Raw genomic sequence first — 144,179 nt, 5'->3', positions numbered from 1 at the left:
CCACTTTTGTAGGTTTAATAACCAAATCTCCATATTCATCCAGTTAACTTCTGAACTCTAGACTTTTATCTCCAACTCTTCACAAAGCAATTCACTTCAATTTTCTATTAGCACCCGAAATGCAGCAAATCAAAATTATCTTTATCCCACTCTTCATCCCCTGCATGTATATGGAATAGGCTTGTCAGAATTTCCAGTCTACCACATTGTGAGAGACTGAAGTCTTGATGTTTTTATCGCAGTTTCCACAGCCTTGGTCCGGAATTGATATATTACAATACTTTTGTCTCCCCAGTGCCTACCAAAATAAAGTATATCTCGATTGTCATTCAAGACCCTGTTTAGACTACATTAAACCTACTTCTGTGTTCAGTTTAATATAAACCTTTGACTCGAGCCTCCTGACTTCCCATTGCCTGAACCTACCACATACATTCCTGCTTTTCTACCTCTCTGACAAATGAATTAAAAAAAACAATTGCTGCCAAAAGGCATCCAGATTTTTGTTTATCCAGTTTAGTCTTTATCTGAATTCTGTAATTTCATCTTTTAAAATTTAACTGAAAAAAACTACAGATTCTGTCAATCTTGCTTGAAATCTTCCGGTACTTTCCATTGCAATTAAAAAAAACTAAATAACATGTCTCATGAGAACTTTTTCAAGTTTAACTGGGCATACTGTATTTTAATTTACTAAGGCTTGCAATTCTAAAACCATTCACTCGTACACTGGCCACCTTTTTCAAGGCCTCCCTCAGGCATTAGTTCTTACCGTTCTTTCTGTGTAGGATGTAATTCTACAGTTGATCATATGTTCCCTCTTCTCTTTGTTCATGCTTCAGTTCAAATTTCATCTTCTCATACAGGACTTCCTTTATTATCTAGTATAAAATTCATCCTCACCCCCCACCTTTGCCCTCTTTTACTTTCTCTCTAGAATTTATTTTTCTGTATAATTAATAAGTTTGTATCCTTATTTATTTTCTCTTTCGTTAATGTATGAAAAAGGTCTTTCTCTGACTCAACCTCATCTCCAGAGTTTTAAACACACTTGACACACACTGTTACCAAATATTAACAAATACATTGTTGAATAATTCAATGAAATATTTAAAAATATTTATTGACTAATTCAATGAATAATTGCATACGTGAATAACTGAATAAATATATGTATGTCAAGAACAGACCAAAAGGATTCTGCTTGCTTTCATGATAGCCTAGTAGTTCCTATTATACCAACCCTCCTGCAGATAACTGTAAGTTATAAACATCCTCATAAAAAAGCAAACAAAAAAACAAAACAACACTACTTGAGAGCATGCATCTAGTCCATGCCATAGGATTCACTAGAACTCTAATAGAAAATTTCAATCTTATTCATATAAAAAACAAGATGGCAGACTTCTGTACGAAGAGTCAACATGAAAAGTGAGGGAGAAATTTTTCAGGGTGGAGGAATCTACTGATAGGGAATTTTAAATTCCTCCTAAGCTCTTCCAAATTTCTGATGATTTCCTGAACTGTGAAGGGACTATCAGTGTGCAGGAAAGATGCCAAGAAGTCTAGTTTTACATTTAGCTTTACATTTCAGCCCTAGAAATTTTCTTTTTTAATATTTCTTTCTTAATTGTTGAAATTGATGTCGAAATGTTGAAATGTTGAAATTCTCTGATACCAATTGTGGATTGTTCATTCACTGATACCATAATGTTCCTTCAGTTCTTTGAAAATATTTTAATCCTCTGCAAATATTTATATTAGGTACTATGACATCTTTTTAAATCCAATACCTGGGTCCAATCAAAATCATATTCTCATGACAGCCTTTTATCCTGAGTATGAGTTACATTTTCCTGTCTCTTAGCATGTCTAGAAATTTTTAGTTGAAAACTGAATATTGTAGGAGACATATTGTAGCAACCGGATTGTGTTGTGTTCTTATGATGATTTTGATTTAATGCTCTAACAGGCAGTTAACTAACTTACTTGAATTTCAACTGCAAATTTTGTCTTCCTCATGGCACACAGCCACTGATTTCATTTGTTCTCTTAGCTTAAAAGGTTTCAGTTTTCTGCTGCTCAATCTGTACACTGTTCAGAAATGTACTCAGCTTAAAAAAAAGTTGCAAATTTACACATCTGGTCTCAGTGCAATTATATACTTTGTCCTTTCTCCTGAGAGCCTCTGGAGTATTAGCTGTGAATGTACAGTTCAACTTTCAGCTAGTATTTTGGGAAGAGTTAATGTTCCGATTTGAGATCTTACCTCTATAGTTCTTTTATGGCTAAAATTATCCCCTTAAATTTATTGCTGTTGCTCTCAACCCTGTGTTGTTATCTCTGGTATCTTGAACTGATAAACATGAGGTTTTCTACTGCTCATGCTCTGCTCCTCTAGCCCTGGAGATTTGACAGAGCCCTCAGGCCAGAATCCTACATTCTCATAACTCTTACACCTCCCAGGTGCATATTTTCAAGTGTAAATTCTCATGCGGCCTCTTTCTGCTTTTAGACTCTTTTGAGTTCCTTTAAATGTTTTTTATACTTTATGCAACTTTTTATTTTTTATTTATTTATTTATTTTTTCAATATATGAAGTTTATTGTCAAATTGGTTTCCATACAACACCCAGTGCTCATCCCAAAAGGTGCCCTCCTCAATACCCATCACCCACCCTCCCCTCCCTCCAACCCCCCATCAACCCTCAGTTTGTTCTCAGTTTTTAAGAGTCTCTTATGCTTTGGTTCTCTCCCACTCTAACCTCTTTTTTTTTCCCTTCCCCTCCCCCATGGGTTTCTGTTAGTTTCTCAAAATCCACATAAGAGTGAAACCATATGGTATCTGTCTTTCTCTGTATGGCTTATTTCACTCAGCATAACACTCTCCAGTTCCATCCATGTTGCTACAAAGGGCCATATTTCATTCTTTCTCATTGCCACGTAGTACTCCATTGTGTATATAAACCACAATTTCTTTATCCATTCATCAGTTGTTGGACACTTAGGCTCCTTCCATAATTTGGCTATTGTTGAGAGTGCTGCTATAAACATTGAGTACAAGTGTCTCTATGCATCAGTACTCCTGTATTCCTTGGGTAAATTCCTAGCAGTGCTATTGCTGGGTCATAGGGTAGCTCTATTTTTAATTTTTTGAGGAACCTCCACACTGTTTTCCAGAGTGGCTGCACCAATTTGCATTCCCACCAACAGTGCAAGAGGGTTCCTGTTTCTCCACATCCTCGCCAGCATCTATAGTCTCCTGATTTGTTCATTTTAGACACTCTGACTGGCATGGGGTGATATCTGAGTGTGGTTTTGATTTGTATTTCCCTGATGAGGAGCGACGTTGAGCATCTTTTCATGTGCCTGTTGGCCATCCGGATGTCTTCTTTAGAGAAGTGTCTATTCATGTTTTCTGCCCATTTCTTCACTGGGTTATTTGTTTTTCGGGTGTGGAGTTTGATGAGCTCTTTATAGATTTTGGATACTAGCCCTTTGTCCGATATGTCATTTGCAAATATCTTTTCCCATTCCGTTGGTTGCCTTTTAGTTCTGTTGGGTTGTTTCCTTTGCTGTGCAGAAGCTTTTTATCTTCATAAGGTCCCAGTAATTCATTTTTGCTTTTAATTCCCTTGCCTTTGGGGATGTGTCGAGTAAGAGATTGCTACGGCTGAGGTCAGAGAGGTCTTTTCCTGCTTTCTCCTCTAGGGTTTTGATGGTTTCCTGTCTCACATTCAGGTCCTTTATCCATTTTGAGTTTATTTTTGTGAATGGTGTGAGAAAGTGGTCTAGTTTCAACCTTCTGCATGTTGCTGTCCAGTTCTCCCAGCACCATTTGTTAAAGAGACTGTCTTTTTTCCATTGGATGTTCTTTCCTGCTTTGTCAAAGATGAGTTGGCCATACATTTGTGGGTCTAGTTCTGGGGTTTCTATTCTATTCCATTGGTCTATGTGTCTGTTTTTGTGCCAATACCATGCTGTCTTGATGATGACAGCTTTGTAGTAGACGCTAAAGTCTGGGATTGTGATGCCTCCTGCTTTGGTCTTCTTCTTCAAAATTACTTTGGCTATTCGGGGCCTTTTGTGGTTCCATATGAATTTTAGGATTGCTTGTTCTAGTTTTGAGAAAAATGCTCATGCAATTTTGATTGGGATTGCATTGAATGTGTAGATAGCTTTGGGTAGTATTGACATTTTGACAATATTTATTCTTCCAATCCATGAGCAGGGAATGTCTTTCCATTTCTTTATGTCTTCTTCAATTTCCTTCATAAGCTTTCTATAGTTTTCAGCATACAGATCTTGTACATCTTTGGTTAGATTTTTTCCTAGGTATTTTATGCTTCTTGGTGCAATTGTGAATGGGATCAGTTTCTTTATTTGTCTTTCTGTTGCTTCGTTGTTAGTCTATAAGAATGCAACTATTTCTGTACATTGATTTTGTATCCTGCGATTTTGCTGAATTCATGTATCGGTTCTAGCAGACTTCTGGTGGAGTCTATTGGGATTTCCATGTATAATATCATGTCATCTGCAAAAAGTGAAAGCTTGACTTCATCTTTGCCAATTTTGATGCCTTTGATTTCCTTTTGTTGTCTGATTGCTGATGCTAGAACCTCCAACACTATGTTAAACAACAGTGGTGAGAGTAGACATCCCTGTTGTGTTCCTGATCTCAGGGAAAAAGCTCTCAGTTTTTCCCCATTGAGGATGATGTTAGCTGTGGGCTTTTCATAAATGGCTTTTATGATCTTTAAGTATGTTCGTTCTATCCCGACTTTCTCGAGGGTTTTTATTAAGAAAGGTTGCTGAATTTTGTCAAAGGCCTTTTCTGCATCGATTGCCAGGATCATATGGTTCTTATCTTTTCTTTTATTAATGTGATGTATCACGTTGATTGATGTGGGAATGTTGAACCAGGCCTGCATCCCAGGAATGAATCCCACTTGATCATGGTGAATAATTCTTTTTATATGCTGTTGAATTCGATTTGCTAGTATCTTATTGAGAATTTTTGCATTCATATTCATCAGGGATATTGGCCTGTAGTTCTCTTTTTTTTACTGGGTCTCTGTCTGGTTTAGGAATCAAAGTAATACTGGCTTCATAGAATGAGTCTGGAAGTTTTCCTTCCCTTTCTATTTTTTGGAATAGCTTGAGAAGGATAGGTATTATCTCTGCTTTAAATGTCTGGTAGAACTCCCCTGAGAAGCCATCTGGTCCTGGACTCTTATTTGTTGGGAGATTTTTGATGAATGATTCAATTTCTTCTCTGGTTATGGGTCTGTTCAAGCTTTCTATTTCCTCCTGATTGAGTTTTGGAAGCGTGTGGGTGTAGGAATTTGTCCATTTCTTCCAGGTTGTCCAGTTTGTTGGCATATAATTTTTCATAGTATTCCCTGATAATTGCTTGTATTTCTGAGGGATTGGTTGTAATAATTCCATTTTCATTCATGATTTTATCTATTTGGGTCCTCTCCCTTTTCTTTTGGAGAAGCCTGGCTAGAGGTTTATCAATTTTGTTTATTTTTTCAAAAAACCAACTCTTGGTTTCGTTGATCTGCTCTACAGTTTTTTTAGATTCTATATTGTTTATTTCTGCTGTGATCTTTGTTATTTCTCTTCTTCTGCTGGGTTTAGGCTGCCTTTGCTGTTCTGCTTCTATTTCCTTTAGGTGTGCTGTTAGATTTTGTATTTGGGATTTTTCTTGTTTCTTGAGATAGGCCTGGATTGCAATGTATTTTCTTCTCAGGACTGCCTTCGCTGCGTCCCAAAGCGTTTGGATTGTTGGATTTTCATTTTCGTTTGTTTCCATATATTTTTAAATTTCCTCTCTAATTGCCTGGTTGACCCATTCATTCTTTAGTAGGGTATTCTTTAACCTCCATGCTTTTAGAGGTTTTCCAGACTTTTTCCTGTGGTTGATTTCAAGCTTCATAGCATTGTGGTCTGAAAGTATGCATGGTATGATTTCAATTCTTGTATACTTGAAGGGCTGTTTTGTGACCCAGTATGTGATCTATCTTGGAGAATGTTCCATGTGCACTCGAGAAGAAAGTATATTCTGTTGCTTGGGGATGCAGAGTTCCAAATATATCTGTCAAGTCCATCTGATGCAATGTATCATTCAGGGCCCTTGTTTCTTTACTGACCGTGTGTCTAGATGATCTTTCCATTTCTGTAAGTGGAGTGTTAAAGTCCCCTGCAATGACCACATTCTTATCAATAAGGTTGCTTATGTTTATGAGTAATTGTTTTATATATCTGGGGGCTCCGGTATTTGGTGCATAGACATTTATAATTGTTAGCTCTTCCTGATGGATAGACCCTGTAATTATTATATAATGCCCTTCTTCATCTCTTGTTACAGCCTTTAATTTAAAGTCTAGTTTGTCTGATATAAGTATGGCTACTCCAGCTTTCTTTTGGCTTCCAGTAGCATGATAAATAGTTCTCCATCCCCTCACTCTCAATCTAAAGGTGTCCTCAGATCTAAAATGAGTCTCTTGTAGACAGCAAATAGATGGGTCTTGTTTTTTTATCCATTCTGATACCCTATATCTTTTGGTTGGCGCATTTAATCCATTTACATTCAGTGTTATTATAGAAAGATACGGGTTTAGAATCATTGTGATGTCTGTATGTTTTATGCTTGTAGTGATGTCTCTGGTACTTTGTCTCACAGCATCCCCCTTAGGATCTCTTGTAGGGCTGGTTTCGTGGTGACAAATTCCTTCAGTTTTTGTTTGTTTGGGAAGACCTTTATCTCTCCTTCTATTCTAAATGACAGACTTGCTGGATAAAGGATTCTCAGCTGCATATTTTTTTCTGTTCATCACATGGAAGATCTCCTGCCATTCCTTTTCTGGCCTGCCAAGTTTCAGTAGAGAGATGGGTCACGAGTCTTATAAGTCTCCCTTTATATGTTAGATCATGTTTATCCCTAGATGCTTTCAGAATTTTCTCTTTATCCTTGTACTTTGCCATTTCACTGTGATAAGTCGTGCAGAAGATCAATTCAAGTTATGTCTGAAGGGAGTTCTCTGTGCCTCTTGGATTTCAATGCCTTTTTCCTTCCCCAGATCAGGGAAGTTCTCAGCTATTATTTCTTCAAGTACACCTTCCGCACCTTGCCCTCTCTCTTCCTCCTCTGGAATACCAATTATGCGTGGATTATTTCTCTTTAGTGCATCACTTAGTTCTCTAATTTTTCCCTCATACTCCTGGATTTTTTTATCTCTCTTTTTCTCAGCTTCTTCTTTTTCCATAATTTTATCTTCTAGTTCACCTATTCTCTCCTCTGCCTCTTCAATCCGAGCCATAGTTGTCTCCATTTTATTTTGCAGTTCATTGATCACATTTTTTAGCTCCTCCTGGCTGTTCCTTAGTCCCTTGATCTCTGTAGCAAGAGATGATCTGCTGTCCTTTATACTGTTTTCAAGCCCAGCGATTAATTTTATGACTATTATTCTAAATTCACTTTCTGTTATATTGTTTAAATCATTTTTGATCAGTTTTTTAGCTGTTGTTATTTCCTGGACGTTTTTCTGAGGGGAATTCTTCGTTTCGCCATTTTGGATAGTCCCTGGAGTGGTGTGGGACTGCGGGGCACTTCCCCTGTGCTGTCTTGAATAACTTGCGTTGGTGGGCAGGGCCACAGTCAGACCTGATGTCTGTCCCCAGCCCACCGCTGGGGCCACAGTCAGACTGGTGTGTGCCTTCTCTTCCCCCCTCCTAGGGGCAGGATTCACTGTGGGGTGGCGTGGCCCATCTGGGCTATTTGCACACTGCCAAGCTTGTGGTGCTGGGGATCTGGCGTATTAGCTGGGGCAGATTGGCAAGGTGCACAGGGGCGGGAGGGGCAGGCTCAGCTCGCTTTTTCTTGGGAGATCCGCTTCTGGAGGGGCCCTGCGGCACCAGGCAGGAGCCAGATCCGGCCGGAGGGACGGATCTGCAGAAGTACAGTGTTGGGTGTTTGCGTGGTGCAAGCAAGTTCCCTGGCAGGAACTGGTTCCCTTTCGGATTTTGGCTGGGGGATGGGCAAGGGAGAAGGCGCTGGCGAGCACCTTTGTTCCCCGCCAAGCTAAGCTCTGTCGTCTGGGGCTCAACAACTCTCCCTCCCGTTGCCCTCCAGCCCTCCTGTTCTCTGAGGAGAGCTGTTAGCTTATAACCTTCCAGATGTCAAGTCCCGCTTGCTGTCAGAACACACTCCATCCGGCCCCTCCGCTTTTGCAAGCCAGACTTGGGGTCTCTGCTTAGCCGCGGGCCGCCCCTCCACCCTGGCTCCCTCCCGCCAGCCCATGGAGCGTGCACCGCCTCTCCGCCCTTCCTACCCTCTTCTGTGGGCCTCTCGTCTGCGCTTGGCTCCGGAGACTCCAGTTTTGCCAGTCTTCTGGCGGTTTTCTGGGTTATTTAGGCAGGTGTAGGTGGAATCTAAGTGATCAGCAGGAGGCGAGGTGAGCCCAGTGTCCTCCTACGCCGCCATCTTCCCAGGATTCTTTATGCAACTTTTTAAATTGTTGTCTGTGAGAGGTTTCTCATGACCCCTTACTCCTACCATTGTTACCATATCTCCTTTCATTTTTAATTTTGTTTTGAAATAATATTTCTGGGTCTCAGAGAAATACTTCTTTGGGAAAATTTTGTACTTTATCTGTATTACTTTCTCTATTATATTATATACTTTCTCTAAGGAAATTAGAGACTTTCTGTAATGAAGAAATTATAATACTTTCCCTAATGAAAAAAAAAATATATATCATCATCCTTTTAGAAATTGTTGAATTTCTCAAAAACACATTGTTCTTCATTAAATCTTGTATGTCAATATGCATTCCTTTATGTTTTTATTATATACAAATACATTTGTGTTTTAGTTTTCATTGAAATTAATCATTCTAAACATAAATTAGATAAAATTTGAATATCTTTTAGGTCCTGTTGATTTATTGAATGATATCTATTTTACATTAATAATAAACATATGGAAATTCTTGCTGTAAAGCCACAACTTATAATACAGTCAGAGTTATTCCAAGAATCAAATTAACATATAAATTGATGGTTGATCAATAACTATAATTAACCACTTTTTAAAAAATGGTTTTCTAATTTTAATTTTTTTGAGAGAGAGAGACCACAAGTTAGGGAGGTACAGAGGGAGAGAGAGGGACAGAATCCCAAGCAGTCTCCATGCTCAGTGCCTAGTCGATGTGGGGCTCCATCTCATGAGTGTGAGATCATGACCAGCTCTGAAATCAAGAGTTGAGACTTAACCGACTGAGCCACCCAGTTATCCCATAAGTAACGTCTTTTAAAAATAGAATGTAGAACCATTAACTACCTTTAAAATTTCTCCATTATTATTTTAATCTTTAGCAAGAAGAAATCTTAAGATATTTTAATAATAAGTGTCTTTAATACTTGATATTGGTGACATGAGGGGAAAAGTCATTAATCACCAGGAAATACTATCTAAAGCACACCATTGGGCAGGAAGTCTATTATTTGGGTTCTCATCACTCTTCTGTTGGCCAAGTTACAAAAATTTTTTGAATTAGATTTTCATGTACAGTAAACTAGAGCTCTGTCAATATTTGTAGTGGATATGATAGTGTTCTGTCTCAATCCTCCCTTCAGGACTTAGGCACAGATTCTTCTACCCAAGAATGTTGGCTGCTAATGGCCCCCAGAGTTGCCTTCTTCTATAATTGCTTTCGTGTTAGGAAGTTGTTCCTCTTCCTAAAATCATTTTAAAATTACATAGTTACTATACTATATGTTTTTTTACTCATAATTCTTTATCTGATATCTTTCAACTATTTACTTGACAGTGTACCATTTAGAAATATGATTTGTCTCTTTATATCTGATGACAAAATGCTGACTTTCTTTCTTCTTCCCTTCCTCCCTTCTAGTTAGAGTTTATTTTTATAATTCCTAGTTGTTGGTTTTTTGTTGTAATATAAAAAAATGATGCATAAATTAGGTAGACACGATATAAAGGAAATTAAATTTTAATATTTTTTAGTTTCCCAATTCACGGAATGTGTTTAATTTGAAGAATATTTATTAATTCTGTTTAGCAGACATAATGTATTTGAAAATAGTACTTTCTCTAATTCTTTTCTAGTAATGATAACTCCTTTTATAGGGGGGAAAAATCTTTTTTTTTTTTTTTTTTTGAGCCAGCCAAGAGATTCAGAATAAGTATTAATGAAATTAGAATGCATATTTTTTATTTTATTTTTGGTTATGGGTTACCTGATAATGAGAATTGTTCCATTTGTATACGAACAGACCTGTAACTGGAAACAAAATTTTGGGGTGTGATCTCAGTGCTTCCTTCTCAAAACTTTGTCCTAATTCTTTTTGTTTTCCTTTGTATCTATGTAATTCAAATGTTTGCTAGGATTTATCTAGCTATAACTTTCCTAATTAATTGGTCTTGGCCCGTATATACCCTTTTGTTTAAAAAGACAAATATTTTTCATCTTCAGAAATTTTTTTTCTGAATAAATTTTTAGGTTTTTTTTTAAACTCTTTCAGATTTGTCCCATTTGCTAGGTTACTTCTCTCCTCTACTGCCCACACCATGGATTTTAATTCTACTTTAAAGTTTTAATTTCCTTGAAAGAACTCAATTTGTTTTCTTTTTATCCTGAAATTTTTTTTTTTTATTTTTTTTAACGTTTATTTATTTCTGAGACAGAGAGAGACAGACCACGAGTGGGGGAGGGGCAGAGAGAGAGGGAGACACAGAATCCGAAGCAGGCTCCAGGCTCCCACCTGTCAGCACAGAGCCCGACGCGGGGCCCAAACTCACAGACTGTGAGATCATGACCCAAGCCGAAGTCGGTCGCTCAACCAACTTAACCACCCAGGTGCCCCTGAATTTTTTTTTCTTTTAAAACATCTGAAATATATTCTGGTATATATAGTAAATAAATCTGAGTGGTATCTTTTTTTCTGAATGTCATTTATGATTTTTGTTTACTTTTATCTGTAGTTTTTTTCCTCGATAGGAGCATTGTTAATTATTTTTCTACTTACTCATCAGAGAACAGAGACCTATGAAGGCCCAGTACTTGCTCAAAACACTGTGGTTTTCCTCTTAGATCTAAATACTCTGTATAAATGGTGATTAAAACAAATTCACATAATTACAGTTAAACAAAAGGCCCAGTTTCCAGAGTCTAATGAGCATGCATAGATTGCAAGTAAACTGACATAAATTTTACTCTTAAATCTCAGTTTTCCAACACTTTAAGTAAAATTTAGTAAGTGCAAAACCACACTCCCCAGCATGTATGCCAACTAGGAAGCTTCTTTTTGCCACTAAATCCCTCACTATCTTTTACCCATTGGTTTTCTGATAGCTGTGTCTTAGAAGGATGATGTGGTTTTTCTAATGCAGTGAACCAAGGTTTTATTGATCAGGAACAGTGATTTCTCAACTCAGCATTATGAATCTTTCAGTGAATAGGATTACCTCCAAGCCTCTTCTTTTTTTCAGAGTTGATACTTGCCCCTTTCCTTTCCTTTCCTTCTTTTCTTCCTCTTTGTGTGTGTGTGTGTGTGTGTGTGTGTGAGAGAGAGAGAGAGAGAGAGAGAGAGAGAGATTATTTGAAGGAATAGTGTGAAGGGCAACTTCAAGAAGACTAGTCAAATATCACTGAAGCCACAAATAATTTCTCTTGAAGAATAGGAACTTCCTAGTCAGAGAAAAGGAGTGGGAGGAGGCATCCTCATAAAGAGAAATGCATGTTGAAGACAGAGGAGGGTGACACAGTGGCCATTTTTGGCAGAGAGAACCATTTTGGTGTAGGTTAAAAGCAACATATCTGGGTGGTAGAAATCCTGTTGGAGGAAGAAATGTAACTGACTAGCTGACTTCAGATTGTATAAAGCTGTACATATTTATATATGGGTTCTATGGTTAATGGGGAAACACAGAGGGAGTTCATCAGAGCAGTGGTGTGGCCAGTCTATGATTTGAGCCAGGTGGTAAAAGATGGATAGGAAAAAGAGGTGCCAGAATGACTAATTAAGACTCTATTACAAAAGTCTGAGTATCTTAACAAAAGTCTTAATTAAAGCATGACCACTGGAATTTGGGAGATACTTTAGTCACAGAATTAAGAGGACAAATTGATGGAAGGGATGCATTTTCAGAAATGTGGGGAGGCTGTCAGGTATGAAAGAAGGAAATTGAGGTATAATGTAACTAACTGAGAAATAAAAAGCTATGGGAGAGTAAATTGGTTCAAACCTTATGGAGGTCAGTGTGACAAATAATTATATATGTATATAATCTTTGATCTCATAAGTCCACTTCTGTGGGTCTGTCCTATGATATTCTTATACACATGTTAAATAATTTATATACAGTTTTCTTTATTACCAGAATGTTATTTACACCAAAAGATTAGAAGCAATTACAATATACATCAATGGGCAGTTATTTAAATAAATTATGATATATTCATCCACTGAATTACAAAGCAATGGTTTTTAAAGAAAATATGTTTCTATGTGTTGGTATAAAATTATCTCAAATGGTTAAGATTTTTTAAGTGTAAAACTCTTTCATAGCTTTATTAAGATATGATTACATACATAAACTGTACGTATTTCAAGTGTAAGATTTGATGGATTTTGGAAAATATATACACACACGAAAACATCATCATAGCCAAGTTAATGAACATATTTGTCACCTCCTAAAATTTCTTCATGCTCCTTTTTAATCTCTTCTTCCCTCCCATCAACCCTCCTTCACCCCATTCTGTCTTGTCACTGATCTGTTTTCTGCCATTATAGATGGGCATGCATTTTGTAGAATTTTGTATATGTAAAATTACTTAGTATATCGTCTTTTTAGTCTTGCTTCTTTCATTCAGTATACTTATTTCATGATTTAGACATGTTGTATGTATCAATAGTTGACTCTTTTTTATTAGTGAACAGTATTCCATTGTAATATAAACAACTTTTTTCTCATTCATCTTTTGATGGACATTTGAATTGCTTCCAGACTTGTAGTATACAAACATAACTGTCATGAACATTTGAATGCAGGGATTTTATGGACGCATGCTTTCAATTACCTTGGTTTAATACCTAGAACAATGTTTAAGATAGTGTGGTGAATGTATGTATAACATTTTATGGAATTGTCAAACTGTTTCCAAAGTGGTACATTCCTATCAGCAGTGTATGAGATTTTAAGTTGCTCCCAATACTCCTCAAGACTTTGTATGCTCAGTCTTTTAAATTTCAGCCATTTTTTTTTAGTATGGTGGACCTTCATTAATTTGCATTTCCCTAATGATGAATTAGTTGAAGGTATCTTTATGTGATTATTTGTTACCCATATATTTACTAAGAGAAATGTCTATTCAAATGTTTAGCACAGAGAGTTACATATTCTAGATATAAGTGCTTTTCAGTTCTTAGTTTTGCAAATATTTTCTCCCAGTTCATGGTGTACATTTTCTTTTTCTCAAGAGTGTATTTTGAAGAGCAAAGATTTTAATTCTGATAAGGTCCAATTAACTTTCCTTCTATAGTTCATATATTTTCTGTCACATTTAAGAAATCTTTCTCAAACCCAAAGTGACTAATATTTTCCCTATGTTTTTCTCTAGAAGTTTTATAGTTGTAGCTTTTACATTTTGGCGTAGCATCTATTTCAAGTTAATTTTTATATACAGTATGAGGTAAGGGTCTAGTTTGACTTTTTTCTTTTTTCACACAAGTTGTTTAACTTCTCAGCATCTTTTATTGAAAAGACTATCCTTTCCCACATTGAATTGTTTAGGCACTTTTGTCAAAAACCATTTGGCTGTGTATGCATGGATATATGTCTAGATTTTCTATTCTAGTCCCTGATTCACGCTCTGGGAATTTAGTGCACATACCAAAGAAGAAACACACTGCTTTGCAAAACTAGAAAAGTATGTACCAGTCAAGGTCCTAGCTGGAGACAGTTGGAACTCCTCAAAGTGACTTCAGTGAGGTAAACTTTGACAAAGACTTGCACAGGAAAGGAAATCCAGGAAAAGACATTGGTAGTACGAAAGAGAAATTCCCTTGGACCTCTGGGGTAAAATAGGCATTGATGAATTACTGCCCTCATTTTATTTAAAAAAAATTAAATGTGTATTTATTTATTTTGGGGAGAGATAGAGACAAAGAGTGAGCAGTGGAGAGGCAGACAGAGAGAGGGAAACAGACTCTGAAGCAGGCCCCAGGCTCTGAGCTGTCAGCACAGAGCCCAACATGGGGCTCAAACCCATGAACCCACAAACTGTGAGATCATGACCTAAGCTGAAGTTTGATGCTTAATATTTATCTGTTTTTGAGAGAGAGACAGAATGAGCCAGGGAGGGGAAGAGAGAGAGGGAGACACAGAATCTGAAGCAGGCTCCAGGCTCCAAGCTGTCCTCAAAGAGCCTGATGTGGGGCTCAAACTCATGAAGCATGAGATCATGCCCTGAGCCGAAGTCAGTCGCTCAACTGACTGAGCCACCCAGGTGCCCCTGAAGTTTGATGCTTAACCAACTGAGCAACCCAGGCACCCATACTGCTCCCATTTTAAACATCTAATTATAATATGCAGTAACTAATTATGAGGAAAAGTACACAGTGCTTTAAAAAGACATAACCAGGAGTTAGGAAGTACTTATTAAAAAAAAAAAAAGGTTAATTGGGTAAATGGAATTCCAAGTAGAGGGAATATCATATGTGATGATCATCTAAAAAAAGGGAGAATAGTACGTCTCTTTTAAAAAAAATAATGTTTATTTCTTTTTGAGAGAGAGACAGAGCATGAGTGGGGGAGCGGCAGAGACAGAAAGGGAGACACAGAGTCTGAAACAGCCTCCAAGCTCTGAGCTGTCAGCACAGAGCCTCATGAAGGGCTTGAACTGGAGAACATTGAGATCATGACCTGAGCCAAAGTAGGATCCTTAACTTAACCACCCAGGTGCCCCACACTTCTTTTAACTAAAACGTTCCAGAATGTGAGAAGGAGAGCAGCCAAAAGTGAACCTGGGGGGGCAAACAGAGGCCAGGCCACAAAGGGCCATGTAAGTGAAGTTATAGGGGTGCCTGGGTGGCTCGGTTGGTTAAGCGTTCAACTCTTGGTTTCAGGTCAGGTCATGATCTCATAATTCATAGGTCGAGTCCCAAATCAGGCTCTGCTGGAGGTATTCAGCCTGCTTGGGATTCTCTCTCTCTTTCTGTCCCTTCCCCTGCTCACACTGTCTCTGTCTCTCTCGAAATAAATGAATAAACTTAAAAAAAAATAAGTTATAGATAGGGATCTTTATTCCAGGAGTCACAAGAAGGCATAGAGGAGTTAAATGATGAGTGAGTAGTGACACACTTTGTAACAAATTTTTGTCTGATGAGCTCCATCACGTTTTTCACAATTTAAAATATGGGGAGCTTATTTAAGAAGCTATTGAAATAATAAAGGTTTAGAAAGGCAACAGTGGAGAATAAAATGAATAGGATTTCATGATGGAGTTGATACAAAGGGTCAGACAGAGAAAGGTATCATGCTTATTGAAGTTTTAGGAATACCCTTGATACCTTTACTTCCTTTTCCATTGTATTGAATGTTTTGTAAGAACTGGGTCCATTCTGAAACCAGATAAAACCCCTCTAGGCCTAGGTCAGTTCTAGGTTTCATAACATTCAGATCCTTTGTTTTTTTGTTTTTTGGGGTGTTTTTCCCCTTTCCTTTTTTGTCTGTTCTCCTCTGTTTTTTCACAGTGGCTGATCCTTGCAGACTGCATTTACTCAGCTGACTTTTGTTTGGATTTAGCTAGTATAAGGCCCTTGCAGGAGAAGAAAGGGTGGGAGAAGGAAGTCAAGGTAATTTTCTCTGTCTCTGCTTGGGTGGTGTTCCTTTCTTTCTCTCTATTTTCTTTCTCTCTTTTTCTCTTTCACCTTCCTCTTTCTCTGCTTTGGATGGTGTTTCTTTTTCTTTCTTTCTCTTTCTCGGCTTTGCTGTGTTTCTCTTTCTCTTCTCTTTGTCTCTCTCTGTTCACTTTCTCTGCCTTGGTGTAGAACTCCAGCCAGTTCTCTCTCTAAGGCAGTAGTTCACAGTAGACAGGGCTGATATATTTTCTTGCTTCCTCCAGTGACTTCAGCCCCTAGAATATCATAATGCCTCCTCCATTCAATATTTTTCCTGTTATCCTCTAGAAGTTTTACAGCATTAGCTTTTACATTTGGGTGTAGCATCTATTTCAAGTTAATTTTTACATATAGTATGAGGTAAGGGTCTAGTTTGATTTTTTCTTTTTCTTTTGTTTCCCACATATGGTTGTTTACCTTTTGCATGGTAGGTTGATAATAGCTTCCTCCTATTTCTAACCTCTGGGTTGCCTTTATATACTCAACTTCTTAGCTACCTCATCACTTGTGTAACCAAATCTCCTCTGGTTTAAGTTCTTAGAGAGGTTTCAGTTTTCCTCTTTGGACTCTGAGTGATAAAGACCTCAAAGCCCAAATCTGGAACTAATCATTATAAATGTTTAAGATTTGCATCACATGGGCTTGGCTCTACTCTTCCAGGTCAATGCAAGAGGTGCTCTTTATGGATTAAGAAAAGCAATGGTGTAAAAAATTAAGAACTGAGCTCTTTTGTTTCACTAGGCAGCCCTTGAACTTATAGTTCCTTTTTTCCAAAACAGAAATGTTTTTAAAGAGTAAAAGAGTTGTTTTTATATACTATACCAGTAATGATCCATCCTGACTTGGATCTTAGAATGGCTTTATGCTTGTCCTTCATAAAATCCCAACTACATACAGTAAACATTCTGAACCAGATAGATTTTTGCATAAGATTTTCACCTCTTTCAAAATATTCTTTCATATTTACAACTGTTTACAATTATAGAAAATGAAAATTTCATTGAAATCTATGTTATATCAACAATTAGACATTTAACAGTCATCTGCTAAATCAGAAGTATAATGCATGTTTTTACATACAATATTTGATTTCATATCCCTTATTTGTCACAAAAAAATTAGAGATTGATGCACAGAGAGGTTAATCAGATTGAAGGTCGTTGTAATAGACCATGACGTCTCTCTTAAGATCGCTATAGACCATCTATTTATTCACATTCTTTAAAGTAAATATATCTTGTTTTTCTGTTTTTGGTCTAGTTAGGTCAGATAATAACTAGATATCAAAGAGAAATGGCATATTAGGTCATGCACTTGACGAAAATAGCAATATTATAATTAAAATATTTCAACATTGGGGGCAAAATGAAAGCATCTGAAAGAAGTAACATCACACTGAAAGACTAAGCTTTCTATATGATAAAGTGTAACATGTTGAACAGACTGAAAAACTTTCTGTATTAGCTTTCTATGTTTCATGCAGCAGAAATCGATTCTGGCTAAATTATTAAAATAAATTTTTGAAAGGGAATTGGCTTCATATGATCTACCATAAATCCAGCTTTTAAAAGCTGTTCAGTTAGACTAGGATGAAATTCACCAAAGACCCTCACCAGGGAATACCACTTCTATGAAAAAAATGGGACCTGTTGTTTTGCCCTGACAACAAACCAAGTTGAAGGACAATAGGTGGCTTAGGGTCTATGAGTTAGGGGACACCAAGAGTCTGTCTGAATTCACCCATCCTGGTGGCCATATTACCCCTTAGGTAAATATTTATATTAGTGTATTTATAGAACCATAATACTGGTGGTACAGAGTAAATTTGTTGTGGGTAATCATGATCCTGTGGAAAAATTTTCTGCCATCATGGCACCTTAAGGAACTATTGTGGCCTGGTCTGGAACTTAGAAACAGCAGTGAGCAGAGCTTACCAGGGACTAAGAGCACCTTTCTGGTTGTCCCAGGCTTGTCTCCTGGCTTCTATTGATAAAGATGCTATCTTGAGCTCCTGTGAGGGCAGTAGTATCACTGATCTTCAAATATGTCTTCAAACATGGTTCTAAAGCAATACCAGGTCCTAGGCATTGTATAGGAGGCCCCTTAAAGATGTCCATGTCATAACCTCTGAAACCTCTTAATAATTTACCTTCATGGTAAAAGGAATTTTGCAGATGTGGTTAAGGTCCTTGAGATGAGAAAATTATCCTGGGTTACCCCAGTGGGTCCGATCTTATTAGGAGTCCTTAAAAGTAGAAAACGTTCCCTAGCTGTTAGAGTCCGATGTAATGACAGAAAAAGGGTCAGATAAGTGCAGCATTGCTGGCGTTAGTTAGAAGATGAAGACTATAATACAAGAAATGTGGGCAGCTTCTAGAAGTTGGAAATGGCAAGGAAGCAGATTCCCTCATAGAATCTCCAGAAAGAAACATAGTCCTGCCAACATCTTGATTGTAACCCAATGAGACTAGTATCAGACTTTCTGACATACAGAACCATATGTATTTATGTAAGACCATAAATTTCTGTCTTAAGCTATTCAGTTTATACTTGTTAAAACAGTGTTGTGAATTGAACAATGACCCCAAAAAGATATGTCTACTTCCTGACACCCAAAGCCTGCAAAATATGACCTTATTTGGAAAAAGAGTCTCTGTTAATGTAAATAACTTATGGATCTTGGATGGATTATATGGATAAGCCCTAAATCCAATAACAAATGTCCTTATAAGGGACACACACAATATGTAATAATATGTTTTTCATAGTTTTGCTGTGAGGATTAAATAAAATAAGTGTACTTTAAGTATTCACCACAGGGAACTAACTATAAAAAGACCTTAAGAAATGTTGACGATTATTTTTTAAATTTTAGTTGTTATTAGCAGTAGTTATATCAGATAATTTTAATAATCGGGTTGTGAATTTTATACCATTTTTGTGCACCAATTCTTTTATATGTACTTGAAAGGGTAAGAGAACCTGGGAATGCAGATATGAATAAGAAATCATACTTTTAATAAGCTCAGAGTCTAAGCTTAACTTTAAATTTTTTTTATAAAGTCTCAATAGCAAGCTTTAATGAAGGCACACAAGGGGTGTTAACAAAAACATTTGCTCATTTAACAGTATCCAGTATTTTCAACTTTTATAAGTAACTTTGCAAATTTATTTTTAAAATATTTTACTTCCTGTGATAAAAGTTTGGCAATATGGAAAAGATAAGAATCATTATTTTCAGAGGCAAGAGATTAATTAGGAGATTGTGATAATTTCTGTAGGAGAGGTATAGGTAAAACCTTGAAAGAGAAGGAAACATTAGCTTTGCTTGTGCATTTTGAATGCTTCATTTGGAAAGTAAGTAAATTTTAATTCATCTGGTGATATTTCAATAATTTTAAGTCTAGTGATTTAGTTTATATGAGGAAGTGATTGAGCTCCATTGTTGCATTACAAATTGGTAGAAAGCAGAGGCTGAAAGATGCATAGCCTGTGCACTGCTCCAGATGCTGCTTCTGCTTCTTGGACTAGAAATTGCTCAGTATCTCTCTCACCCCCCTGCAAAATGGAAATAATTCAGTGTCTTACACTTAAATAGCCTTCATTTTGCAGATCTTCTGGATGGCAGTATTTATGTTTTGTTTTAAATTTATATTACAAAAGTCAATAGTTCTCCTGTGGGGAAAAGTCTTTAAATATCTTAAATTCATAGTTAATTAAAAACTGTCTCATTTCAAGATGAAGTATTATTGATCTCTCTGCTGTTTCTCCTGCAAAATGGTCCTCAAGTTTCCACCACTTGGTTTACTCCGCTTCTCTACACATACAGCAGTCTTGGTGTCTTTTGAAATCACATCACTTACAATCTCATGTAACCTTTCCCACAGGGTTCTTGCCCAAAGTAGCGTGTGATAGTTACAATCCTAGACTCAGATTCTAGTTCTACAATTCTGTGAATACTAACTTCACTTTCAGTGGCATTTGGGGGACTAGATGACCTCGTCTTGTTCCTCCTCCTCCTCTTCTCTAGAGAGGTAAGTCCATGTCCCCCTGGTTTGTCTTTATGCAGTTTGCATGTGTACATAAATTTAGGGCTTTTTTTCCCCTTTCTTTGTCTCTTCAATTTTATATTATGTTGACCTTTTAAGAAACTTTTGATATAACCTAAGTTTTCTGAGGCCACTCCAGATTGGCATGTAAGAGGCTTACAATTTATAATTATAATAGTAATTCTCACTTAATACCCTATCAGCAGATTCCTCGAATCTCAGCTTCTTTTATACTGCTCCTTTTGGGATTAAGGTGGACAACCCATGGACCAATTGCTTAATATCATAAAAGCTGATATCTATCATTTTCTTTCTCCTAATTATTTTATTATCCTCTACCCCTGATTGATCAAATAACTAGTCATTGTGTTGTCTTCTTGGTGATGGCTCTTGTTATACCCCATTTTAACACTTCTTAATTTACTACGTCTGCATCAGATATATTTTGTTTTGATGAGTGTTTGGGGCTTTAGATAACATTTATTTCCAAAATCCTATCTAGAATTTTTCTGGACTTACACATTAAAATAGTCTAAGGTCAACTTTCAGAACATCCTTTTGGAAAATCAGGGCATTATTTGTAATTACCAATATTCTGAAAAGTTCTTATATTATATTATGAAGATTACAAGACTATACTACAAGTGTGGTAATAACATATCTGAGAATTATCATAGTAGCCTGAGATAAAGTCTTCATGGCATTGGAATTTTCAACTAATTTAAGTTGGATAGGAATCAATAACTTATTTTAATTATACATAGTAAAATAAATAAGTATAACTTGGGAAAGAAGGACTAACCACCTTCATAAGGACCTTCAAGATCACACTGGTCTTAGTAAATTTACCATCATTCAGGATCCAAACCTTAACTTGGATAATGAGAAGAATTATTAATCAGTAAACCAAGAGTAGCTCAACTAGCATTAGGCAGCAATATTAGCCAATTTTATAGAAGTTAACCTGTGAAATCTGTACTCTTTGCTTCAGGATGGATTAAACATGGACACAAGAAAAATAATTTCAAAATTATTGAAAATAGCCAATATGTAGATCAAAAGTGAGGTTTTTCTCAGAATTTGGGAATCAAATAGAAACACAGCTATATAGCAAAGTCTGAAACAGATTTGAAGAAACATATCAAAGAGACAAAATGGATTGTAGGGTAGCAAGGCTTAATTCTTTTGGGCCATATAAAACATAAACAAATCTGAGTCATGTTGTTTTATTAAGACATCTATCTGGACCTTTGTCACTTTCCAGTATTCTCAGCCTGGGGAACAGCTTCTTCCTACTGGTAGGGACTGAGTGAAAAAAAAGGAAACCCTCACCTCTTAGACACACTCACCAGGACTTTAGCCTCTCTCATTTTGGAAAGGATAAGAAATACTGGTGGCCTTCCCCTTCCTAAAGCTGTCAATCACAGTAGCCCTTGACTGGGAGCTGAGATGAGGGAGTTCCTTGTGCTAGACCACACCTGCTAGGAGGGGAACTTGCCTCATGCTGAGTTGAGATGGGAAAGAAGGAGGGAAAGGATGTATCTCAAATGCCACAGACTCTCTGTTTTAATCTAATTTTAATAATTTTCTTAAATAAATGTTTCTTTACTTATCCTATGACTTTAAAGGCTTTTTTAGAGGCTCTAATTCTTTTTTATAGTTTAGCCAATTTTGTTTGTTTTAAGCGTCATGGAGAGCCTCATGACACAATCCTAGAGGTTGCATATGATTTTATGTATTTTATGATTTGGGGGAGAAATCATAAAATTCTGCTAGTAGTTATCTCTGAAAAAAAGGATTGGGGTCTAAGTAGGAGGGAAACTCAATTTACATTGTATTCTCTTGTGTAAAATGAATTTGTTGAATGATTAAGGGAATTTTTTTAATGTGCATTTATTTTTGAGAGAGAGAGAGATAGAGTGGAAGTTGTGAAGGGGCAGAGAGAGAGGGAGAAACAGAATCTGAAGCAGGCTCCAGGCTTGTAGCTGTTGGCACAGAGCTCGACACAGGGCTCGAACTCATGGACCACGAGATCATGACCTGAGCCAAACAAAGTTGGATGCTTAACTGACTGAGCCACCCAGGTGCCCCAATTAATTGAATTTTGTATGTAATTTGCTCCTTTTATCAATTTTTATACAAAAATTGTTTAAGATATGTAATTCTTGTTCCTCTGGTATTTCAGATCCTTTTATGATGCTAAACATTCTCAAATAAGCACATAGTCTCAGGAGTTAGGACCATTTTCTTGACATTTACTTACTATGATCATGAGACTCTCCTTATCCAAAAGGAAAATTGCACACAACTTAACCTGGAAAGTAGGGCCCTTCATATTCTAGCTACAGCATATATTTCTAGCTGCATTTTATACCCAACACAGTATGATTTCTTGTGCTCCAAACCTTCTTTATGACCTTGCAAGTTCTTTCTCTGTCCAACTCCCCTATTTCATAAATTGCTGATATTTGTCACTCTTTCCTCTGTGTTCCACACTGTACTCACTGCCACCTCATAATTTTAGCTATAGAGATATATGTGTGTCTATTTTTCCCACTAGATTAAACTTTGTAAAGCCTTGTTCACCTCCAGACCCAAACTAGAGCCTAGCACATAGTAAATGAGGAAGAATGCTGATATAAATGGATATAAATGGATTTTTAGAGAGTAAATATGGCCTACATCATATGTCTTTGATTGTCCTGAAAGAACTCATTTATTTTCTGCTATGAAAATTAGCTCAAAACGATGAAATTTTTGAAGAATATGTAGAAAACATAACTGAATCAGGCTGTTATTATATAAAGCTGCAGGGGGAATGAACTATCCATGTAAAGATAACATGGGTAAATGGTGAAAGTCTTATCCATGTAAAGATAATATAGGTAAATGGTGAAAGTTTTATACATGTAAATATATGTAAATGGTGAAAGTCTATCTGTAACGATAAGGAATTACAGATATAAATTGTTCCTATCCTAACTTTAGAACACAACTGTTCGCCTTCATAAAATCATCATCAAACAATTGATCCACATCTACTCTTACTTGACTTCATAATCTAAGAGACTCTCATTACCCTTAGAGACATTGCTAATGTCTTTCAAATCAAGAAATGTTACTCAAAATTGTCACAGAATAAAGCTATTAAGATCTGTCTTATCAATTTGTTTGCAGGTATGCATGTATGAAGTTTTGTAATCTTTAAAAAGTGGGAAAAAAAGAGAGAAATTCTTGGACTAGAAATAAAGGCCCTTTCAGAAGGGTCACGGAAGAGAACATGAACGTTTTTCAGAAACCACCCTTTGCCCCATGGATTCTAATTGATTAATAAACACTTTAAAAGTCTTTATTAATAGAATTTGGAAAAGTACTTGACATTGTATCTTATAGTTCATCAATCCTAAATCATCATGAGGGAAATACAAGAAGAAAATTAAGTTGGAAGATATTATAATTGGGCCAAATCCAAAACTGGTTTTGGAAAATGTAGAAGTGAAAGACACAGATTTAGTGAATCTATTTCTACTCTGTATCTATATGATATTATTGTGATTTATTATTATTACTCATTCAGTATCTTTGGAGTATCTAATTAGTGGAAGGTTGTGGGGCTCTATAAGGAATAAAACAAATTTTTACCTTCATGGAACCGATGTTCCAGTAGGAAGATACAGACAATGGGTAAATAGAGATATGCCAAGTACAAGTTTCATGGAGACAAATAAAACAGGAATGAGGAATAGAGAGTGCTTGAGATGGAGAATTTCTATTTTAACTCAAATTATTATAACCTTAAAGGAAAAAGTATTCCTTTAGAAGTTAGTGAAACTAATATTCTGATCTATGGATGTCTTTATTCCTTTTTTCCTTCCTTCCTTCTGTCTTTCCTTCCTTCCTTCCTTCCTTCCTTCCTTCCTTCCTTCCTTCCTTCCGTCTTTCCTTCCTTCCTTCCTTCCTTCCTTCCTTCCTTCACTGCCAACATTCTTCCTTCCTTCCTTTCTATTCTTCCTTTTTCACCTGCTCTTTAGTAATCAGTCTTTCTCTTTAAGCATTGCCATTGCACAGTGTAAGAAACAAATAATGTATTTTATTTATTGTGTATTTTTCTGCTGTTTTCCAAGAAGGATATTTAGATGGCTTCAAAAAATGTGATATATTATCAGAAGATAAATACTGTAATAAAATTTGCATAAAATGAAAATGAAATGTAGTAAAACAAAATGATAACATGTCATGAAGTCCTATACTGCTAGCCACAAATTTGGCTCCCTGCTTTCTAGGAAAGAGGAAAGGGAAATTAGGTATGGGATTTAAATACCCTAAGGTAAAGCAAGTCAATTGCTAGGGCGACACTTGGATAGAATGTTGCCATAGCAATAGTGTCAAGAGACCACTTTACAATAAAGTCAATAGCATTTCCCCAACAGGATCTTTCTTCATTGGATAGTTGGTACTTGAAAGAATCCAAGTGTGAATATAACCCTATGCTACAGGAGTTCTCAATCTTCTTAAGGGTATCCACTACACTCTCAGGAAAATGTTGCTACTTTAAGAGCTACTATAGTATATTCAACAACATTCACTGTGTCACAAATTAAAATTGCAGAGAAGTGAGAATTCCCTGTGGGCTGATATGATTTTTTTTTTTTTTCTAGGAGAGACTTACTTATTTTAAACTTTGATTTTTTAGAACTGGAAATATAAGGAGAAGAACACAGTTGTTCTCCATGATCCAGGTGAGAATGGCAGTAGTAGAGTATAGGTAGTTTTCAGTATGACCTGTTTGGAAGATAGGAAGGAAATCATATTGACTTGATAGGAAATCATAAGCAGCTTAATTTTATGAAATAGTGGGAGAAGAGACTGTGACAGAGTTGGAGATGATCTAGTTGTAGAGAATTAAGTTTAGAAAGTTCAGATTTGGTGCTTCAAGATTTAGGTTCTAAATTAGAGGTACATAGATATAGTTCCGGGAGTGTATGGACCCCTTGAAATGGCATATGATTGTGAATATATACATATGTTGACTTATCTAGGAAAAGTGCCTGTCATATTCATTTTCTGAAAAGGACCATAATCTTCTTACACCAACACTGCCAAACAACAACAAAGTATAGAAACATTGCCCTAAAGTCCGTGATTAGCCATGGACATTTTTTTAACAAGGAGTGTCATCAAACTTTAATCAAAAACTTCAGGGTGGGGCGCCTGGGTGGCTCAGTCCATTGAGCATCCAACTTTGGCTCAGGTCATGATCTCATGGCTCACGAGTTCGAGCCCCACATTGGGCTCTGTGCTGACAGCTCAGAGCCTGGAACCTGCTTCAGATATTGTGTCTCCCTCTCTCTCTCTGCCCCTCCCCCACTTTTACTCTGTCTCTGTCTCTCTCAAAAATAAATGAACATTAAAAAAAATTAAAAACAAACTTCGGCGGTACTAGCATAAAGTTGTCTCTGCTTCTGATAAATATAATAAGCAAAATGTAACTAAAATATATAAAATAATTATAAGAACATGGGCTTGGAAATCTTAATTTGAGGAACAAGCAGAGAGCCCAGAGTTCTTTTCCTCTTGATCCTGTGGTGTTAAAAACAACAATCTCAAAACTTTGGCAGAATTTTCCACACTCTGCTGACTTTTCCTCAGCTTATTCTCCTAACTGGTTGATTCAAGACTTTGTAAAGTGAATCCAGTGTAGGGATTATTTGGTCACACAGAAATGTCATCCTCAGGTTCAAGAAAATATAATGGCCAATACTGTGGCCAAAAATCATGATTTTTCCAATCCAATGAAAATGATTTTCATTATTAAATTTTTCACAAAATGAAGTTATTGCAACATAATTTGCAGATCACCAACACATCTTCTACCAAGTAGAATTGAATTCTTTTATTTATTTTTTAATTATTTTCCTTAATGTTTGTTTATTTTTGAGAAAGAGGCAGAGTGTGAGTGGGGGCATGACAGAGAGAGAGAGAGAATCTGAAGCAGACTCTAGGCTCTGAGCTCGATGTGGGGCTTGAACTCAACAACCACTAGATCATGACCTCAGCAGAAGTTGGATGCTTTACTGACTGAGCCACCCAGGTGCCCCTGAATTCTTCTTTTAAAAAGTCTAATGACCATAAAGATATGAAAATGCAACTTTTTTAAGACATGGGGAAGTTGATGATAGCAATAAAAAGCAATAAAGTCAAGTCAAAATTAGGTAAACATTAAGAAATAAAATGAACTAAAATTATTTTAGGATTCAAAAATTTGTTTCTTTCAAACCAAAATCTCTAAGCATATAAAATCTCATGTAAATCAAAACTAATTTATTTTGCCAACTGGGTTTGTTTACTTTGGGGTATTTTACAGTATTCTTCCTCATGTTTCCAATTACCAAAAAAGCTAATTATCTTTAAATTAAGGCCTATATGACAGCTGATTTTACAGTAAACTCATGAAAACAAATGTGTGTTTTCCCATGGCAATACCATAAGATGTGGAAATATCATAATATTGTGGTTATATACAACTACATGTTCCTATAACATGTAAAACTTTGTCTTTCCTAACTATACATCATTGTAAAAACTTAATTGTAATCTGTAAAATCTAGAACCAGGCTGAATACATTGGGCGTGCTCAACAAAGACTCTTGGCTCATCTGAAATTTCCTGTTTCCTTGTTTCCACAGAAGCTTGTTAAAATATGGTAACTGGATACTTGCATCAGTTCCTCAGCCATCTGAGGCCCCTGTTAGGCAGTGGCACCATGAAAGTGCTACTGGCCAGGAGGTTGTCTGTGGGACCATAAATGAATACTAGATTCTTTGCCCCTAGGTCTTGGCAATGTTAATATGTCACCCAGGTGACCCATAAAAGTGGTTGTATTCCCTATTACTATATCATCTAGTACAACCCTTTTGTGTTCTGCCTAAATGATAGTTTTGCGTCCAAAGCCATTATGGTTGATGTTCAGTGGTCAATATTACTGGTCAAGGCTCATGATGGCAAACCTCAAAGGTTTCTTCCTAATGAAATATATCCTCTTCTTGATCATTTCAGTCATATTCCCTCCTTAGCCTCTTTATTTTCTGATATCTACAGAAATACACACACACACACACACACACACACACATATCCTTACACATATATATGATAGATATTTGCACACACATAGATACATAGATAGATGATAGACATTTACAGTACACTCATTCATTAAGTTCTGTATCTTTCTCACCACCCATAGACATTTTTTTTTTTGCCTCTTACATACCTGTTATTTTATATTTAAGGGGAAAAAAGATCTGGGGAGGGGAGAATGAGGAATTTTTATTTCATGAGTACAGAGTTCCATTTTGCAAGATGAAAAGAGTTCTGTGGATGGATACTGGTGATGATTGCACAGCAATGCCACACTTAAAAATGGTTAAGATGGTAAATTTTATATTAAGTGTATTTCATCACAATTTTTTTAAAAGTTTTGGGGCTCCTGGGTGGCTCAGTCAGTTGAGCCTTCAACTCTTGATTTGGGCTCAGGTCATGATCCTAGGGCCATGGTATCAAGCTCCACCATAGAGCTCCGTGCTGAGCCTGCTTGGGATTCTCTCCCTCTCCCTCTGCCCTTTCCCCTGCTTGCTCTCTCACTCTGTCTCTGGAAAAAAGAGAGAGAGGGAGAGAGAAAAAGATCTGTTTGCCAATATACTGTAGCCAAATATTTCTTCTATGATAGAAAATATGTTTCAAATTTAAGTAACCATTTTCAAAAACATGTAAAGGTTCCCCATGAACAGATTAACAACACAATGTAAATGACTTAGCATATCTTCCACCGGCCTCTACTCTCAATTTATTTTCTTTCTCTGAGATCTTACAACTGGCTGTTTAATCTGAGGCATAGTTTCTGGTTTTCCAAATATGTCACTACTTTTGTACTACCAATCTTAGCTAGCTCATGCTCTTCTGTCCTTTTGGAAGTCCCTTCCTTGTTTTCATCCTCCTTATAAAAGTCATTCTCATCTTCCAAGATTCATACAAAGTATTCCTTCTGCCTCTAAGTTTTGTGCAATTCAAATAGCTCCAAGTAATAGCAGATTTCTCTATAAACCCAAATGCTGCACACATATCACCACAAATAATTTATACACCTTGCCCATCTTTCATCATCCAGTCACAGTACATTTTTCCATCTATGTCTATTATTTTTCCACCTATGTCTTTATTTTATTTTATTTATCTTTTGAGAGAGAATGCGAGTGGGGGAGAGAGGCAGAGGGAGAGAGAGAGCGAGAAAAAATTCTTAAGTATGCTAAGCACGGAGCCTGACACGGGGATCATGACCTGAGCTGAAATCAAGAATGGGAGGCTCAATTGACTAAGCCACCCAATTGTCCCAGCCATCTAGGTTTTTTACCTTTTGGTAGAGCATTTTACATATAGTAGATACACAACTGTTGGTTAACTTGTATAATATATCAATATTGGTAACTTCAGTACCTTTTTTTAGACACTACTTAGAAAGTTTAAAGTGACAAACTTCATGGCAATACAGAAACTTGAAGAACAAACAAAATAATAATAAAATGGCTCTGTCTCACCTGAAAGCATTTTAAAAAATGTTTTAAAGTTTATTTATTTATTTAGAGAGAGAGCAAGCACAAGCAGGGGAGGAACAGAGAGAGAAAGAGGAAGAGAGAGAGAGAGAATCCCAAGAAGGCTCTGCACCTTCAGCACATAGCCCTATGTGGGGCTCAAACTTAGAAACCACATGATCATGACCTGAGCCTAAATCAAGAGTCAGTCGCTTAACCAACTGAATCACCCAGGCACCCCTACTTAGAAGCGTTTTTTAAATTACTAGTTAAATGTTAAATTACAGAATAATCACTTTCTTGAAATGAAGGCTTTGTCAATTTCAGAGACCTAAATGATATATTTAGCAAATTTACCAGTTTTTAATTGAAGGAAAATTCCGGAATCATGGGTGGTGCTATAAAATATGACCCTCGAAAAATGGATTAAGCCACATCATAAATAAATGGATTTACTTTGGCTCACATTGTTTGTTCTTTGCTGTTGCTATTCTGTGTTGCTCAAACTTGGGCTTTGCAGGGATATAATAAGCCAGTTTTTGTTAGAAAGTTAGATTTTAAAGCCAGTAACAGTTGGAAATTTTGGTTGGTCTCTGTGGAAACCAATGTATGTGACTGGCATAAATGTTGTTAATGAGAATGTCTGTGAAAATTTCACATTTGGTATGGTTTTCTGGCTTGACATTAACTGAATTTTGTCCCATTCTACTATTGCACGCTTATGATTTGCAATTTATAAAAATAATAATCACAGCATGCTTTCCCCTATTCCTCCTTTTTTGTGTGGCAACAGAAGAGTATGCCCATTCCTTGTGCCATGCCCTGTAGGCAAGAAGGCCAGGGATGGAATGCTTTAGTTTTTTGTTAGTAGGATATAAATCAGATTCTTCTTTCCCACCCATTTAGATATATCATAGGACACACTTTTAATTTAAAAAAGAGTGAGTAGGATACTATCATTTATTTAAAATTTTTAAATTGTAATTATTTCAATAATTACAATGTATTTGCTTCATACAAGAGTTTAAAGTTACAGAAGGGCATTATCAATAAAAATTATCCCTTTCACTTAAGTGTCATCCAAATACCTAGTTCCTCTGTGTAGCAACCCAGTGTCAGTTTCCTGTGTAACTTTCTAAAGATATTCATACACAAATAAGGAAAACATGTGTTTATTCTCATTTTTTCCCTTTTGTTCATACTAATCATAGCATCTTATACACATATCCACTTAATTTTTAAAATCATTTTCCATTTCAATATAAAAAATATCACCTCATTATTTTTTCCTTCCCCATAACTCTTTTAAACTAAGGATTGTGTCATGCATACATAAGTCATTAATACATGTGTGTGTGTATAGTATATGCATATGAAAGATATATAGAATAATAATAAAATAGCTACTCATTTAGCTACCTCATGGCTTGATATAGAACATTACCAATAAACTTGAAGCCCATTGTGTATAACGCTCCAATCAAATTTCCTTCTCTCTCATCATCCAGGTTTTTTTTAATTCAGCTTTATATTTGACTCTTTAATGTTTTATCAGAGATTTATATGTATATATATTTATATAAATTATAATTTATAATATAAAATATGCATTATATATACATATATATTTATGATTTCTTATTCTCACATTGCATGTATTTGAGCAGTAATACAATAATACTGGATATATTTTTCTACAACATACTTTTTACATCAAGTGTGTGACTCATCTGTGTTAATGCACATAATGATAGGTCATTAATTTTCATCATTACAGAGGAGTCCACATAGGATTATTCATGCTTCTATTATAAGATGTATGAATTATTTCCAATTTTTTGCTCTTATACATAATATGCTATTAACTTTCTTGGGTATGTCTCCTGCATATGAGGTATCTAATAGTGGAACTGTTGAGTCAGGGGTACGAGCACCATCAAATTTATAAGATAATACTGAATTGTTTCCCAAAGTGCTCATATGGATTTACACTGCCATTACCATACTTCTTAGTCTTTGCAAATCTGTGACTATAAAATTGCATCTCATTTATTTTTTTTCTATTATTAAAAATTAGCTTAGTAATCTTTTCATGGGAAAATATGTGTTTTCATATCAGAAATATGTGTTCATTTGATATAATCACAGAAGAGAGTATAAAATGTGTAGGCACAATTTAAAGAGTAATTATAAAGCAGACTCTTGTATAACTATAATTCAGGTAAGATTCAAAACATTTCCAACATTTCAGAAGGTTCTTCATGTCCATTCCCAGTATTTCTTTATTCATCTTCCCAGAGGTAACCATTGTCCTGATTTTTTATGTTAATAGTCTTCTTGCTATTGTTTGTTATCACTCATATATATATTTGTAGTCACTAGAGCTTAGTTGTGTCTATGCACAACTCTTATATAAATGGAAACATGCCATCTTGCCTTGTAAACATTTTTACATGTAATTCCAGTTCATTCCTATTTAATGCTGTATAGGATTCCACAAAAGAAACATAGAACAATTCATTTTTCCATTCCATTCTTTTTGGACATTTTGGTTATTTCTAGTTTTAGCTATTTCAGTCCTCTATGAATATTCTTGTATTTCCTGAAACACAGAAAAAAAGAGATGACCTCAAATATATCAGGAGCAGAATTGCCGGTTCATAGCATATGTCTATGTTCAACTCATTTAGATGATGTCAAATTATTTTCAAAAATGGTTGTATCAAAATTATAATTCTACAGCAGTCTGCAACAGTTTCTACTGCTCCAAATCTTTACTACTTCTTGATTCAGTCTGTTGTTGTTGTTTGTTGTTTTCCCAACCAATCTGGTAGGTATGTAATGACATATCACTGTAGTTTCCGTTTTTATATTCCTTTTTAGCATGACTTTTAAAAATTATTTTTATGGATTTTTGTATTTTCTCTTATGAAATGCCATTTTGAATTATCATTTTAATGACTAATTTCGGAACTATTTGAATAGTTTAGATTTGATTTCTTTGCAGTTAGATGTGTTGTAAATATCTTCTCCCACTCAATCACTTATTTCTTCATTTTCATCATGATTTCTTTTTGATATATAGAAGTTTTTTATTTCAATGTAGTAAAAGTTGTCAGTATTTTTATTTATATTTAGTTTTGCTTTAGTGTTTTATTTTTTAAAATCCTTATTTATCATGAGGTCATAAAGTAATTGTCTTAAACTAGCATACAAAATTGGCTTTCACATTCCATCCAGAATTGGTTTTTGTTTATGGCTTGAGGTAGGGATCATATTTCATTCTTTTCCATTTGTATACTTAATTGTATGAGTTATTTACTTAAAAGTCCATTTGATCCCCAATTATTTTCCATGTACTTCTTTTATAAATCAAGTGTCTATATTGTGTAAGTCTGCTTGGGTGTTTGCTTTCCATTTCAGTAGCCTATTTCTTGCATGTCTTAGTTTTACTGCTTGATATAAAACATGCTGCCATCCATTAAGGTAAAGCCTCCCACTATATTCTTCTGACAGTGTGTTATAGCTTTCTTTGGACTTTTTCACTTCCATAAATTAAAATGATACTTTTACAATATTAAGTAATCCATACATGAACATGATATATCAACTTCCCACAATGCACCAGTCTCACCTTTTTTCCTCTTACATGGCTGTTAACACTGAAGTCAAGGAATAGTAAGTTCTTTAGGCAACCACTAGTTTTAGCACCTACTTACCTTCTAAGGTTTGAATTATTTAGGTTTTGTTGCCTTTAAAAAATTGTTGAATTTCTCCATAAATTTTCATTTGCACAGTTTTGTTCATTAGGGTTTTGTAGGGATTTTTTTTCTATTTTAAATTCTATTCTTTTATTTTTTTTTTAATTTTTTTAACGCTTATTTATTTTTGAGACAGAGAGAGACAGAGCATGAACGGGGGAGGGGCAGAGAGAGAGGGAGACACAGAATCGGAAGCAGGCTCCAGGCTCTGAGCCATCGGCCCAGAGCCCGACGTGGGGCTTGAACTCACGGAGTGTGAGATCGTGACCTGAGCTGAAGTCGGACGCTCAACCGACTGAGCCACCCAGGCGCCCCAAAATTCTATTCTTTTAAAAATTAAATACCTGGTATTCAGGATGACAATTGACAGTTGTATATTGATACTTTTTAAAGTAACCTCTTCAAATTTTCTCATTAATGCAAGTGATTTATTAGATTATATTGATTTTCTTTGTTGACGGTCATGTTATCTATAAAAAATGTTAGTTTTTTTTTCTTTCTTTCTAAATAATTTACTCTTTTGTTTATCTTACTTTACTAGCTGGAACACCAAAATATATGCAGAATATAAATGACAAAGTAGGCATCTTTTCCTTATTCCTGATTTTAAAGGGAATGCTTTTAATGCTGTACCATAAAATTGAGATTGCTATACATTTGAGTAGGTACCTCATATCAGATTTTTCAAATCTTCTTTTGTACCTGGTTTTCTAAAAATTTTAACATAAATTGATTTTAAATGTTGTTTAATGTTTTTTCTACATTGAGATGATCAGAGAAATGATCACATTTTTTTCTTCTGTAATTTATTAATCTTTTTTTTTAAATTTTTGGAATATATCCAACTTCCTTATTTCTTGTATCTTGAGAGGATGTACCCTCCCCTCTTTTTCTCTTCTCATTGCCAAGGTACAACATCAACCCAGAGCTACATTCAAATAAATTCTTTGCTTGAGGTCTTTTAGATGTTACTGGTAGTTAGAACTTGGGGCACACAATTGAGTGGGAGTTGACCTGTGAACCAGTTTTCTAACAGGTAATATTTTATTCTTGTATTCACAACCACGGTCAATACAGCCATGTTTACCGTGTTTACATGGTCTTTCCATCCCCTACACAACATTTTTATTATGGTTGTAGTCATTTGGTGTCCCATTTTTATGAGTGGGAATCTCTGATTCAGCTTCCCACAATGCACCAGTCTCACCTTTTTTCCTGTTTTACATGGCTGTTAACACTGAAGTCAAGGAATAGTAAGTTCTTTAGGCAACCACTAGTTTTAGCACCTACTTACCTTTGAATTTGCGCACCTACTTGGCTCTCAATTTGTGCTTTAGTTTCATTTTGACATCTAAGGCATTTCCTTATTTAATTGCAAACTTAGCCAAGTATATGAAATGTTTTAATTTTAATGCATGATGTTTAGTTGTTTTATAGTGGGAGGGTTTTCTTGGCTAAGGAAGAGGACAATCACTTTTTATCTGGCCAAATGGAATTCAGTTGTATGCATGTAACATCATCTATGTAGCCACACAGTCTTTATTTCCAATGTTTATGAAAACAAGTCTATAAAAGTCATTTCACAGAATAGGAGTATACAAGTAAAAAGTTTTGGAATTAAAGGTGCAAAGGATTATATGCATTAACACTGTAATATATATTGACAAATTGTTCTCCTTAGAGGTTGTATAACATTATATGTATTAAATTACCTGTTTCTCTTCACTCTAACAAGAATATTTGTTACCAATCTGACGTTGGCCAGTCTTTAGAGATAAAAAAATGGCATATCAGTTTTGGTTTAATTTGCTATTCTCATATTTTAAGTAAAGATGAAGTCTTTATATATGTTTAAGGAGCATTCATAGCTCTTCTGCAAATTTTATGTTCATATTTGTGTTTATACTCTTTGCTCCCTTTCTGTTGGATTTTGGTCATTTTCAAATTGATCTATATTTTAGCTCATGGTCTGTGATATGAATTGGCAATATTATTTTTCTGTTTTTGGTCTTCTTACTTTGTTGTTGTTATTGTTGAGAAGCATTTTAATGAGATAAAATATTGCCTCTGGATTATACATCAACATTGGGAAAGCCTTCTAACTTGGGGTATTAGGAATTTGCACTTTCAGCATTACTTACTCTTTCCTTTATTTTTTGAGAGAGAGAAAATGAATGGGGGAGGGACTGAGAGAGAGGGGAACAGAGGATCCAAAGGGGGCTCTGTGCTGACAGGCTGACAGCAGTGAGCTGAATGCAGGACCTGAACCCATGAGCCGTGAGATGATGACTTAAGCCGAAATCGGATGCTCAGCAGACTGAGCCACTTACTTTTTTTCTTTAATCAAGTTTATCATTACTATTGTTCCTTTCCTGAAACTGTAAGTACATAGGTTCAGGATATCTATGGCTATTTGCCTCATTTTTTATATATGTGCTTTTTCAGACTCCCATCTGTAATTTAAGAGTCCTGAGTAAGATGCATGCTTACGCAACTGCACTTCATTTCTCTGATATTTAAATACACCACAGCATTCCTGGAGCAGTTGGTAGTTCTTCTTCCATTAGCATGGTCTGTCTGAGACAGAAGGAAAAAAAATGAGCACAATTTCCTCAGGAGTCTAAGTATTATCAATAGATATTCTATGAACTGAGAAACTGAGAAAGAATCCAATACAGAAAACATCAACTAACAGGATAGTAAGTCCTAAGTCCCCTCTCAGTTAACATGATTGAATGATATAGGCATTATATATACATATATATATGTATATGTACACATATATGTATATACATATATATATGTATATGTACACATATACATATATGTGTGTGTGTGTATATATATATATATATATATATATATATATATATCTCCATCCCAATTGACTCATGACTAAGGAATTTCATTTTGTATATTGCTTGGTTGATTAAAATTTAGCCATCTTATTGCAGAAACCATACTCATACAGCTGCATTGACATTTTCCTGTTTGGTCTATTTAAAGTGTGTGTTTGTCTGTGTGTGTTTCTGCGTGTGTGTCTATGTGTGTTTTAAGCATCTGAGTGCCAAACTCTTCTGGAATTTTCAATTACATCACAACCATTTAATGTTCCTTACTCAAAAGCATTTATTTTATGCATGTATTAGGGAATAGACCAGTAGCTGTGATCATACAAGATTATGTAGGCATCTATCCATGTGTAATATAGTAAGAATGAAGAATGATGGTTAATTCAGTGACTTGGTTAAGTGGAATTAAATTAAATATACTTCAACTGCATCTGCCATGGAGAGTGACGGTTAATTCAGTGAGTTGATTAGGTGGAGTTAGATTAAGACACATTTAAATTGTACCTGCCATTTTTACATTTCTTAGAAATGACAGATACATTTTCAAATCTTTTAGTTGCCTATTTTTTTAGGGCAACTGTAACATTGTAGAGTTATAGATATAATCATGTTCTGGAAAGTGAATCGAAAACATTGGCCAAAATATTCTGAGAAAATAAAATACTTTCCCCGTTATATGATTGGCACTATTTGAGTTAGGATGAGTTTTTCTAAAATGTTTTCTTGTCTTTAGGAGATTTTTAGCTATAGACAGCTTACAAAAGTTGGCACAAAGTTTCAGCTTCCTTAATTAGATGTACCACATTTCACTTGGTTTTTGTCTTACTTGGAAATCTGAGAAAACACAACCTCATGGACTCATGAACAGCTGTTAGCCACTGGTTCCTCTGAAATAAATATACCAGACAAGTGTTGTTTGATATCTGTAAATATTATCATCATCATCCTTTTTATCATTACCAGAACTATCAATTACTGAGCATACACAGTATGTCTGTCACTGTATTCTGTGCTTTATTTGTTAATAGCCTGTAAGGGAACTGAAGAGTGTGAATTATTGTTCACATTTTGCAGATGGGGGAAAGCTCAGTTAGTTATCACTTCTGAAAAGGCAGACACTTAACAGGTGTGAGAATAGGATTAAAAACTGATCTTGTCTAATTCTTTCCTATTCAGTAGAAATTTCTCACCAACATGTTAGTTGAAAATCTGGTTTAAAGTAACAGAAATCAACTTGAGTCAACTTAAAAAATAAGAATTAATGAACAGGATATAAGTTCATCTCATGAATTAGGCAGAGTAGCCAGTCAGACTTTTGGAAGGGATTAAGATAGCAACAGGAACATCATCAGAAATCCAGTGTATGTCTTTTGTCTTTTTTGCATTCTTTTGCTTTGTTCTCATCCCCTCCTCTACTCCTCCCCCTCTTCTTCCTGGGACCTCACAAGTTTAATGGCTTTAGTTCTAAGGACACACAGAAAAGGCCTCTGAATCTCACTTTCTAATTCTCTGGAAGGAGAATCTAAATTTGATTGGCCCCATTGGTGACATGTCAGGTATTCACCATTAATAAATCAATGAAGGTGGGGAGGAAGGTTATATGTTACTAATATAATGGGAAAGGGCACCTCATCCCTGGAAAGACAGAGGCAATTCTCATAAAAGAGGTACAGCAAAGACTCACTAGAGGTACTAGCAAGTAGCTCACCAAAATCTACATTTTCTTCTTGGAACACAGACTACATATCTTAGTCTATTTTACAGCTAAGTATGGCAAAATGATAGAGTTTTTGTTATAGAATGTGACTGAAAATGGCATGTGCCATTTCCAGGCATAGGTTCTTATAAAACTCATTTACCACCACCACCCCCCATTTAGGGCTGACTGGAACAGAGAGACCTTGGAAGCCATATTGTTAAGTTGGCAGAATTTCTGCAGCCTGGATTTCTAAGTGACTAGGTGGAGCTGAGCTATCTTGCCAAACTTCCCAAACTATACAGTACTGTTACTTGGAAGATAAAAATCTTTCAGTGTATTTAAGTAATGCAATTTGGGATCTAACTTTTCTACCAGTAAGGAGATCTCTCCTAAGTCACACCAAAGAGGTCTCATGGGCTGAGAAGACATCTCAGGAGACATTTTCTATAACCTCAAAACTGTCGAGAATGAAACAGAAAATCACAAAAGAACCGTAAATAAGCTATAGCAATAAAATTTCCTTGAAGCCACCTATTTAATTTCAAATACTTATTTTATCATATCTATCAAATGACTTTGTATACACAATATCACTTACTCTAATTGTGGTTGTAACTGAAATCCTGATATTATCCACTGCTGAGATTCATTTTGCTTGGTTTATCTTAATAATATACTGAGAGGATGGAGTCTACTTGTTTTCCGTTTTTGCTCTGGGCATACTTTCCAAAGCAACTCATTGTCAGGAGACCGTTCCAAAATATTGAGTATATAGTTTTGTATATAATGCTCTGCTTAACAATAGAAATACCAAGTTAATTCAGCACAGCCATTCTCCCAAAGGAAATTACTATATAATTGAGCAAAAGAGACACAGAACTCTACAATGATTAAATAGCAATATAAAAAGTTTCAAATGCCAAACACAAATCTTTTCTTCATGTATTCAGTTAAAAAATAAAAAAGGTTTCAAAAGTATGTATTCTGTATCTCCCTTTTTTAGGTTAGTGTATTACATATATAACCGTACATCATAAATGTCTGGAGGATTAGTCTCCCAAATATTAATAGTGGTTATTATGAAAGAAATTGTAGGTAATATTTAATGGTTTGTTTATTTTTATTCTCTTTTTCTACTTTAACAAATTTGTAATTATGTTCAGAGTAAAAATTCTAATGGAAAAATCTGTAGGCAAAGAGGGGGAATTCTGTTCATTCCCTGTGAGTTGATTCTAAAATACTTTAAAAAGAGAGGTCAAGGAAAATGTCAAGTGGCAAGCTGTGTTTATTTTGTAATAGAGAGAAGGGGTAAAGGGAGATAAGATGGAAATTAGTGGAACAACCACACCTTAAGAACTTCTCAAATATTTGAACTAGGATATAGTCCGTGAGAAGTTATTACATTAATAAATATGTATTAAGATTTCAATACTAGGTTAACTTAAAAGATACTTTAGTTGTTTGGAGCTGAATTTCCCTTTTTACAAGTCAAATGGATCTTTTGTATATTATTCTGGCCCAGGAGAGGGCAGACCACCACACATAAAGAAATTTAACTTGATTGTGTAAAGAAATAATGCCTATGGCATGACAAATCCTTACAAAAGGAAATGGCATCTCATCCTCAAAATATGCGTTGTTCTTTCTCTGTTATTTCCATTCCCATTTGTAGCCATCTTCAAACACAAGTGCTGCTTTCTGAATAAATTATTACTGTAATAACTTTGGTGCCATGATTATTCTTCCTAAAAGGTTTGCACTTATTCTGATGAGATCGTTTCCACTTAGTTAGTGGATCCCTTTTAAAAATGAAAGTTTGCTGCTCTTTTAAGGAAAACAAACAAAAATACTTTAGAAATAAACTGGTCCTCTCTTTTTAAGTAAGCAAAGAAATTAATGCCAAAGTAGTTAACTTAAAAGAGAGGCATGATAGTCTGAACATGAATGATTCAGTGGAAAAGTCCACCGCAATTAAACTCCTTGCAGAAAAAAGTTAAGCCTATTTCCAAACTATTTAATATTATTAAATATGTTTTAAGAGTTGACTGTCTATTTCAAAAAATTTAACAGATAAATTATTACCATGTTAAATTTGTTGAAACTACCAACTGGCTTTTTAAAATATTCAACTAAATTGAATATATGATAAAATGGTTTGGTAACTATATCATATTATATCTTGGGTGCTTCACTAAGATTTGCTAAGAATTCATCATAATCTAATGTGCCCTTTTGCCATCTGGTTTAAATTGTATTTGAGGCCAAACCCTAAAGTACAAAATGTCAGGTTGATATTTAAAATAAGTTCAAGGTTTTAAAAGTTATCCAAAAACTTATTTGCCTTTGCTTTTCTCATACTCTATTTAATGAGCTGATATTAAAATGACCTGCCATTATTAAGGTAAGGACTTAAGAATTACAGACATATGTGCAAATTAGCATAGAACTAAAACCTGAAATTAATGGGGACCCAAGGAAGAATACCTTCCAGGACATTCTTTTTCTGAGGTTTTATTATCTACTCTTCTGCCAGAGAACACTTAATTAGTAACTGAACAAATTACTCCAAAGATTTTAGGATGTATTATTATAAATAGTTTTCAAAAACATTTAAAGAAACAAGTTAATATTCTCATAAACCCCAAAGAGATTAAAAATGTGCTGATGTATTTGATCAGGCCGGAATAAAGCTTTAAGCCAGTAATTATATTGACCAAAGCTATCACTCTCCAAAGATTGGATATAAATATCTGTTATGTTATATGAGACAATTTATTAAAAATCACATGTCCCATGATGTCACTCTTGAAAAACAAACATTTTTAAAATTCTGAGATGGGAATTTTTTAAATAAACAAGATTAACTTTGAACTTCAAAAAGGAAAGAATAAGCCTCAGTTCAACTATTCTCCACCTCCACGTATGGTTCAGAAGTCACAAGAAAAGTAAAGGTAGCTTAGAACCTTTGATTTATGATCCATTAGACTGTCTTTTGGTGACTTATTTAAAGCATAAAACAAATCTTTTCATTACTTTTTTTGAGTTTTATAACTCTAGCAATTAAAGGGGGACATGATATACTACTAAGGCTCTCTGAACATACTCTCAAAAGTGGAAAGCAAAGAAAACTAAACCTGGTTGCCACAGATTTACAGCTCATGAAGTTACCAGTATAAAATGTTTGCCTCTTCTGCTCGTTCATGTATTTAGGAGCTAGATGGCTTTCCCCCTGCCCTGGCTGCATGGAATTTAAAGCATATCACCTGTTCTAGAGTTTTGATTTTCCTGTGTTTATCAGGAAACAATTATACCATTTTAAATCTTGAAGGAATCTTGAAGTTACACTCACTCATTTTGTGGGACAAAACTAAAATCCTGGAAGAACACATAATTCACTCTGTGGCCAGAATCAAGAATTTTTCACATTAAAATCAGACACACTAACTCAGTCATTTGTTTAGTAATAAAGGGTTCAAGAAAACCCATTGTGAACACCGTCACAAGGACTACTGTTTAGGCTGCAGGTAGGCAGACATGGTTAGCCCCCATGGTTAGCCATCTGGTTGCCCTCAGGTCTCACCCCTGACCACCTACGTTCCCTGAGCTTGACATATGCCTTGTTTCCCGATGTAACAGAAGCTTTGCGTCTCACCGTTGAATGAATGGTGGAGAAGGGCTATGCTCAACTACCTGTATTGGAAGTTCCACCCAAGTGTCATCCAGTAGAAATATAATCTAAGTCAGAAATAGAATTTTAAATATTCTCCTGGCTTCATTTTGAAAAAGTAAAAAGAAATAGGTGAAAATACATTTTAAAATATGTTTTATTTGGGGTGCCTGGGTGGCTCAGTTGGTTAAGCATCTGACTCTTGAGTTTGGCTCAGGTCGTGATCTCCTAATTGTGAGACTGAGCCCCACGTCAGGCTCTGCAATGAGCATGGAGCCTGCCTGAGATTCTCTTTCTTCCTCTCTCTCTTCTCCTCCCCATTTTCTCTCTTTCTCCCTCTCTCTCTCTCAAAAAAAAAAAACTTAAAAAAATAAAATGAGGGGTGCCTGGGTGGCTCAGTTGGCTAAGCACCAACTTCGGCTCAGTTCTCATGGTTTGTGAGTTCGAGGCCCGGGTCAGGCTCTGTAATGACAGCTCAGAGCCAGGAGGCTGCTTCGGATTCTGTGTTTCCTTCTCTCTCTGCCCTTGCCCCACTCACACTCTGTCTCTCAAAAATAAATAAATGTTAAAAATTTTTGAAAAAAAATAAAAAATAAAATGAAATATGTTTTATTTAATCCAACATATCCAAAACATTATTGTTTCACATGCAGTCATTATAAAAAAAATTGTTGAAATACTTTATTTTTTCCCTATTTCTTCTAAACCTGGTGTGTATTTTACACTCACAGTCCATCTCAATTCAGACCAGCAGCTAGTGTTTTGGGCAGTTTGACACCATTGCCTCTTCACTTACCTACACAGGTCCCAAATAAAAAGAAATGATTGAGTAACTGTGAACAGTTTAGCAGATCCAGAACATTTTATCATGATATATACGAAGAAGCTGATGATCAGTTTTTACATCACAGGAGTTCAGTGGTTAAGTGTGCAGAGTTCCAAACCCAGACTCATTAGGTTCAAAACCTCCTTGCTTTGCACTCAATTACATGTCCTTGGACACATTGGTAAACCTCTTTGTGCTTCAGTTTCCTCATCTGTAAAACAGCAGAAGTAGAATGTTACCAACCTCATAGGATTGTTAGAGGATTAAGTAAGTCAAGATGCCTAAGCACATAGAAGAGGGCTAGGAAATGTATTGGCAGTTGTTATTATTGTTATTATTTACTATTATTACTTCTTCAGAATAATGATTTTTAAAGTATGTTCCTTAGACCATCAGCATCACCTGCAAACTTGTTACAAATGCAGAATTACTAAGAATCTTCATTTTAATAAGATTTCAAGATGGATTCATATGCACATTAAAATTTGGGAAGCAATGTCCTAGAGATTAAGCAGAGAAATTATAAAAATGACAAATGTGACATCTGGGAGTTACAATTTATGCTATAATTTGTGAGGAGAAAAACTGGTGTCTTAGGGTTCTCCAGAGAAACAGAACTCTCTATTTCTAGAGATAGATGACAGATGATTGATAGATAGATGATAGATAGATAGACAGACAGACAGACAGACAGACAGACAGACGTAGATGAAGGGTACCTGGGTGGCTCAGTTGGTTAAGTGTCTGACTTCGGCCCAGGTCATGATCTCGTGGTTCATGAGTTCGAGCCATGTCGGGCTCTGTGCAGAACCTGGAGCCTGCTTCACATTCTGTGTCTCCCTCTCTCTCTGCCCCTTCCCTGCTCACACTCTGTCTCTCTTTCTCTCTCAAAAATAAATAAACATTAAAAAAAAGATATAGATAGATAGATGATAGATAATAGATGATAGAGATATCTAGAAAGAGAGAGAGAGAGAGAGAGAGAGAGAGAGATTTATTTCAAGGTATTGGCTAATGCAATTATACAGGCTAAGAAGTCCCACAATCTGCCCTTTGCAATCTGGAGACCCAGGAAATCCAGTGTTGCAATTTGAAGGGCTGAAAGCTGGAGAGCTGATAGTGTAGATTCCTGTTCAAGTCTGAAGGCCTGAGAACCAGGAGTGCCATGGGCAGAAGATTGTCCCAGTTCCAACAGTCAGGAGAGAGAGAGACAGACAGACAGACACAGACACAGACTCACAGAGACAGAACATATCCTCCCTTCCTCTGCCTTTTTGTTCTATTCAGACAATCCCACATTGAGGAGGTCAATTCCCTTTACTCAAACTGTCAATTCAAATGTTAATCTCTTCCTGAAACACCTTCACAGACACATCCAGAAATCATGTTTTACCACTTATCTGGGCATCCCTTGATCTGGTCAAGTCGACACAGAAATTATCTGTCACACAAGGAAAAATAGTTTAAGCAAATAGGGAGCTGTAAAATACCAAAATACCAAAAGGAAATTTGTCATAGAGACGAAAACCTAAGGAATTCTAACTGTGACAAACAACTTCAATTAAATTAACTTTAACTTTGATGATTCATCACCACCAGAAAGACTGGTTCACTATGGCAGGAGAAATAAGAGAAACAAAAGTTAGAAAGAGAAGTCTGATGTCAGTCTCTGTGTCTTATAGCCCTCTTTGGTTATTAACAGCTCATATTTGCGGAACAATTAGTTGAGGATATTGCAGCAGATGATTTCCTCTCATATGATAAACTGAGAGACTGGAGAAAAATATGACTTTTACATGAGAGAGAATTAAATGTTGACATGACTTAAAATGTCAATCAGATCTTCATATCACATAAGTGCCTGTAGGATAATAATGTTACTAATAGTCATAATAAAAAGCAGCTAACATTGCTAAGTTCCAGTGACTTCAGGATGTGGCCTATGTTAGCTCACATATTTATCATAACAACCTAATCAGGTGAATGTTGTTTTATAAATGAAGAAAGTGATGCACAGATAGGGTAAATTACTTGCCCGAGTTCCCAAAGTTAAGAAGTTATTGAGACCAGCTCAATTTCAGACAGTCTGGCTCCTGAAACTGTACTCTTAACCACTGTGCCATACTGTCTACTTGACTTCCTAGTTGCAGCAAGGAGTTGGAGGATGACAGAGACCTAGCTGTCCAACACGGAGCTGAATAACAAATTTCCAAATAGTCCCTGACTCTATAAAATATTACTCACGATTTCTTTTAACCCAAAAATATTTTTAACACCAAGGTCTTTCAGAAAATATGTACTAGGTAAAGCAATATTTGGTAAGTTGACATTAAAGTTAATGTTACATAGAAAATTGAATTTATATTCAAGAAAGTGAATCTTTTAAAAGTATTAGAGGTTTGACGGAAAGATCTCGTCTATCTCAAATAACTAATAATAATGTTTTGATGAGCCCTCAATTCTAAGAGTTAGATATAGTGGGCATGGGTGGTGAGAGAAATTAACTTTGCTAACTAGTGGATTTTCAGACTGTTCTGATACAGTCAGTTCAGTAACTTCAAGTACAAATAGATTATTAAAATCTAAACTTCATTTTGCATGCTTAATCATATTAATTTTTATTCTCTGTACCCACATCTTTGCTGGTGATAAGCTGGAGGTGATAAGGAAGAAATTTATGTTATGTCCAGCACATCCCTATCAGTAGCAAGAGTTTCAGCCCTCTTTTGATCATTACAGCTGACCTTAGATGCCACAGTGTGACCAATGCCCAAATCCTAGTCCTTTTATGAGCCCTTTGTATTTGTTTGTTTTTCAGAGTTTGCACTGATGCTTTTTCTGATACTGCAAGCCTCTTCCTCTCCCTCACTCCCCAGTCGATGGTCCACCCCATAGACTCTTACTCCTGGGTTATTCTCGCTGTTCCTGTGGACAGCTATTTTGTGGTACCTGCAAGATAGCTAAAGCCTCTGCTGCCTTGGGCACTCTATCCATAGGATCTCATAGATCCATGTTGCTTCAATCCATGACCCTGTAGATTGACTTCAGAAACTTTGTTATCTCTTCTCTACCCTACTTCTCTGTAACCTGTAACTTTTTTTTTTAATTTTTTTAATGTTTATTTACTTTTGAGACAGAGAGAGACAGAGCATGAATGAGGGAGGGTCAGAGAGAGAGGGAGACACAGAATCTGAAGCAGGCTCCAGGCTCTGAGCTATCAGCACAGAGCCTGATGCGGACCTTGAACTCATGGACTGTGAGATCATGACCTGAGCTGAAGTCGGTCGCCTAACCGACTGAGCCACCCAGGCGCCCCTGTAACCTGTAAGTTTAACACTAAAGTCTAGCTCTGGGCTAAGCAGCTTTCAGATTAAAAAAAAAAAAAAGTCATTAATCCAGATGTAATGGTAGAAGAGATCCTGACCATAACTGTATAGGAAGCAGAGAAATAATTTATCCATTACCCATACTCCACTTGTGAAGGAGAAAAGAAGGAATAGTTATGTGTTCTTGAGCTCTGTTCACCCCTAAATGTGCGCTCTCTCTCTCTCTCTTTCTGGTATCTTTTCCTTTTAGTATAGTTGGCTTAGAAGCACTGCTGTGTTTTAGCAAACTTTTGTACTGGAATCTAAAGTCTTTTGTTCTTAGCCTTGAACTGTTTTCAGAGAAAACCTAAAATAGAATTATGAACTTCAGAGGATCAGGAAAAGGTTTCAATAATCTTCACTTTATCCCATTATCATAGCAAATGCCCAAATCGTAAAGAAGTAAAAATCTAGCAATTTAAACATAAATTAAGGGAAATGGTTTTTACTCTTCAGTAATATATACTGAATTAAAACTTATAAATACTGATAAATGAAGATCAACACTATACCATCTGCAAAATCCTTTATTCTGCTGATTAAGAACACCAGTTATAAAATTGGAGAAATAAAACTAATACTTGCTCTAATCTATCTAATCTAATCTAATCTAATGTAATTTAACCTGACAGTTGCTCTAGTCTCCTGTTTTACAAAGATTTGGAAAGAGAGGACTGAAGGAATTATAAAGCCAATGACCTACTATCAACAACTTTGGAGATTATTGTTATTATTATCCACATTTCATAGATGAGGACTCTGAGGCTTAGAAGTAGTGTTATTGCTCAAAATTGTATGAAAAAAAAAGAATCTCTTGAATTGTGACAATAATTAAAAATATCTTGATATTGGCTCATATTAAAGATATCCATAGTATTCATATGATCTCAATTTCCTGTAAAAAGATACACGATTTCCAGTACATTTACCAAAGTTCAATGACTATTGTTTAAAAGTAGCAATAGATGTGGCTACTCATTGTGTATTCCAAGGTCATATACTATCAAGGGTATATCCCAAAGAAGATGAATTCTAAAGAAAAATGAGAGGAAGCCAAATTGGATAAGTTTCACAAAAGAAATCAAGCAGATTTCCTTGGTGTCAAGATATTGGGCAACCTTCTCAAGCAGGACTGCTTCTCATTCTCATTTCTCTCACCGTATCCCACAGCATGCAGCCTCATAAATGCCTAAGCAAATGTCTGAGCATTAAATGATGAATTTTAAGTCTGCTCATGAGATCTAAGCAGAGATTATCTTGAAATAATAGAATGGTATTTAGGCCTTTCAAAGTCTGACTATACACTATACACTAAGTCTCCTAGAATTAGTGTTGACCAGCCTGAGATGGTATCTTCCAAGCCAAGTGAACTGTAGTCCTCTGACAGCAATATCTCTTGCAAAGACAGATTCCTTAGGGAAAAAAAAATTAATAATCTGTCTTTACAATTAGCTTAAGTGGAAAGAAGAAGTGAGTAGGACAATGCCCTGTCCTGAAATTATCCTATGTACCTTATAGATATAGTTCTGATTAAATTAATTATATTCTGGCTTATATACCTCAGAGTCTTGTGAATTAGCTAGAGTGAGTAACCAGTTCTTCTGACCATGCTAAATCCAGGACAGTGGTAAGAACCTTTATCACAATTAGTATCAGGGCTGAAACTAGGACCATTTTAAGTTCTTTCTTATTTTCAAACTTATGTTGCTCATATACCAGTGGCTCCTAATTTTTTTTTTCACTTAAAGGACCCCTTTGAAAATCTGATGAAAACTAAAAGTGCGACGTATGCCTAAGAAACAAAAAAAAAATGTCATTTCAAGGGTTAGAACTTGAAGCTTATCCATAGACTCTCACTTAGGAACTCTCATCCTCAAGAGACTTGCCACCTGATTCAGGAAAAGATAATCACCAAATCATCTTACAGAATGCTATATTGCTTATACACACACACACACACACACACAGAGAGAGAGAGAGAGAGAGAGAGAGAGAGAGAGAGAGAGAAATTCCACTCTCAGAAAGAAACTGGAGGTCCCTTTTGTTTAGATAAGCTTAGTGATGGTTAGAGGAAAATTGCACTGCCCATAAAGGAAAAAGAAATGTAAGTTGCTAAGGAAGATACCTAAAAGAAAGAATCTTGGAGCTATTGGCCTCTGTGAAGAAAGAACAGAAAAACAAGATCCTGGTAGTGATGTGGCAGAGGAAGGTCTGGAGCAGAGACAAGTCCTTGGAGGGTTGAACTAGGTTAGGTTGAGGCAGCATACAACCCTCACAGGCTCAGTGCCTTACTTATCCTAACACAATGAAAAACTTTTCCACATCTCATCCCAGGGGTCTGAGCAGCTACTCAGGTCACTTGCCTTTTAAGTGGACACTTGGCAATATAGGCCACTTCAAACTTTTGTCTCTACCCTCAAAACCAAAGGTTTTCTCATAATTGCTATACCTGGGGAAGAGAGAGAGTCTAAGGTCTCATATCTGCAATAAACACATTTCACTTCTTTTTCAAAAAGATTTTTAATGTTTATTTTTGAGGGAGAGAGAGACAGAGAGACAGAGAACAAATGGGGGAGGGGCAGAGGGAGAGGGAGACACAGAATCCAAAGCAGGCTCTAGGCTCTGAGCTATCAGCACAGAGCCCAATGTGGGGCTTAAACGCACAAACCATGAAGTCATGACCTGAGCCTAAGTTGGTCACATAACCAACTGAACCACCCAGGTGCCCCAACACACTTCATTCACTTCTATCACAGTGCCTTGATTGAAACTAGTCACATGATCCCAGCCTACCTAAGTGGGTTGGGAACTAAGAATTTCCACATATTCAGAATGAGATGTTAGTTCCAAAAATGTCTACTACAAGACATGTCTAATAGAGGAGTCCTAATTTGTTTGCGGGCAGTATCCATTATTAAACTTTTCATTTGTCTCCCCTGTGAAACCCTCAATGAAATACATAACTTTTCTCATTCTTTAGAGGGACTCAGAGAGGTGCTGAGCTCTGCATACAAGTGGAGCACAAACTAGGTATAGGAAGCCCCACTTTAGGTACAGTTAGAGTACAGTGTGCAGAAGACTGCCATCTGATGATAGAGTACCATGAGACAGGCAGTTTTCATGGTGGAAAAGAACTGCCTGGCTTCCAGTCCAGTCTACATTCTACAATTCTAGGGGGAAGCTAAGTGACTTGCCCATCTGTAAAATGAGTAAGCTGGATCTTATCATGCCAGTGTTAAATTGTACAGCACTGGTAATAGATGCAAAAGCAATTAAAGAAGAGAGAAATCAATTTAAGGAGTAAAATTATTTTTGGCAGGTAACCTCATTTTTTAGCCTATCTGACCAATCCATTACTACCTCTGATGATCACTTCTATTAATGAGATTTTATTAGGTAATATATATCAAAAAATCTAATTTTGTTCCCAAAATTATAGCACTCGGCATAAAAAATATTCTCCAGTTACATCAAGTAGGATACAATATTGACTCTAAGTGCGTTTTATTTTCATTTCTATTTAAAGAAAATACATTCTAACATGGGTAAAACTTTGTACGATGTATTTATCTCAACATTTAGTAGATGCATTTGGGATAATTGCATATACAAAGGTGATCATATATCAGGGTTTGCCTGGGACAGTCACAACAAAATTATGAATAGCCCCCAGTTTCCTTCTCAAGTGTGTCCCAGTTTGGGTAGTAAATTATATGTTACCCAATATGTATACCATATGATTTTTAGTAACTGACTTTTGTGTACACTAAGCAGCAGGACCCTTACTTGCTATTATTATAATCAGACCCCAAATTAACTTAAGTCAAACACTTGGGGACACTCAGAATTCATGCAAAATACCAATTTATTTTTTATCTCTTAATTGTTCATTCCAGATAGAAGGTTTTCCATGTTCAGATCACCAGCTGAAACAATCAAAATGAGTAATTGTTTTCTCCTGACTCATTTACAAAAGGAAATCCTCCATTTGAGGTGAATAATCACTTCTGATTTCTCTGGGGTAATCAGAAGCCAGTAATAACAAGCATTATCCTGTTACATTTTGACCTTGGTCTGAATAATATACCTGATAGAGCTCTGAGAAACATGAACACAGTCTATAGATTTTTCAGTCTTCTGTCATGGAAGAGCTCAGACTATTCCTGAGAATAACTCTTTTCTAATTCAAAGTTAATTTAAAAAAATGGTTATACCACCCTCAATTTGAGCATAATAGGGATCTCCCATTTATCTTCTTTATATTTGCTATAAACAAGAGGAATTTTAACTATTTTAGAAGAGTTATTACCTTTGTTTTTTTATTTAAAAATTCAATACTTTTTTTTCAAATAAAAAAAATTTTTTAAATTAAATCCAAGTTAGTTAACATATAGTGTTATAATGACTTCAGGAATAGAATTTAGTGATGCATCACTTACATATAACACTCAGTGGTCATTCCAACAAGTGCCCCCTTAATGCCCATGACCCATTTAATTCATCCCCCCACCCAACAACCCACCAGTAAACCCTCAGTTTGTTCTCTGTATTTAAGAGTCTCCTATGGTTTGTCTCCCTCTCTGTATTTATCTTATTTTTCCTTCCCTTCCCCTATGTTCATCTGTTTGGTTTCTTAAATTCCACATATGAGTGAAATCATGTAATATTTTTCTTTCTCTGACTGACTTATTTCGCTTAGCGTAATACATTCTAGTTCCATCTATGTTGATGCAAATGGTAAGATTTCATTCTTTTCGATTGCCAAGTAATATTCCATTGTATACATATACCATCTATTCTTTATCCATCATCAATTGAAGGACATCTGGGTTCTTTCCATACTTTGGCTATTGTTGATAGTGCTGCTATAAACATTGAGGTGTATGTGCCCCCTTTGAATCAGCATTTTTGTATCCTTTGGATAAATACATAGTAGTACAATTGCTGGATCATAGGGTAGTTATATTTTTAATTTTTTGAGGAACCTCCATACTGTTTTCCAGGGTGGCTGCACCAGTTTACCAACAGTACAATATCTGCATCCTTGCCTACATCTATTGTTGCCTGAGTTGTTAATGTTAGCCATTCTGACAGGTGTGAGGTGGTATCTTATTGTGGTCTTGATTTGTATTTCCCTGATGATGAGTGATGTTCTTTTCATGTGTTGGTTGGCCACATGGATGGCTTCTTTGGAAAAGTGCCTATTCATGTTTTTTATCCATTTCGTCACTGGATTATTTCTTTTCTGGGTGTTGAGTTTGACAATTCTTTATAGATTTTGAATACTAACCCTTTATCTGATATGCCATTTGCAAATATCTTCTCCCATTCCATCGGTTGCCTTTTAGTTTTGATGATTATTTCCTTCACTGTGCAGAAGCTTTTTATCTTGATGAGATCCCAATAGTTCATTTAGTTCATTTTTGCTTTTGTTTCCCTTTTCTCTGGACACATGCCAAGTCAGAAATTGCTGCAGCTGAGGTTAAAGAGGTTTTGCCCGTTTTCTTCTCTAGGATTTTGATGGTCTTATATCTCAAATTTAAGTCTTTATTCCATTTTGATATTTTTTTTGTATAGTGTAAGAAAGTGGTCCAGTTTCATTCTTCTGCATGCCACTATCCAGTTTTCTCAACACCATTTGCTGAAGAGACTGTCTTTTTTCCATTGGATATTCTTTCCTGCTTTGTCAAAGATTAGTTGGCCATATATTTGTGGGTCCATTTCTGGGTTCTCTGTTGTGTTCTATTGTTCTATGTGTCTGTTTTTGTGCCAGTACCATACTGTCTTGAGGACTATAGCTTTGTAATACAGCTTGAAGTCTGGAATTGTGATGCCTTCAACTTTGGTTTTCTTTTTCAACATTACTTGGGCTATTCTGGGTCTTTTCTGGTTCCATGCAAATTTTAGAATTGTTTGTTCTAGCTCTGTGAAGAATGCTGGAGTTATTTTGATAGGGATTGCTAAAAAGTTAATACATTTTTAATGTTGATTATTTTTTCCTACAGTGCTGATTACCTTGTGTTCCTCTAATTCATTATGTTCTTTAGGGGTCAAAAATTAGGCAAAGTGAGACCACCAAATGTTGGTAATAACAACTCAAAAATGACTCCCAACTATTGCCAAAAGTAAAATTTGTATCATCTGTGTATTTTGCTCTGCAATGTCTTATAGATCACCCTGAAGGACTCTATAGGTATAGAGATCTGTTAGTGCTCCCTCACAGAGTCTTGGTTGCTCTGTTTCATAGGTATGTAGATTGCTTATGTTAGCATGGGCCTGATATATGGTCTGGAAAGGCAGTTATGTTTCAATTATGTCCTTGGATCAACATTAATGTAATTCAATAAAAATTTAGGCAGGAGACAATTAACCATTTCATAAATTCACAATATTTCAATAGCACAATTGCCCTATTTATTTTATGTTTTTAATATGAAATTATTGTCAAATTGGTTTCCATACAACACCCAGTGCTCATCCCAACAGGTATTTAGTTTATTTTAATATGCATATGTTGTTGGTAATTTTCTGTAGAATACAGAAAGCTTCATTCATATACCCTTCATTTAGAGTTTGGTATGATTCTATTAATAAATACTAAAATGTGGGACACCAGGGTGGCTTAGCCGGTTGAGCGTCTGACTTTGGCTCAGGTCGTGATCTCTTGATTCCTGAGTTCAAGCCCCACGTCCGGCTCTGTGCTGACAGCTCAGCGCCTGGAAGCTGCTTCCGATTCTGTGTCTTCCTCCCTCTATTCCCTTCCCCTGCTCCTGCTCTGTCTCTCTCTCTCAAAAAATAAATAAAAATAAAAAAAATAAATACTAAGTTTTGTTCCACTTATAATGTAAAAGTTTCTAAGTTAGTTGTCACTAAATGCAGAAGATACAATGATTCATTAAGGAAGCCACAGGTATAAAAGGACTTGGGTTCCCTCATTCCCTGCCTCCCAGAATCAATGGATACAAAAAGTAGAAGGGAGCCTGAGACATTTGTAATTAATTGGGCAGTTGGTGGTAGGTGTATTATTTTGAAACAAATTCCAGATGACATTTTATATGTAAACATTTCAGTCTGTATTTCTAAAACAAGGATTCTTTAAAATCTAACCACAATTTTATAATATCTTAAAATGACAGTAATTTGTTAACTCTATCAAAATTTCCAAGAGACTCTTTAAATTTTAATTTTTAGTTTAATTTTTTGAGATCCAAATGAGGATCATACAATGCAATAAGTTAACGTTTTACAAATCTCTTAATTTCTTCTCTCTTTCTCTTACCTGGCAAATCATTTGTTGATTAAAAAAAACAGCAAGTTATCTACATTCTGTAGAGCATCCTACACTCCAGATTTTGTTGATTGTATCCTATGGTGTCAATTAACATGCTCATTAACTCCTAGCATTCATCAACACTTTAGTTAAAATTAGGTACAATTCATATAGGAAAAGTGGATAAGTTTTGTTTTTGCTTATCATGCTTTGTGAAGTGGAAACTGACCCCTAAATTCCTTATTCTTAGTCCAGAGTCCTTTCCACTACATCTGTGGGTATCTATGAACTTGTACGTGTTTTCTTATTCATTGTTTGGATTTCACACATAGAGTGACTCTGAAAAGTATCTGGAAGGATATAATTTAAGGGACAGGTGAGAATTATAGTGTGAGCGATCACAAAATAGTTCTTCACATTGGGACATAATGAGTTAACGCTACATGAAGACCTCTTAGTGACCGTGTCAATAATTTTTCATCATCATACAATAAAATACTGAGGCTACACCCAATAGCAATTTGGATAACACCCCTGAAAAGAGTGTGTTGTTCACAGTAACATTAGCTGTTTAACTTTGGTGCAGTTTTTTCCAGACATTATTTCATAAAATATGACCTCCTCAATTAATGAGTTTGTGTTTTGTTCTGACAATTTCTAAAATATGGCTGCAGATAAAGAGAGCTAAGGCCCTCAGGCTTCAGGACTTAGAAATATTGTGGTTTGGGTGTGAAAATCTCTGATTAAAAAAATCTATAAATTCCAGTATATGCTGATTTGAAGATTTAAAGGCAGATCTTGTTTATGCCCTAGCTACATACATAGGAGTGAGGTAATACCTATCTTTGCTGTTAACTGCTTGTGTTTTTTTGTTTGCTTGTTTTACATTTTGTCAGCATATCGAGGCTGTAGAAGTTGGAAAAGGAGCTCAGAATTTATACAGTTATTTTAATACTCATTACAGAATGTGGATAACCACAGTAATAGTAGAACTTTTAAAATATGCCTCACTTGTCCTTCGCTATGTTAATCAATGAAACTAAACTGATACCATAGTATTCCTTTTCAGTTGCTGTTAAATTTGGAGAAATTACTGGGTCATGTGCCAAATGACCTGATATTTGGCCTTGATATCTACTAACTAAATTAAACTAACTGAGTAGGGCACTTTAATTCATGATGTGGTTGGAGACAATTCTGAGTGGTCTCCTGAGTTTCTGCGTCTTGTGAGCAAAGGTACTGACAGCCTTTGCTGAGCTTTGAAAAGATTATCTTTCCAAGGATGTTTGTGTAGTGAGTCGCCTTGGAAGTTAGAGGTCGAGTCTTCTCCCAGAGCAGAGAGCAAGCTTGTTTACTCACCAGTATAATAAATATGTTTTCCTCTGAGTAAAACTTGGGCAGATTGCTTTGTAACCCATTATAATATAGTAGAAATCTTTCAGCTTGGGACTTCTCAACTGTGACACAAAACTTGGCCCCTATGGGACAAGTAGTTTGATGTAAACGTGAAGTTTATTCTTGCTGTGTTGTGAGTAATGGACTGTTTTTTTCTGACCCCCGAAGTCTGTGACTTCTACCCGTTCCCATAATACTGTGGTGGGTTAACTGGCTAGCTTGCAAGCAGAGTAAAATCTTCACATTTTTAAACAGATACCATAATTTGCTTATCTTTAGAGTTAAGGAATTGGTCTGTGAGCTGGTTTAGATTTAGTTTTTAGTTCTGACTTGATGTAATGTAGAAAGAATCTTGTTTTATGTCCTCAAAGGATGACAACCTTCTGAGGCTGAAAATGTAAGGAAGTGTGGCTGGCTCTGTACCTGCGGCCCAAGTGAGACTCAATCATCCTCACCACATCTGTGACCTGGTTGGAGAGCTGAATGGGATGAAAAGTGAGAGTAAAAAGCAACTGTATGCAGACATATGTTCACCTTACCTGTTGGCAGAAATGAAGAGAGTAGAGATTACTATCTGCAGGATTGTAAGGACCAGAAAATGAAGATAACCCCCATGGAATGGAACCTGATCCAGTGGAAAGAGGGGCTACAAGAGTTATTGTCACGAAAAACCATTGAGATATGGAAACACAAGCAGAGCTGTTCATGTCTTCAGTGACAAAGCATAAAACAGGATGACAGAGATGTGAATTATTCCCACTTGGGCATAGTACATCCCTTTCCTTGGTACCATGAAGGCTCAGTATGATACATTTCAGCATTGTCTAGAGCAGCTGCATCAGAGCAATGATGCTCAACCAAAGATGAATGTTTCCAGTAGACCCATCAGCACCCAGAGTTAGCCTGGTGGGGAACAGTGGATGTTACTTGTAGAATGAGCTTTTAGTGCCCCCAGTCACAGAAGTAACCCTGGGTACTACAAAAAATGTTTGACAGGCAAGTCCCAGGGTACTGAGTTACTACTTGAGCAGATTGAGACAAAACCTGAGGCACTTTTTCATTGTTATCATTCATGTGACCTCATTGATACTTATGGCTAGTGAGGTGTGAGGAAACACAACTTATACAGTAGAATATGGTGAGTGTTGTACAGAGGTTAGTGTTATGAAAACACAGAACACTAGATCTTGCACTAGATCTTGAGAGATAAATAGGCTTTTACTAAATTGCCAATCCAATAAAAAGAATTATTTGCAGAGAAAACTATCACAAAGGCATAAACACTGGATAATGTATTTTAACTTCAGGTTTTTTTGCAAGAGCCAAATTTTGAACATTTTCAAGACTGAATTGTAAGTACCCAACTAACGGTCAAAGATATGTTCAAAAGATACATTTCCGTTGTACAAACCTGAATTTCTCATGTCAAAAAATTATCTACAGCAGGAGGGTTTCATGCTTTGCAAATTCAAATTCTGTTAATAAAATAATGATTTAAGTTATGTCCTTGGCACTGTCTGTTCCTATAGTGTGTATATGTGTGTGTGCACACTCCGTGCCAGTTTGCCAACAAATATAATCTTCCTTTTTTCCAAAAATATTATATATCATCATAATACCCTATTTTCAATTTGTGTTTAATAAATAGAATATAATATATACATAACCCTTTAAGAAAATGATTTCTCTCGGGCACCTGGATGGCTCTGTCGGTTAAGCTTCCGACTTTGGCTCAGGTCACGATCTCCAAGTTTGTGAGTTTGAGGCCTGTGTTGGGCTCCATGCTGTCAGTTTAGAGCCTGAAGCCTCCTTCGGATTCTGTGTCCCCCTCTCTCTGCCCCTCGCCCACTCACACTCTGTCTCTCTTTCTCTCTCAAAAGTAAATAGACCTTAAAAAATATTTTAACAAAAGAAAATAATTTCTCACCTATTGAATATTTGCCTCTATTTTCAGCTTCTAATCATCAACCAAGGTCAGTTAGGATAGTTTAAAGGAATGCATGTTTGACGTTCCTTATATTTAGGCAGGCATTTGAAAGCAATGAGAGAAATATCTCTAAACAGTTTCTTCATTGTATTTGATAGAGAATGTGGTGTAGATGAAAATGCTCTTGTGGGTCTTTGTGGTTTGATGTCCTACTTTTTTTTTTTTTGTCTCAGAGTGATTAAAAAAATCAAAGTACAATATAGCCTAGAGAAGTGAGGCATTGCCAAGTCTGAAAAGTTCTTAAAAAGTTTCCTTTTGATTTCTCCTACCTTTTTTGATCTTTCATACGGTGGTTTGCAATCTCTTTTATTTGTTTATTGTAAGTGTCACGCATTATCTGGTAAGAAATATAATAAATTATACCTTAAACTACATTGCTGAAATCTCTCCTTGATACATTAAATCATCCTGTTCCATTGAAATGAAGCATTTTTTTAAAGGGATGTGACTTAAAGCTAGCTGATACAAAATATCCAGCAGCATAAACATTTCCTTTGGGTGAGACTAATGATCCATTATACCCAGTGTTCTATCTTTGACATTGACACCTGTAGTTGTTTGCAACCAACTGCCCCATTGCTGTCCATGACACCATAATTCATGGTAAAATACGTTGGAAGATGATGACAATAATTCTCCCATACCACATTCTCTTCTTACCATGTGGCTCTGACACTCTTCCCACTAATAGGTAAAGTCTATGTTTATTTCCTTTAATCTGGGAAGGCTGTAAAAACAGTGGAAGTAATGCTATGTGACTTCTGAGGCTATATTTTTAAAAGACCATACACCCTTTGCTTGTTTCTTTTGGGATCCTCACTCTTAGAATGCAATTACTATACCGTGAGGAAGCCCAGGCAGCCATACTGAGATGTCAACTGACAGCCAGCATCCACACACCAATCAAACAACTAAGTGAGCCTTCAGACCATTCTAATCTCCTACTCTCAAGTCACTTCCCCTAGCCCTCAAGACCTCCCAGCTGAGAATTCAGACATGGAGCACAGTCAAGCCATCCCTTCTGAACTCTTAAAATTCCACAGAACCCATGAGCATAATAAAATTTTTGTTTATGTCACTAAAGTCAGGACTGTTTATTAGGCAGCTATAGTAACTGAAACAATACGGTGTCCCTAGAATCTTAATTTTTCTTTAATAACTCCTGACCAATCAGTCTGCATTTTTGTGCATTAACATTTTCAGTGTTTGAATTTTTTGGTTTACGTGACATATTCTAAAAGCTCTTTTCTTTAATTTGACCTAAATTGTTTTTCATGGCTATGATAAGATTTTGCAATAATGTTAAGTAAGAATATTCTGAGCAGAGAGAACTGCATGTATAAAAAACCTGAAGTACAAACACGTCCGGAGGGATTGAGGAACCCAAAACTGGCCAATATGGCTGGAGTGTGGTGAGAGAGAAGAGTGGTACAGGCATGTCAGAGACCTCTCATCATATAGAGCAGAACAGGCCATGATGAGGAGTTGGGATGCCATTCTAAGAACCAGGAAGGTTTTACACAAGACAGTCATGTGTTCTGATTCTCATTTTTAAAGATCACTGTAGCATAGAGAATGACCTGTAAACTTGAGAAGGAACAGCAAGAGAGCAACTGCAGAATTACAGGCAAAGAAGAGGGGGCTTGAGCAAGCATACTAGCAGCAAGGCTAGAGCAAATATATTCTAGGCATATTTTGGGGATGGGAATTATAAGAATGTGACATACTGCATGACTGGGTTTGACACAAGGAAACGAATTAAGGATTATGCCTAGATATGCAGCTGGAATAACTGAATGCATTGAGAGGAAAGTTACCAAATTGGGGAAAGGTTATAACAAAGGAAAAGAATTGAGGCAGATGTATTCAAGAATTAAGTTAGAGAGATTTTTGGCAATTCTGCTTTTAAATTCTAATGAAAACAACCAGACAATGGGTTGATCTAATCAAAATCCAGTCCATGGAAAGAAAAAGAAAGAGAGAGAGAGGGAGGGAGGAAGGAAGGAAAAGAAGGAAGGAAGGAAGGATGGAAGGAAGGATGGATGGATGGAAGGAAGGAAGGAAGGAAGGAAGGATGGAAGGAAGGGTGGAAGGAAGGAAGGAAGGAAGGAAGGAAGGAAGGAAGGAAGGAAGGGCGAACCAGCCACAATCTTCCAGATAGACTGTATTTCTTGCTCTGGTTTCTCTCTCTAACATACATGGGCTCGATGAATACACCAAGTTAATTCAAAGTGGTAGTGCTATTGCAGTGCTTTTATGTGTTGTGCATCTCCATTCTCATCAGCTGGATTTCCTTTCTCTACCATATAGTAATAGAAGGAACAAGATGTCTACAATGTTAAATAATCTTAGAAAAATATGAATAAGAATGTGTCAAGGCTGATTAACTATCACAAGATTTTGGCAGATTTCAAACGCTCTTGGGAAGGAGTACTTGAGGTTGCTAAGGTCAGAAGCCCTGGCTAGGGGATAAAATTGTAGACAGTGAAGAGTAATTCTTCAGTATTTGTGACTAGAATAGGGGTAATTCATAAACAGGAGACTCCCCTCTAAAGAATTTTAGTCTTGGCATCCTTTTGTTGGAAAAACTAGATACTTAGGGGTGTGCCCTTTAAAATATTAAAATCTTCCATTTGTGGAAAGTTTAGTAGTACTACTTAGAAATAATTACCTTTATGTGGAGAAAACAAATGAGAGAGGTATAGTTCTCATGGCTGTTCCAAAAGTAAACAAAACAAACAAAACTAATGATATCAATATAATTCAACTGAGTGTTACTTTCTCTTTCTACAAACACAATTGCCACACTTTGTCTGAGAGGAAGATGTTTAAGGCTACCCTTTCTTTGTCATGTAAGAGAAAAATTCACTCTTGATTGCCTGATGTGGGGCTTGACCTCATGAACCTCAAGATCTTGACCTGAGCCAAAACCAAGAGTCGGATCTTAACTGACTGAGCCACCCAGGTGCCCCGCAAGCTAGTTGTTTTAGCTCAGTCTCTATGTGTTTTGTATGTGTGTTCTCATATACATGTGCATGCACAGGCATACAAAATTGATATGTTTTTTAGACATCAAATACAACATGACCTAGTAACTGTTCAGGAATTAAAGCCTTTTTTGCTAACTCTGCCTCTCCCAGTCCTTTAAATTATGGGCTCATAATCGAAATTTAACTATAAATTGTAGTCAGAAACTATATCTCTCTTAGCATTTAGGGATTCCTGGGCATCTCGATCGGTTAAGCATCTGACTCTTGACTTTGGCTCAGGTCGGTCATGATCTCACAGTTTGTGCAATGGAGCCCTGTGTCAGACTCTGAGCTGAAAGAGCTGAGTGAACTTGGGATTCTCTCTCTCCCTCTCTTTGCCCCTCGCCTGTTTGTGGACTCTCTCTCTGAAAATAAATACATAAGCTTAAAAAATTTATCTTAGCATTTAGCTTAGTTTAGTACCTAGCACATACTAAAAACCAAATATGTGTTGGATTGAATGCACTTTTTTCCTTTTAACTACTGCCTGTTTCTATTCCATTTTTCCACACATCTTGCAAAAGCAACCTTCTCTCATTCATTATTTATCCGTTTTGGGGCAACATCCTTCTCATTTTATTAAAACTGTCTATATCTAACAAAAGTGAACAATAATCATTCTTTTGCTTAATTCAGTAACTTTTTATTAGTCCTCATCCTGTTTGCCTCTGGGTAATATTTAGCAGAGTTATCCATACTTCATATTTTAAATTCCCTTTTCCTTTGAAATTCCTATGGCTTTTGTCAAACTACTTCATACTTATCCTCTTCGTATCTGCTAAACCTCTCCCTCTTTATGTTTACCATTAAATTTTGTAGTTACAAAGGTTTTATCCTTAGGTCTATTCTCATTTCACCATACTTGCTCTTTCTGGACATTTTCATCTACTCATAGAGCCTCAGCTCCCAAATCTATGATGATGGTGTCTAATCTACAAGTAAGTCTTAACATTGTTTTCTGAATATTTTTCTTTGTATATTGAACATCATTCAAACATAGTATGAGACTATTTTAGCTTAAAGAACAAAATAACAACAGACATGGACTCTGTCTAGCTTATGCAAAATCAAAGGAAGAAAGAGAGGCTTACTGGAGTGATTACTGGGGAATTTCAAGGAGCCTACAGGATGGAAGCTATGGCTTCCACAAGAGGCCAGAGTCCTCAGAGAAACTCAGGAAATTTCTTTCTCTCATCTGTACTCTGAGTGTCTGTTTATGCCTTCTCTCACACTGGCAACCAGCATTTTGTACTCTTTAACCCACATGTTGGAATGTGACAGCTAATGGTCACCAAGCTTACACATTCTCAGTTTCAGATCATCCAGAAAGAGATCTACTTTGCTTTCTCAGTTCTGTAGAAACATAGACTCTTAGTGGCCCATCCTAGGAACATATTACCCTAACAAGTCCATTCTGGCCACAGGAAAATGTCCATTATATAGATGATGTCTGCTTCAAAACCATGTGATGTGAGAAGAGACATGTGTCAGAAACAGGAGATAAGAGATAAGATTTGCTTGGCTAGAATAAATAATAGATTTTTAATACAAACACCCTCTTGGCAGGTGAAATTCATGTGCCAAACTAATTTTTATCCACCAACTACCAACTCAGCCGTATCTCCTGAAAGAAAGGGGAAGAGATCACCAGATCTCAAGGTAGAAATTGCTGAATTGTCTTTGACTTTGTCCTAACTGTCTATATTCCATCATTTTCTAGTCAGTCAGTTTTAACACTGAGCTATCTCATGGATGCATATTTTCCAGGCCTCTTGCCACCACCCTCTCATGTTCCCTCATCTCCTGCCTCCTTTCTGGGATCTGTGACTTTATCGTTTGTTTCTCCAGTCTTTGTCCATACTAGACTATGAAGCTAGACCACATCACATCTTTATTTAAAAGCCATTGAAACCTATAGAACAGATTTAAAATGGTCCAGTTTTATGTCTGGTCCCTCCTCATCCAGAGAATCCCATCACTATTTATAGACAACCTTATTTAATCTCATAAATTATATTTATTTACTCATTCTCCTGGACTTTTGTATACATCAATGTTAACTATACTCTTGTTTATTTGGCAAAATCTTTCTTATCCTTCTGGATTTACCTCAAGACCCAGTTCAAATTTCATCTTCTCTGAGAAGACTGTCTTAACACTTTACATCACCAAGGAAATTAATCTTACCTACCTGACCTTAACTCAGTATAATACTTTTAGCACCTCATGGTTTTCCTACAGTTTTTTATTTGTTTTATTTATTAGCATTTGGACAATTTAGTGTGTTTTATATTTTCCCCTTTAGAACTTCACTTAGGGTCTGGTACAGAGAAGGAATATATGAATATTCATGAATGAAAAATAAGAATTTTTTAATATTGACTATAGACTTTAAATGGGCTCTTTTTTAGTATGCAAATTTTAAAATGATGAGAAATCTATTTAAATCAGATGTCTTAGACAAATTATTCAACTTAAAAATTATTGTGTTCTTCTTATGTGATCTATGGCATGGCTGAGATTATTACTGTGTTTTTCTTATTTGTGCCTGCTTTATACCAAGCTGTTTATGTGTGCATGCTTTACACCAAGCTGTTTACTCTGTAGAGCTGAGAATGACAAAGAAACAAATAATAATATTGTAAGTCAGGTTATAAATGCTAGAGGTACAAGAAAGTGCCTATAGGAGAAAAGAGAAAGGAAAGATTAATTTTGGTTAGAAACTCGTGTCACAAATGAAAGCATGTAAAGCAGAGGGAGACATAGTCTCAAATGGCACCCAATATGGTCAACTAAATGAAGCCTGTGTTTCTTCAAAAATTCTACATAATTGTGGTACATAGTGTACAAATTCTGTCCTCTAAGTACTAAACTATTTTTGTTAATTTACAACCATAGTCATGATTTATAATGCCTGTAAAAACCAGCCTAAGATAAACATTCTCAAATACACAAACACTTACACATACATGACTGCCAAAGGTGGTAATTTCATTGGCTGAGCTTTTAGTTCTACAGTTGAGTTAAAGGAGAAGATTAACATGTGTTAAAGTGAAGGTTTGCTAAGGCTTAACTCTGGGTGTCAGATTGCCTATATAAAGCAGTAAGTAAAATACCAAGCCAAGACAAAAGTGTTTGTTCTTCACTCAGGCTTCCAACCCCAGGCATCATGTACTTAAGAGCAAGCTTAAAGGCAAGCCTTTGGAGAATAGAGCATAATGTTGGCAAGCAAGTCATTCCCAATTAAGCAAACTAAATCTTAAGAACAAAACTACAATAAATGGTCAGAGAATGTGAGAGAACAAAACCCAGAGTGGATGACGTCTTGTTTTTCTGATTTCATTGCTTTCTTCCTCATCCCGCTCATTAGGAATTGGCATTAAATGCTCTATGGGATCTGATCAGAAGTGCACAGAGGATTTGGGCCTGCTGGAGGAGCAACTGCCTTGCAGCCTCCTTGGTTTGGTAGCAGCTGTCTGAATTGAGTAGTTTGTGATTCTAAGGAAAGACTAGTTGTTAATACACATATCAGTTCATGTAGTCAACATTACTTTAGGGAATGGAAAGAATGGCATCTTGACATTTGTTCCACCAAAGCAGATTAGTTGGCCAGACTTGGGAACATTTTAAATTTTACTTCAAAAAAAGAACAAAAGGTACATCTTTCAGGCTGTCAAAACCAACTACCAAAATAAATAATTCCCTTAGATTGATTTTGCTATCAAACATTGGACACATGATACTTCAGTTTCTTATTCAAATTCCCCATTGTTGGGGTCTATTAATTGCATTCGTATTATTTTGAAAATGCAGTTGTAGCTCATACATAATGAGTGACTAATAATATATAGATATATTCCTAACTGCTTTCATTCTCCATTATTCATAGCATCTATTCCTTATTCACCTAGCAGGATAAAGAGCTCTGGGGAATGAGATGACCTTTTCATCCAAGACCGGTAAAAAATGAAAATGAATTTGATATGAATAATCTCTCTATTTATCAAAATTCTATCAAGGATCATCCCAGAAGAATCACTGTTATTTGTCCAGTGCACACCAGTCTGGCATAGTGGTCAGCATCTGATATAAGCATCTCTTTAGGACCCTGATGAATAGTTATAATGATCTGAATGGATATGGATAGAGATATGGATATAAAGATAGATAGATAGATAGATAGATAGATAGCTGTTATTTATTCTTTTTTTTAATAAACTAATTTTCAAAATTAACTAGAAGAAAATGTGGAAGTAATTAATATGTGCACTAATAGCTTTCATTTTTTGTGCCTGCTCCTCTAACCCTGCCCTCCATAACATCACCCAAATTATCATTCTGAAATCATATGATCTTCCCTTATCATTTTTCAGAAGCAGACTTCACGTGTCACTTATTTTACCTAATCTGTTAAAAATACCAGTATATTTTAGTCAGTTGAGTGTCTGACTTGATTTTGGCTCATGTCATGATCTCACAATTGTGAGATCGAGCCCCATGTCAGGCTCTGTGGTGAGCGTGGAGCCTGCTTGGGATTCTCTCTCTTTCTCTCTCCTTCTGCCCCTCTCCCACTTGTGCTCTCTAAATAAATAAATAAATAAATAAATAAATAAATAAAGCACTTTTTAAGATAGTGTATTTTGTCATATTTAAAATTTTTATATTTTTCACCTTTAAAGATCCAAGTGCCAGTAAGCTAAGGGGAAGGTGGTGTGTTGGTTATTTATTCAATAAATGTATATTGAACCTCTGCTTTGAGCCAAGAGAAACTAGAAGTGTGACAGTACTTTGGAGGAAACAGTTTGAGGCCAGTGGGCTTATGACAGAATCTTGGGTTAATGAGTCAACACTTTCATTTTACTGGGATCACTAATTTGTCCATTTTGGGAATCAGAAAAGGTTGACGAAAATCCTGCCATTATGATATTCAACTTTAACACACTTTGCCACATCTCCTTTATACTTCTTCATATAGATGAAGGGTGGCGACTCTGATAATAGTCTGTTGTGTTATTTCTCAATGCACTATTTTTTCTGATGTTGAGTCTTACTGAGGTACACACCATTCTGCAACTTATTAATAAAATGGAATTATGGAATTTGCATATTGCTGGAATATGAATTCTTACTAAAAAAATCAATGTCATCTATACTTCACAGATTGTCACTCAAAACCCAGAGACTTTACAATTTTCCCAGCATTTCACATCTGTTAGCAATAGAACTGATTTCTTTCTTTCTTTTTTTTTTTTATTTTAGTCACCTAGTGTTCTTCATGACAACTGCGCTCCTTAATCCCCATCACCTATTTCACCCATACACCGACCCACCTTCCCTCTGGTAACCATCACTTTGTTCTCCATACTTAAGAGTCTTTTTCTTGATCTCTCTCTCTTTCTCTTTCCCTCTCTTTCTCTTTCTCTATTTTGCCTTTGCTCATTTGTTTTGTTTCTTAAATTCCACATATGAATGAAATCATATGTATTTGTCTTTCTCTGACTGACTTACGTCACTAAGCATTATACTCTCTAGTTCCATCCATGTCATTGCAAATGGCAAGATTTCATTCTTTTCATGGCTGAATAATATTCCATTGTATCTATATAGTATATCATCTTTATCCATTCATATACCAATGAATGCGTGGGCTTCTTCCATATCTTGGCTACTGTAAATACTGCTGCTATAAACATAGGGGTGCATGTATCCCTTTGTTTTATATTCTTTGGGTAAATACCTAGCAGTGTGATTACTAGATCACAGGGTAGTTTTATTTTTAACTTTTTTCAGGAACCTCCATACTGTTTTCCAGAGTGGTTGCACCACTTTGCATTCCTACCAACAGTACCCAAGTGTTCCTTTTTCTCTACATCCTCACCAACACCTGATGTTTCTTGTGTTGTTGATTTTAGTCATTCTCACAGGTGTGAGGTAATATCTCATTGTACTTTTGATTTGCATTTCACTGATGGTAAGTGATGAGGAGCATTTTATCATGTGTCTGTTGGTCATCTGTATGTCTTCTTTGGAGAAATGTCAGTTCATGTCTTCTCACCATTTGTAATTAAATTATTCATTTTTGGGGTGTTGAGTTTTGTAAGTTCTTTATTTTGTATACTAATACACTATATTTTTTATATTTTGTATACTAATCGTTTATTGGATATGTCATTTGCAAATACCTTCTCCTATTTACACAGGTTGCCTTTTAGTTTTGTTGATTGTTTCTTTCACTGTGTAGAAGCTTTTTATTTTGACATAATCCTAATAGTTTATTTTTGCTTTGTTTACCTTGCCTCAGGAGACATATCTAGAAAAATGTTTCTTAGGCCAATGTCAGAGAATTTACTGCATATGTTCTCTTCTAGGATTTTTATGGTTTCAGGTTTCACATATAGGTCTTTAATCCATTTTGAATGTATTTTTGTGTATGACATGAGAAAGTGATCCAATGTCATTCTTTTGCATATTGCTATCCAATTTTCCCAAGCACCGCTTGTTGAATATCTTTTTCCCATACAATATTATTTCCTACTTTGTCAAAGATTGACCATAAAATTGTGGGTTTATTTACGAGTTTTCTATTCTGTTCCATTGATCAATGTATCTATTTTTATGCCAGTACCATACTGTTTTGATTATAATATACATTGATTTGATTTGTAACATAACTTGAAGTTCAGAATTGTGATTCCTCCAGTTTTGCTTTTCTTTTTCAAAACTGCTTCGACTATTCAGGTTCTTTTGTGGTTCCATGCAAATTTTAGGATTGCTTGTTCTAGCTGTGTGAAAAACGCCGGTGGTATTTTGATAGGGATTGCATTAAATGTGTAGATTGCTTTGGGTAGTATAGACATTTTAATATTATCTTTCTATCCATGTTCTTTCTATCCATGAACATGAAATGTCTTTTTATTTCTTCTTTAATTCTTAATTTTTTTATTTTTTTAATGTTTATTTTATTATTTTTTTCAATATATGAAGTTTATTGTCAAATTGGTTTCCATACAACACCCAGCACTCATCCCAAAAGGTGCCCTCCTCAATACCCATCACCCACCCTCCCCTCCCTCCCACCCCCCATCAACCCTCAGTTTGTTCTCAGTTTTTAAGAGTCTCTTATGCTTTGGCTCTCTTCCACTCTAACCTCTTTTTTTTTCCCCTTCTTCTCCCCCATGGGTTTCTGTTAAGTTTCTCAGGATCCACATAAGAGTGAAACCATGTGGTATCTGTCTTTCTCTGTATGGCTTATTTCACTTAGCATAACACTCTCCAGTTCCATCCACGTTGCTACAAAGGGCCATATTTCATTCTTTCTCATTGCCACGTAGTACTCCATTGTGTATATAAACCACAATTCTTTTATCCATTCATCAGTTGATGTACATTTAGGCTCTTTCCATAATTTGGCTATTGTTGAGAGTGCTGCTATAAACATTGGGGTACAAGTGCCCCTATGCATCAATACTCCCGTATCCCTTGGGTAAATTCCTAGCAGTGCTATTGCTGGGTCATAGGGTAGGTCTATTTTTAATTTTCTGAGGAACCTCCACACTGCTTTCCAGAGTGGCTGCACCAATTTGCATTCCCAGCAACAGTGCAAGAGGGTTCCCGTTTCTCCACATCCTCGCCAGCATCTATAGTCTCCTGATTTGTTCATTTTGGCCACTCTGACTGGCATGAGGTGATATCTGAGTGTGGTTTTGATTTGTATTTCCCTGATGAGGAACAATGCTGAGCATCTTTTCATGTGCCTGTTGGCCATCTGGATGTCTTCTTTAGAGAAGTGTCTATTCATGTTTTCTGCCCATTTCTTCACTGGGTTATGTTTATTTATTTTTGAGAGAAGGAAAGTGTGTGTGACCAGGTGAAGGGCTGAGAGAGAGGAAGATCACAGAATCTGAAGCAGGCTCCAGGCTCCGAGCTGTTAACACAGAGCCCGATGTGCAGCTCGAATTCACAAACTATAAGATCATGACCAGAGTGAAGTCAGATGCTTAACCAACTGAGCCACCCAGGTGCCCTGTCTTTTTATTTCTTTGTGTTGTTCAATTTCTTTCATCATTGTCTTATAGTTTTCAGAGTATAGGTCTTTTACCTCTTTGGTTAGGTTTATCCTTAGGTATCTTATTATTTTTGGTACAATTATAAATGGGACTGTCTTATTTTCTCTTTCTGCTGCTTCATTATTGGTATACACAAATGCAACAAATGTCTACAGATTGATATTGCATCCTGTGACTTTACTGAATTTGTCAGTTGTAGCAATTTTTGGGTGGAGTCTTTCAGGTTTTCTAAATAGAATACCATGTTGTCTGCAAATAGTGAAAGTTTCATTTCTTCCTTACTAATTTGGATGCCTTTTATTTATTTTTGTTGTCTGATTGCTGTGGCCAGGACATTCAGTAGTATGTTGAATAAAAGTGGTGACAGGAGACATCCCCATCTTATTCCTGACCCTGGGGGAAAGGCTCTCAATTTTTCCCCACTGAGTATGATGTAAGCTGTGGGTTTTTCGTATATGGCCTTTATTATATTGAGGTATATCCCCTCTAAACCTACTTTGTTGAGGGTTTTTATCATGAACGGATGTTGTACTTTGTCGAATGTTTTTTTTCTGCATCTATTGAAATAATCATATGGTTCTTATCCCTTTCTCTTATTAATGTGATGTATCACATTGATTGATTTGTGAATATTGAACTACTCTTGCAACCCACTTGATCATGGTGAATAATTGTTTCAATGTGTTTTTGGATTCAGTCTGCTAGTATTTTGTTGAGGATTTTTTACATCTTTGTTCATCAAAGATATTGACATGTAGTTCTCTTTTTGTGTGTGTGGTGTCTTTATCTGGTTTTGGTATCAGAGTAATCCTGGCCTCATAAAATAAATTTGGAAGTTTTCCTTCTTCTATTTTTTTGGAATAATTTTTGGAATAATAAAATTTAGCTTTTGTTGATTTTGTTGAGGGTTTTCTGTGCCTCCTGGATCTGGATATCTATTTCCTTCTCCAGATTAGGGAAGTTTACAGTTATTATTTTGTCAAATAAGTTCCCTGCCACCTTTTCTCTCTTCTTCTTCTTCTGGGATGCCTGTAATACAAATGTTATTATGTTTGATGGAGTTATTGAGTTTCCTAAGTCTATTGTCCTTTTGCATAATTCTTTTTCTCTCTTTTGTTTGCCTTAATTACTTTCCATTACGCTATCTTCTAAGTCATTAATTCATTCCTCTGCTTTTTCCAGCCTGCTATTCAGTCCATCAAGCATATTTTTTATTTCTTTTATTAAGCCCTTCATCTCTGCTATGTTATTCCTTATCTCTGTGTTATGGTCTCACTGATGTCCTCCCCTCTTTTCTCAAGTCCAGTGAGTATCCTTATAATCATTGTTTTAAATTCTCCATCAGGCATGTTACTTATATCTGTTTCACTTAGGTCTCCAGCCATGGCCTTGCCCTCTTCTTTCCTTTGGGACATATTTCTCTGTTTTCTCATTTTGTCTAAGTCTCTGTGCCTGTTTCTCTGCATTAGAAAAGTCAGCTATGTCTCCTGTTCTTGAGGGTAAAGGCTTATGAAGAAGAGTTCCTATAGTGCCCTGTAGTGTAGTGTCCCCTTTTCCCCAGGGTCTGGTGCTTCTTTGAGTATCTCCAATGTGTGCGGTATGTGCTCTGCTGAGAACTTCATCATTCAGGCCAGTCACCTGCAGTTCTCTTTGCAGTTCAGGCCAGTCATCTGCAGTCTCTCTTTTGTGGGGAGTGTTTGGGGCCTGGCCTGAATATGGTGCATTTTAAGTAGATCTGCTCTGGTGTGCTTGTGAAATGAGACCTCTGTCCTCTGCCTCCAGAATCGACACCTCACAAAACTCTCGTGTTGGCAGGGGTTTGGGGCAGTCTTTTGGGGGAAGGGGCTGAGACTAAGGCAAATGTGACTGGAAAGAGTGGTTCTGATGGCGGAGCAGGGCCAGTGTAAGCAAGTTAGGTAGTGAGTATCTGTGCCCACAGGTTCCCACAGGGTACTCTGTGTTTATGCTGAGGGGCAGAGGAGGGAAATGCTTCCTGCCAGGTCCTTAGTTCTGGAGGGTCCTCTCCATAAGCACTGCCTCTCTGGGACATACTCTGAGATGAGCAGCTAACCTCCCCACTGTGTACCTTGGTGCTCTTCAGATCATTTCCATGCTGTATGTCCACCGGCTGTTTGCCCTCCTGTCTTTTCTCCAAGAGCAGCCTCAATGCCCTCCAAGCTCTCCCAGGGCCAAACACACTGACCTTCAAAACTCAGGTTTTATGTCCCACTGGTTGCAAGAACTCACAAAATTCGGGCGCTCTTGCTTTTGAAGCCAATTGCTATGAAGATTTATTTTTCTCTGTGTGCTCCCCTGTGTGCTAGTCTGTCTCTCACCCTTCTCCATGACCTTGGCTCCCTCCCCGCCACAGTGGCCACACAGACCATGTCTCTGTACTTCATACCTTCTTTGATGTGGCCTCTTCTCTACTTTTTGTTGTGGAGTTTGTTCTGCCAGTCTTCAGGCCAATTTTATGGGGTATTTGGGATGATCTGATAGTTATCTAGTATGTCTGGGACAAGACTAGGGTCCTTCTACTCCTCTGCCATCTTCCCCCTACCCAGAAGTGATATTCTTATCCTAAATCGATCAAAGACTTTACTAGGATGAATCAGAATTAATATTTCAAAGATCATTTTTTTCATCTACTTAGTTCATATTAATTATTATTAACTGATTAAACTAACTATTGATATCCTTTTCATTGTTAACATAAATTTTGTTAATTAATTTACTTTACCCCATTCCCAAGACTGCATGGCCACCATGTCTGATTTTCAAGGGAATGATATTTCCTTCCTAAGTGTACCCCATGTTCATAATACTTCTTATCTAGATATGAGCAAATATGCATATTTCTGTTTCAAGGGATTCAGAGAACTCAAGATGGAATGAAAACTTGCTAAATAAAAATTTTATATCCTATTCCCCCAAAATATTGAACTTAATCATCTATATTTTAAACAATAAGAAGCAAAATGACTGATATCAAGTATGTAATTTTCCTCCAGAACTAGGATATTAAAATTCAGAGGCTATTTTAGAATGAACACTGGTCTCAATTATTTACCAGATTACTTTAATGTATCTTGATATTACCTATTTTTGTTTTATTAACATTTTAGTATCCCTTTGCCGGAAAATGCAGTATTTTGTGTTAGAATAGCAAACAGAAGAGAAACTGGTTTCAACAGCCATTTATAATTGCTCAAAACATTACAATTAACTGTATTCTATTTGTTCTCATATATAAACATAATAGAATGGACAGCTAATGACACCTAAAGGAACAAATAATTTAAAATGGTACCTAATAATGTATTGGTGTATATGGCCTAATTACAAGAGAATTGCATCTAGTTCTAACCTGAAACCATTTATCCTCTGGATTATAGAGAAGGAATATTAAAGGCAAGGGGGATCATGAGCATATGATATTGCAGGATTTTGTGGGGGATTTTTATAGACTTTTTTATTTTTTAATGTTTATTTTTGAAGGAAAGAGAGAGTGTGTGAATGGGGCAGGGGCAGAGAGCGAGGGAGACACAGAATCTGAAGTGGCCTCCAGGCTCTGAGCTGTCGTCAGCATGGAGCCCGACATGGGGCTTGAACCCATGAATAGTGAGATCATGACCTGAGCTGAAGTCTGATGCTTGATTGACTGAGCCACCCACATGCCCCAAGACTTTATTTTTTTAGTGCAGTTCTTAGGTTTATCACAAATTGGGCAGAAAGTACAGGAATTTCTCATATACCCCCTGCCTCCACACATGCATGACCTCTCCCATTATCAACATCTCCCACAGAGTAATACATTTGTACAATTGATGAACCTACATTGGCACATCATAATCACCCAATGTCCATAGTTTACATTAGGTTTCACTCTTCATGTACGTGCTGTAGGTTTGGAAAAATGTATGATGATATATACTTAGTACCACACAGAGTAGTTTCAGTGCCTAAAAATCCTCTGGGCTCCTCCTAGGCATCCCTCCTGACACAATACCTCCTGGCAACCACTGATCTTTTTGCCATCTACGTAGTTTTGCCTTTTCCAGAATATCATATAGGTAGAATCATATAATAGGTAGCTTTTTCAGAGTGAATTATTTCACTTAGTAATGTTAATTTCAGTTTCCTTCATGGTTTTTCATGGCTTGATTGTGTATCTCAGTTTAGCACTGAATAATATTATCTGGATGAACTATAGTTCACTTATCCATTCACCTACTGAAGGATATCTTGGTGCTTCCAAGTTTTGGCAGTTATGAATAAAGCTGCTATAAACAAGCAGCAAGTTTTTTTGTGAAGATAGGTTTTCACCTCCCTTGGAAAAAGCCAAGAATGATTGCTGGATAGGACTCTGGTTTTCAACCAGTGGGATTTAGATGGCTAGCGGGGGAAAGAATCATAGTTTAGGGAGACTTTATTCCTCATTGTTTTTATAAAATTTCTAAAAAAAAAAATTTTTTTTTTCTCTCAACCTCCAAGTTATTTTCCCGGAAGTCAAAATGCCATTTATAGCCAATTCTACCTGCCAGGGGTTTACCACCTGCCGTTTCTCTGTAAAGCCCTGCGCATGGAGTGTTCTTCTTATTCCCACAAGTCAGTACTTCTGATATGACACACCTATTGAAAGCTATATCCTGTGCTTCTTCCCCTTTCTACATTAGCTATGTATGTGTACAATGAGACCAGAATAATTTTGGGAAAACATGTACTTTTAAGAGTCACGAGAGCAGTAACATTTATTCTCCAACACCATTATCTCTATTTCAAACCACAAAAGGAATTATTTTGTGTTTTAAAGATAGACCAACAAAATTGTTCACTCACCAAATAATGAATTGCTATACCCATTTAATTGATCATAAATAATGAATAAAATTGTCAAATGTTTGTAACTATATAATTTGTATAAGATTTGGCATATTTTATCAAATGATTAATGAGGGAAAAAAGGAAGATTTAAGAATCACTTCTCTAGGATATTATATGATTATATTTTTTCTTGTCTCTTCAAGATGTAATTTTTATCTGAATTGGTGCATATAAAATAAAAAGAGATGGATAGAAAAAAAAATTATGCAGTGAAGGCCTTTTCACACACATACATGCACACACACAAAAATTTTGGGGGGAACTCTTACTTTTGGGGATTTACGGTAATAACTTCCTATGGTAATCCATAGGAATTCTAAAAGTTTATATGATGATGAGTTAAGCTCCTAATCGATATCAAAGATATGTATGTAGTTATTAGACTTGGTATTCACAGTGAATTCTTGCAAATGGCTCATTAGAATTTCAGGCCAGACAAACTTATTCCTTTATTAATTCTTTAATCCATTATTTTAATGTCTTTTATTGTGTTAGGCACAGGGATTGCAAAGCCCTGCCCCCATTAAGATATGTCAGTTTGGATTGTTATCCAGACTCTTACAACAAATCCCTAACTGGATTCCTTGCTTCTGCTCCTTCTCACTCATTGTTTTTCACATTGAAGTCAAACTAATTTTTCTAAAATATGGCTATTATTCTACTCAAAACCCTAAGCAGTAAATGGCATCCTGTTGAACTCGGGATAGAAGCTGAAATCCTTAACCTGGCCTTGTGGGTTCTTTATGATCTGAACCCCACTCCCTCTAGTCCTACCACCAGGCAATCTCCCTCTCTGCTCACTATACCACAGTTCCTGGCCTTTTAGGTCCTCATGGGCACCATGTTCTTTCTTTCTTTTAGCCTTTGTTTCTGCTTGACATGCTCAGCTCCACATCCTTGGCTTGGCAAACTCTTGCTTATCCTCAGTTCTAAACTAAAAGATACTTCAATAAAGCAACATTCCCTGAATTGGATCTTCCTATTAGACTCATCAAAAAGAGTCTCCTTCTGTAGTTTATATATATATATATATGTATATGTATATATACATATATATATATATACACATATGTATATGTATGTATACATATATATATACACATATATATATGTATACATATATATGTATACATACATATACATATATATGTATATATACATATATATACACATATATATGTATACATATACATATATGTATACATATATATGTATACATACATATATATATATATATACACGCACAGATATTTAATATAAGTCTGTCTCAAGAGACCAAAACTCAATGAGTGTAGAAATCACATCTATCATATTTACCATAGTGTGTATAGCATTTAGCATGATGCCTGACATATATAAGGCAAGTACCGAAACATTAATTATTAATGTTTGATCAAATGGGTATGTGAATGCTCCAATAATACCTGGACACATGCGAACTCCTCTTTTAAGCAAATTAAAATTAATCCACCGATCTTTAATCTGCCTGTCCAATTTCTAAATTGAGATATATGAATATAACTAAAAGAGGGGACTGTTCAGAAAGATTGTCATAAAGATCTTACAACCCAAAGTAGAGAGGGTAGGTAAAACTCCTGATTTCAGCTAAGATCATGATCTCGTGGTTCTGAGTTCAAGCCCCTTATTGGGCCCTACACGGATTGTGTAGAGCCTGCTTGGGATTCTCTGTCTCTGTCTCTCTCTCTCTCTCTCTCTCTCTCTCTCTCTCTGCCTCTCTCCCCCACCCCCAAATAAATAAACTTTAAAAAAGCAAAAGATGTGGAAAAAAGCAAAGGAATTATTAGAAAAACAAGTTTAAGTATAGGTAAGTGGAGTAATAATTTTAACAGCTACACTTATAAATGTTTGCATATTTTAATGATATGTTTTAATACCCTGGACTTTTTGGGGAAGCTGACTGTCTTTCCTTCCAAAACATTACACAGGAAAGACCTCATATTGTATATTCCAGAGCTTCCAGGTCCAAGGCTGCGGCTAGGCTCAGTACTTACATGCCCAAGTTCACTCTTTAGACATTGAGATCAGTGCAGAATCAGAGGTCCTCCTGCTCACATGAATTCATTTAATACTTGATTCTTAATCCATTTTGCTTCCTCATTAAAAGCAGTTTTTACTTTCTTAAAGAACTTTTGAGGATCGAGGCACTTTCTTCTCATGTTCCATGTCACAGAAATTTGCACTAAAAAGAGTATAATAAAAAAACAAATTATGTGGGTGTACTAAGTGTGATGTGTTTTCTAGTTTTATCTGAATTAAAAGTACTCTATATTTGAAGTAAATACAAAAATATGAGTTCTAATTATACAGAAAAACTTTAACTGAAGATCACATCAGCTTGAATCATTATTGTTAATATATGCAATTTTACTTTCCAGATGAATAAATAAAAACTACTTTGAATTCCAATTTATAATTATGTTCAAGTTTTGCTAGTTTGGGTACTATGCAGCCAAATCAAAGCCACAAACATATTTTTATAAATAATGCATTTAAAGATTACCAAAATGATATGTTAATAGGAACACAATAAACATCTCATAGGAAGTTAATACACATGGGTCTACTCGGTATTATAACTCACAAAGGCCAAGAATTAATACTATTCTTTAATTATTTTTTCCTTAGAAATCTGCTAAAATGTTATGCTTTTCATTGTAGCTGATGAAACCACATAATTCTTATCCTCCACAGTACAAGTGAAGTACCAAAAAGGATAAAGTAGATAAATATTGTACAATGTTTTTAAAACTATACATGTACATCTAATATGAAAGCAATAGGGAATGGTGCTCAAGATATGATATGTAGAAGTAAAAAACTCTGACATAACAATTAAAGAGGTTTCTTACTTAACTTTGAAAGAATGCTAAAGTTTTTATTTTTTTTATTTTTTATTTTTTACATGCATCTGATTTTTATTTTTTATTTTTTATTTTTTTTTATTTTTTTTTTCACAGGCAAATTCTACCAAACTTTTATTTTTTTTTTTAATATATGAAATTTACTGTCAAATTGGTTTCCATACAACACCCAGTGCTCATCCCAAAAGGTGCCCTCCTCAATACCCATCACCCACCCTGCCCTCCCTCCCACCCTGCCCTCCCTCCCACCCCCCATCAACCCTCAGTTTGTTCTCAGTTTTTAACAGTCTCTAATGCTTTGGCTCTCTCCCACTCTATCCAAAATCTATAAAGAGCTCATCAAACTCCACACCAGAAAAACAAATAACCCAGTGAAGAAATGGGCAGAAAACATGAATAGACACTTCTCTAAAGAAGACATCCGGATGGCCAACAGGCACATGAAAAGATGTTCAACGTCGCTCCTTATCAGGGAAATACAAATCAAAACCACACTCAGATACCACCTCACGCCAGTCAGAGTGGCCAAAATGAACAAATCAGGAGACTATAGATGCTGGAGAGGATGTGGAGAAACAGGAACCCTCTTGCACTGTTGGTGGGAATGCAAATTGGTGCAGCCACTCTGGAAAGCAGTGTGGAGGTTCCTCAGAAAATTAAAAATAGACCTACCCTATGACCCAGCAATAGCACTGCTAGGAATTTATCCAAGGGATACAGGAGTACTGATGCATAGGGGCACCTGTACCCCAATGTTTATAGCGGCACTCTCAACAATAGCCAAATTATGGAAAGAGCCTAAATGTCCATCAACTGATGAATGGATAAAGAAATTGTGGTTTATATACACAATGGAATACTACGTGGCAATGAGAAAAAATGAAATATGGCCTTTTGTAGCAACATGGATGGAACTGGAGAGTGTGATGCTAAGTGAAATAAGCCATACAGAGAAAGACAGATACCATATGGTTTCACTCTTATGTGGATCCTGAGAAACATAACAGAAACCCATGGGGGAGGGGAAGGAAAAAAAAAAAATAAAAATAAAGTTTTTAATATCAAAGAGGCATCTAGTAGAGAAAAAATCTTGTTTTCTTTTTTAGCATTAGTTTTGACTGTGAAATTAGTCAATCAATGCCTTTGATGTGTCAAGATACCACTGTTTAAAACATTAGATTGCTAAATATACTTTTAGATAAGAGGCATTTAGAGAAAAATTCTATTCGGCTGTATTACATATATTCAGTGTCGGTTTGCATGGTGAAAAATATTGAAATCCAAACCCTCAATGTGGTGGTTATTAGGAGGTGGGACCTTGAAAGGTAATTAAGTCATGAGGTAGGACCCGCATGAATGGAATTAGTGCTTTCCACTCTGTGAGGATACAATGAGAAGTCCTCTGTCTACAACCTGGAAATGAGCTCTCACCAGAACCTGATCATACTGGTGCCCTGATCTTAGACTTCCAGCCTCTAGAACTGTAAGCAGCCACCTAGTCTATGGCACTTATGTTATAGCAGCCTGAACTGCCTAAGATATCAGGATAGGTTATTTCCTTTTCATATAAAGAAAAACTATTTCTTCTTAAATTCACCTATCTTACTAAGTTCTTTTTATTATATCTTATATTTTCTCAGGTATTGCTCTTTGAGTTTCTAGGTATATATTCAAACTTCCTGCAAATAATTTTATCTTCTCCTTTCCACTTTTAATGCCACTCTTCTTTTTTTCCCCACTCTTCTCTTTTTTTTTTTTAATTTTTTTTTAACGTTTATTTATTTTTGAGACAGAGACAGAGCATGAACGGGGGAGGGGCAGAGAGAGAGGGACACACAGAATCGGAAACAGGCTCCAGGCTCTGAGCCATCAGCCCAGAGCCTGACGCGGGGCTCGAACTCACGGACCGCAAGATCGTGACCTGAGCCGAAGTCGGACGCTTAACCGACTGAGCCACCCAGGCGTCCCCACTCTTCTCTTTTCTAATTAAGTTGAACATTCTAACAGATCAATATTAAATTTATTGGTAATATTCACAGAGCTGCTTTCAGTATTTTACAGTTAAGCACAATCCATCTTTCTCAGAAATACATTTTTCCCATATTAAGAAAGTGTTCATCTTTGTTAATTAAAATTTTGTACTAGGAATAAAGTTGAATTCTAGCAAAAGCTTTTTTAGTTGCAATCTTTGATGACATAAAATGAAGAAAAAATGAACGGATTTCCAAATATTAGCCATCCTTGCATTGCTGAGATCAAATACAATTGACTGGAGTATAACTCAATTAATATGCCTCTGGATTCTATCTGGGATTAATTTATTTACCATTGCATTAATACATGTAAGAAGAACTACTCTGAAAATTTTTTCAGTATCTAACAGAATGTTAAAATTGACATTTTGACAAAGCACCAAGATAAAATATAATGTGCTAGACATTCCTCCATTCCAAAGTAGGTGTTATGCCTCATGCAAGATTTACAATGAAAATATCCCTAAACTGGCAACACAATTCTTAAAGCCCTACACCTTTATTAAGAACTGAAATGTTTGAAATTTTATATTAAAGAGAAGGCTTTGTGAAAAGAAATTGTGAGAGTATTACCAACATGCTAGGAATCTCAATCCTGTAGTAGGGAAGATTTGGACAGTGTCTGATTCTCACCATGAGTATAATGAAGGAGGTTTTGAAGGGACTACTTAGAAGCTTTATTCATGTCCCCCTAGATTTGTGGCTCATGCCTAAAAGAGCTCAAGTGATCTTTGAATGAAGGCTGAAACTGGGAAGTTACTTTTTTCTCTGAAAGTAGGTCAAATGTAGGTTAACCATGGTGACTATACTTATGGATCCCAAGTAGAAATGTCATTCTGGAATTATTTGTGATCCACCCCCAAAGGGTTGCCTTTTAGGGTAAAAAATATCATCTGGAAAGGGATATGGGGTGTCCATCCAGAAGAAAATCCTCTGTGGGGAAGGTAGACCTGACAAAGGAAAGATACTGCCATGTCACCGGAGTTTTAGAAAAAGGCACTCCACAGAGAAATCTTCAGAAGACACACAAAAGTGCCCAACATGTAAAAAAAAAGTTGGCTTTAAATACCTGCATTGTCCAAAATCATGATGATATCTGTCAAGCATGAGTTATCCTACTTGCCTTACCTCTTCTTTCATACTTTACTCTCCTCCCAACCCCACCCACTCTGATGATGTTAGATTAAGAGATGCTACATAGAACAAGAGGTAAGTGAGAAGGAGGGAAAGACAATTGAGTGCCCTCTCTTCCTCCTGAAAGTAATCATCCCAAAGGAAACTCCGGCTGGAAGGGAAAGAAAAATCAACCTCAAAGTTTTGATCATTTTATAGGACTGGATATTTTAAAGGTTTGCGACATGAAGGAATGGTCAGAAAGAAATAGCACTTAGTTTCACTTGGTAATCCAGGGGGAGAGAAAGGATAATGCTCACTAAATCAGATTTAAAAGAATGGTGAGTCAAAATATGTTTGCTTTTATAATTACATACCAGGACTTCTTCTGGTTCCATGTGCAGTCAAATATATTGTTTTTGTGAGATTTTTGTGTCCATGAAATGCCAGCTTCAAGAAAGTATTTATAAACTTCTCTTCTTTCTTGGAGACTTAACAACTATTTTGATAAACACCTAAATCACCTTTGAGGTGGTCACAGGGGGTAATCAGTTATTTAGTCTTCCTCTTTTCTTAGAAACCAGTTCTGGTATAAATCACTTTTTAAGAAGGCCTAGCAGCTTATGAGATCTATAGATCTTATGAGATCTATATCTTTTTGGCCCCTCATTCTTCTTAACCTTGTTGCAATATCTTAACTCGGCTATTACTTGCCTTCCAAAGACCACCTGAAAAGTACGGTGGCCAAGCAAAGTTAAGTATATGGTCCCTGCTACAGCAAGGGAGAACTTTACCTTGACAGAGCCTTAAAAGTGTCTCAGAGGGGAACGTCAAAGGAAATCTAAGGTTTTAGGGCCTCAGTTGGATCATTATCATTTGAATCTTGAAAGGTAAGAAAACAGCTGTAATCAGGCAAAGTTTATGATACAATGACTTTGGATTGGTGGACATAGCAAGTTAAGGTGAGAGAAGATTCTTTAAGCAAGTCTTGATGAGAAGGCTCAGGGTCTGATTAGTATACTGTCTTAGTTGTTCCGTACTCTTGTCTAGGAGGGATAAGTTTTTGTGGAGGCAGTAGCTAAGTGTTTTTGTTTATTCTTAGTACTGTTTACATATGACTAGGAAAGTGTGTTCAATCACAGAATTTTTAGGATGTGTGCAGAAAAATATTTAGGCCCAGTATGGTCTGAACACAGAGCAAAGGACTTGTGTGGGTTCCAGTTCTCAAATTCAGTTCTGCAGATTCAGCTCCTACAAAAGAAGTCTCTTGGAGTTACAAGAAGAAGTTCTGCATCTTCAGTGATTAAGAAAATTGAAAGAATGCACAGAAATGTGAGGTAGATTTGTCTGATTGGCTCCAGAGTGACCGAAGTCTCAGGATTCCTGGGATTCACAAATAGCTTTAGGAATAGCATATGATGGCCTTAGAGACTTAACCTTTTGCTCACCTTAGAGTTTATCCTTCTTACAAAAGAGCATTTGACTGAGTTGCCTCTTGCTCCCATGGGGGGCATCTGTTAGGCAGAATTATTGCCAAGCTGTTCAGGAAGAGTTGCCCTACTCTCTTTCCAGCATAGCCCACACAAAAGCGTAAAAACTCATGATAAAATGGAAAGCAAATTAAGATTAAGAAATATAATAGTCCATCTAAAATGTATGAAGCCAACTTACAAAATTATTAAAGCCAAATTATAATTCTGTTTGCTGGAATAAAATAAAAACAAAAAAACTTTACATCAAAATGGAGCAGAAAGGTATTATCACTAAATCTATTATGTTAACTGCCACCTTGATATTTTGGTGAGACTAGGCCTATGGCACATGCCCCTCTTTCTGATCCAGGCAGCTGTGGTCAGGGAAGCCATGTTAATTTCACCTACAGCACCAAAGCTGAAGGCAGGACATCTAATAAAGAACCAGTTAGGACCATATTCTACAGAAAGTTTCTGGGAAACTGAGCCCAGTCTTCTTGGTATCCATAGTTTTCAGAGGAATCTATGTATCTATTCTGGATAGTAAAACTCCCTTTCTGGAAGTTTGCTGTAAAGTCTGAATAAAAAGGTACCTAATTTATGTAAGACGCAGGTACTAAATTTTACTCAAAACCCTGCAAATTGATCCTACTGAATTGTTACCCTACATTCATAGCATTATTTAAACGATGTTAGTCAACATTAATCCACCATTCATTGTAAATATGATTTAAAGTAACTTAAAGGTGTAATTTTAACTGCAATTTAATACATGTCTGAAGCCATTTTTATCTTTTCCTTAATCATCTCACTCTGAATCAAAAGTATATTACAAAGACATACCTGGGATTTTGTCCATTTACCTAGCACAGGGTTTCATAATAGCAGTGCTGCTGACATGTGGGTTGGATAATCATGTGTTATGGGGACTGTGCTGCGCATTATAGGATGTTTAACAGCACAGTAGATGCCGTAGCAACTGCTCCCTCACCCCAAACCAGTTGTGACAACCAAACTTTGGTCCAGAGGTTGCCAAACACACGGGGATGGTGGAGTGAGGGAAACATTCGCCGGAGAGAACCCCTGCTGTGGTGGAACATGAAGGCTTCCCAGTTTGCACATTCTGCACCACCTGCTATCTAATGCTAGGAAGCCCATTGATTATCACTGATGACATCTAAGCTAATCGATTCTTAGTTTACCTTTACAGCATATTCCATAATCAAATACATATGGCAGGAAAGAAACAGGGGGTTGAAATGCCTCTAGGAGTATGCTTGTATTTGTTTTCTTCAATTAAAACGTGTTATTTTCCTGCCAGAGGATTTAGATCAATAGTTTCTTCCTCCCTTAGAATCAGTTATGGGATCCGCATTCTAGTTCATGTCAGTTCCCGGTAGCAAGATCCTACCAAGTCCTATCTGTACAAAACCCTGTTTTCGATGACAAATTTCAGCAGTTTAATAAACTGTCTTACACAAAACAAACCATTTTGAACACAATAAAGGCATTATTTTTGAATTGGAATTTATCTTGGTTTCGGGAGAGGCTGTTATTGGAAAATCACGACTGCAGCTCACTCTAGACCAAACCGTTCGTCAGGAAGAGTCACGAATTTCCCATTTCCCATTCTCTGAGCACTTCTCTCACTCCCAGGGGAATGATTTATGCAGTGGCAGAGCGAGGCTGATTTTCCTCCTGCTTCACTTTCAAATTGCAGCGTGAATAACATTATCAGATCTTTATTGGAGGTTCATGAAAATTATCCTTAGTTTCTTATTTCAGGAAGATCTTTCACTGAAATGTTTAGCTTTTTAAACAAATCCTGGCATGACTTCATATTTTCAGCTTGTTCAGTAGTACTTGTATACATGGGGAGGGAGAGAGGAGTTGGAGAGGAAACAGAAAGGTAGCAGCCAAAGATGTAGCCTTTTAATGGGCTAGATGCCTCTCAACTACCAAAAAACAAAATCTACAGCATAAACCCTTAGAGATATATTTCACAAAACTAAGTGCAGTGCAATGGAAAGAAAAGTAATTATGGTAGGCCAGCAAGAAACCTGGCTTCACCCTCTTTTGGAAACATTTAGTGTTTCCTTGTTTTCTTTATTCATAAGTAAGGGTAAATAATTTTCATTAACTTATACAATAAGAATTTATTGAACACCTAGTATATGCCAAACATTATATTTTGTGCTTAGAACACAAAGATAAATGTGAAAGACTTCTATGTTGTCTACATTAATACTAATATGTTAATATTAAAAAAGAACAATCTAATAAGCAAAATGTTATGTAAATAAAGCTTGGAAGACAAAATATAAATCAAAACATGAGAGTTTACCAATTAGTGATAATATTCTTTGTATATAAATTGTATGGGATTATACAAATTTATGTATTCAATTTCCATATGTGAAACTTGCCAAACAAACATAAAACACAGGGAGATTTTAATGCTTTGGTTATTATAGTCAGTACAACATTAATTCAATAATATTTTAGAAATATTTATTAAATTTAAAGTGATCATATCCTTGACATAACATTTTCACATCTAGTTATCCTTCAGAAATAAGTGTCAAAGTATGATAACATATGTACATTTCTATATTGTTTTTTAAGTACTCATTTATTTATTTATTGAGAGAGAGAGAGAGAGAGCGAGCACAAGCAGGGGCGGGGCAGAGAGAGAGGGAGAGAAAGAGAATCCCAAACAGGCTCCACACCGTCACCATGGAGTCTGATGTGGGGCTCAAACTCAGGAATCATGAGATCATGACCTGAGCTATCAGATGCTCAACGAACTGAGTCATCCAGACACCTCCATTTCTATATTGTTTTGATAGCTAAGAACTCAAATTTTCATCAGTAGAGAAGCACTATAATAGACCCATTTAATGGAATAACATGAAGCCATTAAACATAATGAGATAGACTTAAACTTAGCAGCATGAAATAATGTTCACAATACACTGATAAATGAAAAATGTCAAATTTGAGAGCAGTCTGTATTGTCTGATATCTTTCTGTAAAATAGAATAAAACACTATTAGTAATATGTATAGAAAAAAATCTGAAGGACTGGATAGCCAGAAACTAATGGGGGAATATGGAGGACTTTTATTCACTTTATTCATTTCCTTAGCATTTGGATTTTAACTTTTGCTTACTTTTATAATTATAAAAATACGGCAATATAAAATTTTATGTCACTAATATTGTCTTAATAGGATTTGACATTAAAAAAATTATAGGTCAATTTTCTTCTGTTTTTATACCAGTTAGAACTTTTAAGCTGAGTAGCACTAACATTCTTAAACATTGCCATCCCAAGTTGTTCCTTAGTTTTTAATTAGTTTCCTTGGAGAAAACATGAGCTGCCAATGAGTAAACAAAAATGATTTAAGAACTCACATCATAAGATTTACACTTGTGGAGTATTTGACATCTTTCCCTCCCAATTTACCAGGAGTTTAACATTTTTCAGGTTCATTTTTAAATAACTGTTTTTATGTATAATTGCGTTGTAAATAACTCTGATGAATTATTGGAAAATTTTCCTTGGCCTCTTTTGTGTTTTTTTTTTTTCCCATGGAATTTTATCTCTTTGACTTAATTAGGTTGGAAAAAGAAATGTAAGTTAGTTAACTGTGCTTAACCCATGAAAACCTCGTCTAGTTGGGTAGTTGCTATATCAGTTACAGGATATGAGATATTATCATGTCAAAATGTCCTGAAACTGAGCAAGCTGTATATATAGGCCAAAACAACTAGTTCAGAAATCTTTAAAAAATCTTTATATGTCATTAAAATGTCAGCCAAGGTATATTTCCATATAGAATACATGATAACATCAACATTTCCTTAGCCTTTATTGCATATTTTGTTTATTTCATATTAATACATGATACAGGCTTCAGGAAACTTGGCTAAAGTTGACTAAGGACAACACTCTTTCACTACAGAGAGTTACATGTAAAATTTCCTTATGAATGTAGTAATCTGATGCATTGTATTCCAGTCTAAAGACCATACAGAGGGAAAAAAATGCATGAAAGTCACTTTTTGACAAACTAGAACAAATCTAAATTATGCAAGGTAAATTGAACAAATTGTATAGTACTTTGTGATGCTCTTTACAAGCTCATTACATTATCGTCTTTAGTATCAGTCATGTTATCTTGCCATTCTTTAGCCAATTAGGTATAGAAGAGTAGAACTTAAATGTTATAGAGTAAATAATAGAATGTAGTCATTAGTCATTGGAATGAAATATTTATACACTTGTCTATGTAAGGAACATCACCAATTGTACCTTTACGGTGACTCAGGGTCAAATCCAAATATATGTGCCAGTGCCATTATGTGCATTGCTAGATATTTAGATAAAGGCAAAGTTGAATTTTAGTAAAATTCTACTTTTTGACTAAAGCAATCATACTTAAACTCTGAAATGCATTGTTATTTTTCAGTGGTCACTTTTCAGTCCATTCAGTTGTCACTTTTCAGTCCCTACAGTATAGCCCAAGGGTCCTATTGGAACTCATTGGCAGCATAAATGTAGGTTTACCGAACCTGGTATTTGGCCAAACAGAACATGTTCCTAGCCTGTACTTGGAATTTAAAAATTGTTGGTAGCTATAAATACATACATACATACATACATACATACATACATACATAAGACATTCCATTAGAGAGTAGAGCATGTAAAAAGATTTGGAATGAAGAGAAAATTATTCAGAATGGATTGAAGTCAGAATTCTTTATCTTTAATTGATTACCCTAACATATCTCCATAGGGCAAAATCAGATTACAAATTTATATTTTCATTTTGTATTTCTTGAAATCATAAGGCTCTTAGTATTATTATTTTCTCATCACTTGAGCTATTATTACAGCTATTTTTTGGAAGCCAGTAGCAAAATAACATATTGTTAATTATTACACACACTTGCTCTATGTGCAAGTCTTTTTAAAATTAGTTTATGAATTTATCCATTGATGAATGTTTTGTATTTCTAATATGAAACTGGGTTTATTCATAGTTATAAGTTGAATAGCTATAAATGCTGAAAACTCATGTTTACATAAGTAAGTAGATGGGAATTGTTGCAGCATTGACATATAATTGAACTAATTTAATCTGAGTTATATGGCAGAAAACACTGTCATCAATATTTATTTTTAATGTTAAGCTAAATGCCAAGTAGATCCTGCTTCAATTTAATTAAGAGCAATTTAGATACTATCTGATTTCTGAAAAGATCAGTTAACCAGTCATTAAATACTCATTTGCCCAACACCATCATCAGTCTTCCCATGGCCACTTTGTTTGACATGGAGAACGTTACACTTTTGGCCAAAGCCCCTTAGTAAGGTCACTGTTAGAGGAAACATAAAATGTGTCTTTTATTATTTGGGAAAGGGTGATTATGAAAAGAGAGGTACACTGAGAACCAGCATATGCCAGATGGATTCACTTTAGGCATAAGCATTTTTAAAAATCTCAGATATTCTATAAAAGATCAATTTTAGGAAGCTGAGAATTGGAAATTAACTACTTTAAAGCCACCCACTGCCAAATATCATTAGGAAAGTCTTCATGCATTCTCCCTCTGAGCCTAAGGGTGTTCTGGTTTGAAGGTACAGTCATTTTAATGTTCTGGATTAAGGTCAAGATTTCACGTACAGTTCCCTTCCTCACACGAGTCCAAGGGCTTGTCACCTGCCCCAGTTTCCTACCACACAGCCACAGCACCCATTCACTTACAATTCTTGTTTTCTCTACTTTGTATATAGTTAGCACCTGAGGATCTTACTTTCTTTCCGTGTGTTCAACTACACATTTGAAAAAATTTTCGTTATAGTTTGCTAGCATTCCTGTATTGGGAAAATTCTTAAGTTATCTTAGTGTACCATTCCATTTTAATAAAAAGTTTGTGGGGCACCTGAGTGGCTCAGTCAGTTAAGCATCCAACTTTAGCTCAGGTAGTTCATGGGTTCAAGCCCCACATAAGATTTTGTGCTGACAGCTCAAGAGTCTAGAGCCTGCTTTTGGATTCTGTGTCTCCATCTCTCTTTGCCCCTCCCTGCTTGTGCTCTGTCTCTCTGTCTCTCAAAAATAAATAAATGTCAAAAGTTTTTTTTTAAGTTTGTTTAATCTAGAAACAAAATTATTCAGAAATCTCTGTATGGGAGGGGCTTATGGGTACAGTCTGGCTGGAATGGAGAAAGTGGTCTTTACTGTGTAGTGTGCACACTGTGATTTTTTCCTTTAGGCTGTATATTATACATCAATACATATAAAAAATTTTCATGGTGCTATTCATGCTTCCATAATATTTAGAAACTATAAGAATATCAAGGCAGGGGTAGGAATGGGGGGAGGTAAATGAAGGTAAAAACACCCTACTTAAGACATTCCATGATACCTCCACTCACTATAAAATGCCAAAAAATAAAGCTAACACTTTAATAGCTACATCAAGAATTAAACAGTGAATGTGTTATCTAGAGAGACATTTAGTAAACACTATTTGATATGGATGAATTATAAATACCATGAGTTGTTGGAAAAGAGCATGTGCAAGACAATTGATGAATAAGTTTGCTCAGTACTAAATAATGTAATAAGAATCTGAATTTGCATAGCTTTATAGTGTGCATCCTTTGAGTGCAAGACAAAAGCCTTTTTAAAAATTTGTTTATTATATACCATTTATCAAAAAAAACCAGGTGTATGGGATTGCTTAATACTGTAGCCATATAGCTATTTTCAAATTACTTGATAGGGTTTTTAAAGAAGATATTCAAATAAATAAGTACACAAATAGGAAAACAAAACAAAATAAAATAAAACATAGTAAACTAACTGGAGGGAAACATCATCATTAAACTTGTTCAGTCAGAAAATTTAATCCAGCTAATTTTGCCAATGTAGGGGATATAACTAAAGTTTGGAATGGGGTTAGAAGATGGCAGAGAAAGTGATAAGCCTTTGGGCTGCCCTCTGTATTTACCTGTTAACCACAGGGGTTCTGGGATTACCATACTCTCTCTTTGATGTGGAATTCTGGAATTCTCAAGGATAATGAAAGGATTACTAGAACTGTCAATGGGCAATGAGCAGGATTTTCAGTGCTCCCTGAAGCACTCTATGATTTTCATCAACTTTACATAAGAATAAGCCCTATTTTCAAAGATCTTTTTATGTTGTAAAGTGTGGTTGTATTTATTTTATTTATGGTTTTTGTTCACAAGCACTACGATTTCAGGGATTTGTTACTGCCCATTTTAGCTTGGAGATAATTCTTTATGAAACAAACCTTCCTTATTGAACAAACTTCTTGACCATTCTTTGTGATATGCCCACCTTGAAATCACACAGCCCCTTGTGGGTCATGATCTAGATCCTCAGGATCTCGGAATTCCATGTCCAGTGGTCCTGACTTTTCTTCCAGGCTTTATCCCATCAAAGGCAGACTGAACCATTATGTGTAATCCCTAGACCCAAGGCAGTAGAGTTGAATAGGGAGTCCACATGTACAGGACAAAGTGGGATGGTATTTGGGGTGTGATACAAAGAAAAGCTGGACAGGCTTCAGGCCAAGTGCTGGCTCCCTCTCTCCCTGCTGTGCTCTGGTATGGGACTCCCATACCAGAAAAAAATCCAAGTTTCCTGAATTTAACCTGGCCTTCCAGGTCATTACGAAGACGTATTTGTCAAGTGGAAGGAGGGTACCTATTTTATTTGATAATTTATTAGGTTGAATTGTTACCTTTAAATATTTAAATATATAGTATTAGAAACTGCTATTGGTGGTTGTTTGTTGTTTTCACTTTTTTCTTTGCCCTGGGTCCTATATTAGATAAAGCAAGGCCACAGACATCCCTCACAGCCACAGCAGCCAGAGCCTCCTGATGAATCAGGACATTCATATGCATTCACAAATAACCAAGTGCAAAGCAGGGTTTTCCACATGAATATTTACAGTGCAAAGTCAATCTATGGTGGAAAAATGTCTCAGCCTGCTTACCTTCTACCCCCAAAGCAGAACTTAAGACTAAAGCTTTTGTGACACTGAATTATTTCAGAATGTGACCTCAAAAAGTAGAGAACTGAAAAAAATGACACAGAAATGAAGGGAAAGGCAATCTAAAGCTGTAGTGATGAGCTGGTTTTCTGTGGGCTCGGTTCCGCTCAGTCCTGCAAGCTACTGGGTAAAATGTGTCTCAGAACCATCCATCCAAGGAACATTACAGAGGAGTATTAGTTTACTGGCTCACAGCCCTCCAGTATATTAACTCCTTTGCTCTTTCAGATTGGTGTGTGTTAGTATGACTGAGCAGTTTCTGCAGCCTAGAGAAGTCCCACTTGGTGGAAGCAGAGAAGGTTAGGGGAAGAAAGTAAAGACATGCCCTGTTATTGAATGAGGTCCTGTCAGGTTGTGTCTGTAGGCAGCTGACTGCATAGAAATGGCTAGAGTAACAAGGTAGGGTGAGAGGAAATGAGGTAGGTGTAAGAGATTTCTGATAGCCTTCCTTCAGGGAGGAACTAGGGAGAATAGCGATTATGTTTAAACTGTGCTCCATAGAATGGGCAGACAATAGCAGTTGGAAATGGAGAATATAGTCATTTCCTAGGGCTGCTGTAATAAAACACCACACGTTGGGTAGCTTAAAACACCAAAAATGTATTCTCTCACATTTCTGGAAGCTGGAAGTCCACAATCAAAGTGTCTATAGGGTTGTTTTTTTCTAAGGGTTTTTTCATGAGGGAGAATCTGTTCCATGCCTCTCCCCTGGCTTTTGGTGATGGTTGGCAGTCATTGCAGATACATCACTTCTCCCTGTGTGTTTGAATCTTCATATGGCCATTGTCTTATGAGTAAGCACACAAGTCATGCTGTATTAGTGGCCCACCTACCCTAACTAATCACATCTACATTAACCTTATTTCAAAATAAGGTCACATTCTGAGATACTGGGGGTTATAACTTCAACATATCTTTTGGGGGGAACACAATTCAATCCATAAGAAAGGAAGATCATTGTAGGCTGAAGCAATTTAGGAAAATTATGTAGAGGCTTAAAACTATTCAGGAAAATTCAGTAAAATGTTATTACTGGAACTTAAGTGAGACAGTGGAAATAGAAAAGTTAAACAAAGCATGGATCAGACCATTACAGTTTAGAATGCACCAGTGAGGACACTGGGCTTGGTCCTACAGGGAGGCCTCGAAACCCTGTTTGCAAAGGATAGTGTGGTCTGTGTTCACTTCTGCAGGCTCAGGTATTAGGGATAGGGACTGGAGAAGATTCAATGAATATTCCTTTTTATTTTTCATGTTTTTTAAAAAATAAAGTTCTTTCTTCAGCACTCTTTGTAACATTTTTTAAGTTCTAGAGTATATTGACAATGGTATTAACATTTAAAAACAAACTCCTGAATACTTCTGCTTCAGAATCCTAGATCCCCTTTCATAAAATAGTGATACAAAAGATCACTACTGCTTCCACGTGTTTCTGTTTCTTAACATCAAGGTCAGCAATGCAAAGAAACAATAATGACATGACAAATTTGAATTGTAATGTAAATGTAGCATATTAGTAGTACTAGTATATTACATTAGTATTAAAGCATTATTTTCACATTTAGAACTATTAGAATTTTTTAAATATGTGCTTTATAATCTCAGAGCAAAGGCACTGAAGAAAAAAAGCAACTAAGAAATATCCACAGAACATGTTGTTACTCCAAATTAATTCCAGTGGGTAGACATGTGGTGACTGATTCCAAGTGCCTTGAGTATCTATAGACTGATAGTTTGTGCTCACAAGTCGCAGGAACCTTAAGTCTATGAGTTGAAAGACAGGAAAACACAATCAAACGTGGCTTCTTTGGTATCTTGGAGACAACGTGACTCTATGAGCTCGCCTCTCTTAGGCTTTCTGAAGTCAGTCTACGTGGTTGGAAACGGGAATGCCTACTCTTTATGCAGGTTCTGGCTTACAAGTACTAAACAATGAAAGCAAAGAAATGGACTTGGTGTTCAAAGGGCTAATCCACATGTGAGCTTGGCTTGCACAATAAGAAGGGAGCCATTTCCATATCATCACAGGACCAAGAACAGCCAGGCTTTGACAGGGCATCGAAAATGTCCGGCCTCTTGCTGGTACCCATTCTACTCTTGTCACAGACATTGAAGCAAGTGGGCTTGGATAAATACAAAACTGGGCCTCACGTGGTGCTCCTCCATTACACACATGTCAATATGTGGAGATTTCCGCCTGAGAGGAAACCATGGAAAATGGAAATTCAACATATGGTCAATGAGGGCTGCAAAAATCATGGAGAGGAACAGTTGCACCCCTGAGGCTTTCAGCGGCACTCCTCCGTAATTGCTTAATTGAAATTTTATTCCTTTCATTCAGCCTCGCAGCAGGAGTGAATCTACAATTACAAAGCAAGTTTTGATATTTCATTCCTGCCCTTTATACCAATGGGTGAAGAACGGGCATTAATTAAGGGATAGCTACAAAACAAATTGCTCTGGAAAGGAAGAAAAGGGAGAGATGTGAAAGTGTGTATGCATGTAATTAAAAGAGGGGAATGCAGAAGCAACATAGAAAAATTTTGTTTTTTTGTTTTTTCTTCTGTATTGGTAACAGCAACATAGGAAAATAATTTTACTGAAAATTTGTGGGTAGATTAAAAGGACATTAATTATAGTGAAAAAATGTTTTTTAATCGGTCATAGTTCAAATTTTACAGGCCAAGTGACTTGAACAATTCAGGTCACTCCTCAGACCCTCAGATATGGTACAATGTGGGTAATAACTGCAAATTGTTATGCTTTACAGGGAAAGTATGAGAATAAAGTGAGATACTACAGGTAAAAGCATACTGCAAATTGTAAAGCTCCTGTGCTCAGGAAATTCCATGATTGATTCAGAGAAAGATTTAACCATTCATTTATTTTCTAATAGTGTGAGGGAGGGAAGTAGGAGCTGAGAAGCAATCAGCATACTCCTTATTAGTACTCTAACAGAGTTTAACTTTCCAAAACTAATATGTGAAAGAGAGACTCAGTCCTTCTGCCACCAGTAATTAGCCACAGGAATTATAATGGGATTGAAACTTTAAGGTGCTTCTGGAACTTATTTAGATATGTCCTCAGTATGAGTAACTGGAAATAGGGTTGAATTGGCAGTGTCTTGTGCCAAATCTCTGGATCTTAAACTATTAAGAATATAAAATTATTGTTTTTATTTGTGAATAATCTAATGAGATTAGTGTGCAGCTCTCATTAGTCTCCAAATGTTCAAAGGCAACATCTGCAAGTAGTTCTGTGAGTCACGTTGGAGTTTAAACAATTTTCCCAGTTCCACTAAAAACAAGTAAGCTCTTAGGGAATGGAAAAAAGGAAAAGTAGATTTAGATGAACAATAACTGATAGGGCCAACTAGGAGAAAATAGACTCAGGCAACATAAGTCTCTATTTTTTTTTATCATTATAAATATATCCATGGTTTGAAGACCATAAGAAGCAAATAAATATAAAATAATAATCAAAGATCACATTGTTCACATTTCTATCCATGGCAGAGCCAACTGGATCCCTACATGCTATCCATTCTCCCTTTCTGCTTTAAGAGCAAACAACTAGTATTATTTGGAGCAGCGATATGCCCAACAAAAATATTTTATTTCCCTCTCTTCCATATATGCTAAAGGTTTCAACATGACTAAGCCCTGACTAATGAGTTAGAAGTTAAAAGTTTTGGGAAGAGACTCCTAGCATGGTTGGTTCCTTAAGGGATAATATTTCCCTTTTGCTTTATTTTCTCTTCCCCTTTCTTGCTGTCTGGTAATGGATGGGGAAGCTGGGGCCACAGCAGCTGTTTTGAACAGTGAATTGTCTTCAGGGTAGAATTTAACCGACACTGGGTTAAGTTCAGTTTTCTTTTGGGTTAAAGAAAAACAGTGTGACTTTTAAAATCTTTTCACACATTTTTTTTCATACAGACCACCTAATCTTAACTGATACACAACAACTACAATATAAGTTCCTTGGAAGCAGAGGCCTTTTTCATTTTGTTCAGAGCCCAGCACACAGGCAAGCCCACAGAGGTTCGAAAATATCTGTTGAATCTGAATGTCTAATACTGACTCTTTCCCTTTTATATTTTCTTGAATAATTCCTTTCTACCTCTCTTTTCTACTTTTTATACCATAATTTCCTAAATTATTTCCTCCATTGCCTTTTTGCTTCCTCTTCCATCAGTCTTTGTTCCTCATATTGACCATTGTAGTTCACGTGTTTCTTCTTGTTTAGATGAAAGTCTGTCCCAATGAAAAATGAACAAAATATAAATCCAAAAGAAATGATGATTTTTCTTTCAAATTTGGTTTAAATAGAAACCAGCATGGTGGGCTACTGTGTATTTTTTTTTTTTTTTAATTTAAATACAAGTTCGTTAACATACAGTGTCATCTTGGCTTTAGGAGTAGAACCCAGTGATTCATTTCTTACATATGACACCCAGTGCTCATCCCAAGTGTCCTCCTTAGTGCTCATCACCCATTTCACCCATCCCCCCTCCCACTTCCCCTCTAGCAACCCTCAGTTTGTTCTCTATTGTTATGTCTCTCATGGCTTGCCTCTCTCTTATGTTTTTATCTTATCTTTCCTTCCCTTCCCCTAAGTTTATCTGTTGTGTTTCTTAAATTCCACATATAAGTGAAATTATATGATATTTGTCTTTCTCTGACTTATTTCACTTATTATAATACACTCTAGTCTATCCACATTGTTGCAAATAGCAAGGTTTCATTTTTCTGAAATAAAAGCAAAAATGAACTATGGGACCTCATTAAAATAAAAATCTTCTGCACAGCAAAGGAAACAATCAACAAAACTAAAAGGCAACAACAGAATGGGGGAAGATATTTGCAAATGATATATTGGACAAAGGATTAGTATCCAAAATCTATAAAGAACTAACCAAACTCAACATCCAAAACACAGTAATCCAGTGAAGAAATGGACAGAAAACATGAATAGACTTTTCCAAAGACATCCAGATGGCTAACAGACACATGAAAAGATGCTCAACATCACTCATCATCAGGGAATTACACAGGAAAATAAGAGAATTACCACTTAAAGAATACAGTTTTATCTTCCTAAATGTAAAATAATTCTTTCCTACATCCTTATAAATATTGTATAATGGTATTATGACCAAAAGACAAAGATTCAAATTTCATGGTCACTGTGAATTTAAGAACTTCGAAGTTTGTATTTTGAGTGAGTCAGTGGAGGATAGCTCATGAGAAAATGGTAAATCAAGTTGAAGAGTTGGTCTCAAGGTTAAAATTCCAATTAAGAAACAAATGTCACCTCCTAAATTTCAAAATAAAATTATAAAGGGAAAAGATTTCAGGCTGGAAAAGGAGAAATGATTAAATGTCCTCAAGCTGATTTTTTTAATGTGACTATTTGTCATTCAAATTACCAAGCTATACACATTTATTTTTGAATTTTTTTGAATTTCTAAGATAAGGGGCATTAGGATGAATTCAGTTAGAGAAATATATCACTGTAAGAATGTAAGAAAATGTAAGAATAAGAGCCCTTTACTGCTAGTTGGAGAAGTCAAATAATGTGGGATTTTTTTTTCTTTACACTGGCTGTTTTCAAGATTTTATTTTCCCTTTATTTTTTTCATCAGTTTTACTAAATTGTGTATAGATGTGATGTTTTGGGTATTTATAATTTTGGAGAGTAGCAGTTCTTTGTAAAACTGTGTCTTGAGGGGCTCCTGGATGGCTCAGTCAGTTAAGCATCAGACTTCAGCTCAGATGATGATCTCACAGTTGATGAGTTCGAGCCCCATGTCAGGCTCTGTGCTGACAGCTCAGAGCCTGGAGTCTGCTTAGGATTCTGTCTCCCTCTCTCGTGGCCCCTCCCCTTCTCATGCTCTCTCTCTCTCTCTCTCAAAAATAAATAAACATTAAAAAATGAAGAAAAAACTGTATCTTGATATCTTTCTACAGCCTTGGAAAATGTTTTGCCATTGTCTCTTCAACTATTGCTTCAGTCTCATGTTCTCTCTTCTCTCTTTTCTTCTACATATGCATTTTACCATTTCCGATATTACTTATGTCTCCTAATCTTTTTTTCTTTTTTAGATCAACCTTCTTTTCTCTTTGTTTTTCAATCTGGTTATTTTCTGACCTACATTTTTGTTTTCTTATATCTAATATGCTGGTAATTTACCCACAAATATTCTTTTCAGTTATTGTATCCTTCAGTTCTGGAACTACCATTTGAATATTTTATATTTATATTTATATTTATATATATTCTATATGTTATATGTTATATATATGTTATATGTTATATATATATTCTTATGTTTTTTGAAACTATTTTGTCATCTATTTTATTGATTACAATTATTTTTACATTTCTGTTTTATCATTTCACTATCTAGATCATCTGTGGGTCTGTTTCTAGTACTTATTCCTTCTCTTGTTTTTTGATCATTTGGTACTATTGTAGATTTGTTTTGAATTCTAAACATTGTATATAAAAGACTGCCAAGACAAGAAGCTCTATATGACATTATCTTTATCAAAGAATATTTAATTATTCTAGTGAGTAGTTAGTATAAGGGCAGATTCTCTCAGTCTAAGCTAGGATTAATAAAGTTTGAGAACTGGTTTGAAGCTTTGTAGAAGCTGTAATATTTTTACTTTGCCCATATTCCTGAAAAATTTGAGTTTTACCATTGCCTCTCTGTCTTGGAAGATTCTAATTTCCAATTTGTGTTCTTTTGGTGCTGTGAGACTGCTAAAAGGTTTTTTTTGTTTTTGTTTTTGTTTTTTTTTTTTTTTTTTGCCTTCTAACCTGCTTCCTTCTTAGTTCTTCAGTCTCTTACACCTTGAAATGTTAATGCTTGACAAATGACTCAAGCAAAAAAAGGTTGTCCTCACTTCCTTACAAAGTCATTTTCTCTAGATCTTGTTCATTTGGGTCTGACCTACCTTTTTAGCCATTATATTTTTACCACATCCCAAGTTTGACAAACACTCTAGACAGACTTTCTGCTTAAACTCTGAGCGTCCCGCTGTGAAATGGCAAATAATAGTAAATGTTTCAATGGGAGAAAGCAGCTAAACAAGTATAGTTCCCTTTAGTGTGTTTCCATTCTCTTTTTAATCTGTACCTCTAATCATGGCTGCTTTAATTGCTCTCTAATGCCTAAATAAGCTGAAAATTTTTAGACTGAGGTTTTATAGTAGCTTTTGACTGGAGACCTTGTGTAATACAAACTATTTCATTAGAGTTGGAAGATTTTCTGGAACCAACTCTTTGACCTTTCATTTTCCCTCTAGGCCTGACTTCTTACTCTGTGGATTATGTTGTACCAAGTTAGAATTCTTCTTAATATACTAGTGACAATTTTCTTATGTAACATTTTAGAAATACTGGCAAGTTTATATTCAAACTGTACTACTTAGTTGTTTTGTCCCTAATTAAAGAGGAAGAAGAAGTTGGGGAGGGGACATGGATTTATCCCTATGGGATTAGTTGTTTTTATTATTTATGTGCCCAGAGGGGAGTATAGAAGAGAATTGGTTAAAGTTAAGAATTTTTGTTTTGTTTTCCTTAAATAGCAGTCCCATTGGGATTAAATTATACTTTGGCCAGCTTCTTACATTTATTTGCCAATGGACAAGTCCAAATATGAAGGAATTTTGGTTCTATTTGGATTGATATAATTAGCCTCTCTATAAATAGATTATTTATATCTGTATATTTTAGTTGATGACTTGTCTTATAGAAGACAAATCGTTATTTTAAAATGTCCAGAGTGTTGAAGAGAAGATCCAAAGGAAGGAATATTTGTTCCTGCTAATGTAGTGTGCATACTATACTAGAAAGATGGTGGGGTAGTGGGATAGGGAATGCATATTCCTATAGTGGAATCTTAAAAATGACATACATTATCCTCTCTCTGCCCCTCCCTCCCCTCTCTCTCCAAAATAAATAAACATTAAAAATAAATAACAAGACAGGTGCCTGGCTGGCTCAGTCAGGTGAGCATCCGACTTCAGCTCAGGTCATGATCTCATGGTTCATGTTCAAACCCCGTGTCAGGCTCTGTGCTAACAACTCGGAGCCTGGAGCCTGCTTCGGATTCTGTGTCTCCTTCTCTCTCTGCCCCTTCCCCGCTCACGCTCTGTCTCCCTCTGTCTCTCAAAAATAAATAAATATAAAAGAAAAATTTTTTAAATAATGAAAAAACAAGATAAATCCTTTTCTAGAATTTTAGAAGTACAAGTTTTATGGATACTCTTGCATGATTTTAACTTAGATATGAGACTATAGTTTCATAAGGTTATCTGGTGTGTTTCATGCTTCACTTCTATGCATTCCAACTGAAATGGCATATCTGGTATTGTGTGACAAAATGCCCATTTTAGTTCCTGTTGCAGAAATCTTAAATATTTCATGTTGTGCTGACAACGCTAAGGTACTTACCTCAAAGAACTATATTTTGATGTGGTCATTGGCCTTTCTCCTCAATAATTCTAAATAGAGAAATACAGAAATGAAACTTATTTTTTTCTTTGTTCTCATGCAGTAACTGTTAAGGTGAGTCTCAAAGAGTTTATTGAAAACATATGGTCTTAGTGACACATGAAAAAAATAATACTCATCTTCATGGTAATAATCAAATTCCAATTAAACATAGCTTAATTAACCAGTGTCTCTATGTAGTAGTTTGAAAAAAGTCATTATATCTAGCTTGCATATCAATTTTATGCTCTTTTAACTTTCTAAAAAAAAACTGTTGGAAGGATTATTGCTTTCAATCTTCAGAAAATTCTAGAGGCTTGTTTCTTCATAACTCACCTGAGGATAGTTGAGACTTGACATTCTCATGGTCATGTACAAAGTCAGGAATGTAGCTCGATTTTTAATTTATAGTCCCCTCTATTTTTTAAACTCCACAGTTTATTAATTAGCAACTGGAAATAATCAAACAAAACAGATTTTATGATCAATATGACTACACATTTAGTCAAACTTGCTTTGAAATGGAAGGATTAATCAAAATTATATGATTTCACCTTTGCTCATCATCTGTTGAAGCTCGTCTGTTGAATTGTTAGTGTAATTTTCGGTCAATAAGGAGATTTGTTTTCCTTTTGTTTTCATGAACTCTTAAGGAAAATAGAGAAGCAGAGTGGGTGATTACCTAATGTAATAGCAGCATTCATTCTACTACAATAGCGTATATATTTTCTTCAAAGACTGTCACAGGACATGCACATCTAGATGGATAAGAAACTGATTATTAAAGGAGAAATTATGAGAAACTACAAAATGCAAAATGAAAAGATATGATTGAGGTGGATGTGAAAAAGCACAGAATTTTCAATTTCATTTTCAACCAATCAGGAAAGCTGTATAGAACAGGTGGCATTTCACACAGAAAAAAAAAAAAAAAAAAATAGGTACTTTGATCATCTGGTAAAGAAAAGACATTTTAAATGCAATTTTGATTCATTTGTAGACTTATTCCAGTTTTAGACTCTGTATTTTTTAATTTGCTGATAGAGTATAATTAGAAACTAATGTAAATTTTCTCCTGTGCTTTAAGAATCTTGACATTTAGTACTTCATTTTAACAATGCCTTTTATAAGGTGTCATTTCCTTTTATAGTCATTACACTTAAAATTTTTTCTTCTGCTTTCACAGAAAATAAAAGATAAAAACAGTATTAAGATAACTGGCAATTCAAAGGCAAAAAAGGGGCTCCAAGACACAGATAGCTAAGTAAACATAAAAGAAAAGTTATGTATTTCTCCCACGTAAAATTAAATTATAGCTGTAAGAATATAAATGGCTCAATCTGTATTATCTTTTGTTGATCCAGCAGCTTGTTGCTATAAAAATACTGACAATTATAAATATAGTCCTTTCCCTTCTGCCATTGGAGCCCTCATATCTTCCTATGAAAGTCACAAGTGAGAGATAAATTTGACACCTTGGATAGGAAATTGAATAGAAGCAAGAAATCAAGTAGAAATTCAAATCTCTCCCTTGACTCTCACAGGAACATATGAAAGTGACTTCCATAATGGCAAAATTTTCTGAGAACATTAAATTAGAATTTTAAGGACATGTTTATTCCAAATCAATATGACTCCAGAGATTGAAAAAATTCATGCCTTTGAGAATAATGCATAGTGTCATTCTGAACAGGCAAGACATACTTATGAAATGTCCTAAAGAACAAAGAATAGAGCTGGGAGAAATATTACATTTACTTTTATTACAAAACCTTCCTAGAATTTAACTTAATTTAAAATTAAAATAGCTTCATCTTCATTATTTTTATAATCATTGCCGAATGTTTATTGAGTGCCTACCAAGTACAGAACAGAGAATTAAGTATTGCCAGCCCAAAGAACAAATGATAGTCTCTCCCTACAGGGGCACACTATCTTTGGAAAAGAGAAAGTAAGTTTCTACTGACATATGTTCCCATTACTTATATTACTCTCTTGCCCTGTTTGGAACCATACAATTCTAATAATTCTTTGGGCTTTCATTTAATACAGGTTTTTATTTTTCCTTTTTGGAGTAAGTTGAGACAATGGAAGTCGTGGGAAAATCTACCTCAAATCTCACATCATAAAACCCTACCGTGTCTCAGCAGGGACTTTGGGTATCAGTAACTCCCTCCTGAAATAAAAATTTAATGGTCAATATGTTTGTCCTACAGTATTAGAAGTCCCCAACCTAGGGGTGCCTGGGTGGCTCAGTTGGTTAAGCGTCTGACTTCGGCTCAGGTCATGATCTCACAGTCTGTGAGTTTGATCCCCATGTGGGGTTCTGTGCTGACAGCTCAGAGCCTGGAGCCTGCTTTGGATTCTGTGTCTCCCTCTCTCTCTGACCCTCCTCCACTCATGCTCTGTCTCTCTCTGTGCCAAAAATAATCATTAAAAAATTTTTAAAAAAAGTCCCCGACCTAGCATCGTTAGACAATATGAGAAAATGCTTTAAAGAAAAACTAAATTTTAATTTTTTTACAGCTATATCATTTGCAGAATATGAATCACACTGTGTTGTCACCTAGCAACTATTTATTTGATATGATATTTTAACCTAAAACAGACATTTTTCCCATGACTAAATTCTATTCCAAGTCTATCACATCTATTTTCACATCTATTTTCTATGTCCTGATAGAAACCATAATAACTTACTAGAACAGGCAAGTGTCAGATCTGCTAATAATGAAAGCTGCAGTGGGGCCTAAAACATAGGTGCTGGGTGGTACTTGCTGACTCTGGACATGTTTATGATGTTATTTCATGAACCATGTTCAGAATGAGAGGAAAATCAATGGGAAAACTTACTGGATTAAACCTCATAAACTTGATGTGTCCTTCTTCCTCTTCTTTTCTGGGCTTCCCTGTGATACAGTACTCTTCACATTTTATTGTAATGGTCTGTTTGTGTTTCTTTCTACCCAAACTATAGGCTTTTTAAGTGAGTAGAGCCTATCATATGAAGAAGTAGGCAAAGTGCTTACATCATAGTAGATGTCAAAAATGCTTAAATGGATGAATGGGATAAGGATCTAAAATGGTATTGCAGCTATCAGAGAAATAAGAAACAAGTTGTAAATAATGTCATAGGATCTTGAGGTCTATGATTTTATACAACTTGGCATAATTATAGAACATGAAGTATAGAGGCTTGGTATTCATCACTGGCCACGATCTTATAATTTGTTGAATAAATATTTTACAAATGCTGGAAGACAGAATGAACAATTCCCAAGCAACCCTGGCATTCATAATTTGGAATTATTTGAAGTTTTGCTCCGTCACAAATTTGAATCTCATGTATTCTACATGAGCTGGTGAGTCACTCAGCTGGTGATAGAGCCTAGCCTTGAATGTCTCAGGCAATTATGTTGTCAAAGCTGTGATCCCTGAGAGCTTGGCCCTCAGCTCTGATGCTGTAAAGTTCTAAATGTCCTGAGACCTGAGAAAAGGAAAAAAAAAAAAGCACCAATTTGGTCAACTGTTCCCCACCTACTTCTCGAGGCAACTTTGATTTTTTTCTGTTCATCATTAGTTACACGGTAACCTTCACAAGGAATTAAAAATTTCCTTTTAATGTGAAAATTGCATTGCATAAAACTCTTCATGTAAGTTTAAAAGGTGAGATGATAAGAGGAACTATACTGGCATTTAGGTGAAAGCTAGAAGCTTATGCAAACATTGTGGTATACTTAAATTTCAGGTTTCAAGAAAATTTTGAGAGTTATCATTCATGAATTTCACAAGCTTACTGTGCATGCAAGAATAAAGGAAAAAAAATGGGAAATGGAGGAAAAGTATTTATTGAATACTCACATTAAGGTCTCCTGTGAAGCATTTGTCTTGTAAAAGAAGAAGTAACTTAGTGAAGCTCAGAAAATCTGATTCTCTTCCAAATGTACAATAACAAATTAAACAAGAGATCTATTTTGGTTGAGATGAAATCAGTCAAAGAAAAGATAAACATTAAATAAACTGACACCATAACTTCTAAAAATATAAAAGTAATAAAAGGTAGAAGTTAAATCAACTTACAAGAGAAAGAAGATACAAATTCAGGGATAAAACCAAAGGCAATGAAAGTGTAAATGGGAGGTGGAATGCCATACGCTTTAAAATTGTCTATTAGAATTGTCCGGTGCAAACTATATCAGAAATTATCATTAGAATTGGAGGCAGATACAGATCCAATCAAGTTATAGAATTACATGCATTGTCTTCACAGGAACATTATTTTTGTACTGATCGTCAATAATATTTACAGCTCTCCTTCTGTACATTTGTCATAATTGTGCTCTTTTATTTGTATGATTATTGATGTAATGACAATTTTTCCAATAGACAGGAATTTCCAAGGGGTAAAGACCATGCCCAACTTGCTCACCACTGAATATCAAGTACCTGACACAGAGTGTGACATAGGACAGGCGTTTAAACACCTTGTTGAACTTACAAGTGGACAATGATCTTCATTGGTTCTGCGAGGCTTCAACTGCACACGGTGCTACCTTTGACTACCATTAAACATTTTAAATTTGAAAAGTAGAAAGATCTGTGTGTGACTCCTACACCTACAAAATAGGTTTGTGGTGAGCTAAATGGATCCAGGAAACAGGAAAGGACGGATGAGCATCTGACAGGGGTATTTCCACTGGGCTGCTCAGATGCTTGCTTGCTCTCTGCCACCTGGACATATTTAAATCCAAACCCAAATGAATAATTAAATTCAACTGCATGAAGGGATTCCTTTTCTTTTTGTCTGGGGCATTTATCTTAGTGATTCTTAAAGTGTGGTCCCTCGAGCAACTGCATCAGCATCATCTGTAAATTTGGTAGAGATGTAAAATTTTCAGCCCCCTACCACACCTACTTGGTCAGAAACTGGTAATGGGTCCCAGATATCTGTGTTTAATGAGCTTGCAGGTGGCTCTAAGATAAAATGTGAGAAACTCCAAACACTGTGTGAAGTGAATATTACTGTATAGACTAGTGAATTTTCATCGCACATCCTTTGTTGTTATGGAGTCCACAATAAGCAATATCGTAACCATGGCTATGGTGGCTCCATCAACATGTGGACTCCCAGCCTTTCAACATCCATGTGAATAACAGTTGCAGTTGTGGTTCTTTGATTTTGGAAGAAGTAGGACAGAACTGTAAATTATTATGGATTGCATTTACACATGACACTACGTCTAATAATCAATGTTGTTTTCAAATACTTTTAAGAATAAAGGAAATGCATTATAGAAAAAGGAAATACGACTTTAATCGGTCTACCTATGACTCCCTGTGAAACCTTTGTTCTCCAGGTTCCTCTTTTTTTTTTTAACACCACACAATATACTGCACATATTTAAAGTATACAATTTGATTAGTTTTCATGTGTACCTACCGTGAACCATCACCACAATCAAGATCATGAGTATATCAATACCCACCAACGGATCCTTGCAGTCATTCCCACTCAACCTTCTCTGTCCCTCCTCCCCCTTATCCAAGCAACAACTAATAGGCTTTCTGTCACTATAGATTAGTTTTTATGTTCTAGAATTTTATATAACTGGAATCATACTGTATGTATGCTTTCTTGTCTCAATTCTACCACTCAGTATAACGATGTTAATATTCATCCATTTTGTAGCATATATCAATAGTTCATTCCTTTTTCTTGCTGACAAGTATCCATTACATGGGCATACCAAAGTTTGCCAACCCATTAACCTGTTGATAGGCATTTTGGTCTTTTTAGTAGAATATTACAAATAAAGCTATTGTGTGAACTTGTGCCCAATTCTCTGTAGGGATGTAGGCTTTCATTGTCTTTGGGAAAATGCTAAGGAGTGGAGTGACTAGATTATATTGCACACATATGTTAAACAGATTAAGAAACTGTCAGTCTCTCAAAGTAGTTATATTATTGGACATTCCCATAAGCAGTTCACGAGATATCCAGTTTCTCTACTTTGTTAACAACATTTGGTGTGGTCAACATTTTCAAGTTTAACCATTCTAAAATATTTCCTTTTTAATGTCTCCTAACTTGCTTAATCGCATTCAGATTTTTTTTTCATGTCACACATCAAACTTTTTCTGTTTAGAAGCAAATTGGGTGGATTTATATCTTCCATGCCTCTCCTCAACTCTTTGAACATGTGTAATATAGTTGTACTAGCAGTATCAATGTCCTCATTTGTTGGTTTTAACATTTTATTACTTCTAGTCCAGTTTCAATTTATTGGGGTTTTTTTTTCTCCTCAATGTGGCTTATATTTTATTATTGCTTTGCAAGGGTATAATGGTTTGGGGGGTGTTTTTGTTTGTTTTTTGTTTTTGCCAGTCATGAATTTTACTCTATTGAGTTCTGGATCGTTTTGTTTTTATACAAATATTCATGAGGTTTGTTCTATGATGCATTTAACTTACTTGCAATTTGTTCTTTTTGGGTCTTTTTAAATTTTTTTTCTTTAAAAAAATTGTTTTAATGTTTATTTATTTCTGAGACAGAGAGAGACAGAGCATGAGCAGGGGAGGGGCAGAGAGAGAGAGGGAGACATAGAATCAGAAGCAGGCTCCAGGCTCTGAGCTGGACAGCACAGAGCCTGAGCTGGACAGCACAGAGCCTGATGGGGCTCGAACTCACAAACCATGAGATCATGACCTGAGCCGAAGTCGGTCGCTCAACCGACTGAGCCACCCAGGTGCCCCTGTTCTTTTTGGGTCTTGATTTTATATTTGTTAGAATCAGAGCAATTCTAGGTAAGGCTAAAGATTCCCACGATTCAGGGAAGTCTCTTGTTTACCCAGTGCCATTTCATCATGAGGTTTTCCAATTCAGCTGGTGGTAACAAACATTACTCCAAATCCTGTGTGAGTGCTAGGCATTGTTACTTCTAAAACTATCAGATGGTTCTTTCCTCAGCCTGGAGTAGTCTCCATGCATGTGTTAGTATCCAGTCGCATACTCAAGGGGTATCTTCCTGGAGCATGCTCGCTTGCTTTTCTTTCTTTCTTTCTTTCTTTCTTTCTTTCTTTCTTTCTTTCTTTCTCTCTCTCTCTCTCTCTCTCTCTCTCTCTCTCTCTCTCTCTCTCTTTCTTGCTCTCTTCTTCCTGATACTCTGCACTGCAAATTCTAGCTACCTCAGTTTATACACACAGTTCCATGTCCTCCATACACTAGGCTCCTACTGGAGCTCTCTTAGCCTAGAAACTTTTTTTAAAGTTTATTTATTTATTTTGAGAGAGAGAAAGAGAGCATAAGTGGTGGGGGGGACAGGGGACAGAGAGGAAGAGAGAGAATCCCAAGCAGGCTTTGTGCAATCAGCACAGAACCCAATGCAGGGTTTAAACCCATGAACCCTGAAATCATGACCTGAGCTGAAACTAAGAGTCCAATGCTTTAACCAGCTGAGCCACCCTAGGCGCCCCTTAGCCCAGAAAGTCTTAAGGAAGCATTTGTTAGGCTCACCTTTTTGTTTCCTATTTCTCAGGTTGTACTCTCCTTCATCATCTGACACTGTGTGTCTTGAAAACTGTTGTTTTATATACTTTGCCTTATGGGGGAATTGTCTCCAATGGGAGGGTAAATTCAGTCTTTATTACTCCATTTTAACTAAAGACAAAAATATCTCCTCATATTTTTAAAGTCACATTTGGAATAAATGACCTTTAAAGATCAACCCAGCTGTGTGTAGACCCAGTTATGTACTGCCCAATAGGCTGCACTGACGTGTACTCTTCAGACCTCAACTTCCTGACTTTGTTCTTGGCCTGAGCAGCCCTAGCTTTGAAATACACAGTTCTGGGGATGATAAAGTCCAACTGCTGCCATCATCACTATAGATCAAGAACCCCCCAACTGGTAGTGACCACTGTCTCCAAACCACCGGCCGGGTCAAAGCTGTAAAGGGTATGGTTTCTCTGTTGTTCTGTAGAAGAGCTAGATCATACAACCCAGGAGTGTGGGGACTTCATAGACCCTGGAGCAGATGTGACCAGTGAGAAATAGTAGAACCATCAGGTGAATTACTCTTTTCCCCAAACCCCACGCCCACCTAAGAGACATGAAGCTTGTCCAGAGATATCCCATATGACTAAATAATAACTGACTGAATTTTCTTGTAAAATCACAGACAACTGGATTCATTTCTCCTCCTCACTCCTGCCTCATTTCCCTTTTTCCTTCACTCTCACTGCCCTTGCACATAATGTTTCACCCCTACCAAAGAGCATGAATATATACATTTTGGTTCAGACTCTTTTCTGGGGTACTCAGGCTATGAGAGTGGGGCAAATAAGAGAATATAAGAAAGATAATAATCATCCCATTACATAACACCTACTTGCTCTATTTTTACACACAAAAAATGTAAAATTTTCTCTGGATATTTTAAATGAAGAAACAAAAACATTTTAATTTAACATGTTGAAAATTTAGCCCAAATTTACAGAACCTGGAGAAATATTATCAGAGACTGTTGGTCTTGCTGAAGGAAAAGTAACAAAATGTGGATCCTCAATTCTAGAATAGCTGCCGAATCAGGGAAGGTAGAGAATTCTACATGCAGGTGCAACGTCACTGTGAACGCTGGAATTTCAGAGCTCTTACCTAGAACATGATTTGAAGGTTTGTGGGAGAATGATGATCTAAAACTTGAAGCAACCTGTAGTTTGCCTGCATTCTTAAATAGCATGATGACTTTAAATAGAAGAAGCTGAAATGTTTTTGCCTTGGTGTTCTGTCCTGTATCACAGCTTTGTGATTTGTTTAAACAGATCTCTTCAGCACAGTGGAGTGATATTAAGCATGTGACTCCCATGCCAAAGTTACAGACTATGCACTAGTTGAAGAAAAGATCATTTGGTAAGTATGAATTTGAAGGTGGGTAAGTTTTAATAGTTTATGCAGACAGTACATTTTTAATCAGAAACCAATTACAATGTGAGATTTATTCATGAAATACTAGATTAGTACAGTGGGAGTCCTAACAAAATTATGATTTTTAACTTTCCTCCTATAAATTATTCTTGTTTATTCATAGAAACCAATAAAGTGAAATAAGGGAGTCTAATGTTCTTTTCCTTTCTAATGCAATTTATTTAAAGAATCTTAAGACCTAGTATTGCGGGTTGAATTGTATTCCTCAATAAGATATGTTGAAATCCTACCTCAGTATCTGTCCATGTGATCTCATTTGGAAATAGGGTCTTTGCAGATTAATCAAGTTCAAATGAATTCATGCTGGATTAGGGTGGACCCTAAATCCAGTTACTGCTGTCCCTATAAGAGAAGGGAAATTTGGATATTGACACATACAGAAAACATGTGATGAAAAATGCACAGATTGGAGTGATACATCTGCAAGCCAAGAATAGCCAGCAAGCAATGCTAGAAAGACTCTCCCAGAGAGCCTTTGGGGAGAACAGGCACCTGCTGACACCTAGATTTCAGACTTCAAGCCTCTAGAACCATTAAAGAATAGATTTCCACTGTTTTAAGCCACGTACTTTATGGCAATTTCTTACAGTAGCTCTAGAAAACTAATATACTTAGTTATAATTGTTAAAAGACTTTTTTTGTTCTTATGTCATAGGTTTTATAAAAATTCAATAAAGTTAACAAAGATTTTTTTTATGATATTATTACAAATTACACTACATTAAGGAATCTTTGAGAATTACATTTGAACTCTATGTAGAAAATTTTATTGAAAAAATATTTTCTTTTCCATTAAGGAATTTCCTATAATTCCTATTCAGCCCAATTTAACAGGTTGTTTGTAATTACCTGTCTGTGTATAGTACTCTAGAAGGTAACAACATTGCCAACAACTTGACTTCAGACTTCTGGTCCCTTGTTTTAAGTCACCTGGTTTGTAGTAATTTGTTATGGGAGACCCAGGAAACAAATACAATACTGACAACTTCAGGATTTTTTGTAGATGACAAGGGGATTCAAGTCCCAGGCTTATGACCTCATTTTACATTAATCACCTCCATAAGGGCCCTATTTTTAAATACAGTCATTTGGGTGTTGGGATTTCAACATATAAATTTGCAAGGGCAGGGGTCATGATTCAGCCTATAACATTGTGATTATTTTTCTTTATTTCTTTAGATATTTTTAAAATTTTTGTCTTCCCATAAAATGACCCCTTATTCTTGTAACCTTTTACTTTTTAGAACCAAATTTCCCTAAAACACTTTGTTCATATGATTCATATGAGGGTAGCCACAACCCCACACCAGGGATGGCACATGCCATTGTCCTAATTATTCAGAGAACCAATGAAAAACTTTGGTTGGCCTCGGCAAAAAGATAGTGGCCACTATATACCATGTTCCCCCCAGGGTCACTAGAATTAACCTTTACACAATGTGGAGTGAGTCTGCCAGAAAATAAAGGCACTCAGAAGAAAATAAGGCCAGAGAGAGAAGAGACAAGACAGACAGGTACCTGCTAATATTCAAACATTCAATGCAGTCTGTCAGAAGCTTGCCCCATACATAACTTTTGAATTACCTGATAAATATCCTATATTTGCTTAAGCCAGATTACATTGGCATTCTGTTAGTTAATATTAGATTCCTGACTACAACAATCCTGGAGTTATAGAAAACTTGTAAGTAGATATCATAATCTTCTATTGTCTGGGCAATTGTGTTAGATCATGTGATAGGTAGTTTTGAAGATAGTCCCCAGTGATCCTCATCTTCTAGTATAAGATGCAACCTCTTCTCCTTAAGTATAAACTGAACTTACTGATTCACTTTTAATGAAGTGAATACAGCAGAAGAGATGGAATCTCACTTCTGAGATTAAGTTACAAAAGACTGTATTTTTGGTGTTTGATGCTTTGTCTTACTCTCTTTTGGAACACTTATCTGGGTGGAGCCAGTGATGAGACTTGAGGCCCACCTGGTGAGGGACCACACAAGTGAAATTGGAAGCAAATCTTCTCCTCATTCCCCAAACCAATTAGGCCTTCAGATAAGACCATAGCTTCAAGCTGACAGTTTGATGCAATGTCATGAAAGACTTTAAGCCAGAGGCCGCCAGCTAAGCCATGCTTGGATTTCTGATGCACAGACACCATGAGAGTATAAATGTTTGCTGTTTTAAGCTGCTACATTTTAAAGTAACTTGTTATACGGTAATAGATAATACAAATCACTTGAAAAATAATAAATCTTGGAAGCTATTAGAAAGCAGTATTATATAGTATCATATCATATCATATCATATCATATCATATATCATATCATATCATATTCACAAACAGAAATAAGCTATTGGCCATCTATGAGTTGTCTTCTAGATAAGACATATATTTTCATTAACATTGAGGGTCTCAACACTTACAATCTCAGTAACAGGAAGGAAGCATCAAAGTATAAGAACAATTTGTGTTTCACACCCTTGAATTTGAATGCTGAGTCAACCCCAACTAACTGAATGACCCTGGGCAAATCACTTAAAATCTATGTGCTTCTGTTTCCTGTTCTGTATAATGGAGATAAGAAAATCTACTTAAAGAGTTTTCTGAAGATTAGAAATAATATATGTAGAATACTAAAACCATGAGTGGGCACACAGGACTGGAGCTTCATAATACATGGTTAGTAGTTCTTTGACTAGTACCTTTAAGGTGAAAGAGCAGACTGACAACAGGAATGCATCCTTTGATATTGGCATGGTGCTTGGGTGTGGACCCAAGTTGTGACCACTTGCTTCTTAGGATTAGGTTCTAACTGACTGGTTGGCCCCACACAGTTCAGTTCTCACATTAAGGTTGCTTGTGGTCCTTCTTTGAGACTTACTGGAAAATTATGTTGTGTTGGGTAGAAGATACACGTATTCAATGTGTGAGCTAGGTCACTTTTTCCACCACAGTGGGACTTTACTATTGTCAATATTTTGTCAAGTGTCCCCAGACCTCTTTAATATGTCCATTTCTATAAAGGTATTAAAACATTTCACAAATTTGTTTTCCTGTTTATGCCATAGTTAAATCTAATGTTTCCTGTTAGTTTAAATTACACCAATCTTTATCATATCCCCAGAGGACATTTAGGCAAGCTTATATATCATCAATTTGCAAATGGGAAAACCAGTACATCTAGAGGTTAAATCCATTCATAGTGTAGAGAAATCAAAGCCTATTACTGATTTGGAAAATCCTGGAGAATTCTGTCTTTCCTATAGTTTAGGAACTTGCAAAATACTAATTATATATTATGTCAACAAAATCACTGACCGTAGTAAATGTGAGTTTGTTTCTCAGTATATTCAAGTCTAGTCAGATCCTTATTAGAGAAAAGTGCCCAGTTTAGCAATTCATAAATAAGCGGATATCTCAGATAGTATTGAATAATAAAATAAAATTAATAGTTGAGTGTTAATGTAAAGCATAGCCACAGAATTGCCATGAAGGTGATACCTGAGCACATTAGATGTGGTATATAGTAGAAGATTTTGTTATTTATAAACCCAGTGTTTGATGTTTAACAGGCCAACAGATAGCAGCATTAAAATTATAATTGTCATTTTTTTCTGATTCCAACAATATGAATTCACTATAGAAAAAAAAGAAAATGTTAAAATTAAAAAAAATCATTCATAATTCTGACATCCAGAGATAATTTATAATAATTTGACATATATCTCTATAATCTATCTAAATGAATAGTATATATATTCATTTAAATCTATAAATTATATATTTGGGATTATACCAAAGAGTTTTGGGTGAATGCTACTTCGTTTTTTATTTGACAGTAACATAATGTCAAACCTGGCTTAATGTTTAATATATCATTAATATGCCATATATTGTGTATATAAGTATCGTCTGGATACTGCAAAAGCCTAAAGGACATCATTTACATAGACTATGACACACCTCCTAGGGTTGTATAATGTGACAGCCTATGTTAAATGTTCTTAGAAAACATTTGAAATGGCTACATAATTGCTCATTACGTGACTCTTCCATTCTTTATTAGCTACTAGTCTACTGTTTGATGCTAAACTTGCTTCCAGTTTTGATGTTATAAATAATCCTATGTGAAATTGTGCAAAAATATTTGTATTCTCTGCTCATTCATTTAAGGAATACCCTTGGAAGTATAATATATATAAGTCAAAAGATAAACAATTTTAAGTATTCTCTATATATACTGAAATATATAACAAATGCTTTAGACTACTTACTGGGGGGCTCTTGTTTCCAATTTAAGCCTGTATGCCCATCAAAATTTCCTTGGTTTCAAGTAAACTTAATTTATTTCAATAAGGAATATCTATATCTATATATGTGTATGTCTATGAAACATAAAAGAAAATTTCACAGAGTCCTAGGCACTCAAGACTATAAAGAAATGGTACCGGGAACTCAAAAGCCATTAGGAAATTAGTTAGTAGTAAAATTTTACCTGTCTCTGAATTTGTGTATTATTCCTCTCTCTCTCTCTCTTTCCCCCCACCCTCCGCCACTTTCCCTTTCCCTCTCCCTTTCTCCTTTTCTCCCTCTCCCTTCTTCCTTCTCTCCAGCTTTTGGAATGGTCTAAAATATCTACAACACAGCTGATTGTGTATCTTCATTCGATCAACCATTCCACATCAAAATAACATCTTTGATCGATGTAACATATTCCTAGGAGTTAAACCTTATTGACCTTTCTTAGGCCATTTGTTTCTTTTCATTCAGTTGATAAGAACAAACATTGAAGAGCCATGTAGTACAAATCTGACAATTATTTCCCACCACAGGAAGGAATTTCTAAAAGAACGGCAAACGCTATGATACAGACACTGTAAAATATGACCACATGGTGCCATAATTAATCATCTGACTGATAGAATTGTGGATTCTAAACTGATAGAACACTGAAGATAGTCCAGTGGCTTCAAGTCATCTTTAGCTTAATTCTTAGGGAATCATGGAAGAATCCCAGATGCCAACACAGCAAGAGGGTACATGGAGACTGGATAAATTGACTTTGGGTTTGGAACCCTTTATTCAACTACAGCTGTATACTTGTATATGTTTTATATATATGCCTTTCTTGTAAGCTCCAGAGAAAAAGAATTTAAGGTAGAAAGAATGTGGGAAAAGGGAAGGGATAAAGGGAAGAAAAGGGAAAAGAATTCTGTGCCTAAAATTCATTTGAAATCACTTATTTTCAACCAAATGCCTGGATGAATGAAAGGAGAGTAGAAAGACTGTGGGATTTAACATTTTGTGCTGTATTTAGTATTCTCTTAAAATATCTAAAATCAAATACAAAATTTCCTTTGAATATATCCTTTCCTGAGAGAAGTTTTCCATTATCTTAGTGTTGTTTGTTTCATGTAAACTAATACCTGAACTTATTATATTAAAGTCTATTTACCCATTGCTTGCAAGCTCTGAGTTACTTAAGAAAATATCTTCCCTTAACTGATAATGAAAACCATTATCCAAAAAATTATTTCTTACTAATCTGGAGGCTACTCATCTGGAGTTTTACTTCCTCATCTGGGGATGATTAATATGTTTAATATAGGGAGAAAAGGCACTTGAAATGAATCAACATTAAATTGACACTATAATTTCATTTGTAAAAATAGAGGAAAAGATTGTGATTGGAACTTTATTTTGAAAAATAAAACCAAAATTATAAAAATGTGATTAAATATAATCTAATACTTAACTAAATTTAGTTTACAATTGCAAACATGGTTCAATATTTAGAAAAGACAAAGAATATTGTTTTCTTCTTGGTGCAATTTACTGACAAACTTGTACTATTGCATGATATCATATCTGCACAAAATGTGGTTTTTTTTCAGTATGATAATAAGGAGGATTATTCTTGCAAATACACACATGCTTAATCAGTCTTTGCAAAGCTCTCTCTTAAGTCTTTGATTTTTAACAATCATTCTCTTTTGAAACCCCTGCCTATCCTTATTTTTGTTAACATTTTCTTCTCCCATTGTTTATTGCTTATTTGCCAATGACTTCACATGAGATCTAAGTATTTCTCTAATATCCTTCTCATGGTCTCCATGGAATTCCGTATCTTTTGCAAAGCTCAAAGTTTCATTTGGCAATAAATTTGCAATATATTGGCCTTCCAAACATCCAAGAATAGAAGCAGGCCAAGCCACAAAGAGAAGGCAAGCTGCAGTAGAATAGATTCTACTGTTAAAACAAGATGGGGATTAAAAGATGTTTGAGGGAAAACTAAATTTCTGTGTGGTTTCTTCATTCATGATTTTTTAAGACTCTCTATGTAACCTTATAGTGCAGCTCCTTGGAAGGCAAAATACACAGATTAAAAAAGGACCTTCGAGATAAGAACAATGAGGTACAATTTAATTGACCTTTCAAGATACCTTAGAGAATTAAGAAGACAAAACTAGTTCTACATTTCTTATTTTAATCTGTCTTTACGAATCTTGCTTTGTGTAGATCATGCAGTCACAATTCCTATGAAATCATTTGTAAACGTGATAGTTCAAGTAGTTGAATATGTCCGTATTGCCCTCTAGATAGTATTAGGGCTACTTCTAGGCAAAGCTGTGATGTAAAATGAGAAGATACTAGTGTTTAGCATCCTCCAAATTTCTGTTAGGTAATTTTCTTAGGTGCTTTGGTACTTGCTGTCCTTCTTTTCTGTCCTGCTGATCTCATTTTTCTGATTATCTGTGGTTGCATGAGAAACCACAACACAACTTGGTCATTTCAAACAATAATGTATTATTATCTCTCATGATTCTGTGAGTTTATTGGATCTAACTGGGTGGTTCTCACTTGCAGCCGTATATGTAGTTTTAGGCAGATGTCAGCTAAGGCTGTAATTATCTCAAGTATATTCTAGCTGGACATCCAGGTAAGGTGTGGCAATGATTAGATACATAAGGGTAATTGATAAAATAAGTGATGTTAAGGATAGTAAGAGCCTAGTTTCTCAATGTCGGACTAAGGAGTTACAAATAGGGAAGGGGCAAAAACTAGAATGAACTCTATGTTGTTGCATTTAAAGTGGAGATATTAATGTGAACTCTTCGTATTCTAGATAGATAAACTACATATGGATATAAGTATAAATCTATATGTAAACATATATCTCTACCCCCACACCTAAATAAATATGCATATGTAAAAATAATAAAATATATTTGTGTGTATATGTAACATATACAAATATATTTCTTATCTTTTTCCACTGAGCAGCTTGGAACCAGCAACCTCCAATAGTAATGAGAACACCTAGCACCCAGATCTTAGTTTCTAAATATCACTGTCCACTTAAGGAAAGTAGAACTCCTTGGACAAGTAACTCAATCTATCACTGGGCAGGAATATTGCAATATGAACCTGGACAATCATGTGTCAGAAAGAAAGAAATTCTCAAAAAATGATGGAGAAATGTCCAAAGGACAAAAAAGTGCCTTCAAAGGAGACCCAGTGACTAAGTCTTCGACAAGTTTAACATTAAAGTAAATAACGAGGATATTGGATTGCAACTTATTAAATAAAACAAGAATCTATCAATCCACACTGATTTAAAAAAATGAATAAATTGAAGTTTTAACGAAAAATGAGATATTTACCTAGCCTCAAATACTTGCTCCAATAAAATACTTAATTATAAAGGGGGAAAAAGTAACTTTATGGTAAGAAGCCTGCAAGATACCACCAAAAACAAGTGATCAAAGTTAACATCATCAGTAACGGAACAAACCCATGTGTCACCTAACAGGATGAAAGAGAATAATGCAGAGTCGCTTTTGTGGTATGTCTGCTCAAGTTGAAAACCTAAATTTAATCATGGGGAAACATGAGAAAATCCAACTGAAAGAATTCTGGAAAATAATGTCTATAATCTTCAAAATTGTCATGGTTGTGAAAGTCTCAGAAAGACCACAGAACTATTCCAGACTGAAGTTGTTTAAAGGATTATGACAACTAAATAGCATGCATGATTCCAGACTGGATCCTTTTCTTACAGAGAACATTATTGAGACCATTTGAAAAACTTGAGTGGAATCCAAGGATTATATGGTAGTAATGTATCAATATAAATTTCCTGGGTAGTTGTCTTAGGGTTATATAAGAGACTATCTTCGTTCTATAGTAAAGTGTGCAGGGATGATGGAGCATCGTGTTAGCCTCTCATGCTCAAATCGCCCAGGAAAATGCTATTTGGATGATTCTTTTTTTTTTTTTTTTAATTAATTTATTTTTTTAATATATGAAATTTACTGTCAAATTGGTTTCCATACAACACCCAGTGCTCATCCCAAAAGGTGCCCTCCTCAATACCCACCACCCACCCTACCCTCCCTCCCACCCTCCATCAACCCTCAGTTTGTTCTCAGTTTTTAACAGTCTCTTATGCTTTGGCTCTCTCCCACTCTAACCTCTTTTTTTTTTTTTTCCTTCCCCTCCCCCATGGGTTTCTGTTACGTTTCTCAGGATCCACATAAGAGTGAAACCATATGGTATCTGTCTTTCTCTGTATGGCTTATTTCACTTAGCATCACACTCTCCAGTTCCATCCACGTTGCTACAAAAGGCCATATTTCATTCTTTCTCATTGCCACGTAGTATTCCATTGTGTATATAAACCACAATTTCTTTATCCATTCATCAGTTGATGGACATTTAGGCTCTTTCCATAATTTGGCTATTGTTGAGAGTGCTGCTATAAACATTGGGGTACAAGTGCCCCTATGCATCAGTACTCCTGTATCCCTTGGATAAATTCCTAGCAGTGCTATTGCTGGGTCATAGGGTAGGTCTATTTTTAATTTTCTGAGGAACCTCCACACTGCTTTCCAGAGCGGCTGCACCAATTTGCATTCCCACCAACAGTGCAAGAGGGTTCCCGTTTCTCCACATCCTCACCAGCATCTATAGTCTCCTGATTTGTTCATTTTGGCCACTCTGACTGGCGTGAGGTGATATCTGAGTGTGGTTTTGATTTGTATTTCCCTGATAAGGAGCGATGTTGAACATCTTTTCATGTGCCTGTTGGCCAGCTATTTGGATGATTCTTAACATTTTTTAAGTTTGAGATTGTTTTGAGATAAAAACATTTTTAAAAAGTTACAACTGCAGAATCATTCAGCAACAATCAGTGTTAACAAGATAAGAGTAAAAGTTATGATTTGTAATTAGCTATGCAGCATCAGGAAGCTATCTCAGCACAAATCACAGAAGTGTTATGAAAAGGATATCACGGACCCAAACCTGGAAAGCTCACTCTGATAGGATCATTCTGTTATCAGTACTGGTATAGGTGGTCCCCAGCAGGCCACTAATCCTAAGTGTGAAGGAATTAGAAATTCATATCAGATACTACCATATAGATTTTAGAGTTTATTGTAAATTCTATGTTGTTCTCCTAAAATATGGGGTGCAGTGATTCTAAACCATATTATTTTCTAAAAAATCCTAAGCCTTCCATGAAACCCCTAGGTGCACATATTACCAGAATACATGCAAATATATATTTCAATATAAATTCCTGGACTAGAAGGTCATATATAAGCCCCAAGTGGACAAAATTAAGAAAGTGTTTTCCCATACAGAATTCTGTCTTGCACATTAATCCTTTCTAAACTTGCTATCTATGATGTTATACTCAAAAATACGTGGCTAAATTGAATGGTCTATACATATTTATGTAATAAAATTCCCAAATTAAGTCTACAAAACTTGATTATAAATGAAGATCTAATATAAACATTCTTTGGATTTTAGCACAGGAGTGATGCCTTGATGTACACTTAAGGATAAGAGGAAGGTAATTAATAATAAATCACTCTAACTTCAAGAGTCACAAATCTGTTTGTACTTTAAAATCCCCATTCTTCTAAACTACAGCTTAATGTTTCTTTGGAAAGTGATGAAATTCACACAGAATCAAAGGATTAAGTTTCTTTGACTCACTTTGCTCTCTTGGAGAATGGGAGTTATCAGTTTTAATTGAAGGAAGACTAATTGAGGGATTAATTCCCATTTGTTTAATCCTTTGAAAATTGTTACCCAAATACAATATTGTTAATATTTATTCACCACTCTCAAAAGCCAAGCCCATCACAAATATAAACTCCCTATAATCAACCTTTCATTTACAAGTGGGATGAGACTAATTCTATTAACAAAAATTGAAATAAAATGTAAGATTCCAATAATCCCTCCAAAGGTTGCAGCAGTTAAGATCAATGATTATGACAAATATATTATGCTACAGTCCTTAGTAAATTGTTTTATCTAGAGACATTATAGCATACAGAATATACAGAACACAGAATATATAGAATACAGAATATACCAAAATCTATGAGACTTGTTGCATCCTTATTTTACAATTATATAATATTGTTTTCCTTAACTATTCCATAAATATAGATTGGTGTTTACTCTGAACACAACTTCTTGAATCTTCCAAAGCTTATATCAATTAATAGAATCTTTCTTTTAAATTGAATTTTTGCTTTCATTTAATTTTGCTAAAATTTTTTGGAGATATTGAGGGAAACTATATGCATATATGCATATATATATGCATATATTTGTGGAACTTCCACAAATAATCTCTAAGTTTTGCATTTAGATAGCATTTTTCTTGGTTTACCATGACAATAAATAAGATTCCAAATTGAATAATGGACCCTGATGTGCTCTTGTAACAGTACTAAAGGAATTTATCAAAGAAGAAGGCCAATATTACTTAAAGCACCATGCGATACTTCTTATTTTATTTTAGATGTTCATAGGACTCTGTAAACTAAATGACAATTTATTTTATCTAAGACCAAAGTGAATTCTTGGCTCCTTTAAGTGGAATTTCATATGATATCTGAATATATCTGCTGTCTAACAAACCAGTCATACAAATGTTTATTGAATGCCTTTCGTAATCTCAACTCACTGATAGATGTTGCACAGAATAGAAGAGAATTTTAAGCACACCATTGCATTCCAAAAATGATTCAAAATGCCATTTTACAGATAAATAAAAAAGAAATAAGTTAGTATGAATTAAAAATAAATGTAAAAAACTATTAAAAATGATAGGGACACAAGGACATAAAATGTTTTATAACCAAGTGCAAAAATGTAAACTTCCTTCCCAACCTCATTCCACGCATTCATTCTCTGATTGAATTCATTCTCTGATACACTCAATCCAGTCATACAACCTCATTATAGATTTGTCAACTACCAGTTATTTGAACTTGGTCTTCTCTTTGCTATGTTCCTCCAGCTTAGAATCCTGACCCTCTCAACTACAACAGTATTCTGTGTTTACTCTATTTGTTCTCCTCCTCTACTGTCTTCAAAGCACTTATCACTTTGGGAAATTATTATTTATTTGATAATTTGTGTATTTATTGTCTCTGGAATTCATTAGAATGTTGGCTACATAATGACAGGGACTCCCTCTTATACTACTGTATGCCTAGTACTTAGCAAAATGTCTAGCACATCTTAGATGCTTAGTAAATATTTGTTGAATGAATGCACTAGATATAGAAAACTGTTATCATGTCACTCCCCTATTCGACAACGTTTTATATAAACATCAACAAGTTCAAATCTCTTTAAAATTGCCATGAATAATGGCTTCCATAATATGGATCCATTCCACATTCTGTATTTACCTATTGTCCTATATCTCTTAGCCATCATTAGTCATATTTAATTAAACACTCTTTTTGCAGGAATCTCCTACATATACCCTATTTTTTCCTACAACATGACCTTTACTCATATGTTTTCCTCTTTCCATCTACACCCATTCATATCACATCTATTCTTCTAGGCACGGTGACAACGTAACTTTTGAGAACCCAAGTCACTTTGTCTTCAGGGGCTCCTTCCACCATCAAAATATTAAAAATTATTCTATTTGTATAAAAACAAGCACAATCCTGGCTGAGTTTGTTATTATATATTCATTACTGTTATATTAAATTTTTATGATATTAAAATAAGTTAAAGTATTTTATCTATGGACTCCTAGAAGTATCATGGGTCCTAGACATTTTGTTTATTGTGTCTTTAGGATAGTTCTTCTTCCAAGCACAGTTTAAATATCAACTCATGTTGAAAACATTTTCTGAGCACACTCCCAATACACACACACACACACACACACACACACACACACCATGTGCCTTACATTTTCTTTCCTCTATTTTCAAAACACATTCTGTGGGTTTCATTGAACTTAGTAATAGACTGAAGTCAAAGAGTGTAACTAATTTGTCTTTATTCTCCTCAAAGTTTCTGTCATAGAGCTTGACACTTTCTAAGCAACAATGAGTGTCTTTTGATTTGAGATTAATTCAGGTACTAATAATATGGATTCTTATAGTTAAGGAAGTTTTCAGTAAAGAAAACTTTATGTATGTATGTATTTTAAATGTTTATTTATTTTAGAGAGAAAGAAAGTATGTGCACACAACCTGGGAAGGGCAGAGAGGGAGAGAGAGAATCCTAAGCAGGCTCTATGCTGCCACCGCAGAGCTTGACGTGGGGATCAGTCTCATGAACCACGAGATCATGAGCTGAGCTGAAATCAAGAGTTGGACACTTAACCCACTGAGCCACCTAACCACCCCAAAGAAGACATTATTTAGATGGCCCTAGAGGCATTGTTAAGTGTCAGATCCTAGGTCATAAACTATTGAATATGTAAGATAGAAAGATTTTATGGATCACATCTGCTAGAATAATAGATGATGAAGTTGGGTACATAAATTGGGCCCAGATTATGTAGAACCATGAATTTCTGACAAAGAATTAGGGTCTTGATTCATTAAGTCATGGAGAGATGCTAAAGATTTCTAAGCAAGAAAGCAACATGATGAGAATGGTATTTTTAGAAGATTTATCTCCAGGTTGGGCATTGCAGGGATCAAAGCAGGGAAAGTCAGAGGCAAAGAAACCCGAGAGATTATAGAAGTTGGCCAATATGGCTGGACTATATGCCAAGTTCTGGTTTAGTCTCTTCTTGCTTGGTTTTACTCTTAATTTCATTTTCATGTAAACACAGGCATTTATTCAAGGTTGTCATTTTCTAAGTTACTTCTAAGTTTATTACAAAAAATCATAAGCCTATAAATGACTTGATGTATCCTTCATCAGAAACATTAAATATTCTTCATTAGATGAAGCAATAAATGTCTTTTTAAATATCAGATCCAAAAAGTCAATAAACGAGCAATTTTTAAACAAACAATGTAGGTAACTCCTTTTGGTTTAGGCCATAGCAAATAGAAATTGAAAATCATAATGAAAGTAACTATTATGTAGGTGCCAATTTTCAGTAAAAGAATTGTTAGTTACATCATTTTATGTAATTATATCAATGATTTCTTAGTATTACATTAACTCCATTTTATAGAAAAGGAAACCGATATGTTAAGGCAAAGAAATCTGGGGCATCTGACACAGAGCCTACCTGCCTTCCATTGATCTCCTCAAAGAAGACAAAGCATATACGTGATGCTATTATATCAGAAAGTAAGAGAGCTGATGGCACAAAGTCCAAATGGCTTGCCAAAGAAATAAGACCTCATGGAAAGGTTGAAATTGTCACTGGGCTTTGAAACTGTAGCTTGTTCAGAGAACATTTGGATGGAGAAAACAACATGAATACAAATGTGGAGGAAAGAATCATCTTGTCATATGATGGAAAATGTGTAAAGGGTAGTATCAGAGAAAAATTGGGTGTTGAGCTGGATAGAGAATTGAACTGGATCAGTGAGATATGGCAAGATAGAAAAATGGGACATCAAGAAAGCCTCCAAGATGTATAATTAGAAAACCAAGCGTCTGGTCAAGCCATCCACTAGGAGTAGGAATACGGAAGGAAGAATGCAAGGGAAGGAGGGCTGATGAGGAAAGACACAATGAATTTAGTGTTCAATATGCAGTATTCACATGCAGTTATTCTACATATGGAGTTGTCCAGTTGACAGCTGGTGATGGTAAAACACAGCAAAACAGGGAGACAAGAAGTTCCTGGGGTAATCCATTACCAAAGAGAATGCAGACATTTATCAGGGAAGCCTGGAAAAATATAGCCACATCTTCAGAAAAGGAACATTTAGAAAAAGAACTGTTTTATATATATGTTCTAGTATATATTCAAGTAGCGAAGACATATATACTCAAGTATAGAAGGTCAAGAAAAGACTGTGGAGCTGGTTAAAACAGAAATAAGGTGCAATGTGTAAAAAGATGATGTTCAGGTTTTCTCCATCCATCTTGCATAGAAGAAACAAAAGGAAAAGATTTTAAATTTTGCTCTCGGTAGTATTTACAATAGTAATGACTACCCATGACACAGAAGCTCTTTGTATGTAAGGTGCCAGGGATGATTGGTCAAACCTATAGTATGCCAGGTGTAGAAACGGGTCTTTGCCATGTACTCTTGACTTTAATCCTCTCAAAAACTCATGAGATGGTTATGATTATCATCAGGTTGGAGAGGCAGGAATTGAGGCCATACTACTTGTCCACTGGATGGGAGAACCGGTGTTCAACCTCGGATTTGCCTGACCCTAGAACATGCACTCTTACCTACTATATCGTAAACTTCACTAAATTCATGGGCTATAGTACAAAACAGTATGCTGGAGTACAAACGGTAATTAAATGGGTTCCCAATTATAGTTCACATTTCACTACAGTGCAACAAAGATGAGCTCCTTTCCATTGTTCAGTAACAGCGAATTAAAGACATTTAGCATATATTAGAGTAATTGAATACCCCCCAATTCCATTTCTTTTTTTCTTTCCAAACCTTTTAAAGTGACTATAGTGTGCAAGACTACACGTCTTGTCTTCCAATTCTTTTCATAAGGAAGCAGAAGTGAGATGTAAATTGCAAACAAACAAATAAGAAATAAGGGAGTTTCCTTTTCTCTGGTTTTCCTCAGTCTCTGGGCAAATTTCATTTAAATATTTTATGGTACAGTCATTCCTTTCCTAGCTTTCAGATGGTGAGCATTTTAGTCATTATTTTACAAGGCCAACACGTTTGTTGACTGAAGCAGTCATAGAGAGGCCAAGAGCAATAATTCTTATCATTTTATTCTGAGGGAGTGAATCTATTTTATACCATCTTTGGCTACAATGTAAATCTCAGAGAGAATCAGAAGCTAGTCTGTGTTTAAATGAATTAACTTCATACTGAAGTAACCATGATAGTTTGGGCCATAAATTAAGCTGATTTAAAAGAATTCAGCCAGAACATTCCAAAAATGGTTACGGAGCCAAGAGACTGAGATCTTTTACTTTTAAAGGAAGTGGTTCTTAAAAACATTAGCTAACAAACTTCATAGTTTTTGTTATTGGCATAACATTATTGGTGTAGTGTAATTTAGAGCCCCAGCAATGAAAAGAAAGCTATATGACCATTATGAGCACACTGTAGTTATCTTTCTTACTAAAAGCCTATTAAAAACCTTTTTTCCCTCAGTTTTTGTCAGGAGAACTGAATATATTTTCTCCTGAAATAATGAAATATAGGGAAAGAATACTTTTATATTAGAAAAAAACTAGAATAATAGCACACATATTTCTTTTTTATTTTAGGTGTTTTAGCAAAGAGCTGTCTCTTATAATTGAGATTGCATTATTCAGGTCTATTAATGAAAATGTTTTTATTAGCTCTCACTAGGTTATACAGGTATAGGTAAAGATACGCATTCCTGAACCTCTTCCTATGTGCTTTTTTTTTTCTACGTGCTTTACATATATTACCACATTTTCTTAATATGGATCCTAGGGAATAGATATTTCTGCTATTCTTACCTGATAAAGAAACAGGTTCAGAGGGGTCATCATTTACCCCTGTGAGTGGTCAATCAGTTTGTGAGGGGCCCAGCAAGAATTCAAACCTAGGTAAGCACTGCTTGGCAAAATTATTGTGCTTACTATATTATTTTATTTTTAAAAAATTAACTTTACTGAAGTATAACTTACATATAATAAACTATATACACTTTAAGTGTACAATTCAATGAGTTTCGACAAATGGGTGCACCATTACGGGAAAGATACAGAATATTTCCACCATCCCCACAAGTTCCATTTGGTACCATATACCACCTCTTCTTCTTCCCTTCTTCTTCCATTCATAGGCTTTCTATAACTAGATACAATTTTTTTATTTTATTACATGCATGTTCTGTTTAACAAGACAATATTACCACAAAATGCCAAATCCACATTTCTTCGTCTTCTGCAGTAACTTGAAACAATACGGTACTTCTGTTAATATCAGATAATATTACCAAATCTAACACCTTACCAGATAATATAGCAGTTAGTTTAGGGACCAAAGGATCAATGGCAATGGGGGGGGGGGGGAGGAAAAGTGCATATAAATTTGTTTTGTAAAGTCAACTAAGTAAAAAATTAATCCCAGAAAGTGTTAATAAATTTAATATGGTCTTATGTGCACCAAAGTAATAATACCTGCCTTAGAAGGGTGATCACTAGGTCCAGATAATCTGGACTACAGAGTCATGGGATCATAAGTCTCCTGTTTTCCAGACATGATACTTTCAGCCTCCTCTATTCTCCTCCTTGTCTATCAGCTTCTCTGCTACCTTCCTCCTGGGGGACCTAAGACTCTCCACACACCTTTCATCTTAGGTCATGAACTGCTTGTTCTGACCAGTGATACAGCCAGAAAGTGAGAGAACCAAGTTGCTATAAGGCTTGGCAAACCAGTGTGAAATGTTTTAGTCCTTTATTATACAATTGTCGTGGTTTAATTAAGAGAAACAAATAATGATTCATAAATGGATGAAGCACTTTGTTAAATAGGAAAACAATAACAACATTCAGATATTTAAAGCAAATGTAATTTTGTTTTCTATGACTGATCTGATTTTCCTTTGAGATCTTCATCTCTTTGGTAAATGAGAAAACAAAACACTTTTTTCAATTCCTGAACTATAATATCTCATTTCTTCCCTATTAAACTATCTCTTCTGGTTGATTCTGTCTTTCTCAGTTAAGGCTTCTAGATGCCCTCTCTTCCCTCATGCTTTTTGGAGACAAATAAATGAACTTTCTAAGGTTGGCAGAGGTTACAAAGAAGGATGTTCAAAAGCACAATGTTTTCAGGAAAATATCTCTTAGCCATAGATGTTCTTTTATCCTCTCAATAGGTTTTGTCACCTCTCTCCACAGTCAGACAGAGCTTATAGCTTGGGCTCCCTACTTCCCCTTCTTTTCTGCATCACATCTTGCTTCTTCTGAAGGGCTTAGCCTCAAAACAGAATCCATTCCACACACCAGGGAAGGAGAAAAAGATCTAGTCAGACCTCTGGCTCCAGATCCCTCTGTGGAAGCTATAGAGATTTGGAAATTCCCTTTATATTGCAGCAATACTAAAATTTTAAGGCTGTTGTCTTGCTAAGAATAAAAAATACAATTTGCAATGCAAAACTTAGTACTGATGTTCTCTCACTCTTTTCTTGTTTTATTCTCTGATGTAGTAATGCTAATCTTCCTCAAGGCAGAGTAAAGCAATATAAAGGATAATATATTAAAAAGAAACATCATATGAATAGATGTATCAAAATATATTACCATCATTTCATTTATAAATACTGTGGAGAAAAGAGAAAGGAAATACTACATCTTTCCTTAATATTGTTCTGAGTGTCCCTTTCTAACAGGGTCAAAACTTGACAGCCAGGCATTTGAATTTTCCACAAATTTATTCATCTCATCTTGAACTATTCTTGAGACACATGTTAAACACATGTTCCAAACACAAGAGATTAATCATTGTTTCTCTAAACAACGTTTACTTTTCTGTCTCCATATCTTTGCTCAAGCCTTTATCACTACCTAGAAGGTCCTTCCTTTTTCATTCATTTGGGCCAACTCAGATCTCATCTCTACCATGAAGTCAGGCAATATTGAAAACTCTCTGTCTAGGACTCTTGCATATCTCTATTATATATTGCATCTCCATTATAACAGCTTCTTTTTCTTTTATGAATTAGAGATACTTCTTAAAGGATCTGTCTCCCACACTAAAGTGCATGGCTGCAGGGCAGGAACTGTGAACAATTCACCCCAGTTTCACCCACAATACCCAGCAAGGTGCCTTATATGTATTACATGATATGTGGCTACAGTTATACATATCTGTGATGTTGGGTGAATGCAAATGAAAGGGAGAAAAATGTCTTCTTCTTAGTTATTTCTTGTAAAATTCAAAAGAAGTATGCCTGGCCTTTTGGAACTAAAAGGAACCTAATATAATAGAAGTCTCACCCACAGTCTATATAATACAGAGGACTTCACAAATGACAGAGAATTTCTTCAAAAAGAAAAATACTTTTCTATCACCTAACATATTAAGAGAGTCTACTTAGAAAATTTGCTTTAAAATCTCTATGACTTTTGCAAATAGTAATGCATTTTCTTATGCCACTTGGAAAACTACATGAAATTAGGTATTCAGATCTTGATATCCAAATATTGAAATAATATAGATTATTTATTGTAACTTCAGAAGAGTAATTACAGTAATTAAAAGGTCAAGGATAGTAATTCAAAGGAAATCAAAAATAAAATCTTAACACAGACTAATTTAGTCTAAAGAGTATAGCTTAAAGTATATTAACATTCTTAAAGAGTGGGAAGGCAAGATGAGATACTGTTTTTAGAATATAACCAGGAATAACTTAAGTAGCCAAAACTGGTGTAATGGATTAGTTAGGTAGAAAGTAATGGCAACAAATTTTTGTTGGTTGGATCGGATAAAGGTCGAAAGCATATTCTGAACAGACCACATCATCTTTGAGACATACACCGACATTTATGTTGACATAGTGATAGCCAGAATGACCGAATGGACCCAATGCCCCCCAACCTTCACAGGGCCATGGGGAAAACATATGGAAAATGAAACAAGAATTGTAAGAAATTTTAGAAAGAAATTAAAAATAGCTCGGTAGTCATACAAGTGTTAAGAACCAATCTTAAATAAATAGCAAACACAATCTCATTACACAAGAAAGGATGTAATACATATTTGTTGTAATACACATTTACCAAAGTTGTAATACATATTTACCATATTGCCCAGGAGCATAGTCCTTATCCATTACTTTACACCATCTCTCCAAAGCAGCGTATGGAAAGTTTTTCTGAGTCAGACCATTTAGTGAGAAATGCTCTCTGACAGCAGTGCCAAGGAACATTTTCTTGATGGATATAATCAGTCACAAAATCCTCTATTCCCACTCTCATGCTTCATCCCGTCACTAAATATTATCTGTACTTCTATTATGTGCAAGGCTTCATTCTAATTTCCATTTTCCAGACGGTTGAGTCATAGCACCTGTTCTTAAGAAATCACAATCTGGGGCACCTGGGTGGCTCAGTCAGTTAGGCATCCAACTCTTGATTTTGACTCAGGTCATGGTCTCACAGTTTGTGAGATGGAGTCCCATGTTGCGCTTAGCGCTGACAGCACAAAGCCTGCTTGGGATGCTCTCTCCCTCTCTCTCTGACCCTCCCTCCACTCTCAAAATAATTTTGAATAAAGAGAAAAAAAAAACACAATCTACTCTGGGACAAAGAGATACCTCTACTCTAGGAGAAGAAATAAATGCCACCAGAATTTCTTTCAGGGTTTCATAGGAAAGAGATTATCAAATATTCCAGCTCAGTGCTCTGTGCACAATCAATTTTGGTCAAATAGATAAATGAATAGATGAATTCATAAATCCAGAAATTTACCTAAGTTCCATCTAAATACATTAGAGATTTTCAGCCTATATCACATCTGAAGCATAAATTAGCTCTATATTACATACATCTATGTACATAAAAATAATGCCTTGCAAGCTTCTATGAGTAATACTGCTTCTTATGATGCTTGGCCTATCACTAAATGTCTGCAACACATGCCATTTTGTGCAGTTTGATAACATGCCTCCTTATATTTAATTATTTAAGACTTTTTAAAAATTTTTTTCAATGTTTATTTATTTTTGAGAGACACAGAGAGACAGAGTGTGAGTAGGGAAGGGCAGAGAGAGAGGGAGACACAGAATTCAAAGCAGGCTCCAGGCTCCGAGCTGTCAGCACAGAGCCTGATGCAGGACTCAAACCCACGCACCGTGAGATCATGACCTGAGCCGAAGTCGGACTCCCAACCGACTGAGCCACCCGGGCGCCCCTAATTATTTAAGACTTTAAATGTAATAGTTTCCTCTTTTTTTCTTCGATGATTCTATCTCCTGGCTGCCCTCCTATCCTTCTGGCTTCAAGTTTTCCATCTCCTTTGTGGCCTTCTCCTCTTGTATCTGTGCCTTTGTCTTGCCAGGGTTCTGTCCTTGGCTTTCTATTTTCTCCATTGTACATTTTGCTCTAAGTGATAGCGTCTGGCCCCATGGTTTCAGCGACACTCTTGTCCACTTACCATTCCCACATCTAGTTTCCCAGGTCAGATACATGTCCTAAGCTGAGACCCATACATCTACCTGAGTACTGGAAGGCTCTATCTGAATGGCACGACGCATAGACACCTGACACTGAACAAATCCTATAAATGCTAGTGCCTAAATATTTCTGGATTCCATAACCTACATATTCTGCTCACTGCTACTCCTTTGCTCGAGTCCTTTATTATTTCTCAAATGGATCTGTTCAATATCACTTATCTGATTATTCTATCTCATGCTTACTTTCTCACCAATGCACTGGGATCCATTCTCCACACCACTGAGATCGATCTTTAGAAAACTAATCTGATTTCTTTACTTCCCAGCTGAAAAGAGTTCAATAAGAACGCATAACTGAAAAGATAATTAGCTTGGTGTCTGCTGGCACTTAGAATCTATCCACTAACTACCTTTCTGCCTTCACCTTTGATCATACTTGTTGTTCTCTATAAAACAATGATTAGTGACCTTGCCAGTTTCCAGAATGTCCTCTTTTGTTTCTATATCAGTACAAGTGTTTCTTTTTCCACCCTTTCTCTATCCTTCATCTGATTAATGTAAATACTCATCTCTGAGTTTTCTCTTAGGATACCTCCTTCAGAAAGCCCTCCTGAACCATTGCAGCTTTCTATATACTGCACCAAATGCAGCAGACAGAATGTCATCTGTGAGTAATCCTTGTTGTAGGTATGAATGTTTATCTAACATCAATTTAAGGCCTTGAAGGCCTTTTCTTGCTACTGAAAAAACTGACTGCAAAGATGATATAGATTAAAATGACTGTAGCCATATTTGTTAATGGTTACTGATCTAGGGGTGCCTGGGTGGCTCAGTCGGTTGGTTGAGCATCCGACTCAGCTCAGGTCATGATCTCATGGTTCATGAGTTTGAGCCCCACATCGGACTAGCTGCTGTCATCACAGAGCTGGCTTGGGATCCTCTGTCCTCATCTCTCTCTGCCCCTCTTCCACTCACGCTCTCTCTCTCAAAATAAATAAACATAAAAAAAAAGAGTTCCTGATATAAAGTTTCAACCCTAGCTCTCTTAACTACCAATTTGGTGATCTTAAGTAAGTGTTTTCTTTTTTGTTTTGTTTTGTTTTCTTTAAACCTCTAAGCTTTTTCCCCTCTAGAGTGGATATAGTTCACTACTTCATTGGCTTTTTATCATATGAAATGAAATATTAAATGTGAATCACTGACTGAATTGCATGGAATTCAATAATTACATATATGCCACGGTAACTAATGAAATTTAATTTCACAGCACTTTGTGTTAACATTAACCTCCATAGCTCATTTCTAACCTCAGGTATTTTCTTCTACTGACTGTGTATACGGATTCATCTGTATACAAGTTGCTGTTGCTAGTTCAGTAATCCCTCCCCTCCCAGTAGCCTGTCCTCTCTAACTATTCATCTTCTCTATGTCCCCTGACCAAGCTTTGAAGCAGGTCATCTCATTTATTGATCAAATCATCTCAAAAGGTGGAATTTTGTCAAAGATTCAAGAAAAAAAAACACAGTCACTTAAAATTGAATGTCAGATATCACTCCTAAATTTCCTCAACCATTACTCTTGAGTTGGAGTTTCAAAAGTAGAATCACACTAAAGAATGCACCTTGTCTTTTCCCCAGCAGGAGAGGGGAGAGGATATGTGAAACGGCAGCTGTAGCAGCTTTGACTTCCATAAAGGTCAATTAAATTTAAAGATACAATGTAAGTAAAAGTACCATTTATCAATGTGTTATTTACACGTGATTTGTGTCTTTCCTATAAAATCAACAGTAGAGTTGCATTATCACTCACTTAATTTCTTTTTTACATGTATTTATTTTTGAGAGACAGAGAGAGACAGAGCATGAGCAGGAGAGGGGCAGACACAGAACCCAAAGCAGGCTCCAGGCTCTGAGCTGTCAGCACAGAGCCCAACGCGGGGCTTGAACTCACAAACCAAGAGATCATGAACTGAGCTGAAGTTGGATGCTTAACCAACTGAGCCACCCAGGCGCCCTGCATTATCACTCACTTAAAGACAAAATGTAATTACTTTTTATCCAATCCCACTAGTCATTCTTTTATTTTTCTTCTTTCTCATCTTCTTCTTCTCTTCCTTTTCTTTCCAAAACAGTTCAATCTTAAAGCCACTCAATGTAGGTGATGAAGGTAAATATTTGCACAGGTTTCAGGGATAGGAAAGAAGGGGAGTCCCCTGAAAAGTAGTGTTCTGAGTCCAAGCACGGTAAGGAGGGCATTCTTCCCCAACAACAGGCAAGCATAAAGTATCACAACCCAGGATGTAAAACAGGATTTCACATAGGGAAGAGTCTGGCACAAGTGGCCTAACAAGGTAAGAAGGGTATTTATGCAGAAGGAAGGTGGCAATGGTGATGGCATAAAGGGAGGTTGATCAAATAAGTAATATATTTAAGATAAGAGGATCCTGCTTCCGCATTGCAACAGAAGTCAGTTCAAATATAGAAAGAAAAAACATTAGAATTAACCTTGTTTTGGAATTGGTGGCATCAGTGTGAAATAGTGGTCTTCAATAGGTAGATAAAAATGGAGAAATATGGATGTAAATATATGTATCATGTGTATACGTGTATATTATGTGTGCATATGTGTGTTCAAATGCATGCATATGTATACTCTAGCTTGTCCACTAAGTGGTATAGGACTAGTGATACTCTTAATAGTCATGAATGTCCATGACTCCCACTCAGATCTTGGCTTCTAAATACCATTCGCCACAGATAGGAAATAGGGCTTGTTGGAGGAAAGGCCAATTTTAGGTCTTAAGGCAATACAAGATGAACACAGAATATCCTTTTGTGCCAGAAACTAAAGAATTGCTCAAAAAACAAATGATGGAAACATGTCAGAAGAACAAAGTAGTAACGTTGAAGGATATTTATTACCCAACTGAGGAAAAATTATGCTTTTGGCATAAAAATGGATGTAGAAGTCAATGGAACAGATAAAGAGCCCAGAAATGGATGCAAACATACATGGTTGATTGTTTTTCACCAATGATGCAAGAAAATTCAGTGTGGAAAGTATAACCTCTTCAGTCAAGATGCTAAAACAGTTTTGCAATATATATATATATATATATATATATATATATATATATATATATTGACTCAACTCTTACTTTAAATCTTCACGTCATATTTTTAACAATCATAATGGACCATATACTTATGTGTAGGAGCAAAACCTACCAAATTCCTAGAAGAAAACATAAACTGAGTGAACTTCAGTTTAGTGAAGGTTTTATTAAATACAAAGCAAAGCATAGTAGTAATCATTTAAAGTTTTTGAAAAATTTGGACTTTAGAAGCAATTTCCTTCAAAATTAGGGAGAGAACTTGAGTCTAGAATATATACAGCATTCTTACAACTTAATAAGAATAAAACATCCCAAATGGAAAAAAAAATGTGAACAGATGCTTTACCAGTGAAGATATATGGATGGCAAATGAGTACATGCAAAGATACTCAACATGATTAGTCATTAAGGAGATGCAAATCAAAACCACAAAAAGATAATACTGCACACTCACTACAATGTCTAAAACTTTAAATACTGGTCATACTCAAGTATCAGTGAGGTGGTGAAGCAATCATAACTCTTACACACTTCTGGTGGGAATGCAAAATGGTATAGTTTTTTGGAAAGGGGTAGCACATTTTTAAAAGTCAATAGGGCCAAGCCATTTCACTCCTAGGTATTTACCCAAGAAAAATGAAAGCATATGTTCATACAAAGATGTGTACACAAATTTTCACAGCAGCTTATTTGTAATAGCCTAAAACTGGAAACAACCCAAATATTCCCTAGAAGGTGAGTAGATAAACAAATTGTGGTATAACCATATAATAGAGTACAGCTCAACAATAAAAAAAAAAAAAAGAAATACCAAAATATCTACTTAAGTTTTTTCATTGGTATCATGCCTTCAACTACAGGCATTTAGTACCCCCCACCCAAAATAATGAATTACAGAGGCAGTTAAATCTCAAAATCATCATGGTGAGTGAAAGAAGACAGGTAAAAAATAAAAGAATACATAATGTATAATTCTATTCACATAAAATTCTAGAAAATATAAACATATCTTTCTATATCTAGTCTATAACATAATAGCCCGTCATCTACAAAAGTGCCATGAAAGGTAAAGAAAGACCAACAAAGTGTTCCAGGAATGTGAAGAAGCATGGCAACTAAATGTGAACAGATGAAAGCATGTTTGCTACTAAGGCATCACTGGGACAATTGGGAAGTTTGAGTGTGAGGTAAGGACCTTGTGTGAACCGCTGACAATATTTGAATGGAATCTGATTAGATGTAGTAATGTGTCAAAATCTATCTCTTGGTTCTGTTTGTATTGAAGTTACATTGAAGAATATTCTGGTTTGTAGGAAATGCTAAAATATTAGGGGTGATGGAGGCACGTATTTGGCCACCTACTCTCAAATGCTTTAGGAAAAATGAAATTGTTCTTTGCACCATACTTTCAATTTTTCTATAAATTTCAATCGACAGAAGGGTAGATAAATATAGATAGGCATAGATAAAAAGATTAAAATTATCAGGATGGGCTAAAATAATAAACAATAATACTTTTTTCTATACAGCTATCTATTGAAATTTATAGAAAAATTACAGGACTTTTTTCAATAACTCCATCTCTTTCATCTTCTTTCCCTAACTAAATGTCTCAAGATCTCCACCCTACCACCACCAAATGTATATACATTTCTCCCTGGAGGAACTCTGCCATCCTCCCCCAGCAAAGGTCTACAACAAGGTGGCCTCAAGATTTAATCTGACACAGAGATGCATTATTGGTCTACAGAATCGGTGCTTGTTTGTTTTCCCCTATGCTTGTTTCATCATCGTATTTTAGAAGCAGACAGTTCACTTTCTAGTTTTACAGGTCCAGAAATGAAGAGAGATTCTGCTCTAGGGTAGATCCCCAGAGTCTTATTTGTATCTGATTAGATGATGATATTTGGGATTAGGGGGTTGATGAGAGCTAGATGAGATTTTGAACTTGAGTTGATGCTGTCATACATGGAGTCTTTGGGGGATGTTGAGATGGAGTGGCTGTATTTCCCATGTGGGATGGATATGAACCTTTGGGGCCAGAGAAGGGACTGGTAGGCTGCAAAATGTACCACATGCCCAGACCCCCTACCCTAGTTCAAAAAGGAAATATTTACAGAAAAACTGTAGAAACTATGAATGTTACCTTTTTCAGAAAAAGGGCCTTTTCAACCGTGATTCAATTAAAGGTCTTGAGATAATCCTGAGTTACTGGGTGAGCCCAAATCCACTGATAAGTTTCCTTATCAGATAAAAGGCAGAGGGATATTTGAGGCAGACAAAAGAGGGCAAGATACAGATATAAAGAAAGGGTGTCATGTGAAGACAGAGTTGGAAACTGCAGTGATGTGGTCACAAGCCCAGAAAGCCAGGTCAGCCACCAAAAGCTGAAGAAACAAGTTGTCGCCTTGATTCCTCAGAGGCAGTATAGCCCTAGTGATTTCAGACTTCTGGCACCATGTTGGAGCCTGGATTTATAGGTGGGCAAAACTCACAAAGCCTCTCCCTCAAGGCATTCATACATTAGTGGGGGAGACATATGAGAAATATATCAGTCATCAAATAGTGATATGTGAATTGATGGGAAATAAAGCAGGAAGAAGAATATATAAATGCTGTTTGGGTTGATGCTATTTTTGCTTAAAACTCTTAATTATCCTCAATATCCATTTTCCTGAATGATACAAGGAAACATGGCTACCTGAATAAAACTATATCCCTCAGCCTCCTTTGTAGCTAGGCCATCTGACAATGTCTTAACCAATGGAATGTGAAGAGAAGCAATGTGTACAGATTCTAAGATACATACTTAATAAAGGATACCTTTCTTTCCTTTCTCTTCTTGGTAGAAATGTGAACCACCCTGAACAGGGACTCTAGGGAATTGTAGAGCCTCCAAATGGAAGGAATCTATGTTCCTGAATATAGATGTTTGGAAGGGGAGGTGACTCCCTGTCTATTTCTGGAATGCTATGCAAGAGATAAGTGCAATTCATTTTTTTAAATCTCAGTATTGGGTCTCTTTGTTTCGGCAGCTAAGCCTGTAACCTAACAAATAAATATTTTAATTTAGATGGTGAAGGCAGGCCTTTCTGAGCAGAGACCAAGCAGACTAAGGAACCAGAGGTTGTAGAGAGGCAGTATATTATGTTGAGCGTTGTATCTGCCCCAGTTTGGGTGGCTTTAAAAGCAAATTTTGAGGTAAAGGTTTGGGTGCAGGTACTTGTTTTGAGAGGTGATCCCAGTAACCACAGATGAAGGAGTGGAGAAAGAAAGGGGGAAAAAGAGATCAAAGAGATCAAACATGCCAATGAGCAGGTCACCCCTGAGAGCCTTGGGAGCGCCATACCATTCAAAACCCTCTGAGGAACTTTAAGGAACATGTCTCAGAACTTTAAGGGGCATGTCTCCAAGAGATGAGGGACAAGGTATTTTACCCACCATACCCAACGCCCACAGAGAGTTTTCTCTGGAGGCATTAAAGACCTGGCACCTTTAAGCTTTACCCTGCAAACGCTGAGCAAGCCCCCAAACAATAATCAGAGAAAGCTCTCAGGCTGACAAGTATACAAACCAGGGGCCTGTGGTGGGAAGCTCTGAGCATGTGGAAACTTACTACTTCTCCCACAGATGAATTCAGAAGTAAGCCAAGGGACCATGTGGCAGGACATTAACAGTCCTATAGCAAGGGGCACCTGGGTGGCTCAGTCAGGTAAGTATCCAACTCGATTTCTGCTCAGGTCATGATCTCAAGGTTCTTGAGTTTGAGCCCTGCATCGGGCTCTGTGCTGACAAGATGGAGGCTGCTTGAAATTCTCTTTCTCCCTCTCTCTGCCCCTCCCCTGTTCATGCTTTCTCTATCTCTCTCAAATTAAATAAATGAAACTTAAAAAAACAAAAACAAAAACTGTCTGATAGCCAAGGTTCAAATTCTGGCTCTTTCACGTACTAGCTGTGTCACCTAGAGTCAGTTGCTTAGCCTCTCTGTCTCAGTTTCCTCATCTGTAAAATGGAGATAATTATAGTACTCACCCACTTCAGAGGCTTGTTGTATTATATATTATCAGAGATATGATGCACAATAATTAGAATACTGCTCTTCATATGGTGAGAGTTATTTGTTAGTTTATTTTTGTCTGAGACAAGAAATAAATTTATTAATCTAAACCATATTTAGGGCACCTGGGTGGCTCAGTCGGTTAAGCGTCCGACTTCGGCTCAGGTCATGATCTCACAGTTCATGGATTCTAGCCCCGTGTTGGGCTCTGTACTGACACGAGTTGTAGCTCAGAGCCTGAAGCCTGCTTCAGATTCTGTGTCTCCCTCTCTCTCTGTCCCTACCCTGCTCTGTCTCTCTCTGTCTCAAAAATAAATAAACATTAAAGAAAAATTTAAACCATATTTATTATTGAATCTTCAGCGTTTGTCACGAGGTGAACAATAGTAGTAGGTATTATATAAATGTTTATTTAATGAGTAGGCAAAAAAAATTTTTTTGACTGCTGCTAGACTTTTTGGATGTATGTAGGTATGTATCAGAGGGAGACCCAGACTGGTCACTTCTCACCCATATCCTCTAAGGACTATCCAGAAGACTTGTATAATATCACCCTAAGATGAAGTTTACTGTGGGGCCAGTGATTAACCTTGCTTCATGAAGGATCTGAAGTATAATTTAATAGAGTTTCACAAGCCTCTTTTCTTGGGTAACTTCCACATTCTCTTGGGTAATTTTCACATTTCATGGGAGGCTCAGTTCTAAATAAAACTAATGAAGTTTCTTGGCAAAATAGAAGAAAATCATGGTCTTGGCAGCTGGTTTTTTAAAGAAACCCTACATGCCAACAGTTGTGCCAGTGGTTAAGAATGGTGCCACTTGAAACCAAGCTAAACTTGAAAGGTTCCAGAAGATTTCCCCAAGAAACAGAAAGCTGAAGAAAGGCCAGGGAGCTTTTGTTACACCTATGGAACAGAGCACAGAATCCAGATGTAAGTACTGAGAAAAGAAAAGATGATACTCTACACGGCCGGCAACTAGAGACACCAGTGGCCCATCGTGGAGGGTAGAGGACACCTAACGGAGATGAGGAAGAAAATGAACACGTATTGAATGTCTAATTAGGCCTCAAAACCTTGCACTTATAAGTTACAGAAGCAGGGCACCTGGGTGGCTCAGTGGATGAAGCATCCAACTTGGGCTCAGGTCACGATCTCGCAGTTGGTGAGTTTGAGCCCTGTATTGGGCTGTGTGCTGACAGCTCAGAGCCTGAAGCCTGCTTCAGATTCTGTGTCTCCTTCTCTCTCTACCCCTCCTCTTCAAAAATAAATAGAAAACATTTTTAAAAATTAAACAAATAAAGTAAAAGTCGTAGAAGTGTTTTCATCTAATCCTCATGATGCTGTCTTGAATAATATTATGCATTAAGTCATGTTAATCTATCTCACTCCCAAATCCATGCTCTTTGCAGGCAATTTTAAAGGAGGGAGGGTGTCATATGGTCCCTAAGTATGAGCTGTGAACTACACCCAGAATGCTATGAACAAACTACTGAAGAATTTGCAAAAGTGCACGAAAATGAGAAAAGCCTTATAACTCTATGGCTGCCAGATCTTGGTCATTTCATGAACTCAAAAGCAAGGCCGGAAACATCCGTGGGCTTCATCCCTCTACAAGTATCTTCATAGTTAGGGTAAAGCTTCAGAACATTCCACAAAACAGAGAAAATCATAATAATGCCTTACCAGATGTCCAGGTCAATTTCAGATTCCAGAAACGGCACGAGAGGTCCTGCGATGTGACACTATTAGAACTCAAGTTCTCCAGAAAGGTGAGGTGGTAAAAGCTTTGAAGCCAGCAGTAATTTCATGGGAAATAATGGTCATGAGCATTTACTCCACTTTCGTTTGGTTCAGCTTTGCACTGAAAGTACTTCAACAAAGAATCCGTATGAGCCACAAAAGAAACAGATTTTGAATTTAGGTAGACTGCACCATATAGATAAGCATCTCGGTTTTGTTTTGTTCTGCTTTGCCTTTTGCCTTTTCGGTCAAAGGGTTTCAGTTTGTTTCCGTTTTTTGTTATCATGGTTTTTGGAGGCGGTGCTTGTATAGTTGTTTGTTTTGACTATTTTCCATCACTGGGAAATACAAATAGGTTAAGGAAGTGAGATCAAGGTTTAAAGCTCTGTTAAAATTTCTTCAGAGATGCTGGAGAAGAGAGAAGTGCCAGGGTTTGGAGCGTGCAACTGCATCCAATAACAATATCTCAATTGTCTCAGCAAGCACAAAGGAACAAGGGGCAGTGCTTTCCTTTCAGATACTTGGTCTGCAAAACTTCTTTGGGCGGGTTTTCTTTGTATTTTCAGGCAATAAATTTCCTGATGACATAAACCTCGTCATCTTGTTTCACGTTGTGGAAATGCCAGGCCAGCCTCATGTGTTGTTGAATTAGGGAGAAAAAAAATATTATTTGGATTTCTATTGACAACAACAAAAAGTTTTGATTGGATTGAGCTATATAAAATTACTGATACTGAGCTATTTTTTTCAAAGCTTCAGAACTGTATTTTTTTTACAGCTTCCAAGTTGCAATTTCCTATGACTCAGAATATTGAACCAATTTCCTATGAATAAATTTCCTATGATTAAAAGTATTCCTGATGCTTTTACTGGGAATAAGTGATTCCCCCACTAATATTTCTATAGCTCAGTAAGATTTTGGAGTATACTCTTGATTACAAAAGTTAAATACAATTATGGTATGAGAGACTATCATCTAAATTTTTGGAAATGGTAGTATTTGTAAAGCATAACAGAGTATTCTAGGCATATTTTATTAATTTCTGTTGTTTATATAGCAAGTATTATTAACCATCTACTGTAATATGGTGCTTTTAAAATATAGGGCCTAGAGTCAAAATTCATGGATTCCAATCCTGGTTTCCCACTTTTTTTTTTTTTAAATTTTTTTCATGTTTATTTTTGAGAGAAAGAAAGAGCATTAGCGGAGGAGGGGCAGAGAAAGAGGGAGACACAGAATCTGAAGCAGGCTCCAGGCTCCAGGCTCTGAGATGTCAGCATAGCGCCCAACAGGGGGCTCAAACTCATGAACTGCTAGATCATGACCTGAGCTGAAGTTGAATGCTTAACCAACTGAGCCACCCAGGTGCCCCAGGGTTTCCCCACATTTAGAGTCTCCACACATGAAGACACTTAGGTCTTCAGGTCAAACGTTCTTTTTCTATAAATGGGGGCCACAATGAAGACATCTGACTCATTGAATCGTATGAATTGAGTAAAATAACTGCACCTCACAGTACCTGGCTCATAACCACCACTCCACAACTGTGGGCAAAACAGGTAAGCCTGTTATCATGGAGCTTACAGCCTAATAAGGGAGACACAGACACAAATTATCACAACTGTCATAAATGTTATGAAGGAAAAGTGCATGTTCCTATACAGGTATAAAATTACTCTGTGGCAAGCAGGCAAAACTTCCTTTGGAAAAAGAGAATTAAGCCGAGGTCTGAAGGATAAACACTAATAAATCAGGCACAGGTTTGATGGGAAGCATTCAAGGCAGAAGAAAATCCATGCCCTGTATTTTGAGAGGCCGTGACATTTGGGGGAACTCGTTTCAGGGCTGCAAGGCAGTACCACCAACCCTCTGCAGGTGAGGAGGCAGTGGGGGCTCCACCACGAGGGTCTTTTAAACCATGTAAATTCCTTTAAATAGAGGAGTGAAGTCATTGCCTGAGTGTGCTGCGTAACAGAAACCTTCTTCTTTGTAAAGGATCTGGTGTGACTTATTTGTTTTTTGGCATTTATTAAAAATAATTTGATGTGCCTTGGCTTCCCCACCCTAGTTACAGTTATTTTTAAATGAGGTATATGGAGACAGAGTATTTTCTTTGGTCCAGTTTCTCCCTTTTAAATATACCTACAACTTCCAAAGGTAGCTAAAATGTGAGGTTTGAGGGCACAATCCTCTGAGTTGCCAAACGTTTCTGGGACCTCTGCACCAACTACAAGTTTGAGGGGATTTCCAAAATCACTGTCAGGTTTGATAATTCATTAGAAAGACTCACAGGACTCAGAGCTAATATACACGTGCCTATGGTTTATTACAGGGAAAGAATAAATTAAAGTCAGCCAATAACGCATAGGACAGAGCCTGGGAAAGTTTCAAATGTGAAGCTTCTGTTGTCTTCAGAATGCATTTCACTTCCAGCCCTGACATGCGACAATATGCACTCACTAGTGCCAACCAGGAAGCTCACCCAAGCTTTGGTGTCCACAGCTTTATGGGGACTTCATTAAGTGGACATGATTGATTGATTACCCATGCAGTCGCACTCAGTTCCTAGTCCCCTACTGCCCAGAAGTTGGGTTGATACCATGTGGCCCAAGGGGCCCACCGTGAGTCACCTCCATAGCATAAAGTATCAGATGTGGTCCATAATAACAAAGATACTCCTATCATCTAAGAAATCCAAAAAGTTTAGAAGGTCCCTCCCAGTGGCTAGGGACAAAGGCCAGAGCTTTCCTTTGGCCAAACCAAATGATATCCTATAAAGGCTACCTCTGGCCTTTGGCCAAGTCTGTCTTAAAGCAAAACAATCATATTCACCTGCAAATACATTTAGTATAGCTTGTATATGGTAGAGACAGTACTATCATATGAATGTGCCTCACATTTGGAGGAGCCAGTAGGGGAAGGGACAGGTTTAAAGAAAAAACTAATCCATCCTAAGGGTGACTGGGTGGCTTCGTCAGTTAAGTGTCCAGCTTTGGTTCAGGTCATGAACTCACAGTTCATGAGTTCAAACCCCACATCGGGCTCTGTGCTGGCATCTCAGAGCCTGGAGTCTGATTTGGATTCTCTCTCTCTCTCTCTCTCTCTCTCCGCCCCTTCCACACTCACACTCTGTGTCTCTCTCTCAAAAATAAACATTAAAAATTTTTTTAGGAAAAAACTAATCCATTCTATAAAGTCATTATATATATTACATTTATATTTTTACTCCTTGATTTACCATTATGTGTACTTTAGGGTAAACTTATGCAATGTTACTTAGCATAGAGATTATCTGATGATTGGCTAAATTCAGTTCTTCCTTAAGCCAATCATTTTCCATCAGTATTATGGTTTGAGGAGGCTTTAATTCATTTTCCAAAATTGATCATCAATATCAACATTATAACCTTAACAACAAGGCCAGTGTCATACCCTGTCACACTATGGCAGCAGATGTGATATAATATTCTTAATATACAAGAATGTATATTCTGATATATAGGATTCTTAATGTATAAGAATCAAAACATACTGGCACATCACCAGAGTCCCACTCAGTCATTAACAGTACAGTCCATCATCATATTGTCTAACCAAAATGGCTGCCAGAGTGATGCCACTCAGCTTTGTAGGTTTCCTGTCAATGCTGTCAGGTTGCAAAAGCAGACGTGGCCTTCACCCACTGGTGTAATTGAGCAATGACACCATATCATCTCTTGTTCTTAGCCTCCCTCAAAGTAGTAATGTAGTATTTATTTTCCCCCCTTATAAAACCGATTTATGCCCTCCCATAGCCTCAGCTACTATTTTCCCTAGCTTCATTAACTGCCTAGTTTTACCCAAACGTTTTCACCTTTGGAAGAGACAGCAGGTTTGGCTGTTGAGCAGGTCCAGATTGCCAGTAGCAATACTGGTCCAGCAAGCATTCCCTGCAATGCACTCCCATTATACAGGGTAGGATTACGCAGTACATAGCTAGTGGGCTCTCGGACACTAAGCAACTCGTGTGTTACATTTCCCACCAACCCCAATTATGCCAGATGGGGTAAAGGCATAATCCAACCTATCAGGCCCTTAGGAATTCTGACATAAAAGTTTAAAGATATAGGTACAGTTTTGTTTGTTTAAGGATTATCTCTGCTTTTCGGGCACCAATAGTCACAGGCCTGGTCCTAGGACCACTGCATTAGGTAAGAAAAAAGTTGAGGTGATGTGAGCAAAAAAGAAACAGTGTAGTCATAACAGCATCCTCCCCCCATGGGAAGAATTATACAGTCATACCAGAATACTTCCCCACTTCCTTCTTCTCAGATTACTCAGAAAAGCAGGGGAATCTATCTGATAGAGATCCTTCCTTGGCCTCCCCTCATGTTGAGTGTGAGAACACACTCATGAAGGTGCAGAAGCCAACTACTCTTGCTTTTATCTACCCATTTTAAACAACTATTCCTATTACCCGTTCTAATTCTATATCTAGCCACTGCTCTGGGGACACAAGCTTTCTGCCCATTGTTGGACATAGAAGCTATGAAGTGTGTTTCTTGGTCTGATGCAATGTGACTTGGCAGTCCAAATTGATGTTTCACAAGACCATCCTCAATGTCCGTAATTTGCCAGAAGGACTCATAGAAGTCTCTGAAAACTATTGTATATACATTTATGGTTTATTACAAGGAAATGATACATTAAAATCAGTCAAGGCAAAACACAGAGCAGATTCTGGGAGGGTTCCAAACCCAAGACTTCCATTTTCTACCTGGCATCAATGTGTGACAGTACCTGTGAAGGCTTGACAACCCAGGAAGCTCATCTTAACTTCTGTGCCTAGACTTTTTACTGAAGTTTCATTACTTGGGCCTGACTGGATGATTGCCCACAAAGCTGCACGCGAGTCTCCAGCCCTTACTCTCAGAGCTCAGGCTGATAACACAGGGCTGAGGCCCGCCATAAGTCATCATAATTAGCATAAAGTCTCAGATATGGTCAGAGGGATCCACCTGTCATCTCGCTAGCGTAAACTGGCAGATGTGGTTCCAAAGGCCTACCATGAATAACAGAGGTACTCCTATCACTGAGGGTATTTCCAAGAGTTTGGAGATTACCTCCCTGGAGCCAAGGATAAGGCTGGATCTCTCTTTCTGCAAGGCCAAATTCTTTACTACAAAATGTATCATTTTGAAATGGGTATTGCATAGAATTTCACTTTTGAAGTTGTACTTCTCTGAAATTTACTTTTTTTTTTTTTCTTTAGCCCTCTATGGAACATAGATGCAGTTTTCAGGTGGAAATGTGACATGCTGCTAGCTGACCATGATATATCCATTCTGCCCCTCCCCTTATTAATAGATTAGGAAATAATGGAAATAAAATACAAATACACCTAAAAAGAACAAAGCTAAAATACATTACTATTTCTTTGAGAAAACTATCACAAGATTGATGAAGAAGGAGAGGAAGATGGAGTGGGCGGTGAGGAGAGATGAGGGTGCTTAAAGAATTACCATTAGAAATATTGGAGAGCATAACAGATGCGAAAACTTAAACAGAAAATAGAGGGAGGGGTGCCTGGGTTGCTCCTTCAGTTGAGCATCCAACTCTTGATCTCGGTTCAGGTCATGATCCCAGGGTCATGAGATCAAGTCCTATGACGGGCTCCACACTCGGAGCGTGGAGCCTGCTTAAGATATTCTCTCTCTCTCTCTCTCTCTCTCCCTCCCTCCCTCTGTCCCTCTCCCCTGTTCACTCTCTCTCTCTAAAATAAAAAAATAAAAAATATAATGGAGCACCTGGGTGGCTCAGTAGGTTAAGCATCTGACTCGATTTCAGCTCAGGTCATGACCTCACGGTTCTTTTGTTGGAGCCCCTCATAGGACTCTTCGCTGACATCAGGAGCCTGCTTGGAATTCTCTGTCTCCCTCTCTCTCTGCCCCTCCCCTGCTCATGCACTCTCCCTCTCCCTCTCTCTCAAAAATAAATAAATAAACATTTTTAAAAATTTAGAAAATAGAGGGATATTATAAACAACTTTATGCCAATAAATTTGAATATTTACATAATTGGTCAAATTCCTCAAAACCAAATTAAAAAGAGAAACATTAGAGTCCCATTAATAACAAAGTGTTTGAATTTCTAGTAAAAGATCTCACAAACCAAAATCAAAAGATATGGCTTTTCCAGCAAGTTCTATCACTATCACTCAAGACAAACAACAATAACAAAACCTTCAGTCTTACACATTCTGCTCCAAAGTGTGTGTGTGTGTGTGTGTGTGTGTGTGTGTATGTATCACTAAAGCCCAGATTCAAAGAGATGGGGATTAGACTCCACTTCATGTGGAAGTAATAGCAAGGAATTTGTAGCTCATCTTTAATCTGCCACAAAGTGTTTTTCTAAAATATTGTGATAAGGAGGAGCATGTCAAAACCCAGAAAAGCAGAAGTGTGCCTACATACATTAGTAGCAGTTTAAACCTGTAGTAGAACTTATTTTATTAGTGATGTTTTAAAACAGAGTATTCAAACAAATGAAGTGGCTAATGCTGTATGAATCATGGAGGATAAGGAGCCAAACTAAATATGTATTAGAGGGAATGAACTCTATCACAGTACATGTCTTAACTTGTATTCACACAAATTGATTCTTTCTGCACTCTGCAACCTTTGCCTTTGGTACATTTATGGAATGTAGCAATTTGCTTTTATGAAGAATGTATTTCCACTTAAGTATGCTTTCTATATACGTTTTCATATTCAATACAGTAACACAAATTCTTCTCATCTGTTATAGACACTGTCTTGCTTACACAGGCATTCAGTATTTGCTGAAATTCAAGAAAGAAAAGATGAGCATAAAAATCTGAGCAGACAGGGATCCGCTTTGTAATTTAAAGGAAACAATTCTGTCAAACAGTTATAATGTTCAGGAATTAGCTCACCTAAGCTCACCCAAGACCTCGTAAGGGCTCTTTGCCAGTTTCCTTTCTTGTTTCTGTAGTACTTGATCTCAGTGAATCGTTCACAACCTCTGTCTACTATATTAGTTTCATCTGCTATAATAAATCAATTTTGCAAAAAAAAAAATTAGTAGAAACTTTTTGCCTCAAATTCAGCTTTTAGTTCATACTAGGGTGTGTATGTGACTTTTGTTACCTCTGATATAGGGGGACTCAGCAGGTCAAAACTTAGAGGGACAGAATTCTAGTATGACATATTTATCAATAACTGTGAAAGTCTTTTATCTATAAGCTTGATGGATTATTCCTCATTTTTGAAATATTACTTTAAGAGAGTTTCTGGGGAGAATGGATTACAAGTATACAAGTAAGCCTTCTCCTATATTAGCAACTGTCTCAGATTTTATGGTACTTTTTTCCTTCTGCAATCTTTCATACACCCATTCAAGAAATTTTAATTGAACTCTTACAATGGTCCTAACACCATGGTAGGCATTGAAGGTCAAATTGTAACTAGAAAATGTCGCCAGACAAAATACAGGATTTCCAGTTAAATTTGAATTTTAGATCATCGCAGCATACTTATACTAAATATTATTGTTCACCTTAAATTTCAATGTAATTGGGTGTCCTGTAATCTATTTTATTTTTATTTTTATTTTATTTTATTTTATTTTATCTTGCATGCATGTTAAATATGACAGCCCTAGTAAAAAAAATATTATACCTGATCTGTTATAATCTGAAGTCCAGTAGGCAAGGCAGATACTAATCACTGATTTGGCATGTAAATGAAAAAATATAACTGCGACAAGTGTTACCAAGGACAAACACAGAGCTATAAAAGGAAAAAATAATCAGGAGAAAATCCTGGTTGGGAAGGTGGCATCAGGGACGACTTTCAAGTTAAAACTTGATAAATGGAAGTGCAAGTGACAACGGGCCTGGGGTACTATAGGGAAGGAAACAGAGATGCTCGAACACTGTTACTTTTATTTTTTATGCTATTTATATATTTTTCCCTCTAATTTTTTATTTAATTTTTATGTAGTTAACGTACAGTGCAATATTGGTCCCTGAAGTAGAACCCAGTGATTCATCACTTATGTATAAACCCAGTACTCATCTCAGCAAGTGCCCTCTTAAATGCCCATCATCCATCTTGCCCATCTCCCACCAACCTCCCCTCCTTCAACCCTCACTTTGTTCTCTACTGTTAAGAGTCTCTTAGGGTTTGCTTCCCCCCCTCTTTTTTTTCCCTTCCCATATGTTTATCTTTTTTCTTTCCTTAATTCCACATATGAGTGAAATCGTATGATATTTAGGGACATCTGGGTGGCTCAGTCAGTTGAGTATCCAACTCTTGGTTTCGGCTCATGCCTCAGGAGTTTGAGCCCCATACCAGGCTCTCTGCCGTCAGCTTCAGGATCCTCTGTCTCCCTCTCTCTCTAACCCTCCCCCACTCTCTCCCTCTTTGTTGAAAATAAACAAATATTTTTAATTAAAAAAAAAGGAATCATACGGTATGTATCTTTCTCTGACTGACTTATTTCACTTAGCATAATACACTCTAGCTCCATCCACATCGTTGCAAATGGCAAGATTTCATTCTTTTTGATTGCTGAGTAATATTCCACTGTATATTACCACATCTTTATTCATTCATCAGTCAATGGACACTTAGGCTCTCTCCATAATTTGGCTATTGTTGATAATGCTGCTATATACATTGGGGTGCATGTACCCTTTCAATCTCTCTGTATCCTTACTTTTAAATGGCAATTTTATACTACAGGGAGATGTGTCTAACTAAAATGGTATAAGCAGTAGAAAGCCTGACTGCTCACCATGATGTAGAACACTTCAGAAAGAAAGCATTGTTTCAGGGGCTAACCAGTGCGTCTGTCTTTTTCATTTGGCATCTCACTGATGATGCAACCAGAGGCTGCAAGTTTTTGCCTCGTTCATAAGGTGCCACAGGAGGGTTCAATTCTCAATTCCAAACACAATGGACATTTTCTGGGATCAGAGAAGAAAAGTTGCTTGTTCCATCAGGCTTCTGGCCTTTGCTCCTGCCAGACATGAGAGGGAACATGCCTGGTGGGAAAGACTCAAGTCCATGATGCACTCACCAGGGAGTTGCCAGACAAGACTGTCTCAAGTGACCACACCCTACAGTACCTGTGGCAGGATTCAGGCTCTCCAACTTTCCCAACTGCCCAGTTTGTGATTCCTCTCCCCTTTCCAAGTTTCCTTATGAATGCAATGTAAGAAATGGTCTTGGATAGTTTGGGTTGATTATTGAGGCTTGAATATAATCATTGTTCTTCCTCCTCTTCTTCTTCCTCCCCTCCTCCTCCTCCTCCTTCTTCTTCATCATCATCATCATCTTCTTCTTCATCATCATCACCATCATGAGAATAGTCCTGCCTCAGGTTTATATATTTATTCTCATATGTTCCGTCTCTTTTAATTATCTTCTTTATCTTTATGATGTGTGCCAAATAAAAAGAGGAGTGACTTATACCAATTTTTATGGATGTAGGAACCTGAGCATACTCTCTCCAGATGAGTTACCTATGTCCTTTCTCTGACACAGCCCACAGCAGGATGGAGTGTTGATCTAGCCTCCTAGCTGTAGCGCTGTATCAAACTGAAAAGAAATGCAAAGCACAAAAATTGACTGACAAAAAAATAATTATGTTGAAAAATAGTCATTTAAATAATATTAAATCACAAAACTGGTGGACAATTAGATAAAACTTATTAAAAATACACTGACATACAACTATGTCAGAAATGCAACCTGTTAAATTGTAAAATGATTTGATTTCATGATTTCATTATTATGACAAATAGCACATTATCATTGGCTATAGCATTTTAGATCCCCAAAGTGGCATATGCTCTAAATGCCACTAATAAGTTATATATATTAGAAATCTGCAAAAGTGAGAAGATTTAAGCTCTTCTCTAAAATTATAAAGTATTTTTTAATTATAATAGAGTAGTGTATCTCTTAAAAACCAGTGCCTGTAGGGAAAAATTGAAGAAATCTGCAATTTTAATATTTCAGCCTCCTTGTATATATGGCACTTTGTTTTCTGAATAACAATATTTTTCATAATGATGTCTATATCTTAATTTATAGTAATTTAATGTACATCTTAGTCTAAAGGGTGCAAATATCAAGTGTATAAAAGATGTATGGGTTTTATAGTCATGTAATGCTAGATTTCTTTAAAGCAAAGTTTCTGTAGTCTGGTTTCTCTTCAAATCACGTAAATCTTTCACCTTTT

The 144,179-nt window shown here is 36.2% G+C and overlaps 1 long non-coding RNA gene across 4 annotated transcripts; it reads right to left on the bottom strand.

Annotated features, from left to right (window-relative positions):
• Positions 1–41,209: 41,209 nt before the first annotated feature.
• LOC132683259 (uncharacterized) lies at positions 41,210–134,328 on the bottom strand. 4 transcript variants are annotated; one of them, XR_013549816.2, is made up of 5 exons: positions 133,871–134,328; positions 96,026–96,118; positions 95,808–95,923; positions 73,382–73,569; positions 41,210–41,584 (listed from the first exon to the last, which is right to left on the bottom strand). It is a non-coding gene; the product is annotated as an uncharacterized LOC132683259 (long non-coding RNA). The 4 variants fall into 4 exon arrangements; XR_009612126.3 differs by lacking the exons at positions 41,210–41,584; positions 73,382–73,569 and adding exons at positions 83,699–91,222; positions 95,433–95,482 and having other exon boundaries at positions 133,871–134,313; XR_013549815.2 differs by lacking the exon at positions 41,210–41,584 and having other exon boundaries at positions 72,622–73,569; positions 133,871–134,309.
• Between the last annotated feature and the right edge of the window lie 9,851 nt (positions 134,329–144,179).

Source organism: Panthera onca, chromosome C2, assembly GCF_046562875.1.
Source record: "Panthera onca isolate mPanOnc1 chromosome C2, mPanOnc1 haplotype 2, whole genome shotgun sequence".
NCBI lineage: Eukaryota > Metazoa > Chordata > Mammalia > Carnivora > Felidae > Panthera > Panthera onca.
Note: the sequence above shows the minus strand (reverse complement) of the source record. Positions and strands in the feature narration are given on the sequence as shown.